The sequence below is a fragment of the Podarcis filfolensis genome (genome assembly GCF_964270895.1).
Source record: "Podarcis filfolensis genome assembly, chromosome: 10".
NCBI classification, from domain to species: domain Eukaryota; kingdom Metazoa; phylum Chordata; class Lepidosauria; order Squamata; family Lacertidae; genus Podarcis; species Podarcis filfolensis.
The window spans coordinates 46525255-46653122 of NC_139612.1; the positions used below are offsets into that span (position 1 = coordinate 46525255).

At 43.5% G+C, this 127868-nt stretch overlaps 3 protein-coding genes across 12 annotated transcripts; 2 read left to right on the forward strand and 1 right to left on the reverse strand.

Annotated features, from left to right (window-relative positions):
* The first annotated feature begins 2105 nt into the window (after nucleotides 1-2105).
* Nucleotides 2106-52974, forward strand: CSNK1E (casein kinase 1 epsilon). 7 transcript variants are annotated; one of them, XR_014539113.1, is made up of 12 exons: nucleotides 10299-10548; nucleotides 14703-14790; nucleotides 32867-32977; nucleotides 33099-33247; nucleotides 34137-34365; nucleotides 43516-43686; nucleotides 45323-45471; nucleotides 46974-47166; nucleotides 47506-47645; nucleotides 48881-49261; nucleotides 49973-50431; nucleotides 50486-52974. XR_014539113.1 is itself a non-coding variant. In XM_083573954.1 (11 exons), exons 2-10 carry the CDS (start codon nucleotides 14715-14717, stop codon nucleotides 48911-48913), a joined length of 1251 nt encoding a protein of 416 aa, XP_083430080.1. In that variant the 5' UTR covers nucleotides 2106-2290; nucleotides 14703-14714; the 3' UTR covers nucleotides 48914-48946; nucleotides 51335-52974. The 7 variants fall into 7 exon arrangements, 6 of the variants coding, with proteins under 6 accessions (XP_083430080.1, XP_083430084.1, XP_083430082.1 ...); XM_083573954.1 differs by lacking the exons at nucleotides 10299-10548; nucleotides 49973-50431 and adding an exon at nucleotides 2106-2290 and having other exon boundaries at nucleotides 48881-48946; nucleotides 51335-52974; XM_083573958.1 differs by lacking the exons at nucleotides 10299-10548; nucleotides 49973-50431 and adding an exon at nucleotides 2122-2290 and having other exon boundaries at nucleotides 48881-48946; nucleotides 51433-52974.
* A 10017-nt stretch (nucleotides 52975-62991) lies between these two features.
* TMEM184B (transmembrane protein 184B) lies at nucleotides 62992-96224 on the forward strand. 2 transcript variants are annotated; one of them, XM_083574232.1, is made up of 10 exons: nucleotides 63007-63364; nucleotides 75393-75623; nucleotides 78636-78801; nucleotides 82978-83068; nucleotides 84098-84173; nucleotides 88359-88450; nucleotides 89098-89267; nucleotides 89801-89995; nucleotides 90879-90902; nucleotides 91981-96224. In XM_083574232.1, the coding sequence occupies exons 2-10, from the start codon at nucleotides 75420-75422 to the stop codon at nucleotides 92220-92222; spliced, it is 1260 nt and encodes a 419-aa protein (XP_083430358.1). In that variant the 5' UTR covers nucleotides 63007-63364; nucleotides 75393-75419; the 3' UTR covers nucleotides 92223-96224. The 2 variants fall into 2 exon arrangements, with proteins under 2 accessions (XP_083430359.1, XP_083430358.1); XM_083574233.1 differs by lacking the exon at nucleotides 90879-90902 and having other exon boundaries at nucleotides 62992-63364.
* A 4767-nt stretch (nucleotides 96225-100991) lies between these two features.
* MAFF (MAF bZIP transcription factor F) lies at nucleotides 100992-126579 on the reverse strand. Of its 3 annotated transcripts, none has more exons than XM_083573992.1 (3): nucleotides 126229-126579; nucleotides 107231-107303; nucleotides 100992-104876 (listed from the first exon to the last, which is right to left on the reverse strand). In XM_083573992.1, the coding sequence occupies exons 2-3, from the start codon at nucleotides 107264-107266 to the stop codon at nucleotides 104463-104465; spliced, it is 450 nt and encodes a 149-aa protein (XP_083430118.1). In that variant the 5' UTR covers nucleotides 107267-107303; nucleotides 126229-126579; the 3' UTR covers nucleotides 100992-104462. The 3 variants fall into 3 exon arrangements, with proteins under 3 accessions (XP_083430118.1, XP_083430119.1, XP_083430120.1); XM_083573993.1 differs by lacking the exon at nucleotides 126229-126579 and adding an exon at nucleotides 125802-126177; XM_083573994.1 differs by lacking the exon at nucleotides 126229-126579 and adding an exon at nucleotides 125042-125562.
* Between the last annotated feature and the right edge of the window lie 1289 nt (nucleotides 126580-127868).

Genomic DNA, 127868 nt, shown 5'->3' on the forward strand with positions numbered 1-127868 from the left:
AGCAACAGAAAGCCTTAAGGCACCTTAAAGACTAACCCATTTATTATGGCATATAAGCTTATCTATAGGCACACACAGGTTGGTGGGGTGGCATTGCAAATAGCAGGTCAAAGGGAAATGAAACACAGAAAGTACAGACAATGATAATTGCGCTAAACAATGGCAATTCACAAAACAGTGGCCGGTGATAACATAGACATCCTGGGCAGCTAATTAGCATGTGAATACTGATTTATAAAAACTTTATCTCAGTTCAGCCCTTAAGTGATTGGAACTGAACCTCTTGATGAATTGTAATTCAACAGCTTCAGGTTCCAGGATCCCTCTGTAATTCCTTTGTCCGAGAGGAGCCATTTTGTTTTATTGGACAGCCCTCATAGGAGGCTGTCTTGTACTGAGACAGATCATTGGCCCACCCAGCTCAGTATTGTGTATGGCAGAGCCGAGGAAACCGTTTGGCTCTTGTGGGTCAGATCCTTAGCAGAGCCTAGCCTGAGGGGCCAAATTTGGCATGTGGGTGATTTGACACTTGGTGATTGGCTTGCAAAGAGCTTTGTGCACTGTTTTAAAGGTGATGGGCACTGGAGCCGACGCCTGCTCTACCTTGCCAATGCACACTTTAAGGTTCCAGATTTTGCACTGTCAGCTGTGCATCTACCAGCTGTGCCTCTGCCTGTGATCACGCCGCATATCTGGGGCTAGATGGATATGGTTTGGGGAAGATAGCCTCATGGGCCAAATATGAGCCCAGTACTGGCCCGTGGTCTGGAGGTTCCCCACTTTTGCCCTAGGGTTTCAGAGATGCCAAGTACTAAAAGTGGGACTTTCTGCATACAAACAGAAGCTCTTCCTCCGAACTATTGCCCTTTCCTGTAACACTCCTCAGCATACTTCTGCTGGTACCCCGTGGTCTGATGAAAAGCACTGGGGTACCCACAAACACTTGGTAGAAAGTGCTCACTTTATGACTAGTTCCACTACTGCCGTCTCCATTTTGCTTCAGATCCTAACTTCCTGGTAAGTATGTGACCAGAGGATGAAACTCTTGCTCCCTTAAGAACAAGGGGTCTTCCATAAAGGGACTTCTTCAAGGTAGCAGCATAAGAAGTTTAAGTGGGAGAAAACTGGTGAATTGCTGCTTATTTTCCCAGTCACTGTGGATGCCTCTGAGTCTCCAAGTTGGCCTGACCTGCAATACTCCCTTTTTCTGATGATTCACAGCTGTGCAGTGCTGAGACAACATATTCCACATACAGTGGTACCTCTGATTATGTACTTAATTCGTTCCGGAGGTCTGTTCTTAACCTGAAACTGTTCTTAACAGTGCTGAGACAACATAGTCCACATACAGTGGTACCTCTGATTATGTACTTAATTCGTTCCGGAGGTCTGTTCTTAACCTGAAACTGTTCTTAACCTGAAGTACCACTTTAGCTAATGGGGCCTCCTGCTGCTGCCGCGCCGCCGCGTGATTTCTGTTCTCATTCTGAAGCAAAGTTCTTAACCCGAGGTACTATTTCTGGGTTAGTGGAGTCTGTAACCTGAAGCGTATGTAACCTGAAGCGTATGTAACCCGAGGTACCACTGTACTCAAAAGGCAAGTTTACTTGAGCATTCAGCATATGAAGTTGGATGTTATGGAATTAAAAGGTGCTGGTCTCTAGATCATATGACCCATCAAAACCCAGCAGGCAGGCCCTAAGGAGAATTGCTAAGATGCTGAAACTGGGATTTCAGTATTATGGGATTTTGATGTGACCAGATCTTAAAGATATTTGAATTCCATGTCAGCTGGAAGGACAATTTATTTGTTGCTCCACTTTGGTAAAGCATTGTTTGGGATGATCCACATAGCTGACTGACTGAAATGCTAGGATTCACCACAGTGACATTTTGGAGGATAGAACTATAAAACAATTCAGTAAATTTCTCAAGCGGGGGCCTAGGACAAGAGGAAGGTGGGGTGGAGGCCAAATCCATTAATTCACAGACAAACCATGAGGCAGAGATCTATTGACTGTTGCCTAACCTTCATGTCTACAAATTCACCAAGTATGACAGTTGCCATAGGGATTGTGATTGTGACTTGGAGTCTGGAGGGGGGGGGGCTGTGAGCTCTATCTCAGAGAGACTCCATGATATGAAAAGTCTGGAATAGACAACTTTGCTCTGACTAAGGAACTAGGGATGTTCCAGTCCCGGCTTGGCCTTTGTTATGATGGAAGAGCTCAGATCTTCAGAAATGAGGCCACCTCACCGATTCCTCACAAATGAAGAGCCATTTTGTCAGGTGAGTGAGGCCTAAGCTACTGATGTAAACTCAGCCTCTATGACACCACTTAATATTGACTGGGGCAGGTAATGTTGTCCATTGCTGGTTGCTTGACAGCTTGGCTTTCTCCTAGCCTCTGAGGACTACCTAGAGTACACTTGAAACCCCAAGCCCTCATTGCAGAAGATAAAAGGCTGGAGAAAGGTAGCTAAGAAGCCGGGTTTTAAAATGGAAAGATTAAGAGGACAAGAAGTCATTGGTCTTGGGTAGCTGAGATAGTTGAGTCTCACTCAGCTTGGCCATGAGCCAACTGTAGGTGGTGTGGAAAGAGATGGAATGTTAACTTTTATGTTTGGTGGAACTTTTACGTTTATGTAAGTTATAAGCAGCTTTGAGATTTTACCCCCTTACAAATATAAAGCTGTATAGAGTAACATTGTGGGCATGTCTCTGTCACAAAAGACAAAAGATGTCCCTCAAGGCAGAGGGTAAAAACAGTATAGAAATGATGATGGTAATAAGAATAAGAATAATAAATTTCAACTCAGATAGGATAGTGCACTATTAGTGCAGTCCTCACTGGCCTGGGGTGCTTCCCCACTAGACGTTTACAGCAGAACTCTTCCAGACAACCCGTGTCTTGAGCATTCACCCTTACTTGCTTGCACAAAGTTTCTGTGAATGTCAGATTGTATCTGGTCTTTACTGAGCATTTGTTCCAATATATTTGCAGAGAGATTATATGACAATGAATAGTCACTCTGATTTGCTTGTGGGGCATTTATTCAATTTGCCCTTCATTATTTGTTCATTCTGCATACTTTTCAGTGCACTGCCCATCACTTTCCTAACTACGAATAGTCAATTATAATTTTTTAAAAGGGAATTGACTGTTCTAGGGGCAACAGAATGATTTAATCTGCTTCAGTTGCACAAATTTCCTGGTATACACTTGAATCTCTTCCACAAAATACTGGGTTTGGAGGCATCCTTTGTTCAGTCACTTTTTATGGGGTATCAACATGACATCATAATCACATGGTTGTCCTCTTGTGTGTCCCCTCTCTCCCAATATTCTTTCTATCTTTTAGATCTTAAAAAAACAGTAGTCCAACATCTCTACAGGTGTAGATCACCTTGATGCTCCTTTTCCATCCTTTTGAAGAAATGGGGTTTTGATGTGCACAATAACAAACTAGATAGATGAGCCAGTTTAGCATCATGTTAATTGTTCTCCTCTAATCTAGCACTAAAACACTTTTTAATTTACCTTTCAGAAAAGGCATTGTATTTTTAGCATTTCTTTGTTAAATTTGTATCGTAGATTCATAGAATTGTGGTATTAATTATCATTAAGGTCTACTATGAAACAAATAACTTTATTTAAACAAGCTTTCTTTAACTCCTAACTCTCTCTGAACATCCTGCTCTCTCTTTCTATACTTTCTGTGCTGAATCACTTCCCGGTAGCTGTTCCCTTAACCTGTGCCTTCCCTCTGTGTCTCTTAAGTTTCTCTCCCTGACTGCTGTTCTAAGCCTCTTATTTAGTTCCACATACATTGATATAATGGTGTCTTTCAAAAAGTGATGTCATTAGAAGCAGTCATTGAACATATTGACATTTACTCTTGAGTAAACATGCCTGGGACTGCAATGTTATTTTTGTTTATAAAAAATCACACAATCTTAATAAAGACATAATTTTATAGGTGCGTAAGATGCTGCCTTATACCCTTATTCCCTTAATAATTAGCAGCATCCAGTCTGCCACTCCTGAAGTGCAGGCCACGTGTTGGAATTATGGGGTGGAAATAGATATAGATCACCTGTGTGGGGTAAATAATAAAACAATTGGCTGGATCCGTAGGACTAAAGCACAAGGCTAAACGTACTCCCCATCAAGAGACCGCCCCTCCCCCGCAGTTTAAAATCACATAATTATACAGCACAGTGAAGCATGGGAGGCTGTTAGACCTTTTAAATATCCTGTTCTAGCTGCTTACAGCACTTCCCCTCTCTACCCCATTGCAGTGAACAAACCACATCCTTAGTAAATGTAAATGCTTTACTTACAAACTCCAAATACCAGATTCATGTGTTATTCCATGCAGCAGCAAGTATACACAGGCAGAAATCTTGGGACACAAAATATAGTGAAATAGCTCTAAGGACAGGGGCTGAGCTTGTAAAGAACAAGCTCACACAAGTCATGTCTTAGTGAGCTCAGATGATGGAAAGCAAACAAGGGGAGATACTTCCTTCCAGGTGAGGGGCATCATCTAGCTAAGTCTAGAAATAAAATTATTGGTCTTAACCCCTACATGCATTAACTAGCCCTAAGCTTACTAAGTCAGGCTTACACAGTGATGTTAGACTGCAATTCTGTTTCAGATTTTAAGGGTGCACCAAAATGCCCTTTTATCACGTTGAATTTCATGTTGATTTTGTCCCTCAAGAATTCTTTTTCATGCTTCCTTCTCTCATAATTCTGAGTTAGGGCCTGTTATTGTGCAGTTTTATACATGTCTACTCAGAAGCAGATTCCCATTTAGCTCAATGACAGTTACTCCCTGAGAAGTGTACACACCATTGTAGCCTTAGACTGAAACCCTAAACACAATGGGCGAATTATATTCACAGTAGACCCAATAAAATTACTGGCTGCAATTCATTTGGCTCCATGAATTTCAGTGGGTTTACTCTGAGTAGAACTTAGTTCACTGCAACCCACTTACTAGAAAGTGAGCCTCATTGAACATATTGACACTTACTCTTGAGTAAACACGCCTAGGGCTGCAATGTTTTTTTTTTAAAAAAAGCTATTAATAAAGGCATAATTTTATAGCTGCATAAGACGGTGCAGGATTTCAAACAGGGTCTCTTTCAGCCCCACCTGGATATGCTGTGCATTGAATCTGTGATCTCCTGCATGCAAAGCACAGGTTCAGCTACCACTGAGCTACATCCCATCCCTTTCCCCAGTGTTTTTCCCCACACATCCCTCAATAAATTGATCCAGTTTTTTAAAAGTAAAAGGCATGGAGCACAAAACCTTAAGACAGAGTGGTGCAGGAGTCAGATTTAGCTTCTTGTGAAAGGAATTTGCAGACAAAAGTAACAGTGTCCAAACTTACCATTAAAAAAATAAAAGAAAAATATCTGTTTATTCCGGGCCAAGGACAAGACAACAGGCAATTGGAGGGACAATCCAAGACTGCTAACTTTTTGCTTCTTTTGTTCAATGCTGTGCAAGTCTTTGTGTTAAATATAAGTGGAGCACAGTGACAAATCTTGTGGTACAGTGTGAGTCCCTAAAACTAATGCTTGCACCTGAAAATCATAATTTTGAAGTAAAATGAAACCATATGGTAAAAAAGAGTGGGGAAGTCTATGGGTGGGGGGAAATGCACTTTTCCTTGCCTTTCTGCCAAAATCTTCTAATGCATAGCCTTCTCCGTCTAGCCATGCCAATGGCTAGCGTTTGTCAGTTAACTTGTTGTGGTCTGGTCAATATATCCTAAACTTTGCCTAGAGCAATCCTGACACATTTACACAATTCCGCAGACTCCACTGGTTAGATGAACGTGTTGCACAAATTAATAACAGATGGGTTTCTGGAGTTTGTGTGAGCTGCTATGCTCCCATGGGTGAAAGGTGCCTAGGAACATTGGGAGGTGACAGAGTAAATTGTTGCAGCATTACTTTCCTGTAGGTGTGGCTGTCATTAATTTTGTCTGAGGCCAGCTTAGCTTGCATACAAGCCAACCAATGAGGGGTTCTGGGTGCTGATAACAGATCCTGCTTGTAGATATTTTCAAATTCCTCAAGAATCTTCTTTCTCTGCTTAAAAAGCGTAAAGCTGAGTAAAAGAAATCCAAGTGGACTCTTAGAGCTTTGTCAACACATGACATACTTGTCACCTCAGTTTTCTGTTGCCCAGAAAACTAATGCAAAGCGCTGTGAAGAAGTCTGGAATTGTTCCAGATGTAACAGGGCAACCAAAATATCCCCATATTAGCCACTGGTGGATAGTTGGTTTTATGATGTCTTTAACATGAGTTATTTGTTGGATTGTCATGTTATGTCACAAAATGATATGGGTCACATCCACTTCACACACTGAAAGCTCAGAGCTTTCCCAGAGAATCTTGGGACTCTTAGTTTCCTAGAGGTGCTAGGAAATTAAGCTCTGCAAGAGGTTTGACTACAGCTCCTAGGATTCCACGGGGAAAGCGATGTGTCTTGAGTCTTGACTGTGTTTGAAATGTCTGGTGTGAATGTCATCTTAGTCTTTTGTTACTGTAATGATATCTTGTTCTGCATTTTTGTTCTGTTGTGAGTCACTTTCAGCATATATTTATATGGAAAAGCTGCATACAAATGTACATATATAGCTTGACTATCAGCCTTGACATATCCTCCATGAATTTGTCAAATCCCCTTTAAAGTCATCAAAGCTACTGGCCATGACCACATCCTTGTGGCAGTGACTTCGAGGCATTAATTATGAATTGTGTGTTAAAAAAAAATACCCCTTTTTTGGCTGCATTCACACCACAGTTTATTCCATTGGCCTGATGTTTCCCTAACTAGTTAATTTTTGTGTTACAGCTGAACTGTCACACCACATAAAAGCCACTTCTGGAAATATAGCAGAATATAGTGCAAGTTTAATATTCGTGCCCATGTAATTTGCTTACAGAAAGAAAGAAAAACCATATGTAAATAACAAGGAAATGGGTGGGTGCTAAACCTTCTACAGTACTATATTTCCCCAAGTGGTTTTTACACTGTGGGAAAGCTCAAATATACTGTGGAAATTAATAATTTGGGAAACAAAATAAACACTGGGAAACAGTGTGAGTAAAGCCTTTGTCTGTCCAGTAGCCACTGTCAATCAGCTAGAATCATAGATTCTAACCTTTGAAGTTATCTAGCAAGTCCAGCCTCTTGTCTAGTGCAGGATTCGCAACACAGGGTGATGCAGCAGCATCGTTGACAGGTGGCTTTACAGCCATTGTGTGAAGCTATTTTCACATGTATAACACATGAAGCGGGTCCTTGACAGAGGGAGAACTTCCCTCTATCCACTTTGAACTTCAAGTGTAGTTTTATAAATTTGCTAATTTAATTTTTGTGTGGCTACAAGGACACCATTGTGGAATCCTCACTGTATTAACACACATACACATTAGAGACCCAGGTTGAGTTTTGTCACCAGACAAATTATTAGCCACAGGTAACAGGGCTTGCTGAATCCAGACCAAGCTTTGTGTCTTCACTGGCTGTTGGTTTTTTTGTAGGAATCCTACTTTGGCCATTGATTGATTGCATTTATATCCTACCTTTTTCTCGAGGGAGCGCAAGGTGACCTACATGGCTCCCCTCCCAATCCCAGGTCCTAGTCTGACACTACTCTGCCACATTGGCTTCCTCTGGCTACCACAGACTGCAGCCACTCCCAGATGCTTAGGGAAAGGGAACAAGGGTTGGGCACCTCAGCTGAATTACATGAGCATACATACACACTCCTTGGTTTGGAAGGATGGCGGAGCTAGAATTGGAGTGACTAAGCTGAGAGAGGCTGTGTTCTAGAAAGCTACTCAGCACCTCCAGTTAAGCAGGACAAGGATGTCTAATGGCCCTAACCAGGGCAATTGCTGTATGAGAGCATACAATTGCCGTATTGTGCAATTATTTGATGATAGATGCTACCAACCTTTTTATCTGCTCTACTTTTGTTAATGGAGAGGTCACATCAACACCATACATTTAAAGCACACTTAAAGTACATGTTTCCCCCCAAAGAATCCTGGGGCAACTTGCCCCTCACAGAGCTACAACTCCCAGCACCTTTAACAAACTACAGTTCCCAGGAGTCTTTGGGAAATGTATGGTATGGATGTGACCATAATCCCCAAGTGGTGTATAGTAAGGTTATGAAAGATACAATAAAGATACTGTGAAATCAGTTAAAGACAACAAAAATCATAAAACTTAAATTGCCTGCTGAAATTAAGTGCCGGAAGTTCAACAGGGAGAGGGCCTGTCTGATATCAGCTGGGTGGGGGATTTCACAGAATTGGATCCACAATATTCAGGAAGTAGTAGTCATTGCTTGCCTTGTGACCTTTGATCAAACGCATCCAGAGAAATGTGAACCATTTCAGAACATTCATATATAGGTATGTATATGAATGATCCAAAGACTAATGGTTCAAATCAAGTAAATTTTGTTTGATAAAACTATTGGCTGGAAGATATGGGGGAGAGGAAAAGCCATTCTACAGGCAATGCAAATGACAGCCTGAAATGTTTATGGTTTGGATTTTGTGTTTGACTTTAAGCTGAGTTTTCAAGACAAGCATACAGCCCATTCCTAAGCGAGTTTCTTGGGATGTTCCGCCCAGCACCATGAGGCAGATTGAAGCAACTGCCTCAGACAGCACATGATGGCTGCACAGACATGTCTGAGAACAAGCACTTGCAAATGGTTCGGGGTCCAATAAGTAAACAAAAGCAAATAAATATTGTAATGAGTGTTAAAAATATTTTGGTGTGGAGACTTGAAAGAAACATCTCACATTCTCCAGAATACAGGCTGGATGTTATGCAAAGCAAGCCACAATCTTGAGATTTTAGGAAACACAGGAGGCTGCTTTACACTGTGTTAGAGGCCTTTAAAAAAAGTAGAGACATCACCTTGCCAACAAAGGTCCGTATAGTAAAAGCTATGGTTTTCCCAGTAGTGATGTATGGAAGTGAGAGCTGGACCATAAAGAAGGCTGATTGCCAAAGAATTGATGCTTTTGAATTATGGTGCTGGAGGAGACTCTTGAGAGTCCAATGGACTGCAAGAAGATCAAACCTCTCCATTCTTAAGGAAATCAGCCCTGAGTGCTCACTGGAAGGACAGATCGTGAAGCTGAGGCTCCAATACTTTGGCCACCTCATGAGAAGAGAAGACTCCCTGGAAAAGACCCTGATGTTGGGAAAGATGGAGGGCACAAGGAGAAGGGGACGACAGAGGATGAGATGGTTGGACAGTGTTCTCGAAGCTACCAGCATGAGTTTGACTAAACTGCGGGAGGCAGTGGAAGACAGGAGTGCCTGGCGTGCTCTGGTCCATGGGGTCACGAAGTGTCGGACACGACTGAACGACTCAACAACAACAACAAAGAGGCCTTTGGTCTTTGCAGCTCAGCATGGATGGCCTATGCTGACAGGTAGCAGTTCTCCAGGGTTTCAGACATGGGTCCCTACCCCCTGGAGATGCAGAGGGTTGATCCTGGGACCTTCTGCATGCAGTGCAGATGCTGCCCTACTGAACACTGCCCTTTGTTGTCAGAGGGATATTTCCAGCTGGATCCTGCGCATGTTTGGCTTGGTAGGAAGGCTTAATGTGATTTACAAAAAGAAATCGTGTGAAAGATTTGGCTGCTAATGCACTCACTACAGGCTTTAGGACTATAAGCTCCCACATCTCAGCCCTTTGTCCAGAGTGCGCAAAATATAACTTTTCTGATCTTGAGGGGTTTATCTGTCTGTGGATTATTGATTTACTAAAAAGCTTTGAGCTGTGCAACAGAGCTGGATGCGTTGGACGCCTACCCAGAAAGTTAGGATGAACTCAGCTCCCCCTCCACCTTAATATGTGCAGAAGCTTGCAGCCTCTCTTGTCCTGAGCCGAGCAATGGGCGCCTTTTCGTTTACCCCGACGAGAGGCATTTGGCGCCCGTTCTTCTGGATTCCGCGCAACGCGATAGCGATGCACTGCGGTGCAGGTGTGAGCTAGACAGCTGCTAACAGTTTGCACAAAATTGCGCCGGTACATATTTTTTGGGATGGGTAGCGTGTCATTTCAGAACCCCCGTCCCCCGCGCGTGTATTCCCCCCCCCACCGCCTCAAAAAAAGCGGTTGCCAGCGTGGGCGACCAGGAAGCCCTCGCAAAGCAAGAACCAACAAAAACAAGCCGCTGCCCCTTTAAACCTCCGAGGGAGGGCCCAGGGCTTTGTAGGATGACATCAGTGGGTTTGGCCCTGAGACTCAATGGAAACTCAATGAGCGAGAGCCTCGGCTGTACACACACCGAGGGAGGCTGGAGGGGAAGGAGGGAGGCAGCTGAGCAGGCAGAGCGCAGAGAAGGAGGAAGCGGCGGCGCTCAGAGCTGGCTACGGCCGCCTTTCCCAATCCTCCGTCATCCTTCCTTCCCCGGCGCCTTTCCTCCCTGACAGCCCCGGGAGCAGAAGCGGCAGACAGGCTCCTTCCAGGCGGGGTGAATATTGTGGGGATCCGGGCAGGTTTTGGGGTGCAAATCCGGGGGGAAAGGCGGCCCCTCCGTCCCTTTGTTTTTCTGCTGAGAGAGGAGGATAAGGCGGCGGGGGGGGGAGGGGGAAGAGGCTCTCGCTCGCTCACACACAGCACACAACGCACACATACACAACACAACGCACACTTACACAACACGGCGCACACAAGGCTGGGCTGGCATAGGGCTGGGGCCCCCCCCGTGGAATTTGGTGACAGGCGAAGGAGGAAGCTGTAACCGAAACGGGGGGACGACAACAAAAGGCTCGTTTTCTCTCTGTGTGTGTGTTTTAATTTTTGACGGAGACAAAGGATTATGCAGGCATCTTTCTCCCCCCCCCCTTTCCCAGCTTCACTTTCGGAAGGACACATTGAGGGGCTCCTGTGTCGCTCCCCCCCCCGTTCCTCTCCCCCCCCCCCCCATTTGCTGTCTACATGCAGAAATGGCTCCACTGACTTTATATATATATTTAAATTTTACTTACTGAGTGTTAGGCTCAACCTAATGTCCAAGTCAGTGTGTGTGTGTGTTTGTTTGTTTTTGAGAGGAGGGGGTGATTGCTGCTGCTTCTCCCCCCCCCCCCTTTCTCCCTTTTCGTTTCCTATACTTAACATCTGTGTATGGCTTCACAAACAATTGGTAGTGAGTAACGGGTATCTCTCATTTCTCCTCTCTCCCCCCCTTGGCTCCAACCTTTGGCTGTTTGTGAGGGTTTTTTTTGGGGTGGGGTGGGGGGGACACCAATAGTAAACACTGTTGAATTTCTAAAAATGTTATATTTGACAAATAGGGTGGGTATTGTGAGGTGGAGGGGGAGGAAGTGGCTGTTATTGTAAATCACTATCTCCTTTTGTGTACTGGGAAGGTTCGGTATTGTAGGGAGGGGGGTGCAGAGGGGGGCAAGATCTCACCCACCCCCACATCTTTTTCTGAAATGTTGCTTCTTTGTACCAGCTCAGGGATTTGTAATGAGGATTGTATAGTAAATAGAAGTTTTGCTGCTATTTCTGCTGCCTAATTCTCATTCCTCGCTGCATTATTCTCCCCCCTCCCTATTTTATAAGATGCTTCTGGCGCTGGAAGAGGGTGATTTAATTTTAAGTTATACTTGTGGCTGAGTGATGAGATGATCTTATCAGTTTTTATCTCCTTTTAATGCTTGCATTTGTTGTGTGTGGTTGATCTGCCTTCTTTAGCTCCTTTTCTTTTTTGGTAACTGCTCTGAAGGGAAATGGAGAGGAAAGAGAGAAGGAAGCAAATATCTCTGTTGTGGCACATTGCTTTTTAGAAAAGTATTGCTATATTTATGTGCACACTCCTGTTCCCCCAATCCTTTGAAGCTGATATGGAATACCCCCCCCCCCCAATTCTCCAAACCCAGAAGCATCCATTATATATCTGGTCAGCTCTGGCACAGTGTGGCCTACTGTGGTCCTCGATTCATCCTTGATTTCTAGCAAATCAAGTAAAGCTGGTATGGAAGTCCTCTTGTTTACAATAATTGCTTGGGGGGGTTGCCTATGCTGTACTGTAAAGTGCTGAATGCTAGATGTGTGGGGCCTGCTGTGTGTTTGCACACATATTTTTATTATATGATTGCATTTACATAATGTAGAGTAGGTTTGTGTGTGTTGCTGATTCGAATACAGCTTTCTAGAATGTGTGTGTGTGAGAGAGAAAGAAAGAGGGAGAGAGATAGAAGTGGCTATTAATATAGTATAAGCATCCACTCATGCAGAGTATATGCATTAGAGTGTGTGGGAGTCTTTCTAGTTTCATGAAGAGGGAATTCTTGGCTGGCATCTTGACTGCCTAGGGCTGTTGCTCTAGTTTGAGGAAGGCCATAGAGCTGGCTTAATTCCTTTCTGTCTCTCTGGATAGAGGAGGTGAAGGCCTGAGAGTTTGGAGAGAAACTGATGTGGCAGCAGGGTGGGTGGGTAAGTGTTCCCATCCCCAGCACCTGGAAGCAGTTCCTAAGGTGACTGGTTGATTTGTTGTTGCCCTTGGCATGAACGGCTCTTGCTGCCTTCTCCGAACCCTCTGTCCAAAGCATTGCTTGCCTTATTAATGTTTCAATCATATGCATGCTTACTAGGAAGCAAGTCTGATGAAGCTGGAGGTACTTAGGTGTGTGCTTCATTATTATCTTTATGAAAGGGAAATTGGGAGATCTCATTCTTTGTCTCCGCCCCCCCAAACAACAACTGCTTTTTTAGAAGATGAGTTTGAAGGCCAGTCAGCTGTAAAGCTGTGTGGGGCACTTCCGAATTAAGCCCTAATGTTCTTGCAGGAAGTTAAAAGGTCACAACTAACTGCAAACCACAGTGAGCAGCTGGGCCCCTGCTTGCTTATGGGTTACTAGCTGCTGATACGCTGGTCCCTACTTCTGTCTGTACTCTTGGGTTATGTGTTGAAGAGAGCTGGCAGAGAAACCTAGGAAACTCCTAACCTTTAGGGATCAAGCATCTCCAGAGTAACTTCTGAAAACTGCTGGCTCCTTCCGGTTCGTGTGTCACCAGTGTTTATAGGAATAAAAAAAAACTTATCTTGTATGGAGAACAAGTTAGAGTATGAGTCAAATGTATATGCAGTTACATTCCTAGTTTAATTGGGGTAGTGGAAGGGATCAATCCTATCTTCTTGCTCGAATATAACCTCTTGATTCCTGTTTGTTCCCCAGGGCTGTACTTGAGCTGTGTATTCTGCTTGAATTTTAAGACAAGAGAATAACTCTGTAGTCCTTGCAGATTAACAATCCTGCATGCTTGGGTACATGTTTTAGCAGGAGACTCTGCCTTCTGTTGTGCTTTGAGTAATTGGAACTGGGTATTTAGGGTTCATGATGCCCTGTTAAAGCTTACAGTGAAATGTGTGCCTTTAAGCTCCACCACTTCTCTTTTTGCAGTACATGATTAGTTTGGATATGACTAGAACTCCGCTTTACTTTGCTTATTCTGGCATATTGTAGACCTTGGGGTGCAGCAGAAAGGAAGCTGTAGACTCCATCAAGCGAAAGGACCCCCTGTCTGCTTAATCCTTGCCTGTTCTTTCAAGCAGCCTACCCACCCAGGAGAGCAAAGCCTGCATACAGTACATTAATAAATATGCATTACATAAATTAACCATACAGCAGCATCCTTTAAAAAGAGCCACAGTCTTTCAAACAGATCCACGTTACTGGAACAGTGGTGGGGCGGGCAGGAGGAGACAGGAGAAACACAAGATGGTGGTCTTCTGGGAGAGGATATTGCTGGGAGTCTCCAGAACAACATTTGGCACAGGCCTAAAGGAAGAAGTTGGCATGCATGGCTGAAGTGAAGGTGGTAGTGCTGGGGTTTGGATGGATCTCTCCTGTTCATGAGCGTGATGTGTGGAAACATATGGTGTGCCTGGTGTCAAATGTGGCATGCAGATGTGCACCTTGGGCCCAGTAACTGGTTGTGAACTATGTGACTGAGGAATTTGTCCTGTACTACCATGCTACTGCCCAGAAGGAAAGCGAAGCAGAGTAGAAATGTTGTGAGCCCCAAATCCCAGTTCATTGGAACACATGCCAGGTGTAGGGTTCTGGCTTGTCCTTGAGATGGGTTCACTTTCTCCACCATAAAGTTCTTTGCTATACATTTTGTTTTAGCCAGAGACCCACATCCTGGTTCCAAGTGTGTTTTATGTTCAAGTCTGTCTCACTGAGGCTTTTTTCTAAGGTAACGTTGCAGCCAAAGTTGGCCTTGCAGTCAAGGTTACTTTAGGTGACTGGTTTGGTTGAACTGTTACTTCACCACATCTTCTGAATGCCCCCCAGCCTGGAAAAAAACCTGTTAAGAAATATCAGACTACTGTTTTCTAAATTGAAGGTTTTACTATGACAGTGAGAGAGCCCCAAGGGTTTAGGCAGCAAAACTGGACCCAAAAACTTTAATTGAAGAAGAAATAAACCAGGGGTAGGAACCTCCTGATGTTGCTGAACTCTCATCACTTATAGCAAGCATAGCCAGTGACCAGGGTTGATGGGGAGTTCCCCACACCAGGAATAAATATTGGGCCCCTCATATGGTAGCTGAATGTGTTGACTTAGGTCATCTTTCTAATCTTACCCTGTATGTCCTCTGTTTTATTCCCAGAGCAACTGAATCATGGAGCTTCGAGTGGGGAACAAGTATCGGCTGGGAAGAAAAATCGGTAGTGGATCCTTTGGAGATATTTATTTGGGTGAGTTTGTCCTAACTGTAGGAATGCATCTTCTAATAGCTTAGAACATTTTGGAATAGTGAGCTGGTGTGTGTTGGTTCTTATGTGTTTCTTCAGCCTTGTATTCTCTTAACTAAGGAGGCTAAGGGCCAGAGGAAAAACAACTCCTTTAGACAGAGACCGGGGGGGGGGGGGACACATGCTCTTTTTATCTGACGCCTGGAATTCATACTATTTTAAAAAATTGAGGTGTGGTAAGATTTCTGTACTACTGTAAAGGCAGCAAGCATTTCTCACAGGGCTTCTGTTCCTGGCCTTCATTTGTGTTGGTGGAGCGCATATAAATGTGCCCCCTTTACCCCTCTTCTGGGTCCAAAAGGACCATGCATTGACGATTGTGACAATTGGACACACCTAAAATAGTCACCGCCTGTATTCATTAACAAAGATGGTGGTAGAAGTTCTCAAGCCTCAATATGTTCAGCACTGTATAACAGTCTGACCCAACCTGGTGCTTTCCAGATGTTCTGGACTTCAACTTTCATCAGTCAGTCAGAGTTGTCAATGATCGGGGATAATTGAGGTTGTCCAACAACATCTAGAGGACATCTAGTTGGGGAAAGGTGCTATAAAATCTTGTATCTGTTTTTTGGATTTTGTATATAAAGTACATGTTTGTTATTTTATGAACATTTGTAACCAACTGAATATAAAAGTATTCAAGCAGTGTATAAAACATGATATATAAAAGCAACAATGTTTTCTTTAATCCCCACATTATCGTAATAATGGTAAAGTCAAAATAGTTGGTACAGGTTTCAGCTTTCAACAATCTGATGGATTACTTAGATCAGAGTCCTTGCTGGTAGCGCCATGTCTAGCAAAGCTAGGGCAAATGAAATAGGTCTTTAAAAAGATGTCTAAAAGAAAAGAAAAGGCAACGCATATGGCAGAAGGAAGAGTGCCAGGGTAGTGCTGTCGCTACCAAATGATGGTCCATAAGACATGGTGCTACTGGTAAGGAGTCCTCAGATAAAGAAATCTAGCAGGTCTGTGTATATGGGCAGGCAGTTTTCAGGTAACCTTGTTTTAAAAACCTTTATATCCACGTAACCTTTCTACTGCAAGGTATTCAGGACAGCTTATAATCCAAAGCAATCGGTTAACAGACACACCACACAACAATGGAAATGGCAGCAGCAAAATAGGCAGGCAACAAACATCAAGGGCATGTTAGTGGCCGAATAGTTGTGAGAGTATACTGGGACTTGACACCTAAAAAATAGAAGGCCGAGTGTCAAATGTGGGTCTTCCTGCAGAAAATGAGCCCTGCCCTTAGTCTCAGCTCACCTGTCCCCTTTGACGGTGGGGGCACCCAGTTCAGGACTGTAGGTGTTACGCTATGTTGCGTACGTTTGTTCCCTAATTGGGAAGCCCTTTTTGCTAGCTTGTGGCAACTAGGCTATTAAGCTGGCTGCTCTTGGGAAAACTGGCTTGTGTGACAAAACGTGCTTTGTCACACTGCTGTGTTGCACATCCCTGGTGTAGCGTATGCTTGCAAGGTTATGACAAAGGGTCTTCAGGATTCCTCCTCCTATACAGTGGTACCTCGGGTTAAGTACTTAATTCGTTCCGGAGGTCCGTTCTTAACCTGAAACTGTTCTTAACCTGAAGCACCACTTTAGCTAATGGAGCCTCCTGCTGCCGCCGCGCCACTGGAGCACGATTTCTGTTCTCGTCCTGAAGCAAAGTTCTTAACCCGAGGTACTATTTCTGGGTTAGTGGAGTCTGTAACCTGAAGTGTATGCAACCTGAAGCGTATGTCTCCCGAGGTACCACTGTATGTCTCATGTAGTTCTGATCACTGAGGGTGTGCGAGGGCCAGAGAAAAGAATTCAAATGCTCACCTCCTGTATTTCTCTGATTGGGAAAGTGGAGATTCTTTTAGGATACCCATCAGGTTATGGGTTGGGGGGGTTGGGTGCTTGCCTTTTTTCTTTTTTTTTACTTTTGAGAATGGTGGACTTAATTACGTTTGTCAGTGCTTTGGCTCATTTTTATACTGCCAGGCAGCATGTCTTCCTCTTGACAACCCAGGGATCTCTTCTCATAATCAGTCCAAACTATCTCTTGTTCTGAATGACCCTCCCTTTTTGTGTCTGTGTAAATATATTAAAAAATTAAAAAATTGTCCAGTAGCACCGTAAAGGTAAAGGGACCCCAGACCATTAGGTCCAGTCGTGACCGACTCTGGGGTTGCGGTGCTCATCTCGCTTTATTGGCCGAGGGAGCCTGCGTACAGCTTCCGGTCATGTGGCCAGCATGACTAAGCCGCTTCTAGCAAACCAGAGCAGTGCACGGAAACACCGTTTACCTTCCCGCCGGAGCGGTACCTATTTATCTACTTGCACTTTGATGTGCTTTCGAACTGCTAGGTTGGCAGGAGCAGGGGCCGAGTTTTTGTGTGTGTGTGTGTTCACTTAATGGTGTGCCCAGAGGTAAATAAAAAGTCCTAGGTGCGGCTTCCCTTCCTAGGGCTGCATCTGAAAGGGCTACCCTCTGAGTGATCTGTAAGGTGATGCCTCTGCACGCATAGCTTCTGTGTAGCATGTAGCTGGCTTTCCCAGCTTCTAGCAGGGTGTCACATTGCAACCTCCCATCTCCAGTTTCCACTCTGGCATTGCCACAAGATTTGCCAGCCCCACTGTTTCCCAGATTCCTCCTCTTGAGTGTGGTTGCTTTGGGTTGTTTTCTTCTGAGCTGCCCTGCCTTAGTTTTCCAGTGTAAACCTTCCATTTTCTGCTTATTTTATTGATATATTTATATATATTCAGATTTTTATAAGTTCCTTTTCCACCTAAAAGAGTCCTCAAAGTGGCAGGTGACAATGCAGTTATTAAAGATACAACTAAATTAAAACAAACCAAATTAGCTTGTGTTGTCATCCTTCTGGCTGTGTTTTGAGTCCTCCTGTGGGTGGATCCTGTGTTCTACTGGGCCTGTGTTCTTTGCCCACTGGAAAATCCTGTTCCTCTCTGACACCATGGAAATGGACTGTCTGATTTTAAAATTTTATATCCTTTTCATTTTACTCAAAAACAAATCAAAAGTTTAAAAAACAATATTTTTAAAACCCAATTTGTTACAGTATTGGGTGTGGTGGATATGGTGTCATGGCTGCATCCTTCTATGCTTAGGCCTGTTAACTTGTACCCCATCTTGTCACCTTTGCCTTTGACTATTTATTTCCAAGAGTCTGGTTTCCACTTGTCAGAAGCCCTCTGCTCCAACTGGATATCTGCCATACCTATTTAGCAACTAAACTTGTATTTCTCTCTCCTTCCAAGGTCTCAGGGTAGTTTTCTCAAGCTGTCCCTTTTTACCCTGTGAAGTAGTCTAGTCTGCAAGTGATTTTGTCTAAACCCTGGTGAGCTTTGTGGCTCAGGAAGGATGCAGCTTTCTTTGTGTCTGCCCCCTTGGTTTGGACCATACTTGCAGTGGGGTTTTCTGAGCTACTCTTTTAATGAGATTCTGGAAACGGATGTGACATAAAGTGACATGGCTTTTAAAAGCAGTTCCCCCCACAATAGTAGTATCTAATAATAATAATAATACTCTATATGTTTGTGTGCCTAATAATTGATGCAAATTGCTTTCAGAATACCTTTGAATGAAGCAGGATATGAACATTTAAATTGGGTGTTGAGTCCATCTGTGTTGGGAGAGCCACAGGTTCCTAACTCCCAGTGGTCATGGATGATGCGACTTAAGCTCAGCATCTGGAGGGCCACAGGTTCTCCACCACTGGTTTAAATAAACAAACACAACTTTGAACCCAGGTCCCTCTGGTCCAAGCCCTAGGTTTTTCCAACTAGACTAGCTTTTTCTTAAACCTGAAAGAAGACCCCCACCCACCTAACAGGCTACTTCAGCAAGAGCCGTTGGGCCCTATTCTGCTTGCACCTTGAATGCCTGCTGATTTCCTTCATCTCCTCTGAAATGTTCATCCATCCCTTTTATTCCCAGCCCTGTATTGGTTGTATATTTTTGTTTGCAAGCCCTTGCTACAAAGTACTTCCATGGTCTGTTGTGCACCAGCTAGGAACTTGCTGCTATGGTGCTCAGTAATATGTAATTTGTAGTTATCAATTGATTATGGTAATTTGATAGCACTTCACTGGCAGCTACATATTGTTTAGCTTTTTCTGCTATTCCAGAACTGGCGCACAGGTGGGGAGCTACAATATTTATTGCCTGTATTTTAAGTTCAGCCTTTGGTACAGGGTTGACAGGCTTCAAGCAAGAGATGGTGGTCACTGACACTGCACATAGAGTGCTTGTACTGCAAATGCATGATTGCTTCTAAGATGGGGGTCAGCAAGTATACTTTGGGCACTGCCATGTTGAACGTAGAGATGAAGCAAGGTGCCCTCTAGGAATAAAGATGGCAGAACTGTCCATCCCTTTTTCTTGCAGTTGTGAAAGTATGGGCATAGGCAAAGATGGAATATGTCTAGCTTGAAGCTTTTGCAATTTTGCAGTATAAGATAAAGGCTGCATATTCTTGATTAGGAGTATTTCATTATAGTTTTTCTGTTAAGTAACAGACTCTTAAGTGATGGCAGCTTGTTTTTTCATTCCTCCTATTTTGAATTTTGTGGTGCTGCTCAAGTGATGGGGGGCACCAGTTCTCTGGACAACCATGAGTTTTGGAAAGCTTCAAAAATTGATGTCTGATGACCTGGTGTATTTGATCCTTCCCAAGATCCAGTAGCCATTCTATAGTTTCATCTCAATGTCAACATGAGCGGATTTGAAAATGTCTCAGTCTGCTCAGCCCCCACTGTTCTTTCTGTCCACTTGCATCCTTCCTCTTGGTCTTTCCACCTTTTTTATTCCTCTGTCCAATAAGTGCCAAGTGAAGTGTATTTCATTAAATCCAAGCACTTGTATTTCCTACCCCACCACAAAATAACTGAAAGCGAAGTAGGTAAATCAAAAATTGGCTGGCTGCTTCTGCACATGCCAACCAGCGTGTGGATTTATTGAAATTGTGCTCTCAGGATGCCAGCCCAGTTGTGCAAAATCAGACTGGAGTGACTTACCCCAGAGGGAGGTTGCTTGTTGCTTGGCAAGCCTGGTATTGGAAAAAAGAGCATTGGAGATCAGGCCGAGAGACTGGGGTGTCCTGGGCTAGACACCCTATAAGCCTCTTTTGCATTCTATGATTCTGTAATTCAATGGCTTTTATAAACACACGTCTGGAATGTGGAGACTTTGCTTTCTGTTGTGAAGACTGTTTGGTTTGGGAGGCTCAACTGAGAAACACTGGTGAACCAATGGTGTGTGTGTTGGGGGGGAAGAGGTGGGTGATCCTGAACACAGTAGCCGCTTGGGGGGGGGTGTATTGTCACTGGATCCAGAGGCAGAACTTTTATCTGCAGGAGTTGCTACAGGTTGGAATAGAGATTTTTCTCCATCAGACACGGAAGGCTGTTTGGCAAAGCAGGGCATGCTGGGTAGCTGGTGGTGTCTGCTTGGACAGTTCCTGATGGCAGGCCCCTCCCTCGGAGGGAGGGGGTGCATTCCCTTTGTTTCCTAGCTAGTTAACTCTCTCTCTCTCCCTGCCTGACTTCACCCATCTGCTCCATTCCCATCCTTTTCTTTCGCCGCTCAGTAACAAAAAATGACAGGGAGGAAAGGTGGTGGCAAAATGTCGTTCTGCTCTTGAATGCCAATAGGGGTGTGTTGAGTGTATTTATGTGCCCCAACAAGTCCATGCATCTAAATTTTCCAAAAGGGTCCTTCGTGAAGACTTAGGCTGGTGGCATCAATCTTTTTGTAAGACCTTCTCCGTCATGCCACCCCCCCCCCACATTTGAGCAGTTTGAAACAAATGGATTTTGAAGTATGCGGCCCACACGATTGAATGAGACAGGGGGTGGATGCTGCGTAGGATTGTTGATGATTTCCAGATTTCTCAGATCACTGAAGCATAAGGTCTTGGTAGCATTTGTATCTATATGGAATGAGGCAAAGGAACGGGATTGTTCCTAACTACCCTTTGTTGTCTTGGCTGCTTCATAATCTTATTTGTAATAGCAAAGGCATGATTATGATTGGATATGGTTTCCTGGGGATTTATCTCGTATGGGGACGGTGCCTGGTGTTCACTTGACTCTTCCTTCTGTGTTTGAACAATGAGGCGGGGATTATGGGCTGGGCTGGGGAAAGGCAGGAGAGCAATGGAGGGAGTTGTAGGTAAAATAAGAGAGTTGGGGGTTCAGGAAAAGGCTGGCTGAAGAACTGGGGTTTGAGGAGGAACCTAAATGGAAATAAGTTTTATAAATGAGCCTTAGGTATAAGTATGATTAAAGACCTGTTTATGAAATGGGGAGAAGTATGCTGTTTTCATTTTTAATGTAGTCTTTGTTTTTGAAAGCATTTCTGACTTTCAGCAGGCAAGAGGTTATTTATCATTACATTTATATCCCACCTTTATTGCAAGGAAGATCAAAGTGACACACAAAAGTTTCCCCTTCTCTCCATGTTACCTTATCAACAACCGTGTGTGGCAGAACTACACTGAGAAACTGTGATAGTGAACTTTGTGGCTGGGTTCAGGATTTGAACCCAGATCTCCCAGATTCTTGTCCAACACATTAACCACTACTCCAAATAGGTAGAGTTCTTGTAGTCTGAGCTGCATTAAATTCAGTCGTCTTCTTACCTTGTTCTCTGGTGTAGGCAGCAGGGGCTTCTGTCATGCATAGCTGGATGGGACCAGGAAGATTTTGGACTTAGCTATGACAGAAAGTTGGGTCTTTGCTCATGCCTGCTGCCTTTTGTATTGTCCACACTGCTCTGGGCTCCTTGACTGAGCAGTCCAGAGACAAAGCCACTCCAAAGAATGAATGCTACATAGATACGTAGAATGTATGAGTGAGATAATGACACCATCTCCTGTTGTGGATTTGACTTGTGAGGCTTTTTAAACATAATATCCTCCCCATATGCTCTGCTGCCCTAAAAAAAAATAATCATCTCATTAGTGAGTCACAGCCTAAAATACAGTTTTTCGGAAAAGGTAGGCAGCTTATGTAGTAGTAGTAAGATGTTGGCAAGGATTGCTAAATAAGCAGTTTGCATACAACTTGTGTTGGGGAAGGACCCCCATGGCATGAGGACAGAGCACTATGCTTTGTATGTGCAAAGGTACAGTTGCTCACACTGGTATCTCCAGGAGGAAAAAAAGAGGTTTGGGTAGCAGGTGATTGGAAAGATAGCTCAGCCTGAGTCTCTAGAGAGCTGCCTGCCATTTCAGAGTAGACAAAGCTGGGCAAAATGGACCAATTAGCTGGCCTGGTCTAGAGCAGCTTTCTACATTCTGCTTACAGACTCTTTTCAGGTAGAGGACTATTTTGAATGGCTGCTTGGAAAAAACCAGGTACCCCCCCCCTTCAAGATGTGTGTGAGGCCTCCAGCCTAAAGGACAGGCATCTTGATACAACTTCTCACATGGCATTCTCAATACTGCCTTAACACTTGTAGGATTCTAGACCAGCTTACAAAAATACCTTGCGTGTGGCCACTGATGTTATAAATGGATGCCATTTTTCCTGAGTCTGCAGACGACAGACCTGAAGCTGTGACTCAGATGTCAGCTCCTGTGTGCCCACAGCCTCCCTCCTCCCGGCTAATCTCATTGGGGTTGTAGCTTTAAAGCCTAGTGACAACACTCTTTAAATGTCAGCATTAACTTTGGTTTGCTGATCATTTTAGCAGATGGAGTGAGAATAAAGCCCATGGGAAGGGGGGGGGGAGAGAGAGGACTAGGAGTTCCTACAGAGAAGGAAATGCAAGAGAGAGGGGGGGGGGCAGGCACCGCAGGTTGTATAACTCTGGTCCTAAGGGGGAATGTATCTTCCTAATGAGTAATGCCGGGCATGATGATAAGATAATGGCTGAGAATTTAAAAGCGGAAATATGTGTTATGCAAGTGCCATGCACTATCCTTTTCAAGTGAAGAACTGAGTTGGTGGATCACATCCCTGAATTTACACCTTGCCCTCAGGGCTATGACTAAAATGGAGTGCAACTGCTTTGCCAAACAAAGTTCACTGACAGGTTGGTGGTGACAGTACTTTTGTCTCTGTGGATGTTTGCTTTTCTTCTCCCCCCCCCCCCAAGACCTGTTCAAATGATTGCTTCACACATGTTCCTGTGGAAAATGGAAATCTTCCTTTCTCTGGCTGGTACATCAGAACATACTATATCCCCAGCCTGTTGTGCCTTGTTCTTCATTTCCACTAGAGAGAGAATGTTGCTGATGTATATAGAGCAAGATAGGGGCTGTTGTTGTTTTTTGCTTTGGCCATTTCCCCCACAATTGCAGAACTATGTGCTTGTTGGCTATTCCTGCAGCCTAGATAAGGACAGAAGTCTTTTACTAGGTCACTTGCCAATGGGGTTCAACCCTGTTGGGAAATCCTGCTCCCTATTCCCAGATGCATAGAAGCAGGCTGCCGTTGTGCACTCTGCACATACACAGAGGTGCTTTTTATTGCTTTACATTGTCAGTACCAACTTCCCAGAACTGTACACAAGTTAAGGGGCTTTCCTTGTTCCAAACTGCTCTGTGCTGCCATACCTGTGCACATAAGTGTCGTGAGATGACTTTGAGGTGGTTCACACATAATGCCAGACCATGGTTTGTTCCGACATGAAAGAGCACTTAAAGAAGCCTTGGAATCTCATGCTGCTTCTCACGTGGCACTTCCCATAGCTTGTTTTGCCCACTGGGTACTTAGTGTGTTTTTTCCCTACAACCATGTGTTGCATGACGGGGAGCAATCCACTCATGAGCCCCAGCTGGCATGGCCCGAGGTTCAAGGGTGATGGGAGTTGTAGTCCAGCAGCATCTGGAAGGTCATGGGTTCTATATCCCTGCAATATTGGAATCGGGATCAAATGCTGAATTTCAATCCTGGTTTGCAAGTTTAGTGAAAACTGTGGTTCTAATGCAAATGATGCTTTGTCTCAAAGTAGAAGGGCAGAGATCAGGCCGGAGAAGAATGGTGGGAACTGCTGCACATATGCAGTGAAGGGAGCCCAAGGCTTACTAAGCTCTACTCCTTTGAGTAGGTCTAGTGGGAGTTTCTGCACCTTAGGGTGAGTGGCTAACTGGCAAAGTGGATCACTCCTGAAACCCCAAACTAGATTTGTTTTCTCTGAAACTTGCCCCAACATGTCCCTTGCATGATCATGATTCTGCCCATAGAAGATCACTCAGACTTTGAAAGTTCAAGAAGCAGCGACACTATAATATATAGAATGGCAACTGACCAGTTTATGGTAAGCCTAAAAACCTCATTTTGTGTTCAAAGCAGTGCACCTCCTTGTACCTTTATGTTCATGGAGGGAGGTTAAATCAAATATTGCTGCTCTCACTGTTCACTTATCCTGTGGCCTGTTGATTTGCCAAGCCTCTGTTTTGCATGGGTCATTCTTTACTAAGCACTCCAATTTGTATTTGAAAGAAACAGTACCAAGCTTCAACTACATTCAGTATCCTACTTTTGACTGTGAAGTGTAGGGTCTAGGTCACTTTTGAGCTTTGCATAGAAATGTCCCAGATAGCATTCCATGGCCTCGGGCTCCGTTGTTTACATCATTTTTCTTATACCCACACGTGTATAAAATAAAAACATGCATAATATGTAATTTGATAAAAATATAAACAATATATATTTATACTTTGCAGCCTTCCCTTCTCCTAGCTTTCTTACCTTTTGCTTTCTACATAGTCTCTAAGCACCTTACAACATTTTAATAGCATAACAACAATACATTGCAATTTTAAAAATCCAAAAACTTGTAGAATAGACCCAGTAAAGCAGCAGCAAATAGCTTCAGTAGCAAAATATCTTATCAAGCAAAATAATCAGAATCAGACAAATGCCTGGGACAAAAGTTCTTACCTGGTGCCAAAAAGACATTAATGACTGGGCCAGGCAGACCTTACTGGGGAGACCCCTTGCACAGACAGGAAGCCAGATCCAAAAAGGACCTCTTCCTTGTTACCACTCTTCAAATCTCTCTCCGAGGAAGCACCCAAGTAAGGGCCTCTGATACAGATCTAAGAGCCCCTATAGGGTCATGTTGGGACATTTCTGAAAAATACTGGGGTCTAGATCCGTATAAGGCTTTAAAGATCAAAACCAACTTCTTGAATTGGCCTTGGAATGTAGAGGCAACCAGTGCAGCTGAGCCAATACCAGCTTTATATTATCATTTTGCCTCAAATCTGTTTGCAATTGGCTAGCAGCATTCTGCACTATCTGGTGTTTCTGAACAGTTTTTCAAAGCAGCCTCATGTAAAGCACAGTGCAGCCAGGTTATACCTGTTCAGATAGGGTTGTAGCTGATCAGCAGCCTAAGCTTCTGGAAGGCGGAACTTGACACCACTGAAGCTACCTCTTCTTCAAGTAACAGCAGCATATCAAAAACTATGAACCTGTTCTTTCAAAGAGAGCTCCCCATCTCCAGCATGCTGCACACCACTCAGCTGAACAGGTGAACCACCCACCAGCAGCATCTCAGTCTCATCAGGTTTAAGCTTCACTTTATTGACACTCATCTAGTCCATTATTTCAACTAGGCAGCAATTCAGCACATCACTGCCTCACCTGCAGAAGATGAAAAGGCAAACTAGAAATGAGGCAGTTTCTAGTGACAGCGTGCTTCAGAGCTCTGTATGACTCCTGCTTTTGTGTATGTGTTAAATAGCATGGAGGACAGAATCAGCCCTGTTGGACCCCCTCACTGGAGAACCCACAGGGGCGTGCTGTATCCTCCAAGCACCACCACCTGGAGCCAACTATCCAAGTAGAAGTGGAAGCACTTCAGCATTGTGCCTCCGGCCCAGCAAGTCATCCCAGAAGGATACCATAGTTGATGGCATTGAAAGCCACTGAGAGACTAGAGCATCAACAGGGTCCCACTCCTCCTGTTTCCACCCCCGCCCCCTCAACACAGGTCATAATCCAGAGCGACTTGAGACGATTTCTGTACCCATACTGGGCCTGAATGCTGATTGAAATGGATGTAGAAAATTAGTCTTCTCCAAAGAGTGCCTGGATCTGCTTGGCAACCATCCTCTTGAGGAACTTTCCCAGAAAGGAACCTCTGCTGCTGTTCTGAAACGATTTTGAACTTCTGAACCCAGGGGATTCTTTAGGGAGTAGTCCACCACCACCTTCATCAGGTGGCCCAGGCATTAATTACCTCCCTGGCCCAGCCAGCTGCCCCCTCCCAGTCAGGTTTTGTAAGCCAAAAGGGTCAAGGGTCCAAAATGCAAGTAGTTGCACAAACCTAACCATGTACCTTCTCCAAGTCCTCAGGCTGCAGGATCTGAAACTCATTTAATGATCTTTTACCAAAAAAGTGCTCCAGGCCACCCCACCAGAACTGCTTGTTTGTGTGTAATTATCTCTGCTGACTGTTGATAACACTTCATGCATCTAAAGTGGACGCTAATCCATAAAACCTGTTATAGTCTTCAAGGTGCCATACAAACTCTTGCTTTGGCTAACTAAGAATATCTAAATGTGACTTTTGATTGTAATAGTCAAAGCTGTGCATTCTCTGTTGGAAGTACAGTGGTACCTCGGGTTACATACGCTTCAGGTTACATACTCCGCTAACCCAGAAGAAGTGCTACAGGTTAAGAACTTTGCTTTAGGATGAGAACAGAAATGGTTCTCCAGCGGCGCGGCAGCAGCAGGAGGCCTCATTAGCTAAAGTGGTGCTTCAGGTTAAGAACAGTTTCAGGTTAAGAACGGACCTCCGGAACGAATTAAGTACTTAACCTGAGGTACCACTGTATTCTAAAAGTGATTAAAAAAAAAAAAAGCTATAGGACACCAGAGGGGTCTAGGAATCTCTGTGTGCATAATTTCCTATGGCTGAGGGCCTAAGTTTCAGACCTCTGTAGAACTTCTTCCTCTTTCACTTGCCTTTTTTGGGGCAGAATAAGATATGCAAAACATGCATAATATATCCAACTTCTAGAATGCTACTTCCTTTGTATAGGCATTCTTTAGCCGCTGAGCGTTGCTAAGTGTAACAAGCCTGACACATTTGTGGCAAGACTATAAAGTTAAGATTTTGCAACCCCGGAAGCCCTAATTGTGTAAGCTTGTTATAAGCAAAATAAGTGGTGCTTCTGATCTTGCAATAACTGATTTCTTTGACATAACACTGTCCTCAGCATTCACAGACAGGCTAACAGCTTAACTGGCACCAAACCGCTTGAGCTAGGTAAACCAATACAGTGGTGCCCCGCAAGACGAATGCCTCGCAAAATGAAAAACGCACAAGACGAAAGGGTTTTTCGGTTTTTGCGTTGCTTCGCTAGACGATTTTCCCTATGGGCTTGCTTCACAAGACGAAAACCTCTTGCGAGTTTGTTCGCTTTTTTCTTAAAGCCGCTTGAAGAGGCGCAGTTGCGACGGACCGTGCTTCGCAAGACGAAAAACATCGCAAGACGAAAAGACTCGCGGAACGAATTAATTTCGTCTTGCGAGGCACCACTGTACTGATTACAGAATAAAGCAGGAACAGAAGGAGAGAAGAAACGTGATTTAATTATAATTTTTATAAGTTGTAGGTAGGGGAACTGAGAGTGGAAACTGCAAGGAGTGAAAATGGTTTCCTGGCAATAAAAAGCATATTCCAGAGTCTCACTTCCTCTTCCTTCCCTAGCTTCTTGGTAATCAGGGTTAGATGTTTATTTATATCTTACAAAAGTGTTTCTATACTACTCTATCATACAATGTCAGGACAGCGTACACCATAAAAACATAAAACACTTTTAAAACAATGCAGATACTGAGGTTCCGGGAATGCTGGAACGCATCCCCATGACTTCTGAATGACACATCCTAGAGCAGGATTCCTCACCCTCGGCCCTCCAGATGTTTTTGGTCTACAACTCCCAGGATTCCTAGCTGGCAGGACCAGTGGTCAGGAATGCTGGGACTTGTAGTCTCAAAATATCTGGAGGGCAAAGGTTGAGGAAGTCTGTCCTAGAGAAATGGGAGAAGCTGCCCCAGGTGGTGGTGTTTTTTAAAAAATCTGCTTCATTACAATTTTGCGTGACCTGTGCTAATTTTAATTACAAATCTTGCTTGTTTAAATACAGATGAACTGAAACTGAGCTAGTTTTGCACAAAGTGACAAATCAATTCCTTTTGGAGACCTCTTTCATTGGGGCCTTCTCTCTGTTTGCTCAGCACGACGAGCCTGTTGCCAAAATGAATGGGATGATATTCTGCATCATGCTGCAGTGAAATCACTACAGCACAGTGTGGCGAGGTGGGAAGCATCCCTGTTTCCAAAGCAACTGGGGCAATGCTCTGCCTTACTAGTATAGTGCAGTTGCCATGACAACTGGCATGTTCCCTCCCTGTGCTGAGGGCGCAAAGCATTGACTATCTTCTGCCCTCAATGTCACAGAGCCAAAACATGGGTACATAGCCTCATGATGTTATGTTCCCTCCATGATTCCTAACTGGTTGGGATCACTCAGAAGAAGAAAGCAGAGCCCTCTACCCCACCCAGCTGCAGTGGCACCACAGCAGAGGAATAAATTGAGAGCTGGGAATCGTTGCCAACAGTACCAAGAAAGATACTATATACATGCATTTCAGTCAGGGACTTAGGTAGGCCCAACCTGCCTTGTTACGTTATGGGGTGGGCTCCCTCCACCCAGGTAAGTAGATTGTGAGGGGTCTTGGTACAGTGGTACCTCTGGTTACGAACTTAATTCATTCCAGAGGTCCGTTCTTAACCTGAAACTGTTCTTAACCTGAGGTACCACTTTAGCTAATGGTGCCTCCCGCTGCCGCTGCGCCACCCCCAGCATGCGATTTCTGTTCTCATCCTGAGGTAAAGTTCTTAACCCGAGGTACTACTTCCATGTTAGCGGAGTCTGTAACCCAAGGTGTTTGTAACCTGGGGTGTTTGTTACCCGAGGTACCACTGTACATGCTAAAAGGATGTCCTGGTCTTAGGGTCTTTGTGTTTAACCTTTTGTTTAAGGGGAGGGGGAAGCTGAAATACTTAGAGAATTAACTTTCATCAATTTATTGTAATCAAAAGATTATATGCACACACCATTACTGCAACAGCTTCCAAAATGCTATAGATGTTTTGTCATATGTATGTTTGATTTGGCAGCATTCAACTAGGCTTTACTCAGATTAGACCCATTTAAATTAATGGGCTTACTTTAATCATGTTTATTAATTTCATTGGGTCTACTCTTGAGTACAGTCTTGTTTAATACCCTCCATTATTTCTTAGCTTGGATGCCTTATGCTCAATGATTGCCCACAAGGAAAGACAATTAGATGTATGTGTTGGCTGGGGATCTGCCGCTTTATTGGGTTAGAATTCCACCTCTGAATGTTCAAAAAATGTTTTTCACCTTCTAAAAGCTCTGCTTTTGCCTCAAACTTTTGGGAATGCAAATTTAGCACGGTCCTAACATTTAATTGCTAAATAGTTGGGCATAATTTAGTATATAAACTGTAAATAAATAGCACCAAGAAAAAAGGAGGTCTGCCACCCGGGCAAATTTTGCATTTTGTTGATGGGAAATGGTAAGGAGTTACACGGGAAATCACTGGAACAACTATTTTTAGAGCAGTAGAGAGCCTCGGCCCAGATTCAGGTAAGCCTCAGTTCTGGCCCTCAGCTGCACCTGGCTCCTTACATGAGCACTGCACAGGAGCGCCTAGGAGCCAGGAGAATTGGTTAGAGATCAAGGCAAGAGAGGCTGTAGCCTTCAGAGTTGAAGAGGAGGCAAGACAGGAACTGGGCAACAGTCAGAGTGGTCAGGCCAGTGTGGGGAAAGGAAGTAGGTGAAAAGGATGGGTAGGCAGGGAGAGAGAAAAAAAGCCTCTGGAGGGAAAAGGGCCAGGAAAGCCAGTGAAGGAATTTTGAAAGAGGTACGGTTAATATTTATTATTTTTTAAAATAAAATAAACAGTGCACTGAGAGGCAGGGGATAAGAGAGGAAAGCTGTTGTAGGAGGAAAAAGTGGATGTAAAAAGAGCAGGGAGAAGGAATAGGGTGAAATTAAAATGTGAAAGGCAGAAGTGATGGGAGATGAATTAAAAAAAATTTTTTTTGAGAGTTGGAGGGAGAAAGAAATAGAAAATAAAAAGATTTCTGTGTTTAGAGCATCTAGATCAGCAAATTCCACCAGAAGTGTAGAGGATTGAATGTTACCTTTATTCTAAAACCTGCCATCCAACCAGTTGATTAAAAATGTGCCTCTGCAGCAGTGCTTAAAAACTAAAAGAAAAAAAGAATAAAAAGCCTTCTTAAGAAAAATTGAGGTCTGGCTTAGCCCCCTCAAGACCTGGTCAGAGTGAGTCTGGTAGACCTCATTGGGAAGAAAATTCCATTGGGAAAGCATGACCACTGGTAAGGTTCTGTTCTTTATAGATGACAGTTTAGCCACTTATCCAAATTAGGGCCACAGCAGCAGATTGAAGGCTGTGGGAATATTTGCATGGAAGCAGGTATTTTAGCACACCCTTGGATTTGGTTAAGACTTGGGTAGGCTGCTGAGCAGATTAGGAATAATGAGGATGAAAAACGTTGATGTGCTCTGAGAGGGCTATGTGAGAGTAAGATGGAAGTGGGTTTTGGAGGAGTTGATGGCCTGAGGCTGTTGAAGCAAATACTTGAGTTGATAGGGTTAGATATTACTGGCCCAAGGTCTCTCTTGAACAGGGGAGACAGCCACTTGCTTGCCTAATTTGTGAATTAACACTGCCCAGAATGGCTACATGTGATTGGGAGGTGACAGGACACAGAGACATGGGTGAGCTTGAAATGGTGTAGCAAAACTTCTCCAAGGATATGAGGCTACTGTATTCAGGTATTCTGTGGAGCCTCATACAATGAGGCCCAGCAACACTCTCTCGTTTTTGTTAGCTTCTGACCTACAGAATCGGAGTGTCCTGAAATAAAAGCCATCTCTTAACGACATATATGACAAGTCTGAGATTGGGAAGGAGATTGTGGCGCAATCGTTGCAGGCAGGCTGAGTGCAAATCTTGCTGTTGTAATTTTTGGCTGGTGGAACCTCTCTGTTCCCATAAGGGGGGGAAATGGCATGCTCCACCCTCTTTTCTCGCAACCAAAAGAACAAAACAAAAATGATGTATTTAAAAAATAAAATAGGGTTGTGTGCAGCACTTAAGCAATTTCTTGTTTTGGTGGCAGCTAAATTTAGCTCCACCCGTGTCAACATTTAATTAAATGAGAAATATAATGGTACCCTGTGTGTCGTAGTCCCTGTGTGGTTTAATTTGCTAGTGAATCTTTTTTCTTCATTCAGAGTGTGTGAGTTAATTGATAAACCAAATGGGATTTTAAAAAATCTTTCCAAAAGTATAATTGCATGCTTCGTTGAAGAGGAGGGCACCTGAAGAGAGGGAGCAGGTGGGACTGATTGTGGGACTTAACAAAAAGAAGCCAGTTGATTGTTTGCTTGCTTCTAAATGGTTTCACTACAGAAATAATAATATGCACATTGTTTTGATGGCAGTGGCAAGAGTCCTAGGATACAAGGTGTGTGAACAAGAGCTACTCTGCCAGAAGGATACCTCGGTGCTAGGAGAATTCTGGTGTTTACAGTGCTTGCAAAGCTACTGTGCTTTTGCTGCCAGTGGGAAAAAATGGGGTGTTCCATACATTTCTGGGGTACATCAGCATGGTGTGTCTGCAGTCTTGTCAGTCATTGATCCATGATGTTGCTGGCTCCCTCTTTTATGAATGTTGTCCTCAGTCCTATTGCTGCCCATTCTGATCCACACTCCTGACGTGAAAACACTTGCCCTCTTTTTGGTGTGTGCTCTCATCCCTGAAGGCCATTTTGCGCATTGCACAACGGCGAGTGTAGGTTTGCCCTCAATAGGACACTCAGCAGTAAGGTGTGCAACCAGTTGCATCTTCCTGAGAAGTGTCCCGGCATGATGAATGTGTCTCTTTCACACTTATAAAATGCAATGTGTGAAGTTCCAGGTTTTTTTGCCCTGTGTAGCTAGGGTTAGATAATTTCCCTGCCCAGTGCCGACCTAAGAATTCCTGGCTAAATTGAGATTGTAATCTAGTTATTTATTTAGGTTCATGCATTATCTGCTTGACCAAATTTAGCACCTTGGGCTGTGTTTTTTTTTTAGTAATTGTGGGCAAACTGGTGAGCCACTTACATGTATTCAGATCTCTGCTTGTGGCCTCTGATGCATCCTTTTAGGAATGGCTTCTTTACATGGATGGTATCCCAACACTTTAAATGTCTCTTATGGCTGTGGTATATTTATTGCAGCTGATACATGGCTTATGATGAATGTGCTAAAGCCTTCACTGCATCAGACAGCGTCTGTGCTTTCCATGCCATTTGAGGCTGAAAAGTGCAAACAAACATTTAGCTAATAAAAGCCAACTGTTTGTTTATACTTTTCACATTCGGAAGGCTCTATCCGGTGAGTAGTTCATCACCTGAGGTTTTGAATGTGTTTTTTTTAATCAAATGCTTGCTTTGGCTTGAGGGTCTTAATCTCCTCCTAGCTTGACTAATTATAAAACAAAAGATTTGACTCAAATTCTTAAGGTGGATCTGCTACCCAATATTAAAAAGGTTAGCACTACAGTATAACCTTTATTTTGTGAATAATATAAGCGTTTTCACCCGGGTCATGTGCAATGGAGATCCAGTGTGGAGTGAGATTAAGAAGTGTGTCAATAGGACCAAGGAGACATGGAGTTCAAATCGCTTGCCAGCCTTAGCTTGATGGGTGACCTTGGGCCAATCATGTAGCACCCACCCAATCTACCTCACAGGGCTGTTGTGTGCATAAAACAGGGGAGGGGAAAGAACTGCCCTAAGCTCCTTGGATGATAATGATGATGGTGATGATATTTATACTCCGCCCATTTGGCGCTGTTTTCCCAGGACGGATGAGATAGAAATGTACTAAATAAATAGTCATCCCCCCCCCTCTTTGTTTTCATGCAGGTGCCAATATTGCCACTGGGGAAGAGGTAGCCATTAAGTTGGAATGTGTGAAAACCAAGCACCCGCAGCTCCACATCGAAAGCAAATTTTACAAGATGATGCAGGGAGGAGGTAAATTCAGCGAATAATGAAATACGAGTTTCTATGAGGTACAGTGGGGTTTGGATATTAAACCTTGGTGCCTGCTTCTTGGTGTCTCATAAGGGGTGTGTGTGTTTCTCTTCCCTCTTAGTGGGCATCCCTTCCATTAAGTGGTGTGGAGCAGAGGGCGACTATAATGTGATGGTGATGGAACTTCTGGGACCCAGCCTGGAGGACCTCTTCAACTTCTGCTCTCGCAAGTTCAGCCTCAAGACTGTTCTGCTCTTGGCAGATCAGATGGTGAGTTCTTATAATCTGTTCTTTATGCTCACGTGTGCCTTTCTTCTCAGTTCCCTTCTTTGTAGCAGTAGTTCAAGATTTAATTATCCTAAATTATTACGCTTGAGTGAGGAATGGAGAAAATGTGCACAAAGGGTGTCTTGTTCTGCAAGAGCTGGAGAAGCATAAATCCTCATGTAGGAGAGATGGGGTGTGTGTAGCGTATGTGCTATTGGCCAGTGCGGAAGATGCTGAGGGCAATGGGGTGTGTTGCTAGAGTTGGTAGTTTATGATGCACTTAGACCTGGGTGAAAACAAACAAACAAAAAAAATCTTTCCAGTAGCACCTTAAAGACCAACTAAGTTAGTTCTTGGTATGAGCTTTTGTGTGCATGCACACTTCTTCAGATACCAAGTGTGCATGCACACGAAAGCTCATACCAAGAACTAACTTAGTTGGTCTTTAAGGTGCTACTGGAAAGAATTTTTTTTTTTTTTTGACTATGGCAGACCAACACGGCTACCTATCTGTAATTAGACCTGGGTGCTCTGAGTACCATTTTTCCACACTCTCTTTGGCGGCAGCAGCAGCAAGAAAATCCTGCTTCTGGCTCCCAAGTAAATGCATTTGAAATGTTCCTTTTGAAAACTTATTAAGCTCCAGAGGTCCTGTGATTAGGCCCACGTTTTCACTTTCCTGCTACCGAAGGACAGAAAGTTGGGATTAAAAGAAAACTTCAGGTTCCCTGATTTCTCTTTGAGATGACATTGCAAGTTAGAGGAGACTTCAGGTTAACCCTCTTGTGTGTATGCAGTTTGCTGTGTAGCTTGCAGTGCTATTAGTGGCCTTGGTTTCACCAATTTCTGTGTATATTCTCCTTCCTGGCACCATTTCCCAACCCATTTTCAGATCAGCCGTATCGAATACATTCATTCCAAGAATTTCATCCACCGAGATGTGAAGCCAGATAACTTTCTTATGGGGCTCGGCAAGAAGGGCAACCTTGTGTACATCATCGACTTCGGCCTGGCCAAGAAGTACCGAGATGCCCGCACTCACCAACACATCCCCTATCGGGAAAACAAAAACCTGACTGGCACAGCCCGCTATGCCTCTATAAATACTCACCTTGGAATTGGTAAGCTTGTCTTGTACTCCCATGTTACTATGGAGAACATGGTTAGGTGGAGAAAAGTTGTTGTGGCCTTCTATATGTTGCTGGGCTCCCATCAGCCTGCATAGCCAGTGGGCAGGGATGATGAGAACCTTAGATCCACATGGTCTCCACCTTTGCGTTAAACAGTAGTCCATTTCATAGTGGTTATAATTTTGCAAACTTGTGTAATAACTGCAGGGTACCACTCAACACTAAGCTGAGCTTTCTTAGTCTGCAATTGTGCTTTTTCGAAGTTCTGACATGCCCCAGACCAGGGGTCATTTAACCGGCCCACAAGCTGCCCCCAAACCAAGCCACCCGCTTGGCGAGTCTCCACGTGCTGTGCTAAACCAGCACAGCGCAGGGACTCGCTTCCACAGCGCCGGAAATCACATCTGCACAGACACTGGAAATCGCGGGCCCACGGGGGGATCTCCGCTGGAGTGAACCGGCCCAGGCGAGGTAAACCTTGCCGACCCCTGCGCCAGACACATGAGGCCACCTTTTTTTGTACAGCAGGCCGAGGGCATTCTCTTACTTGGCTCCTTGCAGACTCCTTTGTGATGCTACTGGGTAATGTGTGAGCTAGCAACCTAATAACTAATGCCACAGGCTTCCATTGCTAAGTGTTATTAGTATCTAGTATGAGGTCTCTGTTTAAAACTTCAAATGGTGTAAACCATTCAGCTTTTCAAGCAATTGATTACTCAAATTTTACACAGTAAAAAGAATTCTAATGCGCTTTTTTGATATGTCATGTGAGGCAGTCTTTTCTGAAATGCCAAATAACTATTTTGAATGCCTTCCAGTGTTTGGATAGAGCCAGGGAAAGAATGTCATTTCTCTCCCCCCCCCCCCCAAAAAAAAATGGCACAGGGGAAATGGACTAGCAGATCTGTGTACTCTATGAAGGCTGGTCCTTCAAGAGTTCTAGAGGTCTTACTAGCCACACCCAGTTATTCAGGGAAAATGTTTTAACTAATGTTTTAGTTGATTGTGCTCATTAATCAAAGTTTGCAGCCCATCCTATGAACTTAGTCACAGTGTCCAACGGTTAGGCAGAACATTTTGTTCTATGCTGGTTACCCTGTCTCAAAAATGGAATTAAGAGAGCTGGGGAAGGCTTAAAGGAGAGCACAACTGAAATGACCAGGGACTTGGAGGATTGGAGAAATTTTTCACCTTTAGTTTAGGGGGAAAGGATGGCTAAGGGGACATGGGAGGGTATAAAATCATGAAACATTTCAAGAGAATCTGATAATTTATATCTTTCAGAGTACTGATAATTTATATATTTCAGGTCCTTCAGGTTGCTAAAAATTCACCTAAGGTTAATTATGTTCATGCAATGCATAATTAACTTTAGATTAATTGCTCAGATGGCTTTTTTTAAGGTGGGGAGGATTAGACAAACGTGTGGAGTCTTTGAATGGCAATCGGCTATGAAAGCTAAAAATGATATTTCCTACCAACAAGGTATAACTGTTAACATCATGCTCTGCTTGGAAGCTTACAAGGGGCTTCCTGCTGGATATTGGATCTGTAGCGTGGCTCAGAAAGGCAAGTTGTTGTGGGAAATTCCCATCCTCTGCTAGCCTTTAACTGTGCTGCTGAAGATGAAAGGAATGCATAGCAGAACTGAAGTAACAGTAGAACATGTTTTTTGGGCCCTTTGGCAGCTTAAGCTTCTGGACAATTGGCCAGTGACCTGGTCAGTGCATGATTAAATGTCAAATGTTAAACAGTCTTAAAATTTATCTGCCATGATGACTTCCTTTTGCTGCCTTGCCAAAAGAGAGAGAGAGAGAGAGAGCACTTACACCACATGCCTCAAGACCTGCTGTTGCCCCCCTGGGAACTTGGAACGTGCAAATAATTTTTAGGCATGCAAATAATTTTTTATAGCTGCAGGAAAGCTGCAGAATATCTTCTTCCCCATTGTGTTGAAAACAACAAAGCAGTAGTGTTGCTGCGTGGAAGATTGGAGGATCCCAGTACTGTAAATATGTTCTGCATCACATTGAGATCAATAAGAGGGAAAAGTTTCACGTGCTTTGTGTTTTGAGATACATTTACTTGCATTTTCTTTAGTGAGTCTGTTTCTGAGTGATTGGAGGTGTAGGGAGTGGGCTTCACATTCTCTTCCTTGAATAAAGGGTTGTTGTTTATAGTGTTTGCTAACATATTTACCAGCTGAGCAAAAGTGACCCAATTCTGGACAGAATGTGTCTAGTACCAGTGTCCACTGGTAATGGGGTACAATCCATTCTTCAGCTTTAAATAATCCTAATAAGCTCCTAGGGAACAATGGGGTTCCCAGAAGTAGAGCTTTAAAATAGTATTATTATCCCCATCACTGGTCCCTTAAGAGAAATATTAGTTTTGGCTTTTTGTATGAAATGCTAGCTGAAGGAGACTCTTAAAATGTGGAACCTCATAACTAGGTATTTGCTTTTGCCATCATGGCAAATTGTCTTCATGCCATTTGGTTGGTTGCTGTGTTCTTTTGATAAAGATGCATATGTAAGAATCTTGCAATGATGAGCTTCATCAGCGGTAGCCAACATGGTGCCCTTCAGATGTTGCTGGACTTTAACTTGCACCATCACTGACCATTGGCTGTACTGGCTGGGGCTGATGGGAGTTGTAGTCCAGCAACATCTGAAGGGCACCATGTTGGCTACCGCAGTGTACATGCTCTGTAAAGGCTGATATTTCAGACAGCTTGGTCTTTTTTAGATAGCAGTACAGTATGAAACACATGACCCGGAAGCTGTACGCCGGCTCCCTTGACCAATAAAGTGAGATGAGCGCCGCAACCCCAGGGTTGGTCATGACTGGACCGGTCAAGGGTCCCTTTACCTTTACAGTATGAAACAAAAAGCAAATTATTATTTTTTAAATGGTATGGCGAGTCTTACACAACTATATTGTGAGGACTAGTGCTTATTACTGATTCAAACAGGAATCTGATAAAGAAGTTTCCTAATAAATTAGTCATCCAATTAGTTTCATGAATGTGAGAGACCAGTTGGTAGATTAGTATTGTTTGGGATGCTGTATATGCTCTTAAACATCATTGGGGGTATTGGTAGAATATGGTTGCTATTTGTATATATTTCTCTCTTATTTATTGTGTAGATGCTCTGTGCTTTGCACATTGGAATTTTTCCTTCCCATTGTAAACCATTTTGGGTACCTTCTGTAGAAAAGCAGAATACAAATAATAATCTTGAGTTGTGGTCTGTGATAGTTTATGAAAAGAGCTGACAGACCACGGTTTGTGATCAGTCAGCAAATTAGAATTTGAAACCGTGGTTTGAAATTGCGGCTCATGCTGTTTTTTGGCATGCTGTGTCCCCCTTGGCCAACCATAGTTAAGGTCTCTGATCTGCCTCCAGAGGTCATTATGCCTGCAAATGGGGATGCTGAATAGACGGAAAATGAAATCAGATAAGCAGCCCAAACCATAGTTGTGAACCGCCCTGAGATCTGCGGGTGAAGGGCACCCACAAAACTATGGTTAGTACAAAGCAGGATTTGCCTGTTTTTAGTTGCCTGGATTGCTAAAATGTGTGTTGGTCTTTATCTGCGCCTGTTGTGCAGGCCATGTGTACATGCAGCAAGATTAAGAAGTTTACAATTATCATGCAGGTTGTGTACAACTTCCTGCGTGGTGTTTTTCGTGTAAGAATTTTTTCATGGCTGAGGGGTTCCTTAGTCAAGGTTCTTTCAGCAACGCTAACTGCTAGACTGTGTATGTAGTGGCCATGCATAAATCAGTCCCAGCTGCTGTTTGCATGAATGGATCTTTTGGACTCGGCAAATAAGCAACTAAAGTGTGTGTTTGCATGTTGATTGGAGGGACCTTAAGACTCAGCAGTCTGACTTGCGTATTGTAATGAATGTTTTGACATTCCTCTTAGAAAGGCACACTGTATAAACCTGACTGATCTAGATATTGCAACCTTAAATAGTAACCTGCTGGAAATTCTGCTTTTTTGTTTTTCATGTAAATGAGTGGCTTGTCTAATTCTTGCAAGGCTAAGTGATCAGAAGCTTTAAATTAAAAAAATAATAATCTGTGGTGGGGGAAATCAAACTCAGGAAGCTGTAAATCAGTAAGCTACATTGAGCATGCAGATTTTGGAAATGTATTTTTTATTATTTATTATCTTTTATGTTTGGATATTGTGGTACTGAAGGGCGGGGTGTAAAACACCTTCACTATTGCCACTTTACTATGCAGGCGTTTACTTTAAATGCACAATACTGAAAGGCAGGGTGTAAAACACCTTCACTATTGCCACTTTACTAAGCAGGAATTGTGTTTTACTTTAAATGCACAATTACAGCCAGAGTTCTTCATTTAAAGAAAAACAAGTTTAGTGACCAGAATCTCATGTTAGATTATGACACAATATTATGTGCAGTACTATGTACTGTGATCTATTTTGAGGCAGGCCTACCAACTTGGAAGCCCCTGGACCAAATGCAGCATGCCAGTCATAGATTGCTGGCGGTCTGGGGCTGCATAGTCGCGCCCCCAGGCTGACCCTCCGTGTTAACATAAACTCTGCACTACTGAAACCTCGTAAATAAAATGGGCTTCAGGCACTTGTTGTACGCAAGGCCTAGTGGATTGTCTGAAGTCTTGTGAGGAGTCTAGGCAGGAGCTATAATTGGAGCCGGCAAAGCTTTTAAATGGACGTTTGACAAGTTTGCCATTATTCAGAGTCTAGAATTTTGTGCTTTAAAAATACCACCTTCTGAATTGGCAAATGTGGCTGGTTGACTTCATTTTGGCTGCCCAGCTTTAGCAGCGATTTTAATGAATGAACCTAGTACATTCTTATTCTGTAGTATACTTGTGTTTGACTTTTTAGGAAGGAGGGGGGAAATGCATTCTGTTGAACTTAATTTGGCTACAGTATTCTAAATTTGAATGTGCAGTGCAGTGATTACAGTGTCCAGAGGACATGCTGGGTGTGTATCTATTCAAACACTGAGTCGAGCGCTTCACCTGGACCTTGCAGAAAATAGTACTAGGAGGAACAATTTGGAAAAGGCAGCTCTCTAGTCAGCATGGAGTCAAGCATTCCAGTCAACTTTCACATGCTCAAAATATGTCTTCCAGCATATCCTGCACCCTTTAGATCTCGAGATATATGAAACAGACACCCAGAAGTGCCCAGGGAGATGGCCTGTAACAGACTTTGTCTAAATAGCTGGAGGAGAAGGGCATAAATATCCGAATGGTGATTCCTCCCCTCTCCTTGCTCCAGCTGGGCCCCAGAGCCTTCCTGCTGATCCTGCCTTCTAGCATCTATAGTTGATTTCATGCCAAAGTGTAAAGCATTATCCACACACTCCAATCAAAATTTACTGATTTCTCTGATTTTTAATGCCAGTCAGCAGCAGGCAGGATCAAGCCCCGAATTGGCGAGATGTTGCCTGATGCTGCCGCTGCTTCTCCAGTGGGGTGTGGGTGGCGCAGGTGGCTGTGGCAGGGCAGGGCGCCACTTCCTGTTAATGCCCCAAGTGGCAAAATGGTTCATCATGAGCCTGGGCCCCAAGCACTCCAAAGCTCCATTCTGATTTATGATTCAAAATAGCTTCTGGTGTTGCGGGAAGCAGTGAAAAAGTAGATGCATGCCTGCTTCTCACGGTTTTTCCGCTGCCATGGTGAAACCACCTACAGTGTCTGAGGCCAAGTCAATGTGAATAAACATAAAACTTTCAGAAGTTACATTAAAAACAAAAACAAAGCTCTGCTCCTCCCTGTTAATGTGTTAATTTAACAATGTTCTCACAGAGAGGATTCCACAGACAGTTGAACGCGTCTGTTCAGCTGAAGGAGCTGTATGACTTGAGTTGTGCCACAACAAATTTATTAGCATCCTTTAATGTGCCTCAGGACTTTGGTCCTCTGCTGCAGCAAAAACAAACCAAAGGAGGCAAGCTTGTGTTTAGAATACAGGATAACACAAAGTCTCCACCCAGGAGCCCAAAGGGTACGCAGGTGCTGAAACTTCCCCTTGAGTCACCTCCCTGAAGTCTGTTGCTTTTCTCAGAGGAGAGCTCTGGTGCTAGTCGTGAGCTCAGCTGGAAGAAAAGCGCTGGGGTGAGTGGGGGAGAGGCTGTGGCAGGCACAGGTTCAGGGTGTCCCTGCCAAATGAAGAAGGACCTTTTTGGGGGGAATAGCATCCTGGCAAGGGGACAACATTCCCAGGCACTATCCTGCTGGTCTCCTTTTGCACCAAGTAAAGACCTTTGTGTTCACCCAAGCCCTTTAAAAAAGTCTTATGAAACCTGGACTATCTGTGTTTACCTCTTGGGGTGCGGTTTAAATGTTCGTTGCATTTTTCTTTATATTATGTGCACACACACACACACACACACACAGAGAGAGAGAGAGAGAGAGAGAGAGAGAGAGTGTGTGTGTGTAAACTGTCCAGGTAACATGTTATGTTAGAAGGTGCATAGAAGATATATATGCATATAGATAGGTAGAAACACACACACACCTCTGCTTTATGTATGACTGGGGCAACCCCACTTTTCAAGATTCACATTTCTGTTCCCTTTGAACCTAACAACTTTTTCACTTTTCGTTTACAATTTTTTTTATTCTGCCTCTCCACCAAATAATGCTTAGGGCAGCTAACAGTGATAAAATTGTTTGTTAGCTTGTTCATTTCATTTGTGAATTGCTTCTCATGAAGCATCCCAAAACACTTCAGCAATAAAAACAAATATAAGAACAAGTTTCAAGTCCAATAGGGAGACACATTGGGTTTTTAAAAATACCCAGTAGTTGGGGAGAAAGGTCTTTGGTGGGTACTGAAAGGGCGATAGAGAAGACATGCCTGCCTTATATGAAACGCAAATGAGTTCCAGAAGATGTAAAATGCAAAATATGGGTACTTCTCTGGGGTTTGTGTGGTCTGTTTTTTTAAAAAAAGAAAAAGCTGCAAGCTGCTTTTCTCCTACTGTATTTTCCCCTGTATCTGTAAAACTTTAGTAGTTTAATTTGTGGCGGCTTATAGCATTTTGTATTGTAGCGTTTGTTTTAGAATATTGAGTTTTGATTACTTACTTATTTGTAACCTGCCTTTCTTCTAGAAAGCTCAGGGGAGTGCACACAATTCCCCTCCCTGCGTGTTTTGTCCTCACAGTAACCCTGTGAGGTAGGATTGGCTGATAGTGTCTGGTCCAAAATCACCCAGTGAGCTTTGTGACTATGTGTGGATTAGAACCAGAATGGCTGTACAGTACTTCACTTTGAGACAATGAAATCCTTTCTCAGTGATTAAAAATTCACTTGGGTCGTTGCTGCTACTTAGCCGCAGCACGGGTGCTGAGGATAAAATTGGATCAAGATGCATTGTAACCTGCCTTGAACCCTTATAAGCTAGCTGAGTTGTTATTAGGGAATGCTGGAGAAATTAGTACAATAAGAAAACAGCAAAAGGGAATACTGGATCATTTTTCATACTGACAGTGTGATGAATATTGCTCAGTCTGTGTACTAAATAGATCTTTTGGACAGGAAGCTCTTTTCTATATGGACAAATCTTTCAGAGACGGAGCTTCTTCTGTAGTAACACCCCCCACCCACCCCCGTTCCTGATACGATCCAAACAAGGAAATGGCACAGATACAGGGAAGAGAAATCCAGCCACAGTAGAAAGATATTTCGGCCAAATGCACGCTAGAGGCCAAGTAATAAAGGTCAGGGCCACAGTCCATCACAGTTAAGCATGCTTAAGCCCATTTGATATCAATGAGCTTAAGAGTGCTTACCTCTGTACTAGATTTTATTTTTCTTCTCCTCAGCTGCACACTGAAATATGAAAGGTTTCTGTTCTGTTCTTGTTTTTTACATTACTAGTGCTCTCAGAGAATTTTTCAGCTATTCTGGCATACGGTAGGGTAAAAAGGCAGGGTCAACTGAAACTTTAGGTAGCAGGAAACATGAAAAAGCAGAAGGATAGACACTTGGTGCCACATACGTTTTGGTCATGTGTGTTTCTCTCTCTCTATTTATATTTATATTTATATAAAAAATAGGGCAGGCAGACAGAAGTTATCCCTTTATCAACACACTGTGGTCTTGATGAAAATCACTTCCTTGAAGCTGCTATTTGCATCAGGAGGGAGTTTGCATTTAGACAGCAGCTGCTATTTCAAAAAGACAGGCCAAACCCACATGCGTTAACATAACACACAGTTTCCCCCGCCCTGAAACCAGTGCTAAATGTGGGAGTGCCATCCTTCTTAGCATCTGAGGAAGGACAAATCATATACAAAAGATAAGTTGAATTCTAAAAAGCATCTAGAATTGATTTGTATCATCAGTTAGTACAGAGACTTCTAAATAAGCCCAGAAAAGTTACAAGCCTTCTGTGTACACACACACACACACACACACACACACACACACACACACAAACACACCAAACACATGGGCCTGCTAAGGGCTAGCAGAGGAGAGATGACTCTGTCCCCCTCCTCCAGCAGGCTGTTGCCTTGCTTTGATGGGAGTTGAGATGGGTTTCTTCCTCTGGCCGCCTGTTTGTTTTCTACTGGGCACCACCAACCTGATCCGTTGTCTGCGTGCTATTCCTTGTCACCCATGGCTACTAGGCAAGTGCTTAAATACAAGCCTGATTATACATTTACTTTGGGTTATTAACTTTGGCTTCTGTTGGTCATGGGGAAAGGTAACTATCGAAGCCTTGATTATAGGAAATCTTTGCCCACAGCAGTTTCCTCAGAATCTCTTCTTGAGTGCCTACTTTTTCAAAGAAAAAAGAAAGATAGCTGAAACTCCAAAGATCTTGAATTGTGTACCAGTTTCAGTACCTCTTTTCCCTTCCATGGTTTTGTGCAACACATAGCCCTGCCTGGATCTCAGTCTTGCCACATACTTGCAGGGCTCCGTCAGAGGGGATGAGCGCTGGGCCTGCTTTTTAAAATATAAATATAAACAAATCTTCATTTCTTGGCAGGATAAGCCAAATTCTCTGTTCTGTAGCTTGTCTAGATCATCACCTTGACTTTTCTGACGTAATGCAAGCTATTGCTGGAATAGCTCTGCTTCATGCATGTGTGTGCATCTGTTTCCAGAACAAAGTCGCCGTGATGACTTGGAGAGCTTGGGCTATGTGCTGATGTACTTCAACCTTGGCTCACTGCCTTGGCAAGGCCTGAAGGCTGCTACAAAGCGCCAGAAATATGAGCGCATCAGTGAGAAGAAGATGTCGACGCCCATCGAGGTGCTCTGCAAAGGCTACCCTTGTAAGTTCTTCCTTTGCATGCACAAGTTGCACGTGCCCTTGCATCTCCTACACTCAGAGATTCGTGTCTCCATAAACATACTCAAATTTGTCTAGTTGCCATCTTTGCATGTGCTCTGTGACCTTGCTACCTATTTAGGATCGAGATGAACGTTGTTCCTCTGATTGCAAAATATTGGGTGAACAATCTGAGTCTTTCAACAAGTTCTGCCCCCAGTAGTCTAAAAACTGTAGCTAAAGGGGCTGCCTCAAGAGATAAGGGACAAGCCTGGGGAAGGGTCATAGCTGAGTGGCACAGTATCAGTTTTGCATGCAGAAGGTCCCAGGTTCAATCCCCAGTTAAGATTAGGAGAGAGCTGTCCGAAACTTTGGAGAGCTGCTGCCAGTCAGTGTAGACTCTACTGAGTTAGATGGCTTAGCGGTCTGACTTGGTATGAGGTGGCTTCCTATGTTCCTAAAGCCTTGCTTGTACCTGAAGCAGTCCGCTGGGTATATGTTGGGCAAGCTCATTTCAGAGTCTCCAAATATAGGCCTCTGGGGCTTACGCAGAGCAGGATTAAGTCCATATGCTATCCCCTTTATAGAGGGAATTGGATGCCTTAAATGTGTGTATTCAAGTATGTTAAGTCGCAGAGTGTGATGGACAAATTTCACTGCCTATGAACAGATGCACAGCAGTCTGTCTTTCCTGCTTAAAGCATGGCCTCTCCCTGTACAGCACCAATACCAGAGGTGCATGCCCTCCCAATATACAAGTCCTGAGTCTCGATGGGCGGCCCTGTATTTGTGAGAGGAAGGACTGGAAATCTGGGAGGGGTGGCATGCAAGCCTGCCCGTAGGTTATTTCTCTCTGGTTTTGGGGAAAGGGGGGGGGTGAATTTGGGGGCATGTATTTGGCAGGTTTCTGTGGGAGTGAACTGGAGTAAGAAGGGGTAGGAATAGTCATGCACCAGCTACCTCTGCAAATGGACGAAATAAAAAGGGTTTTTGCACCAGGTGGGCTTTAGGCTTGATGACACAAGAAGCACCACAGCTGAAAAGGTCTTTTCTTGGGTCCATAATATAACCCCAAGAGGATAGACAAAGAAAATCTTAAGTGCTAGCTAGGCTTGTTTTCCTTTCCCTACATTGCTGCCTAAAGTTGGTGTGAGAAATAGCCAAAATATGAAATGAACACAACCATATAACATGCACATACATGTTCATGCTGCTTTGGCTCTTTGAAGTTGGAGAATTTATCATTGTTTATTTAAATACTTAAAAAAATTAAAACATACATAAAATAGAAAGACAAACAGGAAAACTGAAACATAATAACAAGCCATAATAGAGTAATATTAACAGCAGATAATGTATCTAAAGATTTAAAATACATTAAAAGATATTAAGGCTGGTGAAATTTCTGGGGGAAACGAAAAGGGCTTCACCTGGTGCTAAAAGTTGACAACTTAGTGCCGGGTGAGGGTCTCAAGGGAAGGCATTCCACAACTGCAGTGGCACCTCTGAAAAGGCCCCTCTAGTAATCTATAACATGAAGACTTCATGAAGGCAAAGAAGAGAACAGCAGAGCTTCATTGGGGGTGGGGGGACTGCTGTGCTTGATGGCAACTAATAATCTCTCCCTGCTTTTCTCCCAGCTGAGTTCTCAACATACCTCAACTTCTGCCGTTCGCTGCGGTTTGATGACAAACCAGATTACTCTTACTTGAGGCAGCTGTTCCGCAACCTCTTCCACCGCCAGGGTTTCTCCTATGACTACGTGTTCGACTGGAACATGCTCAAGTTTGTGAGTAATTCCAGTTCTGAGCCTTTTTGTTGTGACCTGGAGTCTGTGTGTGCTTGTGAGCTGCAAGTGGAGGCAAGTGGGGTGAATGGTAGGGATGGCCATGCTTGAGGGTCTCTTTTTTATTGAGGGATTCTTGTGTTCACACATTATACTAGTAATTCTTCTTAGTAGCAGAGTTCTGGGTCCTGACCTCAACTACTGTTTGTTTGTTTTTCAAATAAGAAGCAAGTTCACAACCCTGTATGGCTGCAGAAATAAGCTTGGAAACAAGTGCATAAAGATCACACCCACACGATTCATTTAAATAATATATAAAGTGCGTAGCTTCTTCCAACAAATCCTGGGAACTGTAGCTTACCCCTCACAAAGTTACAATTCCCAGTACCTTTAGTAAACTACATTTCCCAGGATTCTTTGGGGGAAGCCATGTGTTTTAAACATATCATCAGGATGTGACCACAATCTCAGAAGACACATGATGGGGCTTCTTGTTCTGTACTGTTCCTTGTTGGACCATAGCCGAATCTTGTTGTGATGAGGCCTAAAGATATGCTGAGGTGGCACTGTAAGTTAATGGAAAAACTTAAATATTTAGTTGCTGTGTTCTTAGTTTTGGCTAACCATGAGAGGGAGTATGGGCTGGTGGGTGGTGTACCCTCTCGCTCCCCTTCCCTGAATGTTCAGCTTTCTTTTTTCTTAAGTGAAATGAGTCTCTGTCCTCAAACATAAGTTGATTAGATATTATATAACAGTATAAGAACAAACCAAGCCCCTGATCTAGCAGGTTGGAGGGGGCAGTTGTATACCTGCACCTGGCTTTGCCTGGCCTCCTCCTGCAAAGGAAGCTTCACCCATCAGCAGGAAAGCCCTTCTGCTGAGGAGCAACCACATGCATCTGCCCTAACAGCCTGGGAGCTGGCACAGCGAACGGGCATTTACCACCACCTTCTGTCCTGCCTGGCATGAACATTAGGTCTGTTGATGCAGCGCTGGCTGCGTCACTCCACTAAGCCGCACCACTGCCCCCCATGAGTTATGGTTGCAGCATAAATTCCAAGCATTTGTCTCTCATCTAAGCGCCTTTGCACTCTATGTCCAGAACACTGGAAGACAGGGCAAGTTACCATTTACTGAGCAGCAGCAGCAGAACATTGCCTAAACTTTTACTTCTTTTCAGCGTGAAAAGGGTAGAGACTCATTCCACTTTTTAAAAAAAGAAAGAAAAGGAAAACTGAACATTCAAGGAAGGAGCCTAAGGGGGTTCACTGTCCACCCGCCCACACTCCCTGTCATGGTTAGAAGAAATAAAGAAAGCAAAATAAAACAGCATATGGAAACTGTCTTGCATGATTCAGCATGACGGTTTTCCTTCCCCCCTCCCCTGAACTCTTATCTCGTTGCATGTGCATCTAATTCTGCATATGAATAAAGTGATTTTTACCCCTTCCTTTTTTAACCTGCTTCTAAAATCTGGATGCGTTCTGGGGTGTTTGATATTCCAGGGAGCAGCCCGGAATCCTGAGGACATGGATCGGGAGAGGCGAGAACACGAGCGAGAGGAGCGGATGGGGCAGCTCCGGGGTTCAGCTACACGGGCACTGCCCCCTGGACCTCCTGCCGGAGCCACAGCTAACCGCCTCCGCAATGTCGCTGAGCCCATGGCCTCCACACCCACCTCCCGCATCCAGCAATCTGGTGAGTAGAGGGAAGGTCACATGCAAACCTGTTCTTTGCATAGCAATGAATTGCACAGCCATGGGCTTGTTCCTAAGTAAAGTAAATCCTCTGTATGTGTAACTACAGCTGCTCACCTTCTTCACTGCTGCTTGCTCTTGCCTTTCCCATTCCTCCCCCCTCTAGTGGCGGCAGCAGTGGTGGTTGTGGGACTCTTACCCCGTCTCCGTCCTGCCTTTATCCTGTTCAAAATTTAGAGTTTGAGCTCCAAGCGGAACAGACGCTTTCTCACCCCTCTTTTTCTTACATTGCTCTGCAAAAAGCATCAATTTTACAAGTTAGTAATTTGCCCCTTGCCAGGAAACACGTCCCCCAGGGCAATTTCACGGGTGGACAGGGAGCGGAAGGTCAGCATGAGGTTACACCGAGGAGCCCCTGCAAACATCTCCTCGTCTGACCTCACAGGGCGGCAAGAGGTGTCACGGATTTCAGCGTCACAGGTGGGTTCCTACCAGCGGCCAAGTGGGGCCAGAACTGCTTCCATCTGCTTGTGGGCTGTGGCTAGAATTAAGAAAATAGTAGAGTTAAGAGTCTCACCAGGTCATGTTAATCTGGTAGCTACCCAGTTGGTGCAAATCCTTATTCTGCTTCTTTGTGGGACTGCGTTAAAAATGGCCTGCTCCTCTGAAAACGATGGCAATTACATCCTTGTGTGAAAGGGGAGAAATTACCAACCTTCCAGCTGTTGAGAATTTAAACATTCTGGCAGCCCAGCGTGAGAAGCAGAACAGCTAAGCTAGCTGTGTTGCAGGGCTTGTCATACGCTGAAGTGAAAAAAAAGAATCTTTAGTCTGAATTCTTGTGTGAAGTGCTATCAGAATAGTCACGAGCCACCAAATATGTACAGCAAAAATACATTACGGCTGCTAATCTGCTTTTCTCCCGCCAAGATACATATGGCTCAGACCCATGGGGTATTTTGTAGATTAATAATAGTACATTGAATTATGCTTGGGAGTCAGTGTTGCAGTGCAGACCCTGTGCATTCTTGTCTGCTGATGTCAATAGGAGGCTCTTGCGTTCCGTACTAGTTGAACTTCCCGATTCTTTTCAAAGACACAGCCCCATTGCAGTGATTTATTCAAGTCAACAAACAATATGGATGATTTTAACTAGGGAAAAAAGAACAAAATCCTTGGACTAGCTGGAACTGGTAGAAAAGCACTCATGGCTGCAGCAACTGCCTGCTTCCCCAAACTGGGAAGAGGATCAGCCAAAGGATATGTATCATAGCTGTCAACTTTTCCCTTTTCTTGCGAGGAATCCTATTCGGAATAAGGGAATTTCCCTTAAAAAAAGGGAAACGTTGACAGCTATGATATGTATGTGTGACACTGTCTCCTTGGAATCTAGGAACCATCAGTAGTCATCATTGCCTCCTTTTTTATGGATTCCGTTATAGCTTTATTAACTAATCATCAGTTAAATGATTCTTGAATCTGCTGAAAAAGAAGTCAACTGGGAAATAAGGTTGAAGTGCATTCAGTGGCAAGCCATCTACCAGTACTTTGATGAAAATTATCCTGTGTTTGTAGGTTGTTGAATGTATTCCTTGGAAGGAGGGGGTGGGATCTTGTTGAGACAAGGGTGGGAGAAAGAACTTGGATGACATCTCTTTACCCACCCTTGCTAAGGTCCTCTTCTACAGCCTACTCACTTCTCTGTTTGTTCGTAGACAAGTGTGCCATTTGATCACCTGGGGAAGTGAAGAGAGGATTCCACCGGACCAGTGTTTGCTTAGGTGAGTCTCTGCCTAACCCCTTCTCTTTTGTCTACATGGATAGTGAATCTTCATGGGTTGATATGCTTCCTTTCTGCATGTAACCCCAGCATAATGCCCCATGGTTATAGAAATGGCACAGTCTGTGAACAAGTGGGATGTTTGAACAGCTCCAGCTGTTTAGAACCTATGACACGGAGATCTAAACCTTCATTCTCTCTGTGTCTCTTGGTTGGTAAATGTTCCAGGCCCACCCAGTATCACAAGGCCATTTTTGAACATTAATGGGCATGGCTAAACTTTGGCTAATATGCCACGATTAGCAAACCGTATACCGTATTTTTCGCCCCATAGGACGCACCAGCCCATAGGACGCACCAAGTTTTTTTGGGGGGGAAATAAAGAAAAAAAAATTTATTTCCCCCCCAGGCGCTTGTGGGGCCAGCAGCGGGGAGAAGCGCTCTTCTCCCCGCCGCCCGCCTGCAGACCAGGTCCGGGGACAGTGGGAAGACGCACTGTGCCTCCCAGCTGTCCCTGTAGCTTGCGGGGCAGGCAGCGGGGAGAAGCGCTCTTCTCCCCGCCGCCCACCTGCAGACCAGGTCCGGGGACAGTGGGAAGACGCACTGTGCCTCCCAGCTGTCCCTGTAGCTTGCGGGGCAGGCAGCGGGGAGAAGCGCTCTTCTCCCCGCCGCCCACCTGCAGACCAGGTCCGGGGACAGCGGGAAGACGCGCTGCGCCTCCCCACTGTCCCCGGAGCTTGCGGGGCTGGCGGCGGGGAGAAGCGCGCGTCTCCCCGCCATCAGCCTCCAAACCACATCGGGAGACAGCGGGATGGCGGCGTTCCGCCTCCCCGCTGTCCCCCGACCTTGTGGGGCTGGCGCTGCGGCTCTCCTGAAGCCTGGAGAGCGAGAGGGGTCGGTGCACACCGACCCCTCTCGCTCTCCAGGCTTCAGCGAAAGCCTGCATTCGCCCCATAGGACGCACACACATTTGCCCTTCGTTTTTGGAGGGGGAAAAGTGCGTCCTATGGGGTGAAGAATACGGTAGTTTATTGCTGTGGAAACATGTAACCCTAGGCATATATTAAGATACTGTTGAGGAATGCATTCACTCTACCAGCTCAACTGCTGGGAGCTACTACCTAACAGTTGTAGACCTCACCCTTGAGTCTCACTTGCATGGGACTCTTGAAAGATGCAATGTGCACAATTCTTTAGCACACCATAGCTTGCTTTATTGTCCCCTTGGTTGAAATCAGTTGGTTAGACTGCCTTTTCCAAAAACAGCTTGCTCTGTACTTCCTTACTTGGTTGGAAAGGAATATGAGGCAGGTTGCTACTTGCCTTTATTGCAGAGGGTGAAGGAAGGCAGCAGATTAAGGGGGAAGAGCAGTGACTTGAGTCCTCTTCCCAAAAACATGCAGATGTTGATGCAGGAATTAGCCACTGCTGTTTTTAAAAGCAGGCCTTTATGTAGCTTACTGGACTTGGTCCTAACACTCTTTGGGCGCTCTTTGGGTGTTCTTCCCTGTGTAATTACCATTGTGTGGGTGGCGGGGAGAGAGTGCGGATATGTTCCCTGGCCTCACCTCCCCACCCCCAGAAATTACATCATTGTAGCTTTTCCCATCACTCCCCTCCACATCTTAGGGGCTGAATTTCTGAACCAGGAAGCCTGCCCTGCTTCTGTAGGCTCCCTCTGCGATTATGAACCCTGATCTGAAGAAGTGTGCATGCACACAAAAGCTCATACCAATAACAAACTTAGTTGGTCGCTAAGGTGCTACTGGAAGGAGTTTTTTTTATTTTGTTTTGACTATGGCAGACCAACACGGCTACCTACCTGTAACTAGAACCCTGATCTATCAGGGTTCTCAGTTGTGCCGGGAGCCTCTTGTGGAGCAGAGCAGCCTGCCAATTGCAGAAGTTCATCCCCCAACCTGTGCAAAGCTACAGGAGTGTTGATGGTGTTGTGATCGAAGGAGAGGGGCCGTGGAGTGTGCCCCTGGAATCGCAACACCCTTCTGATTTAACCCGCCTTTCTTGCTGTGTAGAATTTTGACTTTTCTTTGGGAGGTGGGAAGAGGCTAACTCTCCTTGTCGGATGCTTCCTGCATTAACTAAGGCGAGCATCTTTTCAGTTTTGGGGCTGCTTGCAGGATAAAGCAGTGCACGCCCACGTTGCAGGTACGTTGTGAAGCTGAGGGAAGGAACAGGAAGCACCATGTATACTGTTTCCTTTCTAAAGAGGGTCAGTGGCACAATCTGCTGACACATTTTCACAAGAGTTGCTGCTGTGTGTAGTACTAGTAGTAGTTATTAGTAAGATTTGTCGTAGGGTCTCCACTGTTGGATGGGGGGAAACGTTTTTAACAATGCTCTCTTCTTTTTTCCCCTTTTCTTTTTCTAGTGTCTTCACTGTATTTTTCTTTTAAAAAACAAAATAACAAAAACAAATTTAAAAAAAGAAAAAAAAGAAAAAAAACCCCAATTTTTCCCCCCTGCCAGCAACAAGGAGAGGAGCTGCCCTATGCTGGCGTCCATGTCTTTTCTGAGATCGTTGCCTGCGTTCCCGAGCCCAACTTGCCTTGGACAAAGTCACAGACGCAGGAGGAGCCTTGCCGAAACACCTCTGCTGCTGTCGTGCAGTTTCATCTCCGTAGGCCTTGCCCCATTTCACGCCAGCAGGCTGTGGCCAGCCACCCCCAGCTTCTCGCTCCCTTTTTTTTTTTTGGATCTGTTTGTATCATTGGAAAAAGGAAAAAAAAACCCACACAACACAAAAAATCAAACCCCTGACTTCCATATTTTTTAAAAGTTCGGTTTGTGTAAGATGAAATTTGTTTCCAGCATAATTTTAAATTCCGTTGGGATTGTGGGGGGGTTTTGGGGAGGGGAGGGTCGGGGGCGGAGGAGGAGGAGGCAGAGGAGGATGTTTGCAGCAGACTTTTACAATTCCAGGCCAGAGTGGTGTTAAAAGCTGGCTTTAACATTCATTTTAAATGTGAACTGCGGTTTCTAGCAGGCGCTGCCTTTGTGGGTGGCAGGGGCCGGGGTGGATCAATGGTGGAAGAAGCATTCAGGCATTCTTTCCCTAGGGGACACCACTGCCCCTCTGTGCATTCGCGGGCATGTTGGGAGATGCCGCGGGGCAGACCAACGAGGCGAACAGTACTTGCACAGCGGCAGTTGCGTGCAAAGGGTGTGCATATGGGGTGGAGGCATGTGCTACACAAGGCAGGAGCAAATGTGAAGGACGTGGAACTGTTGCCTGCTTCATATGCAGGCAGTGGGGGTGGGGGTGGGCGTCTCTTCTTTTTTTAAAAAAAATTGAAACAAAACTGTTTGCGTGTGTTTAGTTTATATTTTTTTAATTATTATTTTGTACTTCCTCAGGAGCCGGGGAGGGTGTTGAGGACAAAGGGGAGAGGTATGTGAAAATAACAGTGGGGGGAGAGTCCCTGCTTTTTACTTCAGGGGGTTGGGCCTTGTGTACCAACAGTTTCCCAAAGGACCACCCCAGCTCAGACGCACAACCTCTCCTCAAGAAAAGGTGTCTCCCACCCTCTGTATTCACCCCCCATTACTATTTTTTTTTTAAATAAAGACTTTAGGCTTTCCTTAAGAAAACCGATCCATCCTGGGATGTGCATCGCCGCAGTCGTTACCATGCCCTGCAGCCTCTTGCTTGGCACACTTTCTTAATTTTATTTTTTACTTTGGACAGTGTGGAACCATTGGAAGTGGGGGTGGGGCTTGGCATATTTGGTTCTTTTTATCCTTTCTATTTAACACACAGCTCTTTTTATTTCTCCCCCCTAATTTATTTACCCTGCTTACTGTGTCTTTCTTCCTTTCTCTCTCTCTCTCCTTTTTTTAATTAAAGTAAAAAGAACAAAACTTTTTATTACTTTTAAAAAAAACAAAAACAAAAAACCTTGAAGAACTTTGGGGGGGATTTTGTACTTTTTTCCTGTGTAAATATTGGACTTTTTTGAGCTTTATCGTGGTTGTTAATTTGAAGTAATAAAGTAGAAAATGATAAAGTGATGGAAGCATCTGCCTTTTTCTTTCTTCTCCTCTTCCCCTTCCAACCTGGCTGTGATAATGTCATGTCGGCAGGAAGTCTCATCTTACATATAGCCTCCCTCCTGCTCTGTTTCCAAGTTCCAGGAAAAAGATTGGCAGGGAAGAGAATGTACACCATTTGTACACCTAAAAATAAAGCTGATCTGGCCTTCAGGTTCATAATTGATATTGGTCTGATAGCAGAAGAGTCATCTGAAATGTGACGCTCCTGAAGAAATGCTGCCTGCGTTTTGGGCTTGAAGGAAGAATAGTGTGCAGAACTAGAAATCTCCAATTTGGTTCAGGGGCCCTTCGCTCTCTATTATTTTAGAGTTCCAGATGTTCAAGCCAGTACCACAAATACCAACAAACTCAAAACGACACTTCCAAGCCTGCAGCCGTGAACTCCATTAGAATTTAAATAGCATAATTGTGGCAAGTTAAAGAGCAAAAATGTCATTGAGCACTAGTAATTTCGGTTCAGCCATAGAAAGCGTGTGATTTTTAAGCTAATGCTGCTAGACTCTTCAGCTGAATCTGGATGCACATTTTTAAACCAAAACTAGCCAGGCAATTGCAGATTTATTGAGAATATGTCATTTGTATTGAGATTGAATCATCTCTTGTTGATGCATTTTCGACAACCTTTTGCTTTCAGCTTGGGTTAACTTCATACAAATTCAATTATTGTAAGCAACATTTAAAAAAAAAGATTAGTGACAACAGGTAAGTTTAATTATTTCTTTACACCTTATGATATCCTAAAGAAATAAATTTTCTGTTAATTTATAAGAATGGGGCATGCTTGCTAATATGCTGTTTTTGTGTGTATGTGGAAATAGGGAGTTTTGAATTCTTTCTTAGTCATTAAATTTGATGGGGTAGCACTGAGAGCCACCATTCAGTTTGGAACATAAGAAGCTGCATTTATACCAAGCCGTTACTATTGGTTTATCTAACCACGAATTGCCTCTTGACTGACACCAGCTTTCCAGTGTCTCAGGGCAAGGTCACTTTTATGTGGAGGTGCCAGAGACTGAACCAAAATCTCATCCCTGCAAAGTCCCAATCCTTTCTGCACTTGTGAAAATGATAGAACAAGAATCTGAAAAGTTTTTGCTGAAAAGCAGTACAGAAATAACCAGGCTTCAGTTGCGCACCTTGCTTAGCTCCAGTGCCCATGCTAAAAATATATCTCCTGGCTAGAGAAGAAATCTGGTGGCATGCAACGTTTGGGTTGAGACATTTTGTGTGAAAGTGATTGGATACAGTCCTTTGGGCTGGATTCTCTTTGAACATGTACTGTGGTTAGCAAATCTGTATTCAGATGTGGGACTGCGCATCAGAATTAAAGGTGTCTGATGTTTACCTTATTGAAAAGAGGCATTAGCTTATCAAAAGAATAATCGTGCAAAGAGCTATGAGGCTTTCTTTCCTTCCTGGTTTGTAATCTACTTGGAGAGATGCTAATCCTTGGTTGCTGTGTTTAGTATGGGAGAGGGCTCCCGTTACTGTAGGAGCTTGTCCCAGTGGCAGCTGTGGGAGCATTTTGGCTTTGTAGGGCTGCAATTTTAACCTTGCTGTTTCCATCACAATAGGACTTCGTACAGAACCTATTCAGGAAAGTGTGCCATTAAATATGTGCAGAGTGCCATTGTTTTCCTCTCTTTAAAAAAAACACTCAATTATTTTCTGCACATCTATGGACAGGGAAAAAAGTTTCCACGTAAGAGTGCCCAAGTATGATTTCCAGTTAAGATTGACACTATTCCACATAAGTTTCTGAATTCATGTATTTTCACCTACATATTCATTGACAAAAATCTAAACACACACAAATTTTTAAAGTGAGGAAAACCTGCCTCTAATTGCATGATGTTTTCCTCCCCGCAAAAAATAAATAAATCAGTTTTAACTATTTGTTACCCAAAACACTTTTTTCCTCCAAATTATAAAAGAACAAAATATTCCAACCAATAGACAAAAATGATGAGTTCATATGAACCAGGGCATCTCTGAGCACAGCAAAACATATTTGCAATGCATGGCTCAATTCTGAAAATGTGAACTGTTCATTTCTGCTCATTTGCAGAGTTCATCACAACCTCTTCTATCTGAGATGTGGGGGAATATATTCTTTGTTTGGGGAATGACGTGGAGTCACATCCAGACACCATTTTCCTCAAATGCAAAACAAAAGGAAAAACATTAATTATTATAGAAAGAGGCTAACAGTCACTTGCTCTCTCGTAAGGTCATAAAACAAATACTAAACCAAAAAATGTTCCTCAGAGGTAGGGAACACTTGCTGCTTCCTTTCAGGACTTTAGGGAAACAGCTCTGGCCATGCTGGTGGATCTCAGAGGTTCTTGGAGAAAACAAAAGTAGAAAAAAGTCTGCTCACTCCTGTACTAACCTGGCTGAAGCAAAGCAGGTCTCTCTGTGTTGTTAGTGCTTGTGTGGAAGTCAGTGAAAGCCCCTTTAATGTTTCCTTGTGCTCCATAGAAGAATAAAAAAGGAGACCTTTTGTAATTGGGAATGGATATTCAATTGTGAAGGCAGGCTATGCCTTTATAGCTGTGAAATATGGCTTGTCTTCTCTGAAAAATATCCAAATGGCCATTGGGAAAGGATCAAACTCCTTTACACAAGAAGCTTGGGTGTCTTGTACTACTTGATCCTTAAAAAAATGTTCCTATTATGAAATTTGGGAGAAGGGCATATGTTGAGAGTATGGCATATACTTGGTATCATATCAGTTCTAGGCAGCCCCAGTTGAAAAGGTAATACAAGGTGAGGGGCTGGGAAAGACCCCTGCCTGAAACTCTGGCCAGCTTTGCCAGTCAGAGCAAGCAGCACCAGATTAAACAGACTAATCTAACTCAGTAGAAAACAGTTTTGTTTAGTCATATAAAAGAATTTATTTTAAAAAGGTATTTGGACCACTTGGTTGGCAAGCCTATGAAGGCAATGTACAACCAGGAGAGTCAATTAGCAACATAAAAATCACCCTTAAAATAGAACAAAGCATCATTTTAAAATGGCATGACATTTAGCAAAACAGATCAGACCTCTGATGCTGGGCATGCTATACTTAAAAACCTAGAGAAAAAAGGGATTGGGAGGGTCAGGAATATGGTCACACACATATATATAGCAAGTGGGATTGGCCACAAAATGCTGTGGAGTGTTCCTGCTCACTCTTCCAGTCAGCCATGTCCCCCGCACCCGATAATCCGTCCTATTTTCTCCCCCACAAACAGCATTCTTGACCATTGAGTGCATTCATTCCTCCATTGGGCTGTTTCTGGGGATTCCCCCAAATTAGGACCTTTGAACTTTGGAGTTAGAGTTAGGGAATGATGTAAATTTAGGTGCCATTTGGACTGGGGATTTCCTAGTGCTTACTAAATCTTAATGTGGTGGTTGTAGTGTTGATTTATCTGTGTTATATATACATTAACCTGGAATCTGCTCTGGTGTAAGGCAGAGGAGACATTTTTTAAAAATGAATGAAAAGGAAATGTGCTTTTATCATTGTTAAAATATCAAGCAAGAATTCCTGGTGCATACAAGTGCAGCTCAGCAAAGCAGATGGCTTTCTAAGAGAGACCATGGAATGGTTCTCCATAGATATCAAATCCTTAATTTGAGAGAGGCCATTGAGGATGTTTTTGATATACGGTAGGTGTGCAAGTAGGGCATATTGAATTTTTCAACTTTCAAATTCAAAAAGTGAGGGGTGCTAAAAAGTTGTAACATGACTTGGGAATTCAAAAGATATTTAGGCTAAATTGATATAATTTTGTTTTGCTTGGTAAATGACTGTAAAATTGAATAGAAATCATTAAATTATTACCAAATATTTGCAGTTATATATTAATATTTTATTAATTATTATTATTTAGCACATTACCTGACATTTTCAGAAGGTAAAATTCTTTGGTTCCACGAAAACAGTTTATGGTGCTGCTTCATCAAATGTAGACTTAACCAAGCTAAATGATGTCAACGTCACAAAAAGAATAGCAGGTTTGAGTTCCTCACACCCCAAAACATATTTTTAAGACCCCTCCCCCACTGAAGAAATTTGCAAAAATTAAGTTTCACCCCCTAAAATCACACATACTGTGCAAGGTAGACAATTTGGGCTATGTTTGCTATAGAGTCCTTTCCAATGTCAATGATCATGAAACTGATATGGTATTATGCCCACACCCTTGTGCTCAGCTGACTGTTACACATCATCTCAATTCTATGTTTCCCATTAAACCTGTAGTGCAGAGCTTGCTCTTGCAAGATGTTGCTGGAACAACTGATTCAGCAAGGCCCCGCATTCCAGCAAGAGTTAGCTGGCTGCGTGACTAAGTATGGCATCAGTTGTGAGATCTGCCAAGACAGCAATTATGAGGGCAGCAGCTTCTGTGGTACAATCTGGTGAGCAGTTTTTCATACCAGGAACTTATTCTCTTCATCTCACTTTTATAGTATGGCTCTTAAGAGATACCAAGCCCTGGGCAATGGAGGAGATCTTACTGTAATAACTACCAGATGCTTTAAATAATAATTTTGTTTCTGTCTTCTCTCTTCACAAGTTTGGGAAGGGTAATAGTTCTGTTTTTGTTTTGTTGTTAAAGTTTCAATAAAAGATCACATGTTTCTTAATAGAAAAGGTCTTCCAGATTGGCTCATTTCACAGAAATAGTTTAGCAGGGTGCCTGCACTTTTTGCTTCATAACTTTCCACGAGGGCTTGATATGTGGTTTTTGTATTAAAGAAAGCTCAAGAGTCTGGGAGCCCAGCCTGGCGGTACCAATGCAGGTCTTTATATGCTGTTGACCCTTGAGTAACAGGGGGAGCACTTGATTGTGTATATGATGCTTTTGTATCACAATGTTTTCAACCACTGCCAGGTTTGTTGCATATTGAACTAGCAACTTTGAACTTATTATTTCTGAGGATATTTGATTTGTATTTTGATTTTTTAAATGCATATATGTATGTGAATATTGTTTTGTTTGCCTTCCTTTGGGAGGAAGGGTAGGTGAAAAATATGAAATAACAACAACAACAACAATAATAATAATAGTATTAATATATTAAACATATTACACACACACATATGGCTTGGCAAAAAGCTGCTCTAATTGTTTCAGAAGTCAGTCTTTAAAAATTGGGTCCCAAACAGTGGAGAGAGCCTCAAGGAGTCATTATCCAAAGCAATCCCATGTAAAGGGATTAGTGTGAACACTCACAGATCTGCCTTAACAGCTTCTATAATGCAGATGAAGCAGGCATATTTGCCTAGCTAAAGAACAAGGAACTGATTTAAGGTAAATAGCACTTCAAAGGAATAGAGAATGTATCAAGATCAGCTGCATTTGGTCAAATTCCCAGACTTTGAAAACAAAGAGCCTGAGCATTCCGAGAAGCCCAGAAGGGTTATGTGCTGTGTGACCCTTTCTTTTGGCCTTAAGTCACTGGTTGGGCACGTGTGGGTGGGGAGGAGAGGCGACTAGGGCTGAACCTACCAAGCTGCCAAATACCAGCTGCTGTTGGTAGTGATGAAGGTTGCTGTTACCATTTATCAACCTTTCATCATTACTCCTAGGGTAAAAGTAAAGGTACCCCTGACCGTTAGGTCCAGTCGTGGATGACTCTGGGGTTGCGATGCTCATCTCGCTCTGTAGGCCGAGGGAGCTGGCATTTGTCTGCAGACAGCTTCCGGGTCATGTGGCCAGCATGACTAAGCTGCTTCTGGTGAAACCAGAGCAGGGCACGGAAATACCGTTTACCTTCCCAACAGAGTGGTACCTATTTATCTACTTGCACTGTGACATGCTTTTGAACTGCTAGGTGGGCAGGAGCAGGGACTGAGCAACGGGAGCTCACCCCGTCGCAGTGATTTGAAATGCCAACCTTCTGATCAGCAAGCCCTAGGCTCAGTGGTTTAGACCACAGCGCCACCCACGTCCAGACTCCTAGGGTAGGTTGCTACAATTACAACACAAACTGCTGCAAGAGTCATAGTGTGATGGAGCAGGGATGGGAAAGGAGGGGGCACCATTATTTCACAGCAAAGACAATGGTATCTCCTAGGGTGCTATTTGCCAATCCGCAAACAAAGGTTTTTGTCAGAAGCCTACCAAATAACTTAAGCAGAGGATGATAGAAGTTCTATAAAAATGCTCTGCCAATTTGCATTTAAATTTTTTTTTTTGACAGTTCATATTTTAAATTTAACCGACATGTCAAAAAAAGGAAAAAAAAGAATGGAAGTGTCTATTTGAGTCCACCAAATTCTTCATCAGGCTGGATTTGACCAAAGTAAGAAAAAACAGGTTTGGTATCTAGAAGCCCCACTATGTCTGCATTGGTCTAAAATTCATTTTAGTTGTGTACTCTTAGATAAGGGCCTGGCTAGGGGGGTTGTCAGGAAGAGCACCTACACCTCAGAATTTACAGAATGCCATGTAACTTTTTACCTAGTCAGTTATAATCCTCACAACTTAAACTTTCCCTTAAACTTTGGAAGATAACAACCCTTGTAGGTAAGCATAGGAAGAACTAAGCTAATCTAGCCAGGGCAGTACTACATTACAATAAAATATATGTCACTTTGTGTGTGTATTTTTCTTCTCACTGATTTTTGATGATTTATGTCCCATTTTCCTCCAAGAATTCAAGGTGGCATACACAACTCTGCACCTCCCTTTTTATCCTGGCAACCTTTTGAGGTGGGTTTGGCTGAGAGGTGGTGACTGACCCAAACTCACCCAAGGAGTATCATGGTCTCCCAGGTTGCAGTCCAACCAATATGTTACACTGGTAGTCAGCTGAATGTGTGAACTAATTCCTGAATCCTCACCGCCCCCCCCCCCAACAGAAAAGTATCTGGATGGGTGTGTGATTTTGATTACTAAATACTGAACACCATTATGCAAATTGACCATCGCCTGTAATCTCTCTGCGTGGAGGATTTGGCTGAAAATGCAAAAGATTGCAATATGCAAGCCAGCTCTGTCACTACCTGTCAATGTATAGTAGGGCAACTCACATATGCAATGACTTTTTAAAATGGAACGTGCTCCAGAGGTGCCACAAAAAATGCTGACTGAGTCTAGACAGCAGCTTCTATTGAAGTTAAAGGAACCTTTGAAAGTTAGCAGGAGGTGATATCTGAATGCAGACAGTCAAGTGGGTGGGTGGGTGGGTACCTTTTAAGTGGCTGCTTAGGTAATCTGAACGCATAAGGTATTTGGGTGGACAACTGTTCTGCTGAAAAAGGAGAGAACATACTAATTTTAAAAATGCGTGTTAATATAAATTATGTGTAAAAGGGGAAGAACAGATTATTCCCGTAGAATTTACACAGCAAGATTTAATTGTGTGTTCAGCTAAAATAGATGTTTTAGGTCAGGTTTCCTCAACCTCTGCCCTCCGGATGTTTTGAGACTACATTTCCCATCATCCCTGACCACTGGTCCTGCTAGCTAGGGATCATGGGAGTTGTAGGCCAGAAACATCTGGAGGGCCGAGGTTGAGGAAGCCTGTTTTAGGTACTATAAAAGGTTAAAAGGTAAAGGGCCCCTGGACAGTTAAGTCCAGTCAAAGGTGACTATGGGGTGTGGCACTCATCTCGCTTTTAGGCTGAGGGAGCTGGTGTTTGTCCGCAAACAGCTTTCCGGGTCGTGTGGCCAGCATGACTAAACCACTTTGGGACCCCGTGACGGAAACCAGAGCACACAGAAATGCCATTTACCTTCCTGCCACAGTGGTACCTATTTATCTACTTGCACTGGTGTGCTTTTGAACTGCTAGGTTGGCAGGAGCTGGGACAGAGCAATGGGAGCTGATCGCGTTGTGGGGATTCGAACTGTTGACCACCTGATCGGCAAGCCCAAGAGGCTCAGTCGTTTAGACCACAGCACCACCCTGTATATTGTACTGTATATTGGACTTTGCAACAAATTTATAGGAAGGCATAGTCTAATATAGATGCTGGAAGTGTAATGCTGGAACTGCCTCACCAAGGCATGTGATATGGGCATGTCCAGCGGTATTTTCTTTCTGGTCAGAAGCCATTGTATCAATTTTGTATTGGCAAAATCATTTATATTTGTGTATGTCCATGTGCTCTTAAATTACATTCCTGTAGAATGGAGATGTTTTGTGAGACTTTGTGGTCGCCAAAAGACTTCAGTTCCGAGCATGAAAGGATAAACACACAGCATCTGTTACACAAGACCTAAACACTCTTGCTACATCTGAACACACTTTTTTTTTACAAACACCAACTTTGTCTGGATACCTATTTGGACATTTGGAGGGCGTTTATCAAATTATATGTGTAAACAAAGATGGATGTATTGATGGTTAGGTAAAGGTAAAGGGACCCCTGACCATTAGGTCCAGTCGTGACCGACTCTGGGGTTGCGGCGCTCATCTCGCTTTATTGGCCGAGGGAGCCAGCGTACAGCTTCCGGGTCATGTGGCCAGCATGACTAAGCCGCTTCTGGCAAACCAGAGCAGCACACGGAAACACGGTTACCTTCCCGCTGGAGCGGTACCTATTTATCTACTTGCACTTTGATGTGCTTTCGAACTGCTAGGTTGGCAGGAGAAGGGACCGAGCAATGGGAGCTCACCCCGTCACGGGGATTCGAACCACCAACCTTCTGATCAGCAAGCCCTAGGCTCTGTGGTTTAACCCACAGTGCCACCCGCATCCCTGTATTGATGGTTATCATGTTGTTAATGTGAGCTGTTAGGTTGGAGACTCTGTACACCTTTTTAATTTTTCTAATTTGCCATTAAAAAAATCAATTTAAAAAGACTTAATTGGATTTACACAGAAGGTAAGCCATCTCTTGGAACAACTGACTGCTTATGTGTATGCAGCGCCAGAGCAGTCTCATAGCATGTGGAATGTAAAATAAATGAATAGTGAGAAGACAATAACTGGAGAAACATAATAGTAAACATAGCAACAGGATGTTGAAAGGGGTGTGTGTGAGTGTGATGGAGAAATCCCATCCGCCTCTACAGCAGGCAATCTTAAGCAAATTCCTGCTTTTGATATACTGTGTTGTATTTGGATTCAAGTAACAAACGGTGCCCCCTAGCGTTTTGTTGAAAGAGGGACAGCAAGCAATACTACCTTTATTACTCCAGCAGTCAGTAAATTCCTAACTCCGTTAAGGCAGAAAACAACCTCCCCCAAATATTATTAGACAAACATTTCAAGAGCAAGCATTTCCTGTCTACTGATGGTCTATTTTTGCTGCCGATGTTTTTTGTTCACTGAACAAATAAATGTCCAAAGTTGAGAAAGGGATTATGTTTTGAAATATAAGGATAATTTTTAAAAATAAAATTGAGATTATAGTGAATTAAATAAGAAAGAAAAAAGAGTAGAAAAAGGGGGAAAGAGAATACATTTTTATTTTTTTTAAAAAAAAGCAGAGGAAAACATCCATAACAAAATAACCATAAAATATAATTTTATGGATGGGGAACTTTTGGCCTTCCAGATGCTCTTCGACTCCCGTCAGCCCCAGCCAACATGGCCAATGCAGGGGTGATGGAAGTTGTAGTCCAGCGACACCTGCAGGGCTAAAAGTCACCCAGTTAACCGCCTATGGCTCAGAATTCCTAAATCCTAATCATTCTGCCCATTCACACGCACACGTGTAATGCTTGTCGATGTCAGCTAACCCCCCCCCCCCGGGAGCTGATGGTACTTGCCAGCATCATCAGGGAGGGCCCTTAATATAGAAAAAGACCAGCTGCTATTGTGCAAATGGTCAGAACCCGCAAGTCCGGAGCTGGAAGCAAAGTGCGGCGCTGGAACGGCGGAAGGAAAGAAAAGCGATTCTGTCTCTTTAAGCGGCCGCCGTCGCTGCTGTTCGGGCGGAGCTTAGAATCTGTCTGTGGAAGGCGGGGGGACGGGGACGTCACTGTCCCTGAGGCCACTGGTTACGTCACCGCCTCGCGGCTCCTCCTCCTCCTGCCTCTCTGGCAGGAGCGCGCGCTGGAGAGAGAGGGGCAGCCAGCTAGCCCGCGAGCTTCGCGCCTGCGCGGAACTCTTCGTCTGCCCAATCTCTCCCTTCAGCTGCTCTCTGCCCCCCCCCGCCTCCCTCTGTTTGGGGCCGCAGCAGCAATAAGCCCGAGTCCGGGGCTGAGAAGCGGCCCCGCCACGCCAGGTGTTCGCGACGGAGCGGCTGCGCGGCCACGGAACCCCCGGCCTGGCCATGGTGCTCCTGAGGGCCTCTCGTCCAGCCCGGTCCCCCGAGTGACGGAATTGCCCCTGCCGCCGGAGGAGGAAAAAGAAACGGAGCCGGGAGCACGACAACCCCGCCAGCGCCAGTCGGTGAGAGGAGAGGGCGGCTACTGCTGGGAACGGCGCCTCAGGGCACAAGTGGCGCGGCGAAGGGAGCCACGGGGCACTTGGGGTGGCGCCTGACAAGGGTGGCCCTCGAAGAGAGAAAGGGGCGTGAAGGCGTGTGGTGCGGAACGGGGAACGGCCCTCGCCCCTTCCCGCAGGCCAGGTGGCACCTCAGCGTCTTCAAAAGCTGTGCACAGCGCCTTTTGGTGGCATGGCCTAGAGATGGTGGCCCCCTGGGATGTGGCTTCCAAGGGGTGGCATCTGCCACGCCGTCCTGTCTTGACATCATATATGACATCAGGTCCTTGGGCCTTAGCCAGTGGGTGGGGTGCAGAATGTGATGGTGGGGGTGTTTTGTTTCTGTAATTTACAGTGGTACCTCAGGTTAAGTACTTAATTCATTCTGGAGGCCGGTTCTTAACCTGAAACCGTTCTTAACTTGAAGACCACTTTAGCTAATGGGGCCTCCTGCGCCGCCACCACACGATTTCTGTTCTCATCCTGAAGCAAAGTTCTTAACCCAAGGTAACATTTCTGGGTTAGCGGAGGCTGTAACCTGAAGCATATGTAACCTGAAGCATATGTAACCTGAAGCGTATGTAACCTGAAGCGTATGTAACCCGACGTACCACTGTACATAAGTTTACGGACCATCTTTTTTCTACTTGGATGTAGGCAAGGTGACTCGAGCGCATAACATAGCAGTAGTCCTAGGTGCCGCCGTCGTGCCACAGGGTGCTTAAATAACACAGCCTTGTTGGGTGAGGATGAATGTGGGCGTTGTGCAGAAATGGGTAAGTGCATGCAGTTGTGGGAGATGTGGCACATTTGATGCCGGTCAGTGTCCTAGTGATGGTGCTAAGATGTTGAACGTGGCAAGTGTGCTGTAGAAACCCAACTCATCCTGCCACATCTGGCACTGAAAATGGGAAGAACTATAGGGAACACAGTAATGCTTTGCTGAATAGCAGAAACACATAGCATAGTTTGAGCTTAGTTTGCGTGTGGTGCATGTCATCTTGAGTGGCCTTACGGTGCTTTGACGCTGAATGTGGCACTAGGTACAGTGCTGTAATATGGTGTGAGCTTAGTAGCTTTAGGAGGAGGAGTGTAGTGCTAAAGTGTGCCTGATGAGTAGCATATCAGTTAAAATCTAGCATTTACTATAAGCATTAAAACTAGATGATATTGGCCAAAGGTTTTATGAGTTTACAAAGCAGGTTTGAGGCCCTAAGCTATTTGTGTGGTTGGACGTCTTTGTATAATACAAATTATTAGATACTTATTAGATAAATTTCACCTTATGTTCCATCAACTTGTGTTCACTATTAAATCACTTTCCTTTTTGCTTCTCTTTCAGCATTTCTTATTGCTGAAATTTATGTGCAGACAGTAGTAGGAGGCAATTTCAAACAGTCATCTATGTTTAATTGTAATTTACATCACACTCTAAAAGACTGATATGCATTATTTTCCCCAATAAGAAATTAACTCCAAGAGCCAGGTAACACTTCACTTTTGAAATCTGCTACTTTGGCTAAACATACATCTGGTGTTATCAGTTGTGAATTGTACAAACACATATGCATGACTATATTTTCCTGTAATTCTTGGAATCCAGGAAAGGATTCCTTCTTTGCTATGTGTAAGAATCTACCTTCTTAAATAAAGTATGCACCATTTATAGATAATGATTCCATGTGTAATTATGACCAAATTCTAAAAGTTGTGTGAATTGGTAGTACAGTATGTATTTTGCACAAGGTTCATAGCTTGTTTTTTTATGAGAGGGCAGAAATAATTATTTTGTATCTTCAAATGATGGGGTTGGCAATTCCATCTTGAAATGCTATGGGATGTTTTGTAGTTCTGTAGTATTAAAAACATGGCATCATTACTGTGGAGTTCTCTAGTATACAAAACACACGAAGGAAGACTAATATTTGTAGCCTCCCTGTAGACCGAATAGGTGAAATGTACTAAACATATATTGTTCTATAATTTTTACATGCAGTGTGTAACATTTTCATGATTATTGTAGTTGAGCATCTTCAGTTATTTGAAGAGTAATTTCTCTGTGAGAATTGAATGGAATGGAATTGAATGGAAATTAATCCATTCAATGTATTATTTAGTTATAAATCGTCTGATACCTAAATCCTAGGAGCAAACCTTAATTGTCAGTTGCAGTAACTCCTTGAAATTGCTGCCTACTATCACATAGGATGTTGAGGAAAAGGTTTTAAGGAGAATAATGAGTTATTATATAGAGCCTAAGATGTGAAGGCAGGGCCTTGATTTTCCCTGACCCATCCATGCCTACATATGTTGTTTTTCCTCCTCTGTCGCTATAGGACCACATCATCTTTTCAGCACTCCTTGAGCTGTAGCTTGGTAATAGAAGAGTAGATTCCTGCCAAGATAATTAATCCTGCCAAAACCCCTTGGGTGTCTTTAAAGAAACTGATCTATAAGCAGTCGCGGTAGTAAAATGGAATACATAAAGCTTTTAGCTACAATAGCTCTTAAAATATGATATTGAAAATAATATCTAGGAAAGCATTTCCAGTATGAGTTACAAATTGGGGAGGGAGAGGGATCCTTCCAGCGACAGGAAGTCACTTTGTCAAGAGTAGTCTGTTTTAATGTGTGATTCTTGACTGCTAGTACTTGTGATCTGGCTCAACTCAGAAGATGTGCTCCTCTCCTCCATTTACTAATTATTATTTTTTGCATGAGCGTTCACTGCAGAGTGTTCATAGAGCGTTGGCTTTGTTTTTCAGTGCAAACCGTGACTGGGAAGGCACAGATCACCTTGTGTCCAGGGAGTAGCACATGAACACTTGAGTCTGTAGTGCAGCGTGGTGATCATTTTAACAACCCCAGAGGGATGCAATTTACAGGAAGCAAAGAGGGGAGGGGAGAATTAGCGAACACATTTCACCTGCTGCACAGTACGCTCTTTAAAATGTAGCAACTGTAATTGGAATGAGCACCCCTTTAGCCTTGTGGTACAGTATAGCAAACTGTTCAGGAATGGTTGTCATATTAGTGAAAGCTATTGCACATGAGATGCGGAAATGGCTTATGCTTTTGCACCATAAGGTGTATGTGGAATGCCCTAAGCTGCTGTATCATGCAGCAGTTCCATATGTTCTCTCTTTTGCAAGTGAGTTGTTTCCATGGCTTCTCCAGTTTTTGCTGCATCTGCCTTATCTATCAACACTGCTCATTGGTCAAACTAGGACTAATGTTGTTACCACCCATCCACACTAGAGCATAAGCCTACAAGCTTTTAAAAGACAATGTAAGCCATTGTGTGATCCCTTTGAGACAGACATTTAATGTTTTATTACAGACATGATTTATCTCTAACTGACCAATGCTGATCAACTCCCTTATCTTGTGTAGCCTTTTTGTGTGTGGTAACTTTATATTAAATATTTATTGTAAGGTTCTTAGAGATATCTATGCTTGTGAACTGTTTATTGGTATATTGAAGTTGTAGAAACTTAAAGATCATTGGATTGTTCATTCTTAAACTGAACCTCAGGAGCACACATACATAAGTCCTCATATAACTAAAAGGAGTGATAGCCCTAGTGAGACAAGCACTATTCAGATTGTTGTTGTTTTTTGCATACTATTTATACTAGACCATCTACATATGCATAATAGAAAGGATAGATCCTGGTCTCAAAGGGCTTAAGGTCTAAAAATAGACAAAAGCTTGACAACAGAGGAAGGAGTAAAAAAAATAAAATGTTGCTCTTTCAGTTGCAAGTACTTTTGGAGGGGGTTGTATCTTTGCAGAGAGGTAGGAAAGAATTAATGTATCTCTACCTGTTGGAGAACTAGAGAGCCACTCTCCTGCCTCTGTGTGCCAGTTAAACACAGAGATGCGTGTTCACAACTAAAAATGTGATTGAATGGCATATCATTGATGTGTGATTCCCCACCTCCCATTAATATGTTAAAGGAGTCCGTGTTTGCTGCCACAGCTAACAGAACAATCCCTGTGCACCTATGTAGTTGAAAGCTGGTGAAGTCACTGGTTCAAATCTCAGCTCAGTCACAGATGCATTAGATGGCTTTCTGGTGGGTTGTCTCAGAAACAAAATGGGCAATACCTCTGAATGAATAGGATACAAGTGAAGCTTTATCTACTTTCCTAGTACATTAGTGTATGAAAATAATTTTTCACTTGCAACTTTCTGTTGCTATTTCAAATAAATCCCTTTTAAACTCAGCTCTCACCTCTGTCTTTTCAAAACTTCAATGTTCAAGAAATGCTACTTCAGGGCAATATGTGCCTCCCTTTCCCTGAAGAGCTGCATGGCAAGCAGCAGTGAGATCATGGGTATGAGGCACATAGTGTGCATAGACTAATTCTGGTACCAATTCTGGGAAGGTGACCCATCCTAGAACTGCAGTGTTTGATCCTATTTTTCAAAGGAAGAGTGGTATGCTGGAAACAGCCTCCTCCCTTTCCTCTTGTTTCCTGTCTCATTCCAAAAAAAGAGTCTCGCTGTGGTATGCTGACCTATTATAATGTGGGTCAGTCCACACACACACATACACACACACAAAAGATGGAGAAGGAAACTGCAGAAATTAATAGAGCAGAAAAACTCTCTTGGAGAAAGATAGTTGTTCATAGTAAAAGGGTTTCATTGTTGATCTGCACATCTGATTTAGGGTGGATGATGGGTGTTTGCAAGTGAATTGGTTGACCTGGTATAGGACAATATTTAAGAACAAGGCAAAGGAAGGAATAGACTACAGGGATGCGAAGAAGGGGCTGTTTTCTGTGAAAGTAAGGTAAGGAGAGTTGCACTTTCCCATTCTAGTATAAACCGAGAAACTTAAAATCTGAAATAAATGTTGTCTCCGATCTAAATTTTACAGAACTTTTCAATATATATTTAATTAAAATGTTGTAACTGTTTAGAACTTACCATTTACTTTAAAAAGTTATTCATAGTCATTTGTTTTTACCATTTACAGTGGAGAACTTTTTGTTTTGATAAAAAGAAAGACAGCTTGAGTGGCGTTTTCTGTCTTTTGTTTCACTGAGCATACAGCCAGCTGTTTGGATAAAAAATGATGAAAAGGCAAAAATCTCATGAGGATTTGGGCTATTCAGTCCCCCACAGTACAACTACAAAAGCTGTGTTTGGATGATGCTTTGTTGTACTGATAGCTTAATTATATCACTAATAAGCAGCCTTCTTCAGTGTGGGTGAACAAAATTCTTATATGCGTATCAGAAGCAAAAGTAAACTAGCTTGGAATGAGATCCCAAAATATATGGGGCAGGTAAAGAGTACCTGCTGATGTTCTAGTTCAGGGACCTTACTCCTCTCTCTTTCCTGAGACTTCACTTTGTTTTTACCTAAAGAGGCAGTAACACATTAACCACCAATGAACGCAAAACTTAAGGTATACAGTAAATTAACAGAATTTTAAGGTAAACTTGGATTCCCTTCACATTGACACAACAGCTCATTATACTGAGCATTCTTTTGTGCAGTAACCAAAGTAAGTACAGCCTTGCCATCTGCTTGGTTATTGGACTTCTGTTCCGTGTGCCATGATGTCATGACATATGACACAACAGCCCTTGAGGCAGTATATCATTCTACAACATTGTGTCAGATGCAGGACCTATCATTAGTCCCAACTTAAACATGAAGCTCCTGTATATTACTTTATATGTTTGACTTTCCTTTCCCCCCGCTTCTCAGAATAAAGAAAGAGATGCAGTGATGATGTTGCTTTTCAGACCCATCTTAAATCAGGACATGAGCGACATAGAATTATAGAAAGCAACCTGGAATCATAGAATCATAGATTCCCTGCAATGCAGGAATCTTTTTGCCTAACATGGGGCTTGAATGCACATGAGGCTTTTCTTAAGGAGAGCTTCCCTTAGTGCACTTCAGCACTATACTAAAGGAGAGCTTCGCCCAAGGCACTTCAGCAAGGCATTTTAGCATTTCGGCACTGTACCAAAGTTGAGGAAGAGGTGACACTAGCAGCAGGGGGCTTCTGCAACTACTGCTTTTTGTGTTGTCTTCTTCTTCTTCTTCTTCTTCTTCTTCTTCTTCTTCTTCTTCTTCTTCTTCTTAAAGGTAAATGGCCCTGTAATGACCCTGGTATAGACTAGCAGATGGATATAAAGCTGTTGTTGTTGTTGTTGTTGTTGTTGTTGTTGTTGTTGTTGTTGTTGTTGTTGTTGTTAAACACAGTTATATTAAGACTCTTTTAAAATTGTAATTTGGCTTTAAATGAAATTCACATTTAATACAAACCAAAAGAAAGTCTACAACTTCGAATCTCTTGAAGCTATGCGTGTCAGTCAAACATGGAACCTGTGCCCTGATTCCTTTTCATTCTGACCTTGGTCTTCAAAAGTGATTTGCTTAGTGCCCTCTCTGTCTACAGAGAGCACTGCTCAGAAAGTGGCAACCAGCACCTTGAATTGCCTCCAGAAGTATATAGATGGAGCAGCTGCTGGAAAATATTGTGTCTATTTCCATTCAGCACTTGATTGATAGAGCAAATGAGGCCTTTGGTCTAATTTGACACTTCAGCATTTCAGTTATAAATCTGTCACCTATATGATAACTCTAAATATTGAAGTGTCCAAATTCAGTACACAAGTTCAGGGCACAATCCTACATTTTAAAAGCCAACTCAGTCCACACATGTATTTTTAAAGGGGGGGGGGAGGTGCAAAACAAATTGTAATGTCTCTTTTGAAGACTGAGAGATCAGAATGAAAGTTGGTGCACACATTTAAAACACAATTATGCCATTCATATTCAAACTCAAGATTTGCCCCTGCACCAGTTTTCAATACTTGCAAAGAATATTAAGTTACTCCAGTCCGTTTAGATATGCATGAATTAATGGTGTCAAGATAACAGTTTCAGAATGGTGAGTAGTAGCAGTGTATTGAATAAAAAAGGCATCCCTAGCCACAACAACAACCTTTAGACGTCTAGTCTGTGAGCCTAATTAGACCCACCAGACCTTCCCATTTGGACCGTGAGGCCCGTTTTGGCCAAGCCTCACCCACCTGCCCAAAACCTGATGCCATATATGGTGTCAGTTGAAGTGCAGGTAAAGGCAGAGCTTTGACAAAAGGTGTTCTGGATGGAGGTGCTTGGAAAGCCCCTTGCACAGTGTTTCCTAAACACTGGCTTTTGCTCAGTACTTCCCAAGTATTTACAATCAGCTGATTGCTGCACACACATTCTGTTGCCCACACAGTTTAATTTCAAACCACGTAGGCAAAAATGAAACACCTGACATCACTGTGACCTGCAGAGGTGCACAGAGATGCGGCCTGCTGGCTGGAAACAGTTCCCCACTCTTATGTTAGTAGAGCGACAGTTCCTTGAAGAGGTAGACGGATAGGTCACAAACCTGAAATATATGGTGACCTGCTTATTTATTTCATAAAATTTATACACTGCTTGATTGTAAACACACACACAAAACTCAAAGCAGTTTACATAAAAATTGACCTGTTGCTATGTAGAGATTGTTGGTATATCTCTGGTGGAATGAAAGCATGTGCTTTTTTTTTTAATAATTCAAAGCAAATATTATTTGCTTGGAAAATATTATTTGAAAACATACCACACATTCTAAAATTTTGGGGGATGAATGATATGCTTGACTGCTTTATTAGCCAGATGCATTATTCACTGGTTTCATGCACTAGGGGGCAGTGTATGTTTCATGTGTTGTTTCTTTGCGTTTTGAATGCCTGTCTAGACACTTGCCATTTGAAAATGCATTTCCCCTTACATTTCTTAGGGGTTTTTTTGGTGGGGCTGGGCCTGGCGGGGGCAAGGGGGAGTGATTTGTCCACTGGTGCAGTTAGGTAATTTTACACTCTGGTTTTCATGTGTAATCTTTTGTTTATTTAAAAATGTGTTAAGCCAGCATTGCTATGTTTGGAGGTGTTCCCGCTCATTCTCTTGAGTTGGGCCCTGGACCATTGCCTGAATATTGTTTTCTGATGGCACTGTTCGGTTTGTTTTGCTTTCTTCTAAAATCTTGGCTTGCACTTAGAATAGGGTATGTAGATTTATAGGTTCTGTAATCTGTTTAAATAATAATAACACATTACTGTATATGAAGTACTGAGAACTCTCTATCTCAGTAATCTTTGCCACAATCCTTGCAAATGTTATCATATCCATATTGCAAACAGAGTTGAAACTGAAAGATAGTGGTTTGCCTAATAATCAAGCTAAGTTTCAAAATCACATTAAGGCAAGGATTTTATTAGGACAACCTAAACAGCATAAAATAGTGTACATGCTTTTGAGTCCTCCAGAACTTTTCAGAAGAAAGGTTTGACTTCAGAGCTGTGTCTCTTCAGCTGTTTCCTATCCATGTTTCAAAAGTCTAGATTTTTTCAAATAGGATTACTGCCAAGTAAGTAATCCTATTTGAAAAAATCAGGACTGCCAAGTTAGTAGGCATGGGATGCGGGTGGCGCTGTGGGTTAAACCACAGAGCCTAGGGCTTGCCTATCGGAAGGTCAGCGGTTCGAATCCCGCGACGGGGTGAGCTTCTGTTGCTCGGTCCCTGCTCCTACCAACCTAGCAGTTCAAAAGCACAAAGTGCAAGTAGATAAATAGGTACCGCTCCGGTGGGAAGGTAAAGGGCGTTTCCATGCGCTGCTCTAGTTCGCCAGAAGCGGCTTAGTCATGCTGGCCACATGAACCGAAAGCTGTACGCCGGCTCCCATGGCCAGTAAAGCGAGATGAGTGCCGCAACCCCAGAGTCGTCCATGACTGGACCTAATAGTCAGGGGTCCCTTTACCTTTACTAAGTAGGCATAGAATTGCATCCTTTAACTACCACTTTAGCACTAAGAATGGAAAGTCCAGTTCATTCTTTTGGGCTTCTTGATAGAAAGGCTCTATTATAAGAAGGTTTTTAATAAAGCGTCTGTTATAAATTGCAGACAAATCCCCTGCTTTGGTATTTATATCTAGCAGTCATGTGAATTGATCATAAAGGGGAGTGTTTGTGTAGACTAGGGTTGGTGTGTTGTTGTTTTTTAAACTATCCTCGTTTATTGTAGGCATTGCTGTGATTTACAATATCTCTTTTTACATTGTAATAGGATTGGATATTCCTCTCTCCTCAGCCTCACAGATACCTGATAATTTCTTTCACCTTTTCATTCAAGCTTAATTGGCTAGGCATACATCTGTGGTAAATCCTTCCTACATGTGTGTTTCATAAGCTTAGCAAAAACCTCTTACTTGTGCCCTGTGGTATGTAGAATGTTGTCAGACGGAAACCAATTTCCTCCAGACTCAGCAGCAAAGGCGTCTCAAACTCCACCCTGTTTTCAGTTTCCCGAGTGTCATCTTTTTCTATAGAACTTCTTCCTTCCTTCCTTCCTTCCTTCCTTCCTTCCTTCCTTCCTTCCTTCCTCTGCTTCAAGCACATCTGGGGTTTTTCTCTTTCCAAGTGCAGTAGTCATATTATATTTAGTATTTCCACAGATCTCCCCTCAAACCCCACTTCTCATGCAAATGCAGACCTTTTGAGTTTGCTTTCGACTGCAATAATCCCTGACCATTGGCCATGTGGCTGAGATTTATGGGAGTTGGGAGTCCAACAACATCTGGAGGGCACCAAGTCTGGTAACAGTGGTCTATACCAGTGATTCCCAATTAGCTAATTACTGAGGGCCCCCTATTTTTCAAAAGCCAAGCCACAGACCCCCTACTCTATGGTAGTTACCTCTGCAGAGCAATTTTTTGAACAAAATGTGGGGTAGCCCCTAATAAGCAAAGGATTTTAGGTATATTAAAAAACACACCAGGGCTGAGCAATATCTGGTTTTCAACATCGTAATATATCAGCAGCTAAACATCACGATATTCCGATATATCACAACGTCTGAAATTGGAGGTCAGGCGTGGGGATGAGGGAAGGACCAGCAATAGAGGTTGGGTGGGTAGGGTGCCTGCAGATGAAGGAAGAAGCAGCCACAGAGATTGGATGGTTGCAGGGAGGAGAGGAAGCAGAATCACCTCCACTGCATGGTTTGAGTGGGAGGGGATGGAGATGGGGGTGTGCATCAAGCCATCGAGCCAGCGAAAATGCACATCCACTGTGGCTGCTGTTGCTTTCCTGCTGACTGAGAAAAGCTGCTTCGCCTCAGTGCCAGGGGAAGGTAGTGCCACAGTACCCTGAAGTGAGGGCCATCAGCTGCCCTGTTCTCCATCAGTGTGAGGGGAAGGCAGCACCTTGCAATCTGCTGTCCTGTTTTCCCTTCTGAGGGAAGGCAGCTCAGACCAGCAGCATATTGGCGGTGCCTTTAAATCAGCTGCCCTGCTCTCCCTTGCACAAGAAGCAACATACTGCTGCATATTGCCAGGTCAAAATCGTCATCACAGTGGAATTTCAAAACTGATTTTGGCCAATATATTGAAAAATCACATGGTGCTAAAACAGACCATAAGATTTGTGATATTACCCGTGCAAAAATGACAAAAAATTAGTGGGGGGAGGAGGCAAGGATTGGGGCCATGGACCCCCTGGGTGTGTTCCGCGGACCCCTATTTGGGAACCACTGGTCTATATACTATCTCCTTGTTCTTCGTGCACTATGGGGGTTTGTCAGTCTCCATTCTTTTCAAAATAGCTTTGTGTTCCCCGTAGAATGTAAAGTATTTTTACCATTGGGTATTTTTATCATATATTCAGACTGGGTGGATATTTCAGCAATGAGAATGATGTATTAAAACAAACTGAAGTAGGAATTGTTATGTAACTAGAATGGTGGCTGGCCCAGCTAGAACAATCAAAAGATCTATGTTGAAAGGGGACTCTCCACGTGCTTACCTTATTTGCTCTTTTCTTGTAAGGCCAGAGGAAAACAAAATCACATGTTGATTCTTTTTATAGTCTACTGGTCTGGTTGTGATAAATGAAAAGACTTCATATAGAAATACTTGGTTCTCCAAAATTTTTCCTGCTGTGTGTATCACTTTTGTAATTCATGCATAGTTGTGCTTCATAATTTCAGTTTAACAACTTAGATAATTTACCTATTGGCTTTTCAGTTCATCCCCCCATTTCTTAGAGACAAGAGTACTTGCTTATGATCTCATTTCCAGACTACTTGATCTTCTTCACTGCTGACACTTTGTCAGTTTTTGAATTTGTATAACGAGCGTAGCTAATGATAATGAACATTTAATCCATAAATGTTTGGATTTTTTCTGCTCAGTTGTACTTCTGATTCTGTCAGAATGGTGTTTCCTGCTTGGCAGGGGGTTGGACTCGATGGCCCTTGTGGTCTCTTCCAACTCTATGATTCTATGATTCTATGAGAACAATCAGAGTCAGACAGGAGGTTTTAAGTCAGTACCAGGCTAGCACATCTATATATTGGTTGGGCACACATATACCATGTAAAGCCAATACATTTCTATCAAGTATTGGTGCTTTTTACTACCTTCTGTTCTGTATGAAGTTTTTGCTTCATGGGGTGACTTGAGAGAAGAGATCACTAGATGCACAAACAGCCAGCTTCTTCCTGCGGTCTCAAAACAGTCACCTTCAAATGTTGTGCCCCATGTTTTTGAAAAAACTTATTGCAACTCTTTGTATAACCACTTAAGAAAGGAATAAAATTGAATGTGTTAATAGAGTATCAAAAATGCACGATTATTTTAGGCAGTGTTCCAGAATTCTCTGCATTTTAAATTTAGAACTGCTTTTCACATGTCTGACCTTCTTTCTGACAGTTCAGCGACTAAAGAGTAGCTGTGTTTGATACCATAGGAACATGAGCGATTTCTCCCAAATTATTCCTGTTTACCTTTGCTACTGAAGGCCTTTACACTTGACAGAAATGTTTAGCAAAACTCTGGGATACCTGTGAGGTGTTCTGGCTATGATAGGTTGTTTCTGCTATTTTGAAACTTTTCTGTCTTTCTCTCTATATATAATTCCTCTTTAGATCTGAAGGACCCACAACTCTGAGGACATGATGATCGTAGTGACTGGAGTCATGTCTGTGCCTGAGCTGGGCTCCCCAGCCAGCACTCCTGCTGCAGCCCCCAACTTATCCTGGATGTCTGAGGTTGGCACTCCCACTGCTGTGGAGCAACCAATATTCCTAATGACTACAGCTGCCCAGGCCATCTCAGGTTTCTTCGTGTGGACTGCTTTGCTTATTACTTGCCATCAGGTAAGCAAAATAAAATACTTCTAGCATTTTGAATGGTGCTTTATAAAGGCACCTTTTCTACTGCAGCCAGAGAGAGAGAGAGAGAGAGAGAGAGAGAGAGCGAGCTGTTAAATTTACTGTGCTGACTACAGTTAAGCTTGCTATAGCCTTACCTGTTCTACTCTCTGCCATCATTAGATCATGTAGAGTGGATGGAGCTTGTTACCCAAAGTGGTTACTGCTACTTCCCTTTTAAGCTACAGATCACTTTATTCAATATTATGGCCTGTAGCATACATGAGCAATCTCCAACTCCATTTGCACAATGTATACAGGTGCACCTATGGATTAACACCTTTGAACAAGCCCCCATGTAACTTGAAGGAGAGGAGAGTGCGTCTTTAGTTGTGATACAGATGTTTATCAGGTAGAATATATGTTTGTCAGGTATTAGCTGTGGTGCGATATGAGTCTGTTCTCATAGAGTAGTGAGAGTGGAAATGATGTGGCTAAAAACAGCTAGAGTATGGAGGGTGGGGGGAATGCAGGACTTTGCTGTCCCATCCCATTGTGTGTGAGAGAAGCAAACCTCAGAGCCGTTCAGACAGTGCCAGCATGTACATAAGGCTGCAGCTGCCAGGAAGCTGTCTACAAATTAGTCTCTTCAGCTCGCCATTAAGTTCATGGTACCCATGTCTTGCCTAACAATAAATCTAGGCAGTAACTTGTAGGGAAAAGCAGGGCAATGTCAAAGCTATAGAAGATCAAGCATCTTTCCTGTCAGACTGCTAATACTATGGGGTGGATTGCTGTGATAGGCCCTGGGGCCTTTATTCCAGAATCCTAAGTAGTAATTAGTCCGTCAACTTCAGAGGTATGCAGACAACACACTTCCCTCATAGTAATGCAGTTGATTGGCTTAGGAATGATGTACATTTAATTAAGTGTGTTTCATTGGGGTGGGGGTGGGAGAAGGCTATGTAATGATGATGTGCCATGATTCATGGGGTTTAATAACCCTTTGGCGTTATCTTCCAATTTCATAGCTCTGCCTGTTCTTAGCACAAGGAATAAACAGCCATTTATCATTTTAAATTTCTGCCCAAAATGTCTGTCATGATGATGAACACGCTGTACAAATGATTTCAGCAAACCTGGTTGCACGGTGAGGAGGAGGTGGCAGAGGCATTTTCCTCTCCTCCTGCCGCCAGCATTTCTGCTGTAAGACTTGGCTGCTGTATTTCATCAGGTTGGTGGGTGACGGTACAAACCAAATTTAGCATCCTCTTTGTAATGCTGTCTAATAGTGTCCTTGTATGATGAGTAACACATGCAAACCCTACAATTTCATCAACCTGTGTTTAACACCTGTGGGTTAATGAATAGATAAGTGACTATCCATTGGAGAGCTACAGAGCATTCTTGAAACTGGCTGTGTGAGATTCAAAAAGGGATTAGCTACTTTATGAATCAGAATAACAGCTCACCTGACATTTACTTGGGCAGCAACAATGAATCTTATTAGTTCTTCTTCTTTAGAACATTAATTGGTCATCTGCTGCATGTCTCTAGGAATAGCGCCATCTGATCTTGGTGTGTAAACAGTTGGCCCCCAGAGTGTACAAAGGGAGAGTTCTAGTCTTACAATCTGTGATGTTATGGAATTCATGGACACAGAACATAGTCATGAGCACTAGTGTAGATGGATTTAAAGGAGAGAAATCCATGGAGAATGACTCTATCAAAATGCTGTTGGAATCGATAGCTAAGTGAATCCTCTGCTTGCAAAGATCAATTGAGCTCTGTTATGAAGCTGACTAAAAATGCTCAATATCTTTGCACTGAATTATATATGATTGGCTGTGTAAAACTAGATTATAAGGCAAAGAGCAGCTAGGGTGTACTATTGAAGCCAACTAGTCATAATCATACAAAACTTTTCCCTCTGCAAAAGAAAAAAACCTTAGGAAATGCCTCCTTTTTTGAAGAATTTCCTGTGTTTGCACTCCTGGTGTTGCTGCTATCTGGAAACACCCTGTGGGCCAAGAAAAGCACTATTTCAAAATTACTGTTCATAACCAACATTCTAATACACTCTCCATCCTGTCTGTTTCTAGTCAGTAAAGATTTTAACTTGTAAGAGAGGCAGGCTACCATATAAAACAAAACATTTTAAAGATGAGATTTGATTCATTTGCAAAACTTATTGGTGTACTCTTCTGTTATTAGAAAGCACAATAGAGTTTATATTTGAGAGACGTAATATATGTCATTGCAGATTAAAGTTGTGTTTTTGGCTGGTCCTCACTTTGGTTGTCTTATATTTATAGATCCAAAAACTTTATTTTTGTGTGGGATCATGACATTACAGAAGGCTCTGCTACTGTACTGCACTGAAAACATACGAGTCATATATGTCATGTGTATGTGCTTAAATCTGGTTTCTAAAAGTAATATATTGAAGCTGTGAAATGTAGACATCTGGATAATGAATGTGAACGATAGCATAGGATAGCTTCAGTATTGTAGCCATTTCATGGCTTCAGCACATTACATTTAGAAACCAAATCAGTTTGTAATTAAAATAAGTAAATCTCAAGTGAAAAGTATATCATTCAGATGCCTAGTACTTTTTTAAAAAACTAAGATTATTCTTATCATTTGGATAGAAAAAATACTGTGGGACAGTTGCTTTTTATCTTACAGTAAATATAGTACAGAATGTTCATTTCATTACATTTTATAGCAATTTATATATTCATAAGCTACCTTACTTTGTAAATGAATTTTATCCCTTGGTCTTGTTTAAGGATAAAGAGCAGATGTAGGGTAAACATAGACCTTACAGTGCAAAAACCAAGTAAATATATCCTACCAAGCTATAAACTCAGTAAGAAAGCCTTATGAGAGCAAAAAAGTGCTTATATGTTGTGTATGGCATTGCATTCTTAAATTCCCATTATCACTCCTCTTCCTCTTAGCTTACTTTTGTTCTAATTTGACATTATCCTCTTCACCATCTTTTTCATCCAGATCTATATGCACCTTCGTTGCTACAGTTGCCCCAATGAGCAGCGCTATATTGTCCGGATCCTCTTCATTGTGCCCATTTATGCTGTCGACTCATGGCTCAGCCTCCTTTTCTTCACCAATGACCAGTACTATGTTTACTTTGGCACAGTGCGGGATTGCTATGAAGGTAAGGTGCTGGAAGGCATGGAAACAGGCTAGAGAGAAGGTGGTGCTTTGTATGTGAGCCTGAAGGAAGTACCCGTACACAAGGGTCTTAGTTAAATATGGGGTTGTGTTCTAAATATGGAGAAGTGGCAGGAAGTCTATGGCAATGATGGAATGATAGGCCAAGCTGCTGGCTATAGATATTGCTCACTACAGCAGAAAAGGGATCTGTATATGAACTAATACATAGGGATGGAATAAATGCAATATGTTGTTAGAATCTGTGGACATTCTCCCATCATATAAGAAGGTTCAGATGATGAAAAATAATATTGGCACAGAATTCAGAAGCCCAGATACAAGAACCCAAGAAACCATGCAAATAGGTATGACTCCTTTGGTTCTGGTGATTCACTCAATAGATTATGCCAGTAATTTTCCATCAAAGAAGAAAAGAGAATGTATGAGTGAGTTCTCTTGGCAGATTACTACTAAATCAACCTGAGCAGTTGCTCTAGGATAGCCTTTGCCAACTTGGGACCACCAAAAGATTTGGACTACTGGTAGAATTCTGCAGCTGTCCAGCTATTGATCCCAGATACCTGAAAGATGCTTTCTAGGAATCATGTGAAAAAAGACTTTTACATTCCTCTGGTTTTCATAAAAACATGTAAATACAGTTTTGTTTTGTTTTTAAATTAGGGCAGTTATGACTTATTTAATACAATCTCCTGAAATTGTTCAGAAGGACAAATATGTGAATGATCTCATGACTAGATTTCCTGCTCCAATGCTAGAGAGCATGTGACAAATTTAAACTGATCATGGTACATTCATTGCAGAGTTTCTTTATCTTTAACTGAAAAACAACCTTCAACAAAATTCCTATTTAAATAAGTTGAAAATATTCTTTTTCTGGTTACTTGGGTAGAACACACTGATTTGGATGAAACAAAAAAATTACCCTGCAGCACTTGCTGTACTTTAAAATGTTTTAGTCTGTGGATCTTGTGAGATTTTTTTTTTTTTTTTTTTGAGCAAGCCATACTAAGAGAGTCTCCTGCTGAGTTTCATAGCCATATGAAAATATGCTTTATATGATACTAGTGCAATATTTGCCAATGAACAACTGTGGTTAGGGGATCACTGGGCTTTTCACACCTATGACAATACATTGGGATGTGTTAACAGATGGCAGATGCACACACACACAATCCAGAGGCCATCTTTGTTTGGCCTGGCTTTCCCTTTCCTCTGCCTTTGCTGAGTGTGTATATAAAGGCGTAGCTGCATAGCAGGAAGCCTGCTGCTCTGTGAAATTCATCTCCTAGCAACAGCTATTATCCCCTTTGCCTCGCCTAGGGAGTTTGCAAACATGACAACATCTGCTCAGAGGGTCAGCCCACATTCTAAAGTTTGCCAGCTTGATGGCCTGTATGCAAATAGGTTTGGGTCCCTCTCCCTGCTTTCATACTTTCTATAGTTAAAACTATGTCTAGGAAAATCAGAAAACAGGAGGGGGTGGGAATCTCCTTTCATTTCAAAAGAGATTTTTCCCTTGGGAAAGTCTGCCCTTGGAAAACGTTAAAGAAAATACACAGCTGGAATCTGTGGCATTTAGTGTTTGATTTTTTTTTTAGTTGGTAGTCTTATTTGAGAATTTAAATAACATCTTCAACTGGAAATGTTGGCAGTAGAGCACTAGCCAGAGACTTCAGCACAATCTTATGCATGTCTCCTTTGAAGAAAGTGCTATTGCATGTTAAATGGGATTTATTCCAATATAAATTTGCATAGGTGTGCGTGTGCAACCTAAATGTACTTCCATGAGGAGCTTGAGGAATGTTGGAAACGCTTTTGTTGTCTTCCACCTAATTTCATCTTCTCCTAAACAAGGTCCCAGAATAGGCAGCTCCTACTATAATGAGCCTTTCCTGTATCAGAGGGCAGGGCGGAAACCTCTTGAACAGCAGTGTGCTTTTGGTTATTCCTCCCACAAAAGCACTGAACTTGTTTTGTAGACATCTGGAGATGCAGGAAGATTGTTGACCGGAGCAAGACTTCACTCTGTGTAATAAGACATTCATTATATAAGTGATTGGTTCCTATAGAATTCTGTGAACGGAACTGGATACAAGAAGCTGTCTGCTAGTTTTTACTGAATTAATATTTTCTGGAACCTTTTATCCAAATAAACCCTTATGATTGTGGCACTGAGTTTGGGTTGAGGATAGGCTGAGAGATAGTGACTGGCTGGAGATCACCCAGTGAGCTTAGTTAGTGCTTCTTCTTTAACCATTATGCCATACCAAGTTTCATTTTGGTGACCTGGAGTGGAATGGTATGCCAGTAACCATTTTTTGGGACATGATATACCCTGTTTAGATTTTTTTAACTTTTGTGTTCAACAACATGAGAGCAAGAAGCAGGCCATACTCTTCCCTGGAGTCCACATACACTGCATAGACATCTGTAAGGACCACCTCCTTACAGATGTAATTGTATGCATGAAGCCATCCTTGGGATCTGGAACAATTTGGATTCAAAATTCTAGTGAAGCCTTTGTATGTACAACTGTATGTGTGAAAGTGTTTTCCCTGCATATGTGGATGTCAAAAGAAGAGCGTGGGATGTTGGGGAGTGGGAGTACACTGTATGGCCTTGCTGCGTGCTTCTGTGCCATTGAACATGGGAGTAAATAATACCCATATGGAATTCTAGACAAAAAAATAGGTTAGAATTATGATATTTGACTTTTATCAAAGTCAAAAAGCAGTGCAGAAGGGGGGAAAGGAATACACTTGACTTGGATCTTGAATACCACCACAGGACAACAGAAGAGCAGTTCACAAAAGGCAAGACTCTTACTCTCAACAAAACAGAACCTTTGTAACTCGTAGTAACAAAGTAGATGTGACACTTAATGTGTATTTAGTAACCATGCTGGGTTTTTAAAAAAACAAAATTAATAGCACAGGCTTTAATTTTCAACTGGACTAGGTGATCTTAATGCCTGGGCAGTATTTGAATTGGAGACCTTCAAAGTAAAAAGGATTCCTGCTGTAGTCCTAATGAAGTCATCTCATTTCCACAAGTGCTGTTAAAATTCACAGCTGCATTGAGATTTTGAACCAGGAAGAACTCCGCTCACAGCTGTCCTAGTGTATTCTCATGGGTGAGGTTCAGCCACAGTTCGTGATATTGTAGGCAATAAGAATCTGGTAATGATCCTCACATGAACAGAGCTTTTGAGTACCAAGCTTATCATTCAGTTTTTTAAAATGTGATTACAGAGCTGGAAACCCATTGGTTTATACTAGGGAGTGTGTGTTTGTCATCGCCTTGGTCAAGCTTAGCAGTTTGGCACCTGGTCAATATTTGCATGTGAGACCTTCGAAGTAAACAGAAATAGCACAAGCAAGTTGCATGACTGAATTGTCATGGGAACTTCCCCATCTAGTACACCATCAATGTCCCAGAATGACACTAGGGAGCACTGTGAGTCTAGAAATGACATATAAAATGCTCTGAACAACTTCCATAGATAAGCATGGCGGAATGGCTTGCAGGTGGAATGGTAAAAAGAATATTTGTGGTGTGAGTGGAAGCATTGCAAGTGGATTGCACTATAAGTAATTTATTGCATAATATTCCTGTTATGTATATGAAGCAAATTATCTTGCCTGCATCCTGGCACAGCCCATCATTCCTCTCTCAACTGAGAACCTTTTGATAAATAAAAAATTATCCCCAGTGAATTGGAGCAGACTTTTTAAATAAAATAAATAAGATAAAGTACTCACAAAAATAAGTACTTCAAGATAAGATAAGATACTTACAAAAATCGTGGATAGCAGAGAATATCTTAGAAGCAGCATTCTTCCTCTCGTATAGGACAAAAGACCTCTTCTGAGGTGGTTTTGACTGTGACATATTTGTGTACATTCTAAAAGCAGTGAGGTCCCCCCTTTTTTGCTGTTTTATTCATATGCAGATTTTAATTGATTCAAATAAACTCAAATAGTCGATCAATAAAAATGTCTTTAATCAAATGACAGATCTGGTAGTGCATTGTGGGATTCTTTTTGAATTGCTGAGCTAGAACCACCCCCACCCCCCGTGGTTCCTTTTAAACAACATCCTTTGAAACCCTTGGAGTATATTTAGTGATTTTTGCTGGTTTCATCTCTTTTTGCAGCTTTTGTAATCTATAACTTCCTTAGCCTCTGCTATGAGTACCTTGGCGGAGAGAGCTCCATCATGTCTGAGATTAGAGGGAAGTCCATTGAGTGAGTATGCTGTGTGTCCTATCTATATCTATCTATCTATCTATCTATCTATCTATCTATCTATCTATCATCTATCTATCTATCTATCTATCTATCTATCTATCTATCTTCTTTATCTTTACAAAGACTTGAGTGCAGGCTGACATCTATCATAGCACTTGTTCTGCATCTGCCACTGGAAACTCTTCAGTGAGATGAGTATGCCTTAACGTTGAATAAGGCCCCTTCATCTAGTTTACCAATTTCCACACCCGTCTGATTGAGACCATTTGGTCACACGTGAATTGCACTTCCAGCCTTATTTTCCTTGTTCTCCTCCAAGCTCCTTTTAGTCATACTGGCAATAGTTTTGTTGTTGCCCTAAGGCATTTCTGTCCTAATTTCAAATTAACCACAATTGTTCTTCACACAACAAGACATTGTGAAATCTGCAGTACTTGGGAAGCAACAGCACCTATTAACATCAGTGGGAGGTGGGTTGAATCTTGCAGCTGTAATTTAACATAAATGCGTGGAGAAAGCAATTTGGGAAGAAAATGTGGGGAACAAATTGTGTGCCTGCTTGCTTGCTTGCTTGTTTGTTTGCTTGCTTCCTTGCTTGTTTGTCAGTGGGTTGTTTAACTCTACTTTCTCTGAAGACTAAAAGAGATATTATTGTCATACTCTGAAGTGCTCTGTCTGATCCTTTTCTTTTAAAAAGTGTTTAATATTATATATCCATTCTAGACATCAGCATGAGAAAACAGTTAAACTGCTGTCAAACATCATAAATACTTATACACTTTATTTATAAAATAATAATATATGAAATCTATTTATACATTGACCACTAATAATGAAACATACGTTGTATGGTATATATTTTTCCACATTTATTATGCTATTTTTGTGATATACAAATACCATGAGAAAACTTGGTATACTTATTTGTATAACATTATTCCTGTTTGTAAAACCCAATAATAATAATAAAGTTAAAGATGAAATCGAATTGTTTTCTGATCAGCTGTCTTGCTATCTTGCTTTTAGGTCCAGCTGTATGTATGGAACCTGTTGCTTATGGGGAAAGACGTATTCCATTGGATTTCTGAGATTTTGTAAGCAGGTATGGAAGGACAGAACTTGATTGGAGAGTAAGATGCTGCCACATGATGCTTCTCTCCATAGGATTATTCGGAAGTAGTATCTGCAGGGACTCCCTTAAACTAGTTTTAGGACACTGCTGAAAGTGTGAGTGAGGATGTCAGTTAAGATGAGTATGTGCCCCCTGCCACCCCCCACCCTTTGCTTATTCTCTTTAATTTATCTATACAGAACACACAAATCACTTCTAGGTCTGTCAGTTCTGCCAACCTTTTGAAAATTGGAGACAGAAGTAAAGAAGAATTTAGTTCCACTTAGCCTTGTAGCCTAGGGGAAGTTTTGTGTGAGCTATGGAACAGGAAACATTGAACTGAAATCTCACTTGCCCTTCTTACGTAACTTGCCACTTCACTTTTCAGCCAAGGCCCAGCTCTGCAGTAAAAGAACCTGTATGAGTTTAAAAATATTTAGAGAGAATTGATTCAGTAACAGCAAGAATGCTAGCATCAGATAAAGTATCAGTACCTAGCTGCATTATTGACTCTGCCGCGATGTCAGTTTAACTGGGAGTGTAGAAAGTATGCATGGTTTGTTCACATTTCGTAACTTTTACTACATTATATTTTGGGCTATTTCAACCACACTGCATTGCTCTGTCAAGGATATACCTGTTTATCTGACCTTGTGATCTGCAGTGTCTCGTTCTTTATATGGTTTTATATACCTCAGGTATGTACCCATCACTTTTGGTGTGACTGAAGCCCTTTCTGCCTCATGTCCCGGTAAATAGGCACCAGCACATTGTGAGCTATGCGCTGATTGTCTTCTCCCACTACTCCCCCCCCCCCTACAGATTTATCCCATTTTTATAAAACTTCATTTGAGAGCAAAGGCAGCATTAACACCTAAAGCACATTGTCACTGAGATGCAATAGAAAAAACTCATCCATACAAATATTGAAAACCTCTTTTTTAAAAAATGGTAAAGGAGATTGTGAGTGAAGACTGGTGTGCAATTGTGTTATTGTGACACAAATGGAGGAAGGAAACTCAGTAAAAGGCATAGGGAGAATATAACCTTAGGGTTAGATTAGAAAAAGATGCTGAATGTTCCTTCAGTTCATGCTGAGTCTAGAAATAGTTGAGGCGATGTGGCCAAGGGTTCAAATTTGGCTCGTGTGAGGGAACATTGTGTGATCTAATGCTTTTGGAAGTGGGGGTGTGACTCTGATACTACTTGGGTTATTTTTAGCCTGTGTATGGTGTTAGGCAACGAGCAACTTTTTTTTTGTTCGCATCAAGACGTGTAAATATCTGACTCAGTTGTCCTGATAATTTGTTTGTACCTCATGATGATCATTAGTTGCAACAGGTTCTTGTATGTGATTAAATGTCACATGCTCCTCATGTGAGTCCTCCTACTTGGGTCTTGCAGAGGAAGCAGTCAAGGATGAGCCACAACTCTTCACCAAGGGAACCTCTCCCAGTTTAATTGTAGAGAATAAATTACCTGATATGCTGCAGCCAGCTCTGTGTAAACTGTCGGGAGGAAGTGACAATGGTTCTTGATACATTTTTACTACACAATCCTATTGATAAAGTTTCTCTTTCCCCTGCCCTTCCCTTAATAGTAGTACAGTAGGACTCACAGAAGACAGGTCTTCTCTCAAGACACTACTGTTTCTCGGGTCCATCTATTCCACATGGAAATTTGGCATCAGAATGAATGTCCATTACCAAAGAATAGTTCATTCCCACTAGGATAGTCCAGGGCCTCTTCCTTGAATTTTCAGATAAATGAATGAATGAATGAATGTCTCTAGTCTAGTCTAGTCTTGCTTACCCATGGAGATGCAAGGGGGAAATGAGCAGGCAGTGTATTCTCTATTCCTTAGTAAGAATTAAAGCTCCTCCTCCCTTCCAGAAGCCTGGCCACTGAATGGTAATGCATTGTGCTACCTGACAACCTCTTGGATATTTGCTATTTTCAATTTCATTTTATTTTTAGTGTGAATTCCTATTTTTATTAAAATTATATTATAGATCAAATAATGTTTTAAATGGAAGCAATGCAAAATATATTAAACAGAGCACAGTCTAGATACATGGTTGTCGACCGCCTGCATTTTAGATTTTGAAGGATTTGTAAATGGTGTCTCTGCCACTGCCATCATATTTCTGGCTACAGGCCTGGGATTGGGAGTGTATGGTGAAAGTATGTTAACTTTGGAACTTCATTTAGCATGAGCAATTGCACTGTCAATGTTAGAGTGCTTGTATATGTACAGCAGTATGTCCTTGAGAGATTCAAGAGCAAGTGTTTTGGAATTTTTTTGTCCATATTTACAACCCAGGAGGCTGTCTCTTCTGAATGCTGTGGAGGTAATAATAAAGAAGTGTATTGGGATTGCTAATATTTTCTGTGAGCTGCACTGAGACTTCGGGGTATAGGGCGGTATATAAATTCAATCATCATCATCATCTGCACAACATAATGTTTCTCTGAAAATTGCAGTTGAAACAACAGGGTTGACTGGATCAGAGAACACTTTCTCCCCTTCTCCCCAATGTTCCACCCCAGTGAAGAAGGAGCTACATTTCCTACTCCTAGCATTCTGTTTGCCTGGGGCAAATGTGACATTCTCAGGCCACTGGACAGGAGCTTAAATGTGTATGAGATATGATTCAGAAGAGGGCTAGCGCCATACCACATTTTGATGATTTGTTTGTCCTCCCCTAGACTTCTGCCCAGTGACAGAGTAACTGTCTGGGTCACATCACCCACATGCTGTCCCTGTAATGTCTTAACACTTTCTTCACCAGGAAGTGTCTAAAAATAAAAGTTTGTGGGATTGGGCTGCAGGAAAATGATTAAACAACCCCCAGAATGGAGAAGAGGAAGCTTAGAAGCAAGTTTAACAATTAGCTTGACCTTTTCCAGTTCACATCATGGCAGTGACTCATCAACTGGATTGTGCTGGGATTTTTTAATCTCATTGAAGTTTTATGGTCACCACCCAAGAGCATCTTATCACAAGCAATCTTTCCCCCTCTTTTGGCTTTCTCTTTCATATGACCGCAAGGCTGGTTCTTCCGGCTTGAGTGCTTTCTACAAAGCAGGAGATTCCTGCTGAAATCCCAGAATCTTCCACTAGCTTTTCCTCCTCTGAACATGATGCCTAGTTCACAATCTGTCTATGAAAGCAAATGTGCCATTTCCTTTGCCAAGAGGGAGCTTCAATTACACATTTATTTATTTATTTAGAGATTTCTATCCCATATTTTTAGTGACTGTATACTGTTCAGGGTGGCTTACAAAAGTATAATATCACAATCATGCAAGACAATGAATATATGTTTAAAATACAGTAGATTGTATCTAACTCATACTCAGAGTAGACCCATTGGAATCAGTGGACTTTACTAACGTAAGTACACTGATTTCAATGGATCTACTCTGAGTAGGACTTAATTGGGCACAACCCAGTAAAAATACATTAAAATGCTACAATAAAAATGTTAGAAAGGCACAGACTGCAGAATACTCTCTCTCTCTCTCTCTCTCTCTCTCTCTCTCTCTCTCTCTCTCTCAACAGCAGATACTTAGGGAAAAGTCTCCTGGAATTAAAAAAGCCTTTACTGACCCACCAGAAATAGGGTCACCACAATTCTTGGGCTGTGTGCCACAATATTGCTGCAGCCACTGAGGTGACCCCCGCTCTTGTTACCATTATCTATGGCTTCACCCTGAGTCCCTCTCACTCCCAACCAGGAGCACGTATGTCTTGTCTGGATTGTGCTTCAATATGCTTAGGTGTGCTACAGTTTTTACCGCTTTCAGGCATCAGTTCAAAACCCCAACAGCTTCCTTAGTACTATACGAAAAGGAGAAATAAGAGTTGTGTCCAGTCTGCATACAGATGTCCATTCACCCAGCCTTTGGTTGGGTGGCCTCTTGGACAGCTTTTAGACACAGAAGAAACCATGTTTAAACATATTTTTACTCTGAACATGGCTAATTAATGAACAGATTATCATCTCTGTTCAAGAAGCAGAATGACAGTCATAATTCCAAATTGAAGGTGCTGCTTTTTTTGGTCCATTAGATGAATGGGACTGACTGGTTAGAGAGCAAAGCCTGAAGGCTATGGTCATTTGTTCTTCTCAATACCCATCTTGCCTTCCTCCTCCTTTTACTCTCTTCCAGGCCACCTTGCAGTTCTGTGTGGTAAAACCCCTCATGGCAATTATTACAGTCATCCTCCAGGCATTTGGCAAGTACCAGGATGGGGACTTTGAGTAAGTAAATAGTTTATTTCTAAATTATAGAGTTTTCTTTGTCACGAAACACTTATCTGACAGTCCTATGAGGGACTAGGAGTCTAACTGAAAAGGAAGGACTTACCTATCATAAGAACTGGGAGAATGCAGTAATGTCATGGCTGCAAAAAGGTGGATTGATTTGGCTTCAGAACCTTGAAATCAGAGTCTATAAAGTTCCCGGGGTAAACCTTGAGCTAGTTGCTTTGGGCCACCTTCACAGAATTGCTGTGAGTATAAATTCAAAATAAATGGTATGCTGCCGCAAAACACTGGAGGAGGAAGTTGGAAACAAAATACGAATAAGAGCCTATTAACATGGCCCCCTGACCTCTGCAGTCACAGGAAAAGCTTTGGTAAAGCATGTGCATGTTGATTTCCACAAATGTGCCGGCTTGCATACATTTCCCCTGTAACTACCCTCTTTTCTCAATGTAGAAAAGCTCTGTATGTTGTATGAAATGGAGGTTGCTGTAATTGGTTGTAATGGTAGTATAATCTCCCTGTTGGCATTGGGTCATTGTTTAGTGATGGAGCTGGGAGCAGGGAGAAGTCTTTATAGCACTGCATGAGCTAAGAAACACTGTATGTGAGAAACTGAGCATTCATATTTTCTTCCCTTACAGTGTCACCAATGGGTATCTCTATGTGACGATAATTTACAATATTTCTGTCAGCCTGGCCCTCTATGCCCTCTTCCTCTTTTACTTTGCCACACGTGAACTTCTCAGTCCCTACAGCCCTGTCCTGAAATTCTTCATGGTCAAGTCTGTCATTTTCCTGTCATTCTGGCAAGGTGAGACAAGCACACATGCCTTTAATCCACAAGTAGATGTAACTGGGAATGCCTGAGAGACAATTAAAACCTAATGACACGTGACACATTTTTCTTCTATTTGGTTTAGGATTCTTTTCATCAGTGTTGCCTTTTCGCTGTAGGTGAAATGCAGATTCTGCCTTGTACGAGAAATGAAAATTATTTATATTGTGTATTCTGAAATACCCATACTTAGCCATTCTGCTTTTGTCTTAAAGTATTACACTGTTAGTTAGGCAAGTGTCCTGTGTGGAGACTTATTATTATCATTTGGATGGGCAATTTGTAACCTGCTTTTCAACAAATATTCTCCAAACAGGTTACCGTAAGAAAGAAAAATACAAACAAAATCTGATTAAAATGATAAAATGTTGCAACAAAGAAAGATTAAAACGAGGTGGCAACAGAGAGCTTCTTATCTACACTGATCTCTGGGCCTTTTTGCAGTATGTTGTTCTGTGGAGTGTTCTGAGGTTCCCTTAAGTCTTACAATTTGATTCTGCTTTGCTCAGGGATGCTGTTGGCCATTCTGGAGAGGTGTGGTGCAATCCCAAAGATCAACTCAGCCAATGTATCTGTGGGTAAGGGGACAGTGGCTGCTGGCTACCAGGATTTCATCATCTGCGTGGAAATGTTCTTTGCAGCCATTGCTCTGCGCCATGCGTTCACATACAAGGTCTATGCAGACAAGCGTCTTGATGCGCAAGGTATGGAGGCAGGGTACTTACTGCTGGGCCTGTGGTGAAGGGAGATTTCCCAGCTGAGCTTGTTCACAGTTTAAATTCCTCAGCTGGGCAACTGAACACCATTTTCCCATCTGCCACATTTGCACACTGGTCGTCTTCTGATTTGGTTTTCCCTAGCTGTACAGGCTGAAAGACGATCTTCTATTGAATTATGGGAGACACTCTCTTGAGAGTCCTTCCCATGGCTATACAGGAACTCCCCGGCATTTATTATGAGCTTCCCTGCACGCAAGAATAGAAGTAATTTCTGCATAAAAAGTTTTCCCTTTGGAAATAATGGTTTTAGAACACAGGAGGCTGGCTTATACCAAGTCAGATTGTTCTTCTACCTAGCTCAGTGCTGTCTACACTGACTGGCAGCAGCTCTCCAGAGTTTGAGTTTGTGGTCTTTCCCAGCCCCATCTAGAGGGATTGAATCTGGGACCTTCTGCACACAAAGTGTGATTATGTTCCTATACATTTCTCCTCCTCTTAATGCTAAAATTTGGGATGGTGAGCCATTTCTTAGATATGGTAAACAAAGTTCACTGTATCAGTTCTGTCTGTCTGGACTGGGGAAGGGGACTAGGTCCAGAGCATAGTTGAGATGGAATAGACTAGGAAATCCACTTGTAGATATTTGGCAGGGGAGAACCAAGTAGAGTTTTACAGACAGTCTCCTCTGAAATTTTGTATTTAATAGTAATTGTACTTGGTTTGCTATAGAGATGAATATTGTGGTAATTTCCTGGTGGAGAGCCTGAGAATAACATGCCTTTTCAGACTGTTGTTTCCCATATCTTCCTCTCTTGTTTCCCCCCCTCTTTCCTCTTTCCCTTGCTTTGGGCTCTGGTGTCTGGCGCAGCTGTTCCATCATATGGGCCATATGGTAGGTGACATGCTCTCTCTTCATTTGTTTCTCTGTCTCTTTGTTGAGACGCTATTTGCTACTGTGACTCTTTTCAGCTCCCTGCATTATCTGTCCTGTGTGCATACCATTAGGTATAACCAATGCACGTATGTGTACTTCAGGAGAAGCATGAATGAAAGGGGAGGTGGCTTTGAAGTTTTTGTCTCAGCTGCTTTGGTTACTAAAGAGCCAAGTTGTTTTTAAAGCAGAAGGGACTTGCCTCTTCAGCAGAGGGAAATTGCTGTGATAGAAGCTTTAAAGAAGCCTCCAGCTGCACATGAGGGTCTCAAGTGTATGTGTGTGGGGGGGGCGTTATTTGACTCATTGTCTTCAATCTGTTGACTAGGCCATTAGTATACTTGTGTTTTGTCCCCCATCCACCCCCAATCTGCTAAAAGAAAAGTTATCCACATTACATTGTCCAAACTGTATGTTTTATAGTAATTTAAAAGTAAAAGTATTGGAGTAAGTAGGTACCAGTTACAATCAGATTGCTTCCTGGGACAGAGTTAGTAACATCTGGAAGCAGTTTCTGCACTGGTATGTGGTGTATGCAATGGCTCATCTTCTCCATTCCCTACCCTAAAGTGTGACTTCCACTTTGATCTGACTTCCATCTTTGCTTCCTATTGCCAGCAGAAACTGAACATCTACTTTGGACATAAGTCCCTCTTTCCCTTTCTCTTGCTTTCTTTCTCCTATCCTTGTTTCAGACCACGAGCTGCTCAAGCCACTTAGTATAAGTTACCTTTCCTCCTGAGTGGATTTTCTGTCCCTCTAGTTATACCTTTCTGTTGTGTAACCTTTCCTGATCCTTGAAAGCAGCCCATTGCAGCCTAGGTGATGATCTCTTGCTCCTGCTGCCTCCCCAGAGTTGCCACCATGTTTTATGTCACTCATTTTGCTTTAGCATGCCTCCAGGCTGGTGTAACCAGTCTGTTGACTGCCAAAAGTTGCACCACAAGCAGCTTTTGCTCACATTAATGGGATATTTGGGGGTGGGGGTGGGGAGAGGAAGACTTCTATCCTCAAACATTCTTAATTTCTCTCTCTCTAGGCCGCTGTGCCCCTATGAAGAGCATCTCTAGCAGCCTTAAGGAGACCATGAATCCCCATGACATTGTGCAGGATGCCATCCACAATTTCTCCCCTGCCTACCAGCAGTACACTCAGCAGTCAACCCTAGAACATGGACCACCTTGGCGTAATGGCAGTCACATGATCTCCCACTCCCACAGCAGCTCTGGTGCTCGTGATAATGAGAAGACCCTACTCCTGAGCTCAGATGATGAGTTCTAAGCAGATGGTGAAGCATGGCCCAGCCTGGAACTTTCCCTTTATTTATTGAACCAGAAACACAGGTCATATCCCTTTTTTAATATGGTGCTCAAGTCAGGAATGGGCACTTCCTGTTGCCAATTGTGAGCATGGACCATTGTGACTAATGCAGGTGGTTTGGACTGTCTTTTCCTAGTTTCTTCTTGAAAGGCTTAACCTGGAGCAGATTTCACTTAATAAGGAACACTAAATTCACCTGGCATAGAATACAACAAATATCTGGGACCACACTTTCTGTATGCTGGGTTTCTGCTGTTGTTAATGGGGAAGGCAGATGGAAGAAGGGTCAGACAAGGGAAGCTTGAAAAAATGAGGCTGTATCTTTACCCATTTACCTAAGTTGTCTCAAATATGGCTGGCTGAAAGTAGCAGAAACAATCCCCCCCCCAACTGCACTACTAAAATGCACTTCTAGACACCTGTTAGACCTAATTTGGTATATAGGTTGAACCCTGTCTCTAACTGTTGCCCCAGTATTAACTTTTGACCAACTTTTGGCTTGTGACCAGAATTCCCTTAGGCACAGTATATTCCATAGTAATACAGTCACATTTATGTTCTGCCTCTGCTAATGATCAGCATTGGGTGCTTCAGAAGGGATTGGTTTTCTGCTTTAGAGTAGGAGAAGTATGATAGAGGGAAAAGAAGAAAAACACCTTCTGGATTGGAACAGTGAGCCTAAGTGAAATATGCTTGTTGAGGCAGAAGGTAGCTTTTCTGATGGGTTCCTTGCCCAACACTTGAAGAGAATACAATGCATTTTCTGAAAATAGGATTTGCCCCATCTTTGGAAACATTTTTGCTAGAAGCTAATGCCCACCGTTCAGAGAGTCACACACAATTGTTCAGGACATAGGATAAGGATGTACATTCCAGTCAGGTTGTTGAGTCAAGCTGCACATCCTCATCCATTGTGGGTGGGGGACCACACTGGCTGATTCTCGAGTGGGCGCTTGGGAACCACCTGTTGGGTGATGTCTAGTTGCACTCACTTGAAGAGGCAGAACACATCATTCTTTTCATTCTCTTTTGTAACTTCTCTTGTGGAGGAGTAGTTCTGCAACTCCTAATACTAAAATGTCTTTATCACATCTATCCTCCTCCTTAGGCATTTACGTCCTGGTGTGTTTTAAAATTCCAGAACATGTGTTGTAAATTACCAGTTCTTCTTGCTGTCATCGATATTTTACTTTTGTTAATAGTTAATTTTAAGTGCCAGTGGGATACAGCTTGCCTGGGATGGTGAGCATTCCACCTTCTCTTCCCTTGCTTTTGTACCGGCCTGGCTGCAGTTTCGCCAGCAGATGTAAACATATCTGTGATGCGCATTTGTTACCTTGCCACTACATTCCCTTCAGTCCACGTGGTTTAAAAAATGCATTGGTTTTCCATTAACCTCTCTAGGCCTGGCCTGTACTTGCACAAGTTCACTAAGTGAGAAATCACAAGGCCCCTTTTACAAGCTGAAAAGCCTGTCAGTCACTGAGTTTACCAGACACCTTGGTTTGCTTGATGATTTAAAGCTGGAAAGGGCAATAGAATTAATTGCAGTGTGTTGTACTTCTCTGCTGCCGTTGTGGTTAATTGTGCCTGCATTAATACTGCCCGCAAAAAAAGGGGAATAACATTCGACTTCTTCCTTTCCTGACACCTCTCTCGATTCCTCTTCCCCATTCACTACCAGTAAGGCTTGTTCTGGTCTACGCTGCTATATGTGTCTCTCCCACAGCTTGCTGTGGTTAATGGCATACACCTGCTCTTTTACGGTGATTTTAACCCCTCCTGTGAAGAGTCTTGAAATGAGGATCTCTGGGGTTTGACTCTTTTGTTCCTTTTCTCTGTGCCTTAATATTCTATCTCACCCATGCATCACATCGTAGTTAATGCAGAGCTCAAGGACAGCAGCAGCATCCTTCATCCAAGCTGTGCTTGGTTGGACAAGAGTGTTTGTGTGGGGCTAGGCAGGTTTTCTAAAACTTGTGGTTACTCTTCTTGGAGGAAGAGGGACGGTTGTGCTGCTGCGGTTTGCACTCACACTGTATGTTCCAGAAGAAACCGGACAGGAGGTGGGATACTGGAGCACAACAGTTCCATTCATATCCCCTGCTTGAAATAGCCTGAGGGATTGATGAAGGAAGTAGAAGAGAAGATATTTAAAAGCAACGTGTTTCTGTAAATAAAAAAAACATCCCTCTCTTTGCAGTTAGACGTGTGCAATATATTATTGTGGGTTGGCTTTTAAAATCCTGTTGCTGCTTTAAAAGGAACCCTCAGACCCACATAGTTGTACTTTGTAACTGGCACTCCAATTACTGAGCCGTAGCAGTGAGTTGTGCCACCGTAGCTGAAGCATGCTCGTTCTGACCCTCTTTTGAGCTAGATGTAGCCAGTTGTTGAGCTGCTGTGCGCCACCTTTGCAGAACTGGAACACAGGAGAGGGCTCTGGTTTCTCCCCTTTCCAGTGCAGCACAACCACACTTTCACAGTGATGCAGCTCTTATTGCAAAAAAGACTAACGGGCTGCTCTTGTACCAGCTGTGAATTGGGCGTCAGGTCCCTGCACCAGAAAATAGTTGTCCCTTTGTGCCTGCAGTAGGACTTCTTCATCCAGAAGTATGACATACCTCCTCATGAAACATAATGGATTTCAAAGAGCCCTTTGAAATGACCTTTTACCCTTTTTTGTTTTGTTGTTTTTTACTTCTAATTTTGGAGAAGGAGATAATAGTTTACTCTTGCCTGTTTTTATGGGACTCATTTACTTCCCAACTCTCCAACCACTTCCAACACACATTTACACATATTTGTAACGAATCTTCATGGCCAGTTCCCTTTTTGTATGGGTTGGGTGAAGGATGTGGCTGAAGTCTGTGCTGCTGACTTGCCGGTATTTCCGTGTTGGGAAAAATTCTATATTTTTAAAAAATAATTTTTAACATAAGCTATATATAAATACATATTGTGCATAGAAGTTGGTTTTTCTTGGAGCTTCTTATGAGTAGCAGTTTCAAGTAGCTATGTACAAGGTCCAGTAATAGCAAAAGGTCTCAGGCTATGTGGCTTTTTTCAAAGTGGAGACATGGAAAGGCATCAGTGCTAAGCTGTTAATAGAGGGAAGGTGTTTTTGCTCTCCCACAAGACTGGAAAGTGATAGGCCCAAAGAACTTGACCCTCAGTGCGGCAGTGATCCTGCATTCCCATCAGGGCAGGGGTAGCCAACATCACCCCCTCCAGATGTTGCTGGACTACAGCTCCAGCTAGCATGGCCAATGGTCAAGGATGATTGAGAAGTCTAGCAACATCTTTTGGGGGGACAGTAACAGTTGGCAGAGTGGGGCTGTGCTACTTACCTGACCTCCAATTTACTGGGAGGGGGAAAGACAAGGCAGAAGTGAGGTCAGCACAGTGCAAACACACCAGTGGAGACAATCTGGTGCTTCTGCTGGTGCATTTGCACCATGCTGATCTTGTTGCTGCCTTATCCCTCCTGCTGCCTCCCAATAAACTGCAGCTACTCAAAAGCTGGCAGGTCAGGGCAGCCCTACAACACCAACTACTGCTCCTGGAAGCTGCTATGTTGGGTAGGCCCTTGATTAGGGATTCTTAGAGGCTAATCATTAAATATGCATTCTTATACATCAACCCCACCAGACTACTCTAAGCGCTGCTCCCTTCCTTGCCTTCTCTTTCCTCCCCCAACTTTGTTTTTTTACCAAGTAACATACCCTCTGGAATTTTGTTTTTACTATTTTTCCATGTAGCTTAGTTATTTGTATATAAATGACTGGGGAAATATACGCTGTATGATAAGACAGAGTTACCTAGTTTTGTACCTATTGTGTAATAACTGATGTGAGCTCAGAGACAAGATATTGTCTCTATTTTGATCTTTGTGATGTTATACTGCTTTGCGGAAAAAAAGCAAATCCGACAAATAAAAATATAGAGATAATCTAGATTGTACTTAATGTGTCTCTGGTTACTGATTTATGGATATTCTCCGCTTCATTTCTCATAGTCTAGAATTCTCTGCTTTAAAATAAAATGCAGTTAATGTATAATTCTGTATTTTGCACATGTTCCAGTTATATATTTTGATGGTGGAGTAAGAATTCCATGGAGCATAGAGAGCAAAAATGGGGGAACCATAGAATGGGTAGGTGCCCATAGCCATGAATTCAATTTCCATCTCACACAGTGATTCCCGCTACAATGTTCTCATTTGTTACAGGTAAGTATGAAAATGCCCACATAGTGTGGAGCATTGAAGCCTAAATTACTACCATGGAACCAGGACATGGAAACTTTTCAGTGCAAACTCAAATTGACATCTCTCTCTCTGGCATAACACTCTGCTCACCCTTTGTCTATTCTCTTGTGGGTGTCATCTTTCAACATCCAAGTCACAAGGAGCATAGGTAACAATCTTTATCTCCTTTCCTATTCTAGGAAATTGTATTTCTCCATTCCACACACTCCCACATTTCTCTTGGGCCTGAGACAGAGGCTGATCTTATCATTATTTCTAGCGGTGGAAATAATTGCTTAGGAGGTTGCTGTGGCTATGTAATATCAGTGGCAAATAACACTGGCTCAAATGAGCATTAGCGAGAGAGATACTGGTTTAGCACAATTGTCTTGGAGAGTAGAATTGTAACCTGGCATGTATCCATTTTGTAGGATTGAACTACTGCCCATTGTGTACTTTGATATGTCTAATGTCTGAAGTAGTTTTCTTGCTGGAAGTAGTGGTGTATTTTTTTCCAGAAAATTATGTAGATCAGCCTTTTCCAACCTGGTGTCCTCTGCATGTTGTTGGACAACAACTTGCATCATCCGTGATCACTGGCCGTGTAGACTGGGGCTAATGGGAGTTGTACAAAACTTCTGGAGGCCACCCTGTTGGGGAAGCCTGCTGTAAATACTTGTGTATACCAGCCATGGCCTGCATGAAAAGAGTGGATAAGTGCATGTGTAAGGGAGAGTTGTTGAGCTTCAGCACACCTTGCCCCACGGGACTCTTGGACTCCTTCCTGATTGTACCAATTAGTTAGGGGCAAGAGGAAGGAAAGGAGGAGGCTGTTGGCTCTGCAGGTGGGGCGCCTTGCTAATCATGTCAGGATCCCTGTCTGGATGTAGCTGAAATTTACTTCAAAGAGCCCTTCATGTGATTGCTAGTTGCATATTATGACGTCTCATCTAGTCTGCCATGAGTGCTTCCTTTGAGTTGGAGGGAACCTCAGGAGAGCCAGCCTTCTTCACCCTCCCCTGACTCTTAAAGGCAGCACTCCAAGCTGCAGCTGTTTCCTGTTCAATCTTTACTTTCACATGCTCAGCAAGCCTTTTGCTTATACAAAGTCTTTATACTGACCTGCTATAGTCCAGAGTGGTAAACTGGTGGCCCTTCCGTATGTCAGAGGACTCTCAACTCCTGCCACCCGCCCCGCCCCCCAATCATTGGCCATGTTGGCTTAAGATGGATGAAAACTGGAGTCCAACAACATCTCGGAGGGCCACAACATAGCTGCCCTTGTTACCGGTCTCTGCTCCTGGCTCAGGTAGCCTTTTAGGACGCAGTGTCTGTAGCCTTGGGCTCCTCCGTTTCAAGCTTGGCTGCCAGGAAGATAGGGCCACCTGTTGCCTCCATGGCTCACCCCTCAACTTGGACCCTTGTCTCCTTTACTGTACTCCTTTGGCACAGACCCAGATCCTATGTCTCATAACCTCAGAGTGGTAGAGTCAGTACCCCTCCCTGCTGTGCAATAACATTAATGGAGTGATTTTGTATAAACTTCCCCATGTCCTAGAAGGTTGACAGCTATTTCTGGAGACTGCCAGCTCATGGTGAGACTACACTTTCACTTCCCTGAAAGCCTGGTGTCAGCAGTTAACTTGTGCTCGACTGCTGGATGTCAGAGGAGGATTACATTTAAACCTTGTGTGTAGATTGTGCATTCTGGATTTTCCCAAAATTGGCAGCAAACAGCATGACATTTAGATATAACATTGCTTAGATTCTGGCACTGCATTTTTGAATATGTTTCTTTTGCCTTTGTTGTGTGGTTTAGCTCACGTGTTTGAAATATCAAGATCTAGCTTACTCTGCAGAAACTTGGGCAGAGTTAGGCTTTGATCTCATGATTTGTATGTTTGTGTTTTTGTTTCTTTGGTATATTCCCAGGCAATTTGCCCTAACCACATGAGCAAAAGATAACCATGTTGTCAGACCAGTGTTGGAGGAAGTGGCAACAATGCAGCTAAAACCTAATGCTTTTTGAGAGAAAACAAAACAGTAGATTTTTCTAGGCAAGGGCTGGTGAACCTGTGGCCCTCCAGGTGTTGCGGTACTTCAGCTCCCATCATCCCTGGCTATTGGGCATGCTGGTAGGAGTGATGGGAATTGGAGTCCAACATCATCTGGAGAGCCACAAGTTTCCCCATCCCTGATAGAAGATGCTCCCAATTCAAGGCAGCAGCCTGTCCCCAGTGTAGGCATGTTGCAACTAAATGGGACAAGCTCAGTTAACTTGGAAACCTTTTTGCAGTGGGCTGGTGGTCAGGTAGACTGTGTTAGTCTTAGTGGATAAACAACAAAGTGACTTGGGGCCAACAAATGTATTATGGTATCAGTTTTCATGGAGCACTGCCTTCAGACCTAGTGATCCTGAACTGCTACCTAATTTCCCCTTTCCTCTAGTCTCCTAGTAACTGACATGGCTGCTTGTTTTCTAGTGTGAAGAGAATCCTGGCGTTACAGTGATGGCAATGCTCTGGAATGTGGAATGGGTGAGGCTACTTGCCAAACTCTCTGACCTCCAGGTAGCATTCCAGGGATTCTTTCACATGCTTGCTTCAGCTGCCCTGCTTGGCATTTTACTCTCATTTTAAGAGAGTTTTTCTCTGGCCTTTTACAGGCAAAAGTCCCTGTTGTGATTGTAGGATTCCTCATGTGTGTGGAAATGGCTGTTGCCATTAGCATTGCTCGTATGACCCTAAAGGGTGCGTTGGGGATGATGGGAGAAGCTGCTATTGTATTCCCCCCCCTCCGGGGTTAAAGAAGTTAGGTTGGTGTATACAAGCAGTCTACTCTCTGTTAAAACAACCTGCGCTCTGTGTCAGTGAAACTAGATTTGTAGATCAGGAAAGGATTCCAAAGTCTTCACATTCAGAAAACATATACACAGCAGAGAGGAGCTGATAAGTGGAAATGCTGTAGCTGAAGTGGCTTGTGAGATTTTTAAAGTGTTATAGCCTGATCCATACAGGTGCAATATGCAATAATTTAAAGTATGTGCTAAAGGGGTCATGTACCTGCTTCCCCACCAATTCAGCTCAGAGCTCTTGTTTTTAATCAGGTGACTGCAAGGCTTCCCAAAGTTGGCTTGGTGCATGTTGTGCCACCTGATGAAGCAGTTGTATAATTGCTTCACTGCACAAATCGATTTAAGAAGTGCTTTCTACAGAGTCAGACCATTTGTCCATCTAGCTAACTCTTATCTACAACACTGTGATTGCTGATGGCTCTCCACGGCTTTGGATGAAAGTTTTTTCCAGCCCTGCCTGAGATGGAACATGCAAAGCATATACCCTTCCTCTGAGCCACCCCACTCCCCCAATTTTTGCAACATAATTGAACAATGGAAGGCTAATAAAGAATATGCAGTTATAAGACACATAAGAAACCGTGAATCAAGCTTAGGGTGATATCACACCAAGTCATACTCTGAGCAGACCAATTGAAACCGGAGTGTGTTTTAAATTCATCGTGATGTGTATGCTTCTTGCAGCAACCTATAATCTATAAAAGTTGGAGTACCAAGGGAGTGCTAAGCCAGTTGTTTAGTACTCCACTGTAGAAGAGTTAAGCATGAGCGTAAATAATTCCCCTTGCAATTGAAGGGTCTTCAGCACAGTTCAGCCAGACCCAAAGTCGTCTAACAACTTACGCTTACATTTGCAGTTCCTTTGCATCCTTGACATTGCCAAATTCTGGCTAAAGTAGCCTTCAGTCCATACTTTTCAGCAGGCCAATGTGTCTTGGTTTTGTTGAAACATTGCTAGCCTGATCTCCCCCACCTCCATTTACAGTTGTAAATCTATTGCAGTGACTCGTGCTTCCCGTGCCTCTTCCACATGGGAACTCCAGGCAACATATCTGTTGTTACCGTTGACATGAAGTGGTTGTAAGGGTGCCACTGACACCAAATGGGTTATTTGCCTGTGATGTGAGTAGCAATGAGTGGCCCCAGTCCCAGCTCCCATCCCCCCTTCATTTTGTGCTCCTCTTACCCAATCCCCATCGTGGTATAGAGGGGGAGCACTTTCCTTCTACTCTACCTCTCTAGTGCAGGAATGTTCAGAACATCAGTGAGCTGGAAGATGGGGAACCTGAGGTCTTCCAGCTGTTGGACTTGAATCATTCCTTCTATGCTGGCTGGGGTTGATGAGTGATGGAGTCTAGCAATTATAGGTTCCCTATTACTGACCTCACTTTTAATTCTTTTTAGCTCTATGAGGTCATCTGTGTGTTCTCATGCATACAATTTCCCTCTAAACTGGTGTGAAATGCACCCACATTATTGTCTTTCAAGGGTGTGTGTTACTGTCACTCAAAGATTGGAGTTCATATTTTTCAGTAGTGCAAAAGATCCCGAAAACTGCCTCCTATAGCTTCAACCTGGCACCTCTCCCTGCTGTGAAGAGAGTTTTGAGAAAAACACAAACATCTTGTTTTTAGTTTCTCCGTTTTGAAAAAAAAATCTGGCTTTATTTGTAAAGTCTACAAAATACAGAGGAGTCTGGCAGGACACTTACTGTAAGTCAGAAAATAAATAAGTACTTTTCTTGCTCTATAGAAGATAAAATGTGATTTGCATATATAAAATATAAAGTACGGCTCTGTACCAACATCCTGGCCGTGCCACAAGGCGGAATGGCATAAAGGACGTGAAAAATAACTTATATTCGTGCAATAAATAAATCACAGGTAGGAACAAAAGGAAACAGGGGTAGGGGAAATGCTAAATAGGGAACCCCCATAAGCATCATCACAGGGTGGAGGGGGAGGATGGACGGACGGATAGACAGACAACACTGGTTTGGAAGCTGATTCCATCATGGAGGGGGATGTGATGTCACTGTAAGCTGCAGGATGGGTGAACCCAACCATATGTCTAAAGAAATCAAAGGGTCAATTGTTTGCCATATAAATAAGTCACTGTGGTACATGCCTGGAAGTGACTGCCCACAAATACTCACTGGTTCCTATATTAGCATATATATTTAAGGGTGGAAGGTACCTTCAAGACTCATCTAATCTAACCCTCCATGTCCTTTCATGGCTACCTGCACTCAAGCCAACCCTGACTTGTTTCCTTGCCAACATCTTAACATTATCAACGAGGTGGTGAACCTAGCATTCCAGGGCTGGTGAGATTGTAGGTGGTGTACGTTTCCTTTCCCCCCCTCTTACGCTCCCAGCTTGGGCCAAAATTCTAGTCCGATTATAAAGTTGATGGTGATGGACCAAAACCGATTTCCTCCGGTGGATTAGAGGTGAATATTATGCTTTAATCGGGTGCTGGTTCCTGCATGCACCATTAGCACATCTCTGTGCCACATCTGGCCCACGAATTCCATCCCAAACCTGGTTTAAAGGGAACAGCAGCTTTATTGAAGCCTGGCTCAGCATATATTTTTAAAACCCACTTAGCATCACATTTAAACTGAGCCTCTGCTGGGCTTCTTATGGCACCACTGCTCATTCCCAGTGGAAGAGCAGTAATCTAGAGGGACATTTAAACTCACTCAAATGCTGACTGGTCAGCAATGCATAACTTTTGCTAATCAGCCTTATTTACAGTGCCACCTTATGTGTGTCCATTCAGAAGGAAGTCCTACTGAGTTTGGTGGGGCTTATTCTCCCGGGTGAATTGGGCATCTAGTATCAGGCTAACCAATGTCATGCCCTCCAAATAAACCTTGGAATCAAACTCCCATCAACCCCCAGGATTGCACCCTTAAAAGGATGCTGGGATAAATATTGTGAGCAGCTCTTAATTCCTCCGAGCAAAGCTCAGCTTCCCCTTCACCTCAGTTTCTCCAACCAACCTTTATCTGCGTAGTTTATTAGGGCAGAAATTGCTCTTGGTGTGGAGCTCTCAGTTTTGGTTTGTGTAGCCAGGATTGCTTTAAGCTATTTTAAACTGCCCTGTGTGCAAATTAATCTTTCCATATACATTTACTGGCTTGCACAGGGCTGAGGAAATCATGTTTCTTCTGCACCCTCCCCTCCCTGCACCAGTTGCAGTGCCCCCTCCCCTCTTCCATACAACTGAATGGAGCAAATAGAAGGGGGATGCAGGCCAGAGAACACTCATTCCTGTTTGATGAGTGTTCCTATGTGCAGTTTCTTCTCCTTCCTCCACCAGAGTGAATGGACATTCCCCCACTTGTTTACAGAGAGCACAAAGGGGTTCATAGGGTTTTCTTTTAGTCTAGGTTGGGGAAGTGGAACTGACGCCTCTCCAGCTGTTGTTCGGCTGCTTCTCCCACCAACTTCAGCCAACATGAGCAAAGGGCAAGGACAATGGGAGTTGCAACCCAACAAGAGATGAAGGGCCACAGGTTCCCCATCCCTGCTGCAGAATCCTCCTGACTTTGGGGCTGGGCCAGTCCTCTGCATAATTAAATTCCCCTGAAAGTAGATGCTTTTCAATTTTTGTAACGATGATGTTTAATTATTTCCTGATGCTCTGGGCCTAGTTTTTCACACTACACAGGGAAGATGGAGAGTAAATATGGAAGTTTCTCTCCTCGCAATACCTCATCTGCTATTTATTTTCACACAGGTTGATTTAGTATAATAAAGACACACTTTGCAGATCATGCTGGGGTTTCTTTCTGACTGCCTCCTCTTTGTCCCCAAATTATCATACCCCTCACTCAGCAGGAATACCGCAAAATTGGGCAACAGGCCACCAAAGCGATGCCTCTGCAAACTATTCACTCTAGAACCAAATGGCTTTCCCAGGATTTCAGTTATAATCCTGTTTCCCCTTCCCCATCTCAACTATTTCACGTGCTTTACCCTTCATTCTCCTGCCTCGCCCCATCACTCCCCTCCTCACCTTCTCCTAGCTTGCTCTCCCTCTCTTTAGGACGTTGCTTCCACTCTACGTCAGAGATCTTGCAATCTCAGCCCAAGAGCACCGTTACAACGTAGTGTCCCATGAACTAGCGTCACGCACACCTGCACAGCTGGAGACAGTGGATGCCTTTTCAAATCACTGTGGTGCGCTGTATTCTAGCATGCTATGCTAGAGTGGGATACCAGCAACTGACCTAGTCTTCTCGGCATGTACCTCAGTGACCCCTTCCTCAGATCGTTCGTACGACCGTACAGCAATAATTTCCTTCTTTGTCCCTTGCTGCAATTAGTTCCCTCTTTATTGTTATTGAGCCTGCCCACTTACCAAAGGCCCAGGTCTAATTAGGGCTGCTCTTGCTACAGCCGGTTCAAACCACACCCACAAATTGAAGAGATCTGAGCCAAAGGGTGCATGGCTGTGAGATACAATGAAGAGGAAAGGCAGAGTGACAACACAGACAAACACAGGGCCAGGATGAGAAAGGTGAGTTGACAAGGGTTCCAGAACCTTGTTTCATCCTGGATGGTTCCTGCAGCGGCAGCTCTCACCGACAACATGGCGGCTTCTAGCTAGTTTGCCCTCTCACAGGAAGGTTATTTCCCTTTTGTTAACCCTTGCAACCGAAAGGTTCTCCGAGTCTGTGTTCCCAGCTTATAGCAGGGAAGCCCTCTCTAGGCCCACCCCATTGCATCAGCTGGGGGCAAGGGTACGCAGAAAGGCAAGAGGAGAAAAACCTGGCAAACATAAAACGGGGGAGGGGGAGAGAGGAAAAAGGGGATAACTGGCCACTGCATTTCAATCCACGGATAAACATCAACAGTTAATTACGCAAGTCGGGCACCACCTTCCCACCCTCTCCTCATGAAGGTTAAGGGACAGAGGAGGAAGTTCAACATTCAGCCGTTTCGTCTTCAAGTTGATTCTGTCTCCTTTGGATGGCAGAAGAAAAGTAGAAGAAGGGGGAGGGGCCAGTGCAGCTACAGCCATTCTAGGTGAGAGCTGGGCAGAGGCATGGCAACAGGACTCAGTTCGCGACACGGGCTTACGGACACTAGGAGTATGTGGCCTGGTTGGAGCCAGATTTGACGATGGTGATGACGCTGGCAGTGGCCACCTTGCCAGTAGTGCCGTGTGCGGTGACTGTGCGGGCGAAGCCCTGCAGCGCCTCGTATTTGCCGCGCAAGGCGTCGAGCTCAAGGCGCATGGCGGCGTTCTCCCTCGCTAGCTTATCCACCTCCCTCTCCAGCTCTGTCTTCTGCTTCTGCAGCTCCTCCTTCTGACACACCCGCTTGACCCGGCAGCTGGCCGCGTAGCCACGGTTCTTCAGCGTGCGCCGGCGCTGCTTCAGCCGCGCTACCTCCTCCTTGGACAGGCCCCGCAGGTGGTGGTTCAGTTCTCGCACCGACAAACCCATTAGTTCTTCGTCGGAAAGGTGTGGCGTGTTCTCGCCCATTTCCCGTTTGATCTGTTGGTGAGCAGAAGGAGCAGGTGAGTATCGAGCATCAGAAAAACTCAGGAAAAAGGGACGTGAGGTGAGGGAGAGCAGCTCAGAAAGGCAAGAAGCCAAGGAGGAAGCTGAGCAGGTCTGGTAACGTTCTGCACCAAGGAAACCCAAGTGCTCTGACAGTTGTGATGCACATTATAAAATGCATACATTATGTTTATTTGGGGATGTCGAACCTGTGGCCCTCCAGATGTTGTTAGACTACAGCTCCCATCAGCACCAGGCAGAATGGCCAATAGTCAGGGATGATGGGAGGTGTCGTTTTTAACTACCACACCTCGACAGGACCACAGGTTCCACAGCTCTGTGGTAATGACACATACAGTGGTACCTCAGGTTAAGTACTTAATTCATTCTGGAGGTTCGTTCTTAACCTGAAACTGTTCTTAACCTGAGGTACCACTTTAGCTAATGGGGCCTCCCACTGCCGCCACACAATTTCTATTCTCATCCTGAAGCAAAGTTCTTATTTCTGGGTTAGCAGTGTCTGTAACCTGAAGCATCTGTAACCTGATGCATCTGTAACCCGAGGCACCACTGTACTTCCAACAGATAATCAAGAGTGCTCACAAATTATGTCTAAAATATGGGTGTGTTTTTAAAATTAACTCAAAGTACTGAACTTGGTCCGGATCTGACTCTGCACATCTATGCTTTAGTTCCATCAAAGTCCATAGGACTTACAAGTGACTCGTGACTAATTTATCCCATTGCTTTCAGCGGGACTAGTCAATGAGATTGAAAGTATGACTAACTTAGTCTGGATTCAACTCAGTGACTTTGAAATGATTAGCATAACAAATCAGTAACTGGTGCAACAGGTGTAGCAGAGGCTTTCTATAATCTGATATCCAGCACACTTTGAGGCGTGAGACAATTAAAACAGGAACATCACCTTGTAGAGTGCCCCCCACTCCCTGGCTGCCTTAACCTACAAGCTTCAGTTCCGCACCCCTTGAAACCACACGAAACCTCAAGGCAATTACAGTGAACCAAAAAAAGATTTATAGTAGTGTTGTTTTGAATAGAGAAGTGGTGTACCAAAACAAGAAGCGGTAAAACTCAGGCCACTGATGGCTAGCATTAGGAAGGGACACCTGGACAAGATAAGGAATCCAGTGTCTCTATTTTCAATACCTGCTCAGCCTCAAGGCCTCTTGACAAATAACACCAATTGCTCAACACTGCTTTATTATTATTGTTTCGTTTCCTCAAACATCACGGGTGTGCTCACCTACCACACACCCCTACAGGCTGTTTCGCGAGAAATCTCTCAGGAAACCGGCTTGCTCAGCTTCCCCTTCCATTATAGTCCCGGCAAGTGGGAAAACAAGTGTTATAATTTCCAGTTAAGACATTCCTTTTCCTTCCGGTTCCTAAGCTAACTTCTTGTACAACTTGGGTCAAGTTGTGTGCAAGGGGAAGCCCTTTAACTCTATATATGGGGCTGGGGTGGGGAAGGCCCTGGCACGGTTTAAGGAACATGGGGCCAAGGTGTCACATCAGACCGATGTTACCAAGAAAGAAAATACGGAGGGACTCCGATACAACAGGCAAGGTGAGCACATGCAGCACAAACTGCATGTAAAAGGCAGATGCAGCACAAACTGGTAGCAAAAGGCAGATCGTGTTGAACAAAACAAAATGTAGTGCGATCACACCCTCAGAGGAAAAGTACCAGAGGAAGAGCACAGAATATCCTTCCCCTTTCGGCTCCACCCAGACTGGAATCTTTTGCAGACACTGTCTGCTGCCACTTTCCAAAACATATTTTTGCCCACCATGAGGATTAGAAACTCGCGTTTCTCAAAAAGCTTAAGGAAGTCCAGATTCTCAGGATCCTCCTGTGCCTGTTTGCTGGTGGGAGGGGAGAAAGTCTAATTCCACACACTAACTTCTGCACGTATATTTACTGGCTCCGAACATTCGGGGAGTAGGACAGGAAAAAGTGGGCAATAATAGAGGAAGCAGAGTTGTCAAATAAGAAATGGAGGGCCCAGAGAAAAGAGGGAAAGTGGAAGGCAGGGGAGAGTAAAGGAGGAGGTGGGGGAAAGCTACAGAAAATACACAGCAGAAATGCTGGGCAAAGGTGCTTTTGCATATTTCTGAATTGTTCCAAATGGGGCCAGGTTTTCCATTTAAACATATGGACAGTTGCTCACCTGCATAATGACCAGTCTCCCACACTGGCCCACAGTTATGGGATGGATCAGCCTCTCTCACCCTCCCATCCAGGCCTGACTTTGTCCTGATCTAGAGATCTATGAAAACAAGGGCTGGGAGAAGCATGTTCTTCGGTGCAGAGTGACTCTTACCTTTAGGGCTTTGCTCGACAAGCTGTCAGATGACATTTTACGTCGTGCTCCCACCGATCCCCGGGAAAAGAGTCTGTAATTGAGCAGAACAGAAAAATAAAATAAAAATAAGCCTGTGATCTCTATCCACCTCTGCATTTTGTGCTCTCTGGTGGGTGGAGAGAGGCAACATCTGCCACACAAACGTACCCCTTCCTTTTTGCCCTGCTTGGGTCTCCCAACCCCATCCTCCACTAGCCGCCGTGCCAAATGCACAGGCACAGAACAGACACTTGGATTCTTCCCTAAGAAAACCATCCATGGGGGGGGGTGGAAGGATTCTTCTAATGTTCCACAATTCTTTGGTCCAGTAGAGCAAAGGAGAGATACCAGATTGCTGACCCAGTGCCAGAATGAGTCATGCTTGTTGGTGTGTGTGTGTGTGTGTTTGTGTGTTTTAAAAAATCTGTTCTGGTTTTCTGATGCTCACACACTAGCCCACCTACCTACCCAAAAAGCTACACACACACACACACACACACACACACACACACACACACACACCCCGCAATAGCGTCTCTACACTGGGCATGTCCTGCAGCTACCGGAAACTGCACAAGGGCAAACATTTCCTGAGAGGGAGGAAACAGAACGGTGGGGAGCCAGCTGGCGGGTGTGTCTCTGACATGCCACAGTGCCTAGAAAGCCACCAGGGAGAGAGAATCAACACAATATCTTTTTACGTGCACAGCAGAGGAATTCAGGCCGCTTGGCGGCCGGTACCTAATAAGCAAGAATCCCCACATCCCCCAAGTACAGATCTGCTCTCCTTAGGGGAACAGGCATTAAGCAGCTCTGCCTGCAATCAGGTGTCTGTGCATTTTTGGGACCAGCTGTTTCACTACGCAAAAGGACTATCTCAGTTACATCCACTGGCAGACGCCTTTGCGTTGGCACCGGTAGCCTGAAGAATTTCTTGTTAAAAGATTTTGCAGCAAAAAGGGCGGTTGGCACCCTTCACCAGCTACCATGACAACCCTGGCAAGGCCCCGCTGCTGCTGTCTGTCCTGGACCCCATTATTATTATTATTATTATTATTATTATTATTATTATTATTAGACCCAGCTCCCTCAGCAGTGCCCATTGGCTGGATCTATTCACCCTTAAAAGCAAAGCAAAAACACCTGTTAATATTTTATTGGTTCTTGTTTCCCCTTAACAAGACAATCAACCAAGAGAAACAATAAAAGGATAATAGCAATTTGTACTGCAGTGTCATACAATTAAAAGTTTATGCCACCAGAGCAAAACTAAAAGGGAGTTTGGTGGGCGAGGAACAGGCTGCAGCAGTACAGACCCCAAATGCTGGAGTGTTTATTCCTCTTTGCGCCACTTGCTGAGGGTAGCTTTCGCATATGCTGCAAGAGCAGATAAGTCTTCCAACCACTGGGCAATCAGGGGAGGAAACGCAATTCCCTCCCAGCATTGCAACACTAACTAGCCTTTTGGCCACCGACAGGACGTGCAAAGTCCAACTATACTGCCCTTCTGTCAAGGCGCACAATGTTGGAATATAACTAAGTGTACCATGGGCACCTGAGAATTTTAGGGATTTTCCCAGGTCCAAGTTTATACTGACAACAACTTCCATCCAAATCAGCGCCACTATAGGGCATGGCCAGATCATACGTTTCAGCACTGCCCCGAGGTACCACAGCACCAGCAGCTATCTGTGGGTACAAGGTGCCTGTTCAAAGCATCTGTGGGGCTACAGATTTCCCATTCTCAATGCAGAAGACTGGAAAGCTATCCCCATCAGGCATGTGAGCCCAAACCTTGCTATGTACAAATACTGGACTGGGGAAGCCAGAGTTCATAATCTTTGCTTAGCCCTCGCTCACCTAGGGCCAGTTAATATTTTAGCCTAACCTCACATTTATATGGCAAACCTAACCTCACAGGGTTGTTGGGAAGGTAAATGGAAGGAAACCATGCCCATGGCCCTGAACTATTTTTTTGAAGAGGAGAGAATAAAAGCATTTTTTTTAAAGGTGCTAGAGATCAGCAAGGACTTCATTTAAGAGCAGGCTATTTTCTTTTTTAACTGTCATGCATTTTGAGCCTTTGGGGATAGGGACAATTAGATCCAAACAGGCACCACAAAAAAATTCCCATTTATCCTACTGCTCCAGAAGCCTATGAAAATCAAGCAATTTCCAACATGCTGGCTGAGTACTGTTGATTCCCTTCTAAAGGGAAGGGGACTCCAGAAACAGACCAATGAAGCCTGAATTTATTCTAAGCGCATAATTTGGGTGTTTGTGTGGAAAGAGAAAAGCACAAAGTAAGATCCGCCTTGCCTCTCTTTCTAAAACTTGATGGGAGCTCTACTTCCTTGATCCCAAAGAAAGGGCAAATTCAGTCAGGTCAAATTTAGTCATGTCAGCTTCGGCACCTGAGGTCAGCAATTTATTTTTGCAGGATTTTTATACACATTCCCTCACAGGAGCATCAAAGCCCCAGGAATGAAACCTGAGGCAGAAGTTCAGGCGTGGCGTTCTTTCAAATCCGCAGTAATTTTCCTAAGAGTCATGTTCACCACACAAAACAGACACACACACACACACACGGTTAGGGCCCAAATGTATTTGTGGAAGATCCCTGGCCGGAGAAACAGCCAGATGTATATTCCCCGTAGAATGAGAGGAGGAGGTAAAGGAGGGAAAAAGTTACTCAAGTCTGTTTGTTTTGCTCATACTGAGACATGCCTAGACAGGAGACTGGGGACAGATGCAACGGCAATGGGCACAGGCCCAGCAGCTAGAGAAACAGCAGGTTCCCAAGTCTTGGAGAACAAACAGGACCTCCTGTTTGAGGAAGGCAGAAGATCCCCACAATGCCAGCTTGGATTGGGGCACTGCTAACCTGCCCCTCCAGAACCAGGCCAGAGTTTCTTCTAGGAATAGAAACCTAGCCACACATGCACTCAGCAGCTTCAGCTCAGTGAGCAGAAAATACACTCATTTTGTTTGGCTTCTGTTGCCGCAGCTTAGTCAGTCACCATTTTCAACCCTCAGGGCAGCCGTGTTTCCATGGGAGGACAAACAGTACCTGTCTGTACAGTCAAATGACATTCAAGATGGGAGGCAGAGGGGAACCATGAGCTAATACATTTCCTGCCAGTATCCCCAGCACGCAGCAGGCACGAAGCTATCCAGGTATAGCTAAATAGGCCCGATTATGCTGCTGGTTCAATAAAGCATATCGAAAAAGAAGTGACTCTATAAAGACCTTCTTGGGCAATCATTTCATCTAACCATTGCACATTGTAACTCATTTGTTGCTGGAGTCCCAGGCACCTTTCCCCTTTTCTGGACGGTGCATGTGCCCCGTGACACAACTCCCTTGCTAATGTCATACTTTAAATATTTTTCATCTTTAACGCTTTAGGGGCTGGACATTCCCCTTCTTGTGCCAGTCAGCTGCATGCATACTGAAGAATATTCTTCCTTCCTATGAGTCCCAGGCATTCTGCAAGCCTCTTACTTAATTTCCTTTGTTAAATACAGCTATCCTCTCCAGTACATATACATACATCCCACATACATTACGAACCTTGGTTTGTTTTAACTATGGGATGGTGTTAGGTGTGAAACCAGCACCCTTCCCTAACTAGAGTTCGTTTCACCATCTCACCCCAGACACTTGCCAAACTACAAAGGAGGCTGGTTTGTTTGTTTGTGGGGAAACTTGTGGCTTAACACTACATGCAAACCAGGCCACAACACACCTTAAAAGAAAACAAAAACAAGGTTATGGATCTGCACCACTCAGTAGCAACCTGTGGGGGCAAAACATCACACTAAGATGCAGAAAGCTTGTTTTCTCCTGCTCCGGAGTGTAGGACCCAAACCAACGAATTCAAGTTACAAGAAAGGAGATTCCAAGTAAACATCAGAAAGAACTTTCTGATGGCAAGAGCTGTTCAACCATGGAACGGACTCCATCAGAAGGTGGTGGACTCTCCTTCACTGGAGGTCTTTAAGCAGAGGTTGGATGGCTTTCTGTCACGGATGCTATAGTTGAGATTCCTGCATTGTAGGAGGCTGGACTAGATCAGGGTTTCCCAAACTTGGGTCCCCAGGTGTTTTTGGACTACAATTCCCATCATCCCTGAGCACTGGTCCTGCTGGCTAGGGATGATGAGAGTTGTAGTCCAACAACAGGAGACCCAAGTTTGGGAAACCCTGGACTAGACTAGAGTCCCTTTCAACTCTACAATTCTATTTATCTATGATTATATCCTTGTGTTGAAGTAGTTCCACTGGGAGTACAGCTGCAAGAGAAATCGGAAGACATCTTTACCATGCCTTCCAGCCCAGGGTCTCTCAAAGCTGTTCACAGCAAAAATAAAAGAGTACAGTGGTACCTCGAGTTAAGAACTTAATTCGTTCTGGAGGTCCGTTCTTAACCTGAAACTGTTCTTAACCTGAGGTATCACTTTAGCTAATGGGGCCTCCCGCTGCCACTGCGCAATTTCTATTCTCATCCTGAAGCAAAGTTCTTAACCCGAGGTACACTTTCTGGGTTAGCGGAGTCTGTAACCTGAAGCGTCTGTAACCCGAGGTACCACTGTACCAACAACAGAAAATCAGGGTGCAATCCTGTTGTTCTGAGAAGAATGTCCCATAGGCTAAAAGGAAAACCAGGTTTTCCTCTCCACCAGTGGAGAAGGAGTTCTGCTGCATCCAAAGCCCTCTCATTCCACCAACACACCCTGACATGGGGGCTGAAATGTATGTCAGTTATGGAGCTGGGTTATTTATTTTCCCTGGAAGGAAGAAAACTGAAGTGGAGGAGGGGAACCTGAAAAAAATTGAATGAAACCCACCCCACTAACAACAGCCCAGCAGGCCATGAGCGTAGCCAGGAATTTTGTTGGGGGGCGGGCAGAATGTCAGTTTGGTACCTATTTTTATTTAGGGGGCAGTTGCCCCCCCTTGGCTACACCAATGTAGCAGGCCTTTAGATTTGGCAGTTTGCTTTGGATTCTTCCTTTCCAGGACCCATAGGGGCCTCGCTCTATAAAATGAACAAGGAAGGACAGACAGGAAAACCCCACTCCCACTTTAAGCATAGCCCTGCCAAAATAAATCAACTTTTTGCCACTCCACAGAAGGCCAAGCGCCACAGAGCCAAGTGGACCTCTCTTGGGAGGCAATCTATAGCTTAGGTGCGTTTTCTTTAATCCTCTGGATTCATTGTACCGGATTGAGCAATATTAACTGGCAAGCAGGCCACAGAAATAGTTAGCAAGGCACCCCAGGGTTTCCCTCCCACAAAAAAAAAAAAGTGATCAGGGTGGCCATGTGCCCTACTTTAGAGAGGACAGTGCTTTCTTTCAAAGGCTGCCTGGCCCAAGTCCAGTTTAAACGATAAAGAACACTAGATAGCTCAGTCAGTAGAGCACGAGACTCTTAATCTCAGGGCCATAGGCTCAAGCCCCATTGGGCAAAAGATTCATTCTTGCAGGGGGTTGGACTAGATGACCCCCGTGGTCCCTTCCAACTCTATGAAGCTATGAAAAGGAGAACAACAGAGCAGGGGCCTTGAAAGTCGCCCCTCAACAGTTGGCAGCACCTGGACTGTAGACTGAGCAGGCACAGAGGTCGCCTCAGTAACAGTCTTCCCCACTACAGTGAAGTGCATTTTTTAAAATTTCTATTTAAACCACTTATTTCTATTTAACACCACTTATTTCTAAATTTGCATCTACCCATTTCAATGAATACATGGAAATGTGTATCAATCACTGGGCTGGGGATGAACCATGCCATTTTTGCAAAGCTTTCCCCCTCCGCTACCTAAATGCATGTAATGTATCCCCTCTGAACATCTTGCTGCTTTGGTAAAGGTAAGGGTTAACACTGAAAGCTCAGCAAGAGTTAATAATGAAAGCTCAGCCTTCTATTTGCCTCATCCAGGACCTCTCTTACCCTGAAACAGGGAATGTCACTACTACAAAGTTTGAGAACGCCCATCTGCACGTAAAGTTACTTCTAATATTTCTATTACCCATTTGAGGGCGAATTCAATTTTAAGTCGCTTTGAAACCTCATCTTGGCTGGTGCATAAATAGGGTATAAGTGAATAAATAAATAAACCCATCATTTAGGACCTCCATACACACTGCCTAGGCTTGGGTGCTGCTAACACAGTGGTTTAAAAGGAAACAAATCAACATTTGTCTGTGAATTATGAACAAGCCCCAAAGAAGCATACAGCCAGTCTCCTCCCCATCTGAAACTAAGGACACACTTTTAAGAACAATACCATCTTTGCACAGAGAGAGTTTTTTTTGGGTGGCTGTCCCACAGGAACTTAATTCCTACCACCCCTCTAGATGGAGAATCTTGCAGAAGTGTTAAAAGTCCTCTTTGGGCTCAACTTGCAGAGTTAATTAAGACAGAAGAGGAATGATATTTTCTTCTTCTTTTTTCTCCTTTTTTAAATCATTATCTGCCCCAAGCCCTTCAGACGGGCTTGGCTATCCATCTAAATAAATAAGAGAGGGAGAGAGGGAGGGAGAGTCCTTTCAGGAGGACTGATAGGTCAGAGACAGCAGGAACGTGGGCGGGAGAAAAGCCGGCTCACTGTGAATCAGCAGAAACAGGTTGCTAAGGCCATCCATGTTGCCCTCTCCACTGTGCAGTCCACCAGTACCGAAGGTTGAAGCGGACTGCTGCAAAGTAGCCAGGCATGCAAGCTCCCCCCCCGCCCCCCCCGCCCCCGTGCACAAAGCAGGGCTGACGGACAAGCCACAAGGTAAACCAGGACAGGTAAAGGAAAACACGAGAAGATGTGGCGTGTCAGGGTTTGCGCAGATGGAAGACGGATGAGATTCCCCAGCCAATGACAGAAGAGGAGTCAAGATGTTCTGGAAGAGGAAGCAGCACAAAACACTCAAAGGACTGCAATACAGAGAGAGCGTCCCTGGCTTTTATTCTGGGCTTATACTCAGAGGTATGGGAGCACTGTATGTGCCAGAGAAAACGGCACGGTAAGCCAACCTTTCCCAATCTGGTGTGTGCCGCCTCCACCCATGATGTTTTGGACGTCGATGCCCATCAGCACAGCCAATGGCCAGGAAATATGGGAGTTGGGAATCCAGTAATATTTGGAAGGTATCACATTGGAGACGCCTTGGGTACAGGAAAGTCAGGTACTCTAGTGTACGTCAGGTGCAGCCAAGGTATACTTCCAGAATCAACAGGGAACAGAGATGGGGAAAGGACACAAACTGAATCATGTGTTCAGCCTCCCCACCCCACACACCGGGAAGAAAAGAAGGAAGAAAGGAGACTGGAAACGAGAGCTGAAGCAAGGGGTGGTTGGCTAGTGAAGTGTTGAAATCAAACTCTGAACGAGGAAGTCCTCTGTTCACAATCAGTGCTGTGTCCAGATTTTGGACAGCTTGGGCAAAACATCCTCCATGGGCCTTTATCCACCAATGGGACCACCTGTTCTCTCCTGCCACTGTCACAATCCGCTCACTTGTCAGAAAAAGAGTGGTCGCTGAGGGGGAGGGAAAGACACCACACAATGGGGGTGGGGAGTGGATCTTCGGAGCCCCCCATCAGTGCGGACCCTGACGCCAGCCTTTGCTTGATCCCCTCCCCTGAACTCTCTAGGTGGCCATAGGTAAGGCAATATCAAGCTGAAATTCTCAATGCACGTACCAGAGAGTAAGCTCCACTGGACACAGTGGGATTTACTTCCATGTACATGGAACAACGCGGGTGGCGCTGTGGGTTAAACCACAGAGCCTAGGACTTGCCGATCAGAAGGTTGGCGGTTCGAATCCCCGCGACGGGGTGAGCTCCCGTTGCTCGGTCCCTGATCCTGCCAACCTAGCAGTTCAAAAGCACGTCAAAGTGCAAGTAGATAAATAGGTACTGCTCCAGCGGGAAGGTAAATGGTGTTTTGGTGCACTGCTCTGGTTCGCCAGAAGCGGCTTACTCATGCTGGCCACATGAACCGAAAGCTGTACGCCGGCTCCCTCAGCCAATAAAGCGAGATGAGCACCGCAACCCCAGAGTCGGTCATGACTGGACCTAATGGTCAGGGGTCCCTTTACCTTTACCTCTACATTTGTAAAATTTGTGCTGTCAGGCATGTTCCCCACCTCAATCTGCAGTATGGGGATGACGACACTGATCTGCCCTAGAGTTTTCGTGAAAATTAGCGCATGTTCCATACACTGAAGCGCTACACAGATGCTAAGGTTTTTAATTTTTTTAAAAAACAGTTCTATAATACTAGAGAGAGTCAGGGCCTTTCTGTACAACTAAGGAATACCGACCACAACCACATTCCAACCTCTGTGAAATACTCCTATATTATAGTAGCACCACATTGCATCCCCGTGGGTAAGGATGAGAAGAAGCCTTGCAGCAGAGGAAGCTTCTTGCAGGGGCTGGGCTATCCTTACTGCAACCTTCTGCCCCCCCCCCCCCCCAATTTTAAAGTGTAAATAAATGTGTGCTCCAGCACAAAAGAGAGGGAAGGGTGGAAAAGGAAATGCTAGGCTCAGATATCTTTATAATGTAGTTCAATGTGCAGATTATAATGTTGCTTAAAGTTGTAGCTAGTACAAAGTAAGGTGGCTTAACAGCTCACAGGGGTGGAATATCAACGTCATGTTACATCACTGCTGAAAGAATTGCACTAGCTCTCAATTAGCAACTAATGTAGGTGCAAGGTATTGATATACAAAGGTGCATTGATATACAAAGCCCTATTCAGCTTGAAGCTGGAAACTAGGATACCTAAAAGACTGTCTAAGCCTTACATTCCCAACTGATCATCACTCTGTTTTGCAATCATCTGGAGGTGCATGCCTGGGAATCATTGGATCTGGACTGTTTTCACACACTAATACCCCATCCTGTAGAATGCTATCCATTATATTTGGAATGAATTGGAATGAATTTCTGGAACCGAATTGCTTTTTCTGTGCAGCCTGAGCAGGAGCAGTCACCGTTAAGAAGAGGTCGGAATAGGCCAATATATATGGGACTGTCCTTGGATCGAACAACTGTTCCTTAACTTCTCAAACTCTTAACCTAGCTCAAGGTTGTCATCTGAACTAGACAGATATTTAACTAAGAATCAATCACAGTCAGTCCATCATTTGAAAAATAAGACTTTAGAGCCGTCTTGCCCAAAAATGGCAAACAGATATTCCGTTTTGGTGACTGATACCTTGCTTTAAGGAGCTATTTGGCACTTACCGGTAGCTTATAAACCTGCATTTCTAACACTGCCTACTTTACTCAAACCTCTGCTGCTGTTTAAACCTGCATTTTCCTTCTCATTTAACAGAAGTGCAGCTATCCCCACCCCATATATATTGTCTCACCTTTTCATGAACTTGAGAGAATTTATCTTTAAGGAAGTTCACGGAGTGCTGCAGGCCACTGTGTGTGTGACGGAGAGGGGGGCAGTGATTTGTGCCAGACATCACAAATTGCATCATAGGGAATGTCCAACAAGTCTCCATGACACTTGTGTAACCACATTCCATGAAGCAAGCCGAGTAGATGGAAGGGGGAGGAGTACTAGGGGGAAGTACTGCTCTCCTCACCTCGCTGGGACATAAAGAACAGATGGGTAGACTGCATACAACTAACTAGTAAACAGAATAACAAATAATAAAGCCATTCATTGGAAAGGCTTAGAAGCACACAGCAGCCTGAACGGTTTATAGCAAGCGAGTGCCCTTGGTGTTATACTTCTCAGGACCAGGAAACTAAAGACAAATAAGAGGTGTATGTTAGGATAGGGTTGCCATACGTCTGGGAATTCCTGGACATGTCCTCTTTTGGCAGTCCTACAATCCAGGGGCAATTTTACATTTGAAAGCAAATGTACTGGATCTTGGATTTTAAAATTTGTGTGTATGCGGGTGGCTGTGGTTCAGGCTCTGGCAGTTTCCCTAAGAAAGCTCAACAACCTTTTGTGTCCAGATTTTTACCTCTTGAAATATGGCAACCCTGTGTTAGGATATTTAAATAGGTCTATGGGCTTGTGATCATTCTCCTACCCTCTTTTGGAGGGCAGCTTCTTTCCACGCTTCTTATGTTTGAGGAAGGAGGCTGCAAACAGCTAGGAGAGAAAAGGGATTACTCTGAAATATAAACATCTGTTTACCTTAACCTGCCAATTTAGTACATGCATCAGCCACCCTCTGTGCAATGAAGCACTGTGACTGAAACCCAAGTTAGCTCCATAGAATTCAATGGGACTGCTGGCCTCAACGCAGCTTGAGAGATGGTTTGCAACAGGGCATTTGCATATTTCTGTGTACTTTTCTCTGTCCCCGAAGAGCATGTTAATTGAACTTGAAAGCAAAAGCGAGATGCAGACAAGGTGGAGAAGAACAGCACAACCCAAAGACCTTTAAGTGCTGCATTCAACATTTGAGTAGACCCATTAAAAATAATGGATATTATTAACTTAGCGTCACTGATCATAATGGGTCTACTTTGAGATGCGCTGTGTACACGGCATACATTTAAAGCACATTCCTTAATGTGCTCTAAATGTATGGTGTGCACACAGCCTAGAATCCCAAGGCTACAATCCTAAACCCATTTATTGGGGAATAAGCCCCACTGAGCACCGTGCAACTGAGGAATCGCGCACAGGATCGAACTGCACGGGGACTCACAGAAATGACATCATCACTGGGTGACTAAGGAATAGCAGCACAAATGCATAATAAGATTCATGGGTTAGAAGTCAAGACAGTAGGAATGGATGCAGCATGGTGGTCAGATGCAAGAGAGGACAGAGCCCTGTTAGGAACACAGGAAGCTGCCTTATGCCGAATCAGATGACTGGCCCTTCTAGCGCCCACACAATGATTGACAGCAGCTTGCCACGTTTTCAGAAATGGAGTATTCCCCAGCCATACCTGGCATCGCTGTGGATGACCTGGGACCTTTTGTATGCAAAGCAGCTGCTTTGGCTGTCCCCAGTCCTCTTTTTCCACTTGGCCCCCTAGTGTGCAATACCAACTGATAAGCAACCAATCCTCGTGGAACCACAACTCCAGAAGAACCCAACACCTTCAATAACTGGCATAGGGGCTCCAGACAACTCAGTGGGTGGCGGCAGAGATCAAAATAAAAACTCTCACCCCATTTTGCATCAGGTTCACTGAGCCTACCACCGTCTCTATGTAAACTTTGCAGCGTAAGCTTCAAAGCCTTTCAAACTTGGGAGCTGCCAACTCATCACCTAGAGGAGTTAAGGCAGGAGATAGTCCTTATATTTGGCCTGCTGGCACAAATCATTATTATGGCAATAATTTAAGTGAAGCATTCCAAGATGTGCGCTGTCGTAGACCTGGCACCCAACTTCTAATGAAGCTTACTCACCTCACTAGAGAGTTGCTACTTCAAAACGAGCCGATACTTCTCAATGCTGTGTATGCTATTTCGAAAGCAGAGGCGGCTTATAATTGCATATGCATAAACATCTGCAGACAGCTAAACTCCAGCATAATAGTATCAAATGCTCAAGATAGTTCCTCATAGGACACCAAGTTGTGCTTTCTAAGCCAACAAGAAACAGAAGGTTTACATTACCACTTTCCCCACCAAGCAGCAACTTACTGAAACCCCTTCATAACCGATGTTGCTAGACTACAACTCCCATAATCCCTGACCATTGGCTGTGCTGGCAGGGGCTGATGGGAATTGGGGGTGCAACAACATCTGCAGGGAGGTAGATTTGCCAGCGCTGCCTTATATACCCAGAATGCCTTCCCCACTGTGTTCTCCAAATCAACGTCCATCAAGTTTCAAGAACTACCCGTGTCAGGAACTATGCCAAAGGGAGGCCAAAACATTGCAAACTGTTTTCCAAAGCTTGGATTCGCTCAGATCAACACTGCATGAAATCAGTGTGGTAGAAAAGGAACCCGTGTCAATTATCTGTTATTTGTGAGCAGACTCAGTGTACATGGCTCTTTCATAAGTAGCGTGTGCAATGAGACAGGATCCTGCTTCCAATCTAAATGTTGACAAAGGAGGTGGGAGAAAAGGGAGGATACAAATGGATTAATGTGATCAAGTGCTAATGTGGATCTGTTTGGTATCAGCCTATATTATAGAATATGATATGTAATGGAAAATAATTCCAAAGGGCATTAGCCAGGCACCATCTCTGTCTGTCTTTCTGGTGCCTACGGAACACCTTCAACTTTAAACAAGCCTTTCAAGTGGCTTTCTTTATCCTAGTCTGCATCTGTATTGGAACTATATTTAACTGTTTTTTTACGTGAAATGGTTTGACGTATGGAAATGTTTTTAAACTTTTCTGCTTGCAACTGTTTCATTTTGTAATTGTATGTTTTATTTCTGCAACCAGCCTTGGGACCTTCTGATAAAGGGTAGGTGAGAAATCAAAATACAGTGGTACCTCGGGTTAAGTACTTAATTCATTCCGGAGGTCTGTTCTCAACCTGAAACTGTTCTTAACCTGAAGCACCACTTTAGCTAATGGGGCCTCCTGCTGCCGCCGCGCTGCCAGAGCACAATTTCTGTTCTCATCCTGAAGCAAAGTTCTTAACCCGAGGTACTATTTCTGGGTTAGCGGAGTCTGTAACCTGAAGCATATGTAACCTGAAGCGTATGTAACCCAAGGTACCACTGTAAATAAAGATAGTCTGAGGACTGGCTCAGTCATTACAGCATGACACTCTTCATTTCAGGGTTATGGCTTCAAGTCTCACATTGCGCAAAAAGATTCCTGCACTAGATTACACTTGTGGTGCCTCCCAACTCTACAATTCTATGATTCTACTGGTGTTTTTTTTTTAATTATATTTTATTCAAATTTCAAGAAAGAGTTTACAAAAATAATAAGATAATAGAGAAAGAAAACAAACAATAAAAATACAGAGTAGAAGAAAAAAGAAAATAGAAAAAACAGTAAAAAAAAGAGTTGACTTGTTGCCAACATAACCTTAGTTCATTATGACCTAAAGATGATTTTAGGTCAGAGAGAACCAGGTATCTGATAGGATTCTGATAATTCTGAATTTAGGAGATGAGGGTTACTAGGTCTCTCTGGTACTATTGCAAGATTGCCCCAGGTCAACAGGTGCTGCTATATAAATTTATGACCTATGGATCAAAAGACCATACATTTTATGGTCCATGCACCAAATTTATATCTAAATCAAAAAATGGACATAGTGATTTGAGGATATTGTGATGTGGTATGGAGAAATCTATAAGAAAGAGTTAATTATTTGCTTAATTTCTATTCTCTGAAAGAAGCCAGCTCAGCATTAGCGATAGCAGCTAAGATCTCTGTCTCTATGTCGGTCTGAACTTTCACTTTCCATTAGGATGGAATCCAGTGTTGCAACAGTCTCATGCCTTTAGGGGTGGCTAACCTGTAGTCCTTCATATTTTTTAGACTTCTTCATCCATAATCCCTGGCCATTGGCCATGCTTGCTGGGGATGATGGGCATTGGAGTCCAAAAACATCTGAAAGACCACACAGGTTTCCCGTCTTTGTGCTACATATTAGAGGAGGGCTGACACATACTAGCGTATTATCTGTGGCAGGCAGAAGAGAAGAGAAAGGAAACTCTGAACCCGAGTGGTATTTTAAGATTAGTTTTCCCACCCTTCTATGCTTCTCCCCTTTTCATATGAAATACAGTTTAGTCCGCTTAATTCCATGTCAATTTAAAATTAATGTGAGACAGGACAGAGTAAAATGAAAATGATAAAGATTCACTAGGGTGAATGAAGATCGCAGCGAGTCCCTCAGGCTCAGAGGGAGCCCGGCTACACCCTGGCTTCACAACTCAAATTTGCAGACCAGCAATTTAAATGCTGGCTCAGCTATCCGTCTTGCTTTAGGTTACCTGTTCACCTTTTTGTTATTTGGACACATGAATTTATACTTTTTTACCTTTGTCTGTGCAGATTTTTGCAGCCATCATGGGGGGCTAGCCACTCATTTATTTTTTACTTTCTTATATTTATGCTCCACTTTTCTTATATCATGGAGTCTAAGGCAGCATACAAGTGGTTCACAGGAAGTCACTCAACCAGGCACTGATCAGATCCGGACCGACTTGGCTTCAGTCAAGTAGCTGCTTCCTATAACTTCAGACAAGACAGCAGTAGCCAGCTTGCAAACCCACCCAGAGAGCCTGACTCTGGACATCTGAATCAGGTCACTGACTGCTCTGAGATCTTGTGATGAAGGGTGGTATATGAATCTAAATAAAAATAATAATGAGGAGGAGGAGGAGATAGTAGTGGGTTCCTGCACCTTTAATAGTTGTGTATTCCTGTCTAGTCCTGTCCTTCTTTATATCTGACAGCTCAAGTTTGTTTGTTTTTTTATAAATATTTATTCAATTTTTCAATTTTATACAAACAAAAAAAGAAAAAAAGAAAAATATTAAAAACAGATCAATTTCGATATAAATTTTTCAATAACATGTTTCTTTGACTTCCTCATACCTCTCCTTCTTGTTTTCTAGTTCAAAATGATTATCCAGCAAATCCTAATCTCTTAACATTCCTTTTAACTAACACCTTATTTTCCAATCAACTTTTTTAAATTTTATAACTTAAACAATATTTATCCCATTTCTTTTTATCGTAACAGCTAGAGACCACATAAAATCAATCCAGCATCTGACAGCTCAAGTTTGAACTCAAGATAGAGAGGCTGCTTCTAAACTGGTCCTTTGACTTGATACCTTTCACATGTCATGAGTCACAGTCATCCCAAACAAAAACCTACTAATGCTAACAGCCTAGTTTTCCTTGGAACAGAGCCCCATTGATTGCAGGTGAAACTGCAACCCATTTACTCACGTTTACTCAGAACCTGCTCCATCAAGTTCAATGGCATTTACTTCCCAGTAGATCTGAATGGGATGGCAACCCTAAGGATAGCATGGCAAATCACACCTGCTAAAATCCCTTTTCTACACAACTATTAAAGGTGCAGGATTCAGCACATCAGCTTTTATCTTCTTCATCTGGCCACCCTATCTAGGAAATGCACTTAGGATCAACGTGCCAGTTTTCTATTTATTTAATAGATACCACCTTTCAGCAAAGCCTCCAAGGCAATTCACAATAAAATACAAATCTCATGTCATAAAGAGCAGCATCTTTTAAAAAAACGAAGCAACATTATAAGCTCCTAAGGAGCGTAGGGTTTAGCAGATAAGGGCAAGTCCTTTGAATTGTCCCCTATTCCAGCAACATCTTCCCTTCCTCATTCATGTTATGGGAACCAAAACAATACTTTGGCTTGGGGAGGGGGAACCACAGGTATAGCATCACATGAATGCACGGGAGCCCATGTACAGTTAAAGTGTCATCATCAGGATTTGCAGTTATGCAAATAAACAATGTGTGACAGCTGAACAAGCCCAGACATTCAGATATATACCACAGCACACGAAAGTCCCCTCAGCAGAGAAAGGGGTGGGGCCAGAGCACATGTTTCATAGGCCAAGAGGTACATTTCCCAACATCTCCAAATAAAAACCTGCAGGTAACAATGACAGCTGCTGCCAGTCAGTGTGTGTGTGTGTGTGTGTGTGTGTGTGTGTGTGTGTGTAGACAACACTGGTTTAGACCAACCAACGGTTTGGATTGGAATAAGGAAGTTTTGTATTCTCGGTTTATTCTGTCCCAATAGCGGAGGTGGCAAACATTTGGCCTTCCAGATTTTGCTCAATGACAACCCCCATCAGCCTGACCGAGCACAGCCAAAGGCCAGAGATGATGGGAGGTGTCTTATAGCAACATGGGGGGAGAGAGGCAAAGGTTCCCCACACCTGCCCCACAGAGTCTAAAAACAAGTTACACACCACCCTCTTGAATGTTCCATTTCACCTCTTCCTCCCTGTCAAATGCTTCTCTAGGGAAAGATACCCATCTTTCTGTTTCTCTTTGAAGTGCTGTATATCTTGATGGTGCTAAAGATAATATCAGCCAACTCTGACCAATGCTTTCCTCTTTCTAGCTCGCCTGGACTCTTCCCACCTGCATTTGAGAGAAACCTGCTGCAGTGTAGCTGCATGTGATCTGTGTATGCATGCAGGAGGACACGTTCAGAGGTCACAGTTACTTTTGGCGTGACCAGTGTTGGCTTGGGGGGCTTTCAGAGGGTTGGCCAACCTTGAAAGTGGCTGAGAAAAAGGTTAGCAAAGTCCTGGTGCAGCACACGTTATCTTCAGAAACAATAAGCACCAGATTTTCTGTGCACAGAAAGCATTACTAAATGTAGGCCTAATGAAAGAATTTCCTAAGCAGAGTAATAACTAGCCTGTGGACCAAGCCATTAGTTGGAGAATTACATTCCTCAGAAGCCATAAACATGCATCAAAGAGTTTATAGCAGGCCAGAGATGGAACCACAGAGTACTTGTCCGTGGCAAAAGTTTCTGTGAAAACCGCAACAGCTAATTGGGCTCTCAAAATATTGTTATTCTTACTTACTCCTGGATATTCATTTAAAAAAAATATATACTATGCAGGCATTCATATACAAACATCAGACCCTCTTTATAAAATGCAGAAAATACAGTTTTCCGCTTATATGTTAAATATGTGCACTATGTTTATAGTGGGTAACTTTTTATACCCTGATGGGCGAGTATAAATAAAATCATCATCATCATCATCATTATTATTATTATTTAAAAGCACCTTACAGTCTTAGAAATTCTGACCTGTGAGTCCCTGAACTTGAATGTGCCAAACAACTGACAACTGACTATATGCCTTGAATGATGCTGTTTTCCTGTTTTTATACTAAATGAATCAAAATAAAAATTAGCAGGCAGGGAATTATCATTATTTTTGTTGCCTGCCTAGATGGAGGTGGTCTGTTTTGTTGTTTACTGTATCATTGCTTAAGAAAACTGAAACAATTACAAAGCATCAAAGAATTGTAGAGTTGGAAGAGACCCTACGAGTAATCTAGCCCAACCCTCTTCAATGCAGGACTCACTTGTTTTTACAGTTTTCTCACAAGTGATCGTATCTTTTGAGATCTTTGCCTGTTTTCTCACCCCCTGGATTTAGTAATTTTCCTAACTATGATATCTATTGGGTAACCTTTGCCTTTCAACCTACAGTTTTTTCCTCTTGTTTCAACTGTCCCTCTTTTACCTTCTATTCTCTTTTCTTTCTCTGAAGCGTTTTATCTGTCACCTACATGTACAGCCACCACCCAACTCACTGGAAAAATTGTAGCCATCTCGGCTGGAAAGGCTCAGGTAGGTCTTTTCTGCAGCGTGTGGCAAGACTACACAACGGGATACAGATTAAAAATAATATTTTAAAGAAAATGCCTGAAGAGAATCAAATTGCTAGTCAAATAATATAAAGTGGTTAGTGTCAAATAATAGACAACTGGTTACTCTCAAGCTCACGCTAGATGCTAGTAGGGTGGCCAGATGCAACAGGGGGCAGTGACTCCTGCTTCTTTCACAGTTGCATAGAAGATGGAATATCAGTAGGTGTAGTTTGCAAGACAGGTTTCCTGGTGCCCACCTGCCACCTACTCTGGCATTTTTGAGGCACTGGGCGAAAACCACATTATTCTCTTGCAGCCTCTTGGGTTCCAAAATTATTCTTTAAATTGACGTGGCTGTTTTGCTTCTGCTCTCTCTCTCTCCCCCGCCCCACATTGTTTGAGCTTTGTAACAGATCCTCATTTTGTTGCTTTCAAACAACTGGCAATGTTTTATATCATATTTTACATACCTGCAGCCCTCCAGCCGTTGTTGGAAAAACCTTGATCATCCCTAACCGTTGGTGTGGATAGGAACTGGAGTTAAGAGTTCTTTAAAATCTGGAAGGCCACAGGTTTCTCCTTCGTGATCTCTCTCTCTCTCTCTATATATATATATCTCGGCAGTTTTCGAGGGGGGCGGGATTCCTTCCTGATCCCAAATAGTTAGTCAGGACTCCCCAGGCATAAAGGATACTCACAACCACCCAGCCTTATTCTAGAGAGAACATTCACACAGCACTGCTCCAGACCGGAGTACTCCCGTTTTATTTTTGTCCTTAAAAAATGCTGACCTGGAAACTCTCCTGTGGAAGTTTCCCAAAGCCCCCCTCCGTGTTCCCATTCCTTGACCTCTTGTCACCAGACTCCCAGCCCCCTTCCGGAGGGTCAGGGAAGCTGCTTGGGGAATCCCTCCTCCTCTACAAGTCTCCCCCGGCCCGCCAAAGCCAGGACGCCGTTCTCTGAAAATAATAACTGGCTTTTTTAAACTACGCGGTATGGCGTGGGGGCGTGGGGGGGGAGAGTAAACAACCCTAAAACAGAAGTCGGACCTACACATAACCAGAGGATTTTCTGGCGGAGACCGCCCTGCCACCCCGAAACCCACCATCAGATCCCAGATCACGTCCGTGCCAGACAGACATCTTTACATGTGACCAAGGCCGCAGCACGTGCATACACATGGTTAATATGAACTATGAGTAACTCCAATGTTATTAAGCGATTTCCTGCCTTTTTGCAGCTGTCTCGGCTCCCTCGCAACTGCGTGGATCGAAGACGGAGACCCAGAAAACGGGGGGAGGGTGAACCCACAGCCTTCTTGGATCGGGCTCCTATCCATACCCCCCACAGACGAAAACTACGCTCGTGGGCAGAAAACGCTGCCTAAAAGAGCCTCGCGAGTGGATAATGGCTCTCGCTCTCGTGTCCTGGAGGAAATCGACACCAGCAGCCACTCCTCGCCACCGAAAATAAAGCCACGAAACGCGGTTTTCCGCCCAGCCGTCAGCCTCGGTGCGCCCGCGGTGTGCGCAAGGCGCCCCGGAGCCCCGGCGAGGAAGGCGCCCGGGCGCCCAGAAGCAGAAAGGGACCCCCCCCCTCGTCCTCTGACGTCTCTAAGTTTCCCTACTACAGAGTTGCAAACGCGCCGTCCACTTACTTCGCCCGAACGCCCCGAGTCCGCCTTTTGTTCGCTGCCCTTCTCCTTCCCTTCTCGCCTTCCTTGGGGAGCCCCCGCGTTTTTCTCGCCGATTCGGCTCTCCAAATCTCCTTGTTTATTTCTGTAAACGAAGTTGTTGTTTTCCGAGGAGAAGGGCTGAGCTGGGCTCTGCGCTGCGATCTGCTGAGTTGTAATATGAGTTTCCTGGAATTACTCACTCACAGGATTCTTTTCATTCATAAAAACACAGTCATGCGATGACATCATTCTTTCCCCTCCCTCCCCATCTTAGTGAAGGGCACAGGCAGGAGAGAGGTGAAAGGAAGCTGCCATCTTGGTGCTGGGCATTTCGTCTTAAAGGGACCCGCGCCTAAATCTTTTACTGGTGCTAGTGCTCCTTTTCCAGAATTAGCAGTTCAATCGCCATCTGCACCCCGATACAAACAAATGGATTGTTTCTGAGGAAAGAGGGAGCCACTGAAAGGAGGCAAAAATGCCAGCTTCAGCTATACAACTATTTTTGTACACCTTATTTTGAAAAATGTTCCTTGTTTCTGAACACTATAACTCACAACTTCCTAAATTAGCCTTTAACCCAAGGGTGGGGAACTTGCGGCCCTCCCGACCTTGTTGGACTCAAGCTGCCACTAGCCTCAGCCAGCATGGCCCATGGTGTATCACATTCCTGCTTTAACAACTTGCCATGGGCCGAAAATCATCAGGTAGCGCTCATGATGGGAAAACTTGGATTAATTTCTGGCTGCTCCACAGGCCTGCAAACATATTCCAAGACCACTGCTGTTTCTCTTGTAAATCCTTCTTAGCGATGGTCTGCCTGGTCCTGCTCCCTTCCTGTTAAATTTTGCTACAGCTTTCAGTTTGCCAAGTGAGAAAGAACACACCTCTTCAAGTGAGATAGAGCAGGAAAAGAAGAGAGAGAGAAATACTGTACAGTGGTACCTCGGGTTAAGTACTTAATTCGTTCTGGAGGTCCGTACTTAACCTGAAACTGTTCTTAACCTGAAGCACCACTTTAGCTAATGGAGCCTCCTGCTGCTGCTGCGCCGCCGAAACACGATTTCTGTTCTCACCCTGAAGCAAAGTTCTTAACCTGAAGCATTATTTCTGGGTTAGCGGAGTCTGTAACCTGAAGCGTATGTAACCTGAGGTACCACTGTAGTATATTGTTGTTCACTCACCACACTTCCCTAAGCTACGAGGAGCTCAAGGAGCAGTGCCAAAGTTTCCTTTAGATGAGAGCACACTGGAGACGTACTTGATGTCCGCTTTATTTACAAATATACAAGTAGAACCTATTGGAAGAAAGAAATACAGCTGTCCGACAGCAGGCAGCAAATCTGCTGACCTCTGCATCAGATTCCTAGAGAGAGCAGCTGCGGCAGCCAGCTCCAAAGCTGCCTCCCATCCAAACTCTTGGCTCTGTTCTCTAAATTCAGACTGTAAAAATGGAGAGAGCTGATCTTAGACCCCCTGCCCTCTTACAGGTGAATTGCCCTTGCCAGAAATCACCTTTACCATTATTTTGTCCTAGCTGCTCTGACCACATCCACACCATATATTTAAACCACATGACACGCCCCCCCCAATTCCTGAATCCCAGGAACTGTAGTTCGTTAAGC

Bases quoted from the DNA above. Each gene is read 5' to 3' on its own strand.
- CSNK1E (XM_083573954.1), top strand. From the start codon at position 14,715: ATGGAGCTTCGAGTGGGGAACAAGTATCGGCTGGGAAGAAAAATCGGT. The intron at 33,248-34,136 runs GTGAGTTCTTAT...ACCCATTTTCAG, and splicing joins TGCTCTTGGCAGATCAGATG to ATCAGCCGTATCGAATACAT. The intron at 47,167-47,505 runs GTGAGTAGAGGG...GCCCCTTGCCAG, and splicing joins CTCCCGCATCCAGCAATCTG to GAAACACGTCCCCCAGGGCA.
- MAFF (XM_083573992.1), bottom strand. From the start codon at position 107,266: ATGTCATCTGACAGCTTGTCGAGCAAAGCCCTAAAG. The intron at 104,877-107,230 runs GTAAGAGTCACT...GCTCACCAACAG, and splicing joins TGTCGAGCAAAGCCCTAAAG to ATCAAACGGGAAATGGGCGA.
- TMEM184B (XM_083574232.1), top strand. From the start codon at position 75,420: ATGATGATCGTAGTGACTGGAGTCATGTCTGTGCCTGAGCTGGGCTCC. The intron at 78,802-82,977 runs GTAAGGTGCTGG...CTCTTTTTGCAG, and splicing joins AGTGCGGGATTGCTATGAAG to CTTTTGTAATCTATAACTTC. The intron at 83,069-84,097 runs GTGAGTATGCTG...TCTTGCTTTTAG, and splicing joins ATTAGAGGGAAGTCCATTGA to GTCCAGCTGTATGTATGGAA.